Genomic DNA, 144,179 nt, shown 5'->3' with positions numbered 1-144,179 from the left:
ACAAACATTAATATAATCTGTTGTGCCTCATAGATGCAAACAGCATTAATAAGTCCATGGGGACAAGAGGCCGCCCCAGAATTCCACAGGTAATTGGCTGCCTAATCTATGATACATTATTCTGCATGTGTTTATATGATGTGACAGACTGTTAATTTAATTTGTTTAATTAATATTCATTAACTTAATGAAAGCATAGCATTGATCTGATTGGTTGCCTTGTGTGGTTGTGTGGTACCTTTATTCAAAGGAGATGTTTTAGTTGGATAGTATTGGTGTCTGAAATTAACATTTTAATTAAGGGCCAGTGTTTTATGCCTGGAAACCAAAATTCATAAACAATATGACACAATCGCGCATTTAATGTTTATAGCTTGTAAGTTAGCTGGAAAAATTTACTCTATAGATAAGCATTTTGCTAAAAAGTATGCACTATATTACATTTTCATTAAATTTTAAATTAACCTGTTGTCTTCGTTATTTAATGTTTGAATAAATATGTCATGAAGTAATTATAAACCATTTAAATGTTTACTCCAAATTGGAGTAGAAACAGTTGTATAATTAAATGGACTTTGATTACTTTATTGTGGTCTATGTGTATGTAGTTATCATATTGTAGGTCACCGTAGCCACCAGATCCAGTCTGTATCTAGATCAGAGGGTCACTGCAGTCGCCCGGATCCAGTACGTATCCAGACCAGATTGTGGATCAGCACCTAGAAAGGACCTCTACTGCCCTGAAAGACAGCTGAGACCAGGACAACAAGAGCCCCAGATACAGATCCCCTGTAAAGACCTTGTCTCAGAGCACCACCAGGACAAGACCACAGGAAACAGATGATTCTTCTGCACAATCTGACTTTGCTGCAGCCTGGAATTGAACTACTGGTTTCGTCTGGTCAGAGGAGAACTGGCCCCCCAACTGAGCCTGGTTTCTCCCAAGGTTTTTTTCTCCATTCTGTCACCGATGGAGTTTCAGTTCCTTGCCGCTGTCGCCTCTGGCTTGCTTAGTTGGGGTCACTTCATCTACAGCGATATCGTTGACTTGATTGCAAATAAATGCACAGACACTATTTAACTGAACAGAGATGATATCTCTGAATTCAATGATGAACTGCGTTTAACAATCATTTTGCATTATTAACACACTGTTTTCCTAATGAATGTTGTTCAGTTGCTTTGACGCAATGTATTTTGTTTAAAGCGCTATATAAATAAAGGTGACTTGACTTGACTTGACTTGTAGCACTTCTGTGTGTAGCCTCTGAAATTTCATTGCATTCTGATGCAATGACAATAAAAGCTTGAAACTGAAATTGAGACACGTAGTTCAGTAGCTGTTTATGATTGCCATATTCATATAGTATTCAGCTGATGTGTGGTCACAGCTGTGCATAATTTACAGTGGCTTTGAAAGCGGCTGACCTTATAAAGACTGAGTGGGAACCATCCGTTTTATGCATATCAACAATAGGAACAAGCATGGCAGCATATTGACGGTGTTGGAGCCAGTGTCAATGTATATGTATTTCGGGCTGTCACCAGGTGGGGGCAGTAGGTGCACAGAGTGTTTTTAAACCGGTGTTTCACACGTAGAGGGAAGTGAGCTTGGTGGGGGAACGCATACAGTTTTTACCTCACACACAGGTTTGATGTGCACCGTCTCTCAAGTATGTTTAATGTTTGCATTTGGTATATAAACAAGCAGAAAAGTAGACATGGACTACAAGACTGTTGATGTGCGCAAAAAGTGTGTTGTATAACCAAGCTGCCGGCAGCTATAGGAGCTGCCGTAACATTAGTAAAAACTTTGTTCCCGTTGGATCGTGAAGATACGTTGAATGGATTATACGTGGATCGCTATTGGAAGTGGTTGTCCGTATCAACTCCAAACAAAGGATGGTGAATGAGGATTAAAGGGATCCTGCTCGCTGTAAGTTTGCAACGCGGACATAGGACGGAAACCCAGGAAGGCCGGTGGGTGTTGTTTACCTTGTTTAAAGGCTCCATAGCCAGGAATTTGAAGTTTAAATTGAACAGAGTCATGTTGTGCTGATATTTCATGCTGGTTGTGATGTTGGTCATGGATGGAAAGGAGAAATTAGACTCTGAGATGGCTACTGGTGTTGATGGTGGAGATGCTGTTGCGGAAAATGTTGCAAATGATGATTGTGCTGTTGATGAAAATGAGTCGCAAAAAAGAATTAGGAAAATGACTGCTAAGGGGGTTACTCTGCTATTTGAAAATTTGCAAAGGACTAGAAAACAGAAGTTAAATCAAGTTAGGGCTGTGCAAAAAATCGAATGCGATTTTCATGCGCATCTCATCAGTAAAGATGCTCCTGTAATTAGAAGTATATCTCCAGCACGTGCGTTCAGATCAGGGTTGCCAGGTTTTCACAACAAATCCTGCCCAGTTGCTTCTTAAAACTAGTCCAAAACTAGCCCAATCGCGTTTCCGGGAGGTTCCCCGATAAAAATTGCTTCCCGGGGTTAAAATATAATTTTTTTGTAAGGGTTGCCCTGGTGAAATTCACATTTTAGGGGCTAAATATTACGTTATTGGTATTGGGGTTGCTTCAAACCACGGACATGAAAAACAAACGCAGACTTGGCAACACTGGTACAGGTGGAGCGGCAGTTACTACACAGAGCCGTAGTCTACGACAACTAACACAAAATCATTTTCAAAATCGACAAAGAATCGCCTGCGATTTTAACATCGATTTTGTGTAGATTGTCAGTGAATTACGGCTCGGTGTAGTAAATGCGAACCAGTGTGGCCAAATCTGTGGTTGTTTTTCATGTCCGCGGGTCAAAGCGACCCCAATACAAATAACGTGATATTTAGCCCCTAAGATGCGAATTTTACCAAGGCAACCCTGCTCAAAAACGTATATTTTAACCCCGGGAAGCAATGTTTTATCAGGGAACCTTCTGGAAGCACGATTGGGCTAGTTTTGGACTAGTTTTTTGAAAAACTGGGCATGATTTGTTGTGAAAACCTGGCAACCCTGATCTGAACGCACGTGCCAGGGATATACTTCTAATTACAGGAGCGTCTTTACTGATGAGATGTGCATGAAAATCGCATTCGATTTTTTGCACAGCCCTAAATCAAGTAAACAAAAGGTGAATGATCTGTTTTCTCTCAAGATCACGTCAAACTGTAACAGAGGTTGAAAAACAAATTAACAAGTTTGATAAATATTGCAAAGAGGCTGAAGAACTGCATAACTCAATCGTTGAAATGCCGATACCTCAGGAGGAGTATGATAAGCAAAACAAATGGTTTCCGTGCAAAAATGACTGAAAACCAGGAATTTTATAAAGATGTCAGAGAAAGGTTGGCTGATACTGGAAAATCTTTGAACGTGGATTCTATAAAAAGCAGTTAAATAGGACCTGATGACAGTTTTTCAAATGTGTCCACAAAACGGTCTTATCAAAGCAAAGCATCAAAAGGTTCAATTACTACTTTAAGTTCAACATCTTCTGCATGGATAAAGGCCATGGCAGAAAAGGCTGCATTATTACAACATGCTGCTGCTATGGAGAGGAGACATGTTTTGGAGGAAGAGGAAGAGAGACTTCGCATTCAAAGTGAAAGACTCAAAAAACAAAAGGAACAATTCATGATGAATGCAAAAATAGCAGCCAGCGATGCAAAGTTGTCCGTTTTAACAACTACGCATGAAGGAAGTAGTAGAAGGGCACTCTCTGATGATTCAAAATGTAAAAAATCACATTCACTTTATCACAATGTACAACTACAGTTGCCTGAGAATTCTACTCAAATTCCAATTGTAACCCCTGTCTCCCGGGTCCTCTCTCACACTTGCTCCGAGCGGGGCTCGAACCCGGGTCTCCGGCATGGGAAACGGACGCACTAACAAGGAGGCTAAATGGCTACAGCCACTAGCGTCTGTCGCTAGTGCGTCTCTTGAGATCGGGGAGCGAGGTTTTACCTGCACAGCACTACTCGCTGGCCTCCGTTACACAATGCACTGTTCAACCACACAACAAACGTCAGGTATGCAGAACCAGGCAGCTGCTGTTCAAAATAATCCAGTCTCTCATTGTCAATCACAAGTTTATTCTTCACAAACTTCTCCGCAAACTGATACTGGACAAAATATTCTGTACAACATCATGCAGCAACAGGCAAATATAACAGTCCAGCTTGCTCATTGGGGGATACGGCTTCTTTACCTCCTCGAGTTATTCCAATCTTCGATGGAGATCCATTACAGTTTACTGCTTTTATTTAAACTTTTGAGCATGGAATTGAAAGAAAGACCACAAATTCAAAGGATTGCTTGTATTATCTAGAACAGTACACTAGAGGACGGCCGAGAGAACTGGTTAGAAGCTGTCAGCATATGCCAGCTGAACAAGGATTCAAAAAGGCCAAAGATTTGTTGAAGGAGCACTTTGGCCATGATTTGAAAATCACAGCAGCCTACTGTATATGGAAAAGGCATTGAATTGGCCTGTAATAAAACCTGATGACATCGATGGTTTGCAAGCATATGCTTTGTTTCTAAGAGGGTATTGCAATGTGATGATAAACTTGCAGTATATGGATGAGATTAATGTTTCATCGAATCTTAAGAACGTTATGTTAAAACTGCCTTACCGACTCAGGGAAAAATGGAGAGCCATAGCCTGTGAGTTACAAGAACGCAATGGTTGTAGGATTAAGATTACAGATATGGTGGACTTCATTGAGCATCAGGTTAAGGTTCTCACAGATCCTCTCTTTGTAGATATTAAAGATATACAACCACCCATATTACATAAAATCAAATCTGCTCCTCCTTACAGTGGTAAATGGCAGCGTTCAGCTACAGTGGCTATAGTAAACACTGTTGAAGGTTTTCAGCCTAAAGTCCATTCATCACAGCACAGCTCTGCATCCTGCTGCTATGCATGCAAAGAGAACCATGTTTTGGAAAAATGCCCTTTGATTCAGAAGATGACTCACAGTCAAAAGATTGAGTTTTTGAAGAATCATGGTTTTTGCTTTACTTGTTTGAAAATTGGACACCTTAGTAAAGATTGCACAAGTCGACAAACTTGTTGTGTGTGTGGTCAGAAGCATCCTACTATACTGCATATCTCAGCTAAGAGTAAACCCTTTGAAGAAAAGCTAGTGAGTAATGCTCTTGTTACTCTGCAGACCTATGCTCATACTGGGGCCGGAGAACAAGACTGTTCATTGTCTATTGTGCCAGTTAAGGTGAAGTCTAGGCTTGGAGACTTTACAGTAACAACATATGCCTTCTTGGATCCATGGAGTACAGCCACTTTTTGTACCGAAGGGCTTATGCGGAAGCTGAAGATGAATGGGACAAAGAAGTGCATATTGCTGCGAACAATGGGACACGAAAATGTGGTTAATACATCTGTGCTCACTGGATTAGAGGTATCAGGAATGTCTGAGGATAAATTCTTGGATTTGCCAGAAGTTTTTACTCAGAAGACAATACCTGTAAACAAAGGCAATGTAGTCGATCAAAGGGAGCTAAGAAAATGGAAATATTTGGATGTTGTTAATATTCCCAAACTGGATGCTGAAGTTGAATTGTTAATTGGTACAAATGCTCCAAAGCTCTTGGAACCATGGGAGATCATCAATAGTGAAGGTCAAGGACCCTATGCCATTAAGACCCTATTGGAGTGGGTCATAAACGGTCTTGTAAAAGAAGCAGATGATGGAAGAAAGACTGTCTTTCAATCAGTTACTGCTAATAGGATCTCGGTTGCCAAGATAGAAGAATTACTGGTTGCACAATACAATCACAATTTCAATGAGAAATCTTTAGAAGATGACTTAAAACCGTCTAGAGAGGATCAACGTTTTATGGAGATAATGGATCAGTCAATTACCACTGAAAATGGTCATTATTGTATTGACATGCCATTTAGGAAGCATGACGTTATCATGCCTAATAATAGGTGCCTTGTGGAACAAAGTTTAATGAGCTTGAAAAGAAAGTTCACTAAGAACCAGGAGTTTCAAGAACAATACTCAGCCTTCGTCACTGATATTATTGACAAGGGGTATGCTGAAGTAATACCACAAGATCAGTTACAGCGGGATGATGGAAAGGTGTGGTATATCCCACATACCATCCTAAAAAAAAGAAGATTAGAGTTGTGTTTGACTGTAGTGCAGTCTTTAAAGGAATGTCCTTGAATTCACAATTACTGCAAGGCCCAAATCTCACCAACACATTGTTGGGGGTTTTGACCAGGTTCAGGCAAGATCATGTGACTTTGATGCCGGACATTGAGGCTATGTTCCATCAAGTAAAGATCACAGAGGAATGTGGATTTTCTTCGTTTTCTGTGGTGGCCAAATGGTGACATTACGCAAAGCTTTAAAGAGTATAGAATGAAAGTTCATTTGTTTGGGGCAATTTCATCACCAAGCTGTAGCAATTATGCTTTGAGAAAACTTGCGGATCATTACAAAGATTGCTTTCCAAACAGAGTCTTGAATACCATCTTGCATAACTTCTATGTAGATGTCTGTTTAATATCTGTTCACACAGAAGAGGAGGCACTTCACATGGTTAAAGATTTAACTGAAGTTTGTTCTAAAGGATGATTTCAGTTATCCAAATGGATGAGTAATAGTCGTAAGGTACTAGCAAGTATTCCAGAAGAACATCTGTCAAAATCAACAAAAGATCTCAACCTGGATAAAGACAACTTACCTGTGGAAAGAGCACTTGGGTTACACTGGTGTGTGGAATCTGATGCATTCATGTTCAAGATTTCCGTAAGTGAAAGACCATACACAAGACAAGGCATTTTGTCTGTTGTTAGTTCTATTTATGATCCTTTGGGATTTTTTTCACCATTAATACCGCCTTCTAAGTTACTATTACAGGAACTATGTAAAAGAAACATTGGATGGGATGATGAAATGCCACAGATTTTGGCATGTCAGTGGTCAAGGTGGCTGCAAGATCTCAAAATGGTAGTTATGGTGAAAGTGGACAGATGCATCATGCCAAAGGATTTTGGAAAGATCAAGATGGCTCAATTGCATCACTTTTCAGATGCAAGTGAGTGTGGTTATGGAACCGTTTCTTACTTGCGTCTGGAAGATGGAAACAAAAGGGTAAGACTTTCCTTTATGCTTGGAAAATCTAGAGTCACTCCTTTAAAACAGATAACAGTACCCAGACTTGAACTTGCAGCTGCTGTTTTAGCAGTCAGAGTTGACAAGATGCTCAAGAAGGAACTTCAAATGGATTTGGACAAGTCAATGTTTTGGACAGACAGTCAAACTGTCTTGAAGTACATTGCCAATGATGCAAAGAGGTTCCATACATTTGTGGCAAACAGAGTGGCAGTCATCAGGGACGCAACAGACGTTGCACAATGGAGACATGTTGGAACAAAATAGAATCCTGCTGATGATGCCTCTAGAGGCATGTCTGTTGAAAATTTCTTGAAAGCCAATAGATGTATACAGGGTCCAGATTTCCTGTTGGAAGCCTTAGAAGAATGGCCACAATCCTATTGTGACCAGGTCTTGAAGGATGATCCAGAGGTTAAAAAGGACACAGTAGTAATTGCTGCCATTTCCAAAGGTTTTGACATTGCTTCTAATCAACTTTTGAACTATTTTTCTGATTGGAAAAAATTGAAAATTGCAGTAGCATGGATTCTAAAGTTGAAGGATGTGCTCTGGAAGCTTAAGCAACACAGGACACATAATCAGTACTCTGCTACTTCTGGAACGAGTAATTTTGCATTAGAACAGGAAAGAGTTGAAGAGGACATGAAAAGGTTCCGAACTGGATTCCGTTGTCAAGGTCTTACACCAAATGATCTTTCTCAAGCAGAATCAGCAATTATTGGATTTTCTCAATGTGGTTCATTCAAACAGGAAATTTCTTCTCTGCAAAGTGGAACATCTGGAGTCAAAAGGAGTAGTAACATCTACAAGCTTGATCCAGTATTGACTGATGGTTTACTTAGAGTGGGTGGAAGACTTAGTAGATCAGCAATGCCTGAGGAGATTAAATGTCCGGTTATTCTGCCAAAGGAACATCATATATCCAAACTTATCATGCAGCATGTTCATAAACAACTAGGCCATGCAGGGAGAAACCATATGCTGTCAACATTGCGGAAAAGGTACTGGATTATTAAAGCAAACTCTGCTTGTAGAAAAGTAATCTCTGAGTGTGTTGTATGTCGACGTTTTCAAGGCAAATTTGGAGAACAGAAAATGTCTGACTTACCAAAGGAATAGATTGTGCCAGATTTGCCTCCTTTTACTAATACTGGTGTAGACTACTTTGGACCCATTGATGTGAAAAGAGGTCGCAGTGTTGTGAAAAGATATGGAGTTTTGTTCACCTGTATGACTAGTCGAGCAGTACACCTTGAAGTAGCCTACTCTCTGGATACAAATTCCTGTATAAATTGCATTCGTCGTTTCATGTGTCGGCGTGTTTTGTATTCCACTCTTCGACAACAATGCTTGGATGATGAGAGCTTTCATACTATTCTTTGTGAAGCTGAAGTCATTCTTAATGACCGACCTATCACAAAGCTTTCAGACGATCCAAACGACTTGGAATCTCTCACGCCCAACCATGTCCTACAATTAAGATCAAAACCACTTCTTCCACCAGGACTTTTTCAAGAAAGTGACTTGTATATCAGACGTAGATGGCGGCAAGTCCAATATCTGTCTGATCTTTTCTGGATAAGATGTTTAAGGGAGTATCTTCCATTGCTTCAGGAACGTCAAAAATGGATGAAACCACGTAGAAACTTTGTTGTCAGTGATATAGTATTTATCATGGATCCAACAGCTCCACGTGGCTCATGGTCATTAGGCAAAATCATCCAGACATATCCTGACAAAAAAGGATTTGTGCGCTCTGTACAGTTGAAGACAAAAACAGGACTACTGGATAGACCGGTTTCTAAGATCTGCTTGCTGCTTGAAGACGTAAAGGACTGATCTTCAACAAGAAATGCACATACAGCTTTTTTGTTTTTGGCTCCTTTGATAATTTAAGAAATAATTGTAGTTACACCAACAATTATGGGGCCGGTGTGTTGGAGCCAGTGTCAATGTATATGTATTTTGGGCTGTCACCAAGTGGGGGCAGTAGGTGCACAGAGTGTTTTTAAACCAGTGTTTCACACGTAGAAGGAAGTGAGCTTGGTGGGGGAACGCATACAGTTTTTACCTCACACACAGGTTTGATGTGCACCGTCTCTCAAGTATGTTTAATGTTTGCATTTGGTAAATAAACAAGCAGAAAAGTAGACATGGACTACAAAACTGTTGATGTGCGTAAAATGTGCGTTGTATAACCAAGCTGCTGGCAGCTATAGGAGCTGCCGTAACAGACGGCATGTATGCTGAACATAATGAGATGTTTTAAAGGGAATCCATCTGGAATTTCAGGAGTTTTGTGTACTTCTAAATAACTGATGGCGAGTCACATTCATTGGCATGACCTGGTGTATGCTAGCTAACCTTCTGGTTCACACACTGTATGACGAATATGAACATAACGAACAGAAAATATAACATCTGATAGCATTTAAATTAACATTTTAATGAAATTCTTCTCTGTGCAAAAGCCACTGATGCAGTGTTTATATTTGGTTTCTATTTTCTATTTTAAACTAGATTCATAAAAACTAAATGATTGTATTCATAAAAGTCCACAAATAGAAAGAAAAATAGTTCAGTTTAATAAAAAGAAAGCAAAATATGTAGGAATGATCATTTATTGTTATATAATTTTATTGTCTAATAGCAATCATGCGTTCTCTCATATTCATAGATACATTCTGGATAAAGTATAAGATACACCAGTCTGCATTAATATATAGCGTTGGTTTTAGCTTTAATTTAGTGGGATCTCATTCATATACAAGTGTGCATATATGTTTGTATAAGTACTGAAATGTACCATATCAACGTATTGACAACATTTAAAATTGGAAGACTTTTTTGCATGCAACTTTAGAAATGTACAAATCATTGAAATCATGCATCACCGAAATTGTAAAAATGGTGGTGTTCAATGCTCCGAAACAGTTGCATGACATGACTGGAGACATTTCCAAGAAAGACCTTTGTGTTATTTTATTATTATTCATATACTATTATAGCATTTATGCATATTTTTTATCCACTTTAACTATTATATTTTTAGTTTTCTTGCGAATTTTTGTTTTAGTATTTTTTTGTGCTTTTGTCAGTTTTATTATTATTTTGTTATATTTCTCTTTAGCAGTAATTTATTATTTTATTAAAAAAAAAAAAAAAAAGTACTTAAACTCACAATTTATTTAGTTGTTGCCAAGACAACAAATTATTTTTGAATTAAAGTCTCACCAGTGTAAGAAATTAATATGTACATGCATAAATATGATTATTTTTTAAATGCTTTCAATACGCTGATGTTAAACTTTTCAGTGCCTAATTGAACAATACAAAACTACATCTGAATACTAACAAGCTGATGGCATTTTCATATATAAATGCTGCTCACATAAATGTTGCAGTTTCAGCCCCAAATGGAAAATGATCCAATCCAGCTCACCTTTATGAAAGACATCTAACCCCAGATTTCTCTAGGGTAGCTACAAAATTAGTAAGTGAAGTTGTTACTCAGCTTGTGGATAACAGAGAAATGAACACTATAGTTGCCGTATACACACGGCTTTATAATAATTGCTCCCAATTACTGGCAGCTGTGTTACTATAATGCCAAGGTTTTAAAAGTCAATTGGACATTCAGACAGCAGTACAGCCGGAGGATTGAGTTGAGGAATTATAATATACCTGGAGAAAGCTGTCTGTTTTCATTCCCATTAATTTCAGTGGCAGCTGCTTGGCTGGTGGAATTTCACAGCCTGCATGTTGCCATCTTTTTTTTGTGATCCACTCACCAGGGCCCAGTTACACCAGCAATCTAGTACTACTAATGAATATTTAAGAGCTGCACCATTTTACGGCAGAAAGTTATAAATCAATAACACTTTACAATAAGACTCCTTTAGTTAAAATTAGTTAATGCATGCATTAACAAATACATTCGTTACAGCATTTAGTTATCTGTGTTAATATTAATAAAAATGCAGCTGTTCATTATTAGTTCATGATCTATTTGGTACATTAAATAATATATGCAGACACAACTTTTGATGTTTTAGTAAATCTCAAGAACCTACCAAAAAAAGCCTTGTCCCCCCATTTGACCCCAGCCCCCCCCCACCCTCTTCCTGATTAAATATATATATATATATATATACATCCAGGATAAAGATTAAAAAATGTTTCTCTTCAAACTACGCAGAACAATAATGCAGACTGACACAGAGCGCGTCTGAACCGAACTGATTCTTTTGGTGATTGATTCTGAACTGATTCTGTGCTAATGTTATAAGCGCGGGTAAACAGAAGTAAATAAAATGACTAAGATGATGACCTTTCACCTGACGACGACGACCTCATCCGACCGGGACGATTCCTCACGCCGCACGCGCATTTTTATATGCCAGAGGATATTTTCAACACCACGGCAGCTGGTAAGTGGTGTTTCATTCTTTTTTGATTTTGATGTTTATTTACTTATTATTATTTTACAAGAACGATGTGATGTGAAAACATGCAGATATGTTGTTTATATTGCTGTGTGTAGCCTGTAGTGTAGAAGTAACACTAGTGTGCTGTTTGAGGGAGAAAAGTTTCACAGGCATCGAAGGGTCTGGTCTTTCTTATGTTATTTGACTAAACTTTTATTATATTACAGTACTTATTAATTTTTTTACACGTAGAGTGCCTTAAAAATAATTATCACAACACTGGTAAGGCTTATTCAGATTTTCTCATTCTCTGAATTATCATTATAAAAATAAAAACAATTCAGAAATGATTTAAAATATAGTTATATTTTAAATGTGACGCAAATATATATATTTTTTTCTACAATAGCAACAGTGTTTACAACAGCAATACCACTTAAGCCTGTAAAGTCAATAATATCTCAATGGAAATAAATGTAAAAATATCAATGTCAATAAAAATGTATAATATACCTGACATCAAAGTGCAGTGTGAAGGAAATGAATAACACATGTAGCCTGTCATTTGTTTACATTGCAAAGGTGTTAAATTTTAGACAACTGCAACAGTAATAATAATATTAATCACTATATTCCAGTGTATCAGTTTCTTAATGTTTTGTATTAATATTTAAGGTTGGACTTATTGATTAGGTGCAAGAGTAGTAGTGATGGTTACAATAATAGATTAATGCTGAAATAGTAAATTGAGCCTTGTTCCTAGATGGACAGAGAGTGGAAAGTAATAGATCAGATGAGGAGATGGAGATAGAGGAAGAAAAAGAGGGAAATGTAGAGGCACAAGTGACAGAAAGAGCAGGTAACAGCAAGCCAGGAGAAAGAGGCTGGTGAGAAAGAGGAAAAAGTAGAGGCGTTTTCTATATTTTTTACTATAACAGCTGTTCTTAATTATTTTGTAGAACAGAGAAGAAAAAGCCATCAGGTTGGGACATTTTAAGGCATTTCAGTTTTTTAATCCCAGAGCTATTATAATTTTAAACTTAAAATTGTCGTCTCTATTGTTTCTTTTTACAAAGCATTTGCTGCTGTATTGCTGCAGTGTTTTGAAATCTCACACAACAGACACGGAAGAGAAGACAATGCTGAATAAATTCGTAGTTTTTGTTATTTTTGGACCAAAATGTATTTGATGCTTCAAAAAAATTCTAACTGATCCTCTGATGTCACATGGACTACTTTGATGATGTTTTTCTTACCTTTCTGGACATGGACAGTATACCGTACACACAGCTTCAATGGAGGGACTGAGAGCTCTCGGACTAAATCCAAAATATCTTAAACTGTGTTCCAAAGATGAACAGAGGTCTTACTGGTTTGGAATGACATGAGGGTCATTAATGACATAATTTAAAATTTTGGGTGAACCAACCCTTTAAAGGTGCCATGTGCAAAAATTGAGCTAAAAATATTCAAAAAATGACCTACACGCATCAAAAGTATGAGAAGAAATAAGGGCGATGATGTCATTAAAAAAATTTAAAGTTATAGTGCTGCAGAGATATCAACCTTAATTAGCAGTAGCATTACTAGCCCCGGCCCGACAGGTGTCGTAATACCAGTTTCGGCCATGGGAGGCGGTATGCGGGCAACATAACCACCAGCCAACCTGCAATACACGAATAACTCGCACGGCTTGTGGGCGTAATCTAACCTGATGTCAATCAAGCGGAAGGATGGTTGAAGCCCTTGGCAAGAGAACACCACCCGCTACAGGGAAACAACCGCGCTCGGAAACACAAATCAAATCCGATAAGAAAAGGAGCCGAACCAGAGTAAACATCGGCACTGCTTTCAATCGCTGGAGACAACTGATGGACCTGAAAGAAATGAGGTTCGACACCGAACTTGCAACATTTCTTTTGGATGGGTAAGTTAGATGCTGTTAGTATTCCGCTAGAGGTTTGTTTTATATGTTTGTGTATTTTTTCCGGGGAAGTTATAACATAGAAATGTATCGAAGGCTGTTCTATAAACATGCTAATGTTAGCGATGGCTAACCGTAGCTGCGTTTGATAATTAGCTAGCTATGACTTACCTATTTTTTTTTATATCATAAGTAACCTGCTCTGTCTAGTCTGTTGGTCTCCGTGTCCTCTTTGCTTCTTGGTTTTTCTGTACGTGAGAAAATTGATGTGGGGCGTGAAAGTGTGTGAAAAGAGTCAATTGTGTGTGTCTCACGGTGAATGCTTGAGAGTTGGCAGCTCTGGTTACGTTGGTTGGCGCTAGCTTGGTCAAAATCAGCTGTCTGATGTCGACCAATGATGTTGACAGAATGCTGTCTGTCAAATTAATTTAATTCCAATAATGTGTATATACAACTCAATGTAATATGAACAAAACGAATATGAACATATTCACTGGTAAAGGTGAAGGGGAGTAGCTTGAAGATGTCATGTTTCAAAATCACTTGACATCACCCAACATTCCTCTGGAGGCAAAACGTCCTCTTATAGCAGCGGTTCTCATTTCCAGTCCTCGCGCCCCACTGCTCTGCATATTTTGCACGTTTCTCTTTGTTAACACACCTGATTCAGATAATCAGCTCGTTAGAAATTAACTCCGTGCATGAACTGTTTTTCAAATGTTCATTGCTCCCTACTCTCTGAACAGGGGAAATCTGTTGAAGTTGACCTCACATCGAAACATTCATTCACTGATTTGTGCTGTGCAGCGTCTTTAAACATGGACAACTGTGACATCATATACCTCTGTAAATCAATACAATTTAATTCACGTCTTGCACACTTCAATGCACTTTGATTGGAACATATAGCTACGTTTACTTCGAACTGGAATCATGGCTGAATATCCTGTGATGTCCACTTCGCAGGGCACTTATGTTCGAATAGAACAAATGTCTGAAGCTCTAAGAGAAACGTTCAAAATGTGCAGAGCAGTGGGGCGCGAGGTCTGCAATTGAGAACCGCTGTCTTATAGGCTTCAGCTATGCTCTAGGGTTGTTGTGAAGGTAGGGCGGAGCATAGAGACTATACCGTTTCTCGTTTGTTACTCTAGAGTAGACCAATTCACTTTATTGAGGCATACTGCCCCCATCTGGTATGGAATGTGGAGTATGACTTGATTTTTTTGCCAGATATGACAGATGGCACCTTTAAAGTTTGAGCATATTGTTTGCAAACTGTAATTGATTAATTAAAAACAAAGTAGTTGATATGCTGTGTTGCGTTTGTTGTGTATTACCAGTAATATGCAGTTATTAGCCGTTTCCACTGTATTTTTTGTTGGTTTTCATGAGACCCCCCTTGAAATGACCAGGACCCCCCATTGCCCCCAAATCAAAATTGTCTGGAGCCGCCACTGCCTCTAACAGACAGTATGCCTTTAATACAATGTTACTGATATTTGCACTTGATTGTGTTTTTATGAGAGAGTAAATAAAGGATTTATTTGAGCTTCTGTACCCTGAAACCAAAATGATACACTTCAAGTCTAATCGGTGCACTTTTTCATGCATCACACTGTCACTTGAAATAAAAATATTAATAAAATTACATATCAGAGACTTTTTTTATTATTAATTTTGTTTTAGTATTTGTATTGCCTCTCAATAATTTTAGATACAGCTCATGAAATAAAATATCTAATGGAACTAATACAGTATATTGTTCCAGAGCTAACAGTTTTGGCTGAGGGCAAAGTCTCATATCTTTATATTTTTATGTAACTTTATTGCTTTATCATGTCGCTGACTTTGTAATTTTGACTGCATTGCTTAGCATTTATAATGGCTTTTGTTGTTTATTAAATATAATTTTTAGAGAAAAATATTTTATATAAATAATAGTAGTATATAATTATAGTATTTTGCAGTGTGCAGCATTCCACGAAAACCTAAGGCATGGCATAATTCCCTGTGGCCATACATACAACGACAATATTCCTGAATGATAAACCTACATATACCTAAACAAAGGTAATAGTGCATGATGCACTATTAAATAAAATTCACAGTGAACAGCATTAAATATAAAAACATGACATACCTTGCCTATGCAGTTTGTATTGCATACGTGGGAAGTATGCAATGCTAGTTTCGTTTCGTTTCTTTTCTTTTCTTTTGTGACCCTGTCGGTCTGAGTATGGGTCAGAACATTTGAAAATGAAATGCACCTGCAAAATTATTTTGTGTGTGTGTTCAACTGTAATTTGTAGGTGCATGGTCAGGACACATCCCAAAATAAGGGTTTTATCTTATTTAATCATGTTAAGCCAGCTCATTACTTATACCCTTTAGTAATGTGCAATCTAGTTAAAAAGAATCCCTCAATCCTGCTGGATACCAGCTGGATACCTAACCTACAAACCAAAAATCCTGACAACCTTCATTTTTATGCTTCATGATATTTCCCTACTTGGACTTTAAAGCGTTAAAGTCAGAGAAAAACTAAATGGATATGGATGTTGCATTCATATCGATGCAATCAGGATTATTACACAGCTCACATGAATACTTGATTCTGATTGGACAGTTATACATTTTAATATTTATATATGAAATTGCATAGTATTGTATGCCTTCTTTCTTCACATGTGATAAAATAATTTGAACTCAACTCATAATTTCATGTCACAATTACTATTATTATTATTATATGAAGTAGTGGTGCAATAAGTGGAATAATATAACAGTCATTATAGCAACACAAACCCAAAATGAAAGTACACAGGAATATACATGTTTTATAATGTACATGAAGTATGTTGTTTTACTCTTACTGCATGGAGGTGTCTGTCTTAAGTCCTCTATATAACTCACTCACCATGTGCGTCTGAAGTGCAGAAACAGAACTGAGATAAATTGAACATTAATTTTGTCTGGCTTGACAGAAGACAGCAAATTGGGATTAATAGAAATATATGACAGCACTAGTGGAGCCAGGTGATCGATTCCAGCCAATTTTTTCAGGTCTGGCTCACTGTCCTCACCTCTGTCTCTGAGGAGAAAAAATAGTGTGAAATAGTTAAATAGTGTGACTGCATTCCAGTGTGGTTTAGCCCCTGTAGTGTCTGATTTAAATGAATGTTTTTGATATGCCCACTATATACTCTAACGGCTCTAACGTCTGTAGTCATGAAGTCATTTGAAAAACTGGTGCTGGCCCACCTGAAGGACATCACTGGACCCTTGCTAGATCCTCTTCAGTTTGCCTACAGAGCAAACAGGTCTGTGGACAATGCAGTAAACATTGGACTGCATTATGTTCTGCAACACCTAGACAGACCGGGGACCTATGTGAGGATCCTGTTTGTGGACTTCAGCTCGGCTTTTAATACGATCATGCCAAACCTCCTCCTGCCCAAGCTAACTCAGCTCTCCGTGCCCACCTCCGTCTGTCAGTGGATCAACAGCTTCCTGACAGACAGGCAGCAGCTAGTGAGACTAGGAAAATACACATCCAGCACCCGTACAATCAGCACCGGAGCTCCCCAGGGCTGTGTTCTCTCCCCACTGCTCTTCTCCCTGTACACTAACGATTGCACATCTAAGGACCCCTCTGTCAAGCTCCTGAAGTTTGCAGATGACACCACACTCATCGGCCTCATTCAGGACGGTGACGAGTCTGCTTACAGACAGGAGGTTAAAGAGCTGGTACTTCAGTAACTGTCTGGTTCAGCTCAGCTTCTAAATCGGACCTCAGAAGACTACAGAGGGTAGTCCGGACTGCTGAGCGAATCATCGGTTCAACTCTCCCATCTATTCAAGAACTGTACTTATCCAGAGTGAGCAAAAGGGCTGTTAAAATCACTCTGGACTCCTCACATCCAGCACACTCCCTCTTTGAACTGTTGCCATCTGGTCGACGCTACAGAGCACTGAGCACCAGAACGACCAGACACAGGAACAGTTTCTTCCCTCAGGCAATCCATCTTATGAACAGCTGATACACACTGAACACACTGAACACACTACACTTTATATTTATATACACATACACTTAATTTATCTAACACGCATACTTAGTATACACTTAAATTTTGCACATAATATAAATGTACATACATAACTGCATTTTTGTAATATACCTGCCTACAATTGTCAATTTGTATATTGTCATTCCTTGTCTACTTATTTGTATTTTTTGTATTTTTATATTCTTTTATTATGTGTTTTATGTTCTGTCGCTGTCATTCTGTTGTACTGCGGAGCTTCTGTCACGAAAACAAATTCCTCGTATGTGTAAACATACCTGGCAATAAAAGCTCATTCTGATTCTGATTCTGATATAAATGTTACCTTTTCTTTAGTTTACTGACAAAAAGCTAATGCTTATTGAGTTGACAGATGGATCTTTTTTTTGTCCGTACACTCAGTGAAGGTTAATGGCATTTGGTGGCATGATGATCCCTAGGCATTCATCCCTCTAGCTCTCTAGGTGTCTGCCATCACCTGCTTCCTCACGCTCCGCTCCACAGTTACGAGGTGACATTGATGAACCATCTGTTAGGTTCATGTTACCCCAGCAGTGGCTGTGATGGGCATCAAGACGAGGTGCTTTCTGACACTCGTGAGCTCCTGTACTGCCTGCTCAGCTACTTTAAGCCCCAAAATAATCACCCCCGACCAGCAGCAACTCATCAGTCTGTCCTCTGAGACTCACAGGAGGGTTTGAGTAGAAGCGGAAGACGGGATACGGATGAGTCTGCCTTAGAGGAGCAAAGGGTAAATCTCACAAAACCCGTCAAGCACATTGCCAAAATCATAAAGAAATTGATTCTTTACTTAAGGCCTGTTTTTAGGACCAGTAAGATTTCTTTGCATTGCATTATTATTATTTTATTTATTTATTTATTTATTTATTTATTTATTTATTTATTTATTTATTTATAATTTTTTATGGACATAAAAGATTATTAATATTATTTATGGAAATAATAATAGTAACAACAACAATTAATTATTAGTTAATAAGAAATATATAATTATGTATATCATTTATTATTAGTTGTATTATTATTATAGTCAGTTCTTTAGTTTTTGAGAAAAAAATCAAAGAGATGCATTTTGTAATAACTATTTATACGTTTACTTTTTTAAGAAAGCAGGTAGTAATTAAATATTTAATTAATTTAATTTAATATAATTAATAATCAATAAAACTTAATTATATTTAAAATTATTTTAACTTATAATTGTCATTTAACAATTATTATAATAATTATTAAATTACAATTATACATTTAATTAATATTTACATCTAATTAATAATAATTATAACCAAATGTATACAATATTAAATTAAATTTCAAAATTAATTTATAATTGTCATTTAAGAATAATTATTCTTATTCTTATTCTTATATATGTTTTTGAAAGAAGATTCTTTTGTTCACCCAGACTGCATTTATGTAATCAAAAATGTATGATATTATTTTACTGATGTAGATTTTGGGCTAAAATGTGACCCAGAGATTCACCTGCAGAGGCTTTGTAGATGTCAGAATTATCTGTGTGTTCAGCTATGCCATTTAATATAACTTTTATATGCATGAACAGTAAAGGACTACGTAATTGTGCATCTAAAAAGAGAAATGTGAGCCTATCCAGGTTGTGAGTGGGCATTCTGGCTTTTTTGAAACACTGGAGTTCAAATGCACATCTCTCTCAGCTGGCCTACACAATCATGCTGGATGCACTGCTATATGAACCATTTGGCTGGTATGTAGTTCTGTAGGAGTTGTGCCGTTTCTGATTTTATTTTTGGATCAAAAGCAATGAGAGGAGGAACAGATTCAACCTCCACACATGGGCGTACGGTTTCAGAGGGCCATGAACCTTAAGAACTGAGTCATTTCTGTTTGCTTTTTAGACACATCACTTCCGCATCTTGTGTTTGCACCTTGTTGCGTGCAAGATCATGGAAAACCAAATCAACCTCTTTCAGGAGGTTCCAAATTTAAAGAAGTTTTCCTGATGAACACATTGCACTGCATGAAATCAAGTCAAAGGATGAACTTTAATCTTCATTGAACACAAGCTGAAGGAATAATTTGCTCAAAAATAAATATTCTTTCATTATTCGCTCACCCTCATGTTGTTCCAAAGTTATTTATTTATTTATTTATTTTTGTAAAATATAGAAGTAGACATGGAAGAGTTGTTTAAAGCAAAAAAAAAAAAGATCCTGAACAGCATCTTTAAAGGTCAATGAGTGAAACTGAAGATGGAGGAGACACGGTGTACTCTGTGGAAAATGCAGTCTAATTATCCTTCCGAAAATATGTTTGATGAGCTCAATCATGCATGCAGAATGTGTACGTAGATTAACTTTCTGAGAGAGATCGATGAAGTTCCAAATAAAATGCATGACACTTTCTTACATTTGGGATTTCAAAAGATTAAAAATAAATAAATAAAGACAATTATAGTACGGATAATTTGAGGCCACTTAATTCTAGAACAGGACGTGTAAGTCTGGTGATTTGACTCAGTGATGTGCTGATTATGCTGTGACGGCTTTTCTCTTTTTTTTCTAGTGCACTGAAGAAACTTTTGCTGAAAACACATCAGATAACTGAGGAAAAACAATAAATAAGGGTGAATGAATAAGATGAATGAATAAGAGTATTTATTGCAGCTATTTTGCAAATGATTCGAAAACTCATTTTGACTAGTTCATCACACTTAAAATGGAAGGTCAAGTAGTGCAATGCATTGTGGGATAGTGTTTAACACCAGGTGCTGTGTTGTATACTGCACGCTTTTAAAACTGAAGTAAGACTTAGTAAGACTAATTTATATGTAAATGCATGTATATTTATGTATTAATTAAATTTCTTAAGTTTCTTAGTTTTTTGAAAGACTGCATTCGACCAAGGCTGCATTTATTTGATCTAAAGAAGCAGTGTTTATTTTAGTATAATCGATATGCTATTATGTTTTTTTAATGTAATGTTTTGATTTTTTTAAGTCTCTATACTGTACAGTTCTTATTAATTTGTATTGCATTTTTAGTTTGAGCTAACATAAAGTACTTAACTAAAATAAAACAAGAAACAATGCCCTGACAGCTAGTGAAAAAAAAAATGTTTAAGATTTTCATATTATATTTTAATTTATTTCAAGTAACAAAAATTTGTTTTAGTTTTAATTTGTTTTTAATTAACTATAATAACCCTACAGTACAAGCAAAAACAGTATTATTGTTATTTTATTTACAGTTTAAAATAACTTTTTTTTGTATATTAATATATTTTAATATATAATTTATTCCTGTGATGCAAAGTTGAATTTTCGGCATCATTACTCCAGTCTTCAGTTTGATATGATCCTTCAGAAATCATTCTAATATGCTGATTTTGTGTTCAAGAAACATTTATTATTATGATCAATGTTGAATAAAAGTAGTAATTTCAGTCTAAGAGAAAGAAAAGTAATAAGACTTACAGTCTTTCAGAATCAGAGAAACAAAAATGATATACTCTACAGCTCAGTCTGTGCATAAAAGTGCAGCTGATCATGTAAGAAAGTACATTTTTTTCAAGAAATTTCAATTTTAGAAGAACACTTGCAATTATTAGTGAACGAGAGCCATTTTCTTTTCTCACTCACTCTCACGCTCTCTCTCTCTCTCTTTCTGTGTGTGTATATAACATTCATTCAGTACTCACACATTCCTCTTCTTGGCTTGGCTCCTGTAATCTTTGCAGGTTTGCTGTGCCATTTGGCACAATCATATAGTTGATAAACTTCAGTTCAAATGGCCCTCAATGGTCATGTGCTCTTATGGCCACAAGATAAAAGCATGTGAAATGTGTTTGCCGCCTTTAGCCAGATGGCCATATGCTTCCCATGCTGAATGAATTCAGTGCTAATCTGCAGCCTGGGCATATACAAATACTAAAAAAAGGATCACGTTCAAAAGAAGGAACCTTCAATTAAGTTTTTTCTTTTTAAGTAATTGTCTTAGTCTACAAGAATAGACCAATATTTCAGTAAGGAGGTAAGAGAACAATCAATTAATGCTTTGTATGTGGAGTAAACTGATTTACTGATAATCATCCTGGCCTGTTCAAGTCAAGTAAATTTGAATCAGACCTTTTCAGTGAATTCAGTGAGCTGATTCACAAAAATGGTCAAAATGGTTTGTTCTCGAGTTCAAATTAACAAACAGTGTCCAAATAGCCACTTGTCAAAAGGTTAAAATTACATTTGTAATAATGTTTCTTAAATATCAGTCGTATTTGTTATATTTTTTCCTCCCATATTTTGCCAATGAGTAATAATTGTGAAGCCTGCTATATAGCTGATGCCTTTAGAAAATAATAAAATAAGTCACCTTTATTTATAAAAACGTGTGCTGATAATGCAAGAGTTTATTGTTGATTCAGTGACGTCAGCGTCCAGCTCTGTTCAAAAGTCTTAAAAGTATTTAAAATTATTAAATTGTGAGCCAAAATGTGCTAAAAATCTATTTAAATGAGCATTTTAGAGCCAAATCATCCAGTTAGTGTACTTGACATGTCAGCAGCATTTATATAAATCCCTCGAGTCACATTCTTTAAGAATAGTGAGATGCTGTGTCGCTGCCAAATTGCCAGTTTGTGGTGGAATGAGTCTGTGCTGCAGATGGGTGGGTGATATAATTAGGACTAATTTTCTGTTTTATGTTCTTTTGAGAACAGGGTAAACCACAGACTCTCACAACCCAGTCCCAGTGTAACAGAATGACTTCAGAATGGTGCAGGACGCCTACAGATTTTCAGGCAAGTACAAATAGAGAACTCAAAATGGCTGTAGAGAAAGAGAGAACTCGGTCATTTTGTACTGAAACTCTGCACCCCTCTGCAAACTAATGTCTTCATCCCAGTCTCTCACATTAAGAGGAGGAGGGATGTTCTCTGGTCTTTGTAACTGTTCAATTATTTCCAGTCTTTTGACGTCAGCTGCAGATCAGTGTCTTTTAAGCGTTCCTTCAAGCTATTCTGTTGGTGAAGGTTAATCGAAAACAATGGCTAGCTGCTGGGATTTGCGAAGCTGCCACATTTAATCACCTTGTTCGTTGTGAGATAAACTCTGGAATTTCCAAAAGATCTTGTCTTAATATGTGCAGATTATCTACAGTGGATGATTCCCGCCAGCAAATATACAGCCACAGCTTGTTGTTAGTGGCTTGAGCAGGTAGTTACTGCATATTTGTGTGTATAACAGCCATATCTAGAAGTTGTAAGATCTAAAAGTTGGAGGCCAAGTTAAAAGGGTACCAAAAAAGGAAACATTTTAATAAAGTAAAAAGTTTTATTAAACATTGATAATGGCCTCAATCTTTTAAAAAACTGAGAAGATAGTGATCAAACTAAATTTTAACAGATTTATTCTCATGTGTGTTATGTTTGAGGTACATTACACCAGAGGTGAAAAGTATTTGAGTAAGTAATTATACTGTACTTGAGTATCTTTTTGGATACTTTGTAGTTTTCCTGAGTATCAAAGCTATTAGCTCTCTACTTAACTACATTTTCTACAAAGTATCTGTACTGCTTACTCCACTACATTTGGCATGAGTGTTGCAGTTACACATTTCATTTCGCATGGACATTTTCTGCAGCAGTTTATTTCTGCTAAAAAAGAAGTAATATCACCAACTACAGGGCACTGAAAGTACTATATCTTGAGTGTTTAGCCCTTACTCACCCAAACTTGTCAACGAAGCTACTTTATGTGAATGTAAGCTCCTTAGCAAGCTGTTGTGAATCACAGGTGTTTTATATATAAGATGAGGACATGACTGCAGCCGGCAATGAAGATGAAACCAGCACATCTAGTGCAAGAAGGCTTTTTCATTTTACTTAAGATTATTGAGTTTATCCATAATACTGAAGAGACCATTTTGAAGGATATATTATTATTATTATTATTATTATTATTATTATTATTATTAATTAATTTATTTATTTTCAATTATGAGGTGTTCAGTTTTATTTTGGTTTTAGAAAATAAACGTGATTGCTCTCCTCACAAACCAATTATTTATTGTTTTTCACTGGCATGTCTGCATTTTTGAGCCTATATTTAGTACGAGAAAAATACTTAAGCACTGTTAAAATCAGATACTTTAAGTACGCAAGTTGTTTTTTAACTGGTGACTTGTAACTGTAATGGAGTCATTTTCACTTTAACCTCTGCATTACACTCTCTGGCAGACAGCAAGTTGATTTGCTCAGGCTGCCATTTTCTCCTTCTCAGAAAGTGATGATGCAGTCAAAACATCAGATGTGTGGGGTTTTGAGGTAATGCGTGTACTCCCTGGACCTCTGTAGGCTTCTGGTACATGCTACTGTGAATTGTGTTTTTTGAGAGACAGAATATTGTCTGTCTCAAATTCGTTGACGTTCCATGACTGAAAATCAAGTTTCTTGTCCTTTTATTTTTTAACCAGTGAAAAATAGGTTTTGGTGATGCACAAAGTTGTTTTTATTTTCTTATAAGAAAAATCCTTTATTTAAACCCATGAAAATGCAGATCCTGTTGAAAATAATAGTAAAAGAAAATAACTTTTTAAAACTGTTGTTCCATTTTTACCCCTTATTTGTATGTGTATATATATATATATATATATATATATATATATATATATATATATGTATATATGTATATATATGTATGTATATATGTATATATATGTATATATATATATGTGTATATATGTGTATATATATATATGTATATATATGTATATATATGTACATATGTATATATATATATATATGTATATATATATATATATATATATGTGTGTATATATATGTATATATATATATATATATATATATATATATATATATATATATATATATATATATATATATATATATATATATATATATATATATATGTGTGTGTGCATTTTCATTTGTTGTCTCTGTTGCCCCTAACCTCGCCCCAAACACTTTTCCATTAGGCTACAAATATTTTTTTTTTCCTGAGAAACATTGCATTAATTAGCAAAAAGTACAATACTTTTTGTCAAAGAATGCAAAGTTTCTTGGGGGAATAAAAACTATTTGAGAAAAAACACAATGTTTCTTGAGAATGCGTAACTTTTACATGTAAATCAGTTTCTTGGGGGAGAGCAAAAGTTTCCTGAGCATGATTTTTTTCTCCCATTGCATTTTTGTCCATCATCATGTCCACTGAGGAGCTCTGTGTAATGCAAATAAATTACAAATAAAATATTCTTTCCTTTTTGACTTTAATGCAACAACAAACTCCCAAAAGCCTTCTTCCATAAGAGAGCACAAGTGTGGTCCACAGGCTTCACACACTACAGCAGTTTCCATTCTTAAGTTTGAAAAGCAGGCTGCAGGTTAACAGCTGAAGTCGATTAAAAGACATCAAATGACCATCATTTACATCAAAATCCAATCTAAACACATCTGATTGTTGGACTCTCAACGGCCCGCCGTGTGTGTGATTTTCCTGCAGAGAATCGTGATGAGTGATATTCTGCGTTACTAACAGTGGGTGGTGTAAATAAACTAAATTTCATACTCTCACAAGGCTGCGGCAGATGCCTTGGGCAGATGATGTAAATACAGTAGCCTCCTTGGCATGTCGAGGAGCTCGGCGCCCGGAGAGAGTAAGACTGATAATTACCACTGCATATTATGACAGTGACACTTCCCCCTCCACGTTGTCATCACTTATCGCTTTCCTCCTTATCACGCTATGTAGACGGCCATCATAAACCTCATATACAGTATTCAACACATCGTTTTTCCTGTGCCGGTAAAGGTTAAATGTGGACTTTGATGTCATTTCTGAAGACCCAGAAACCTTGCAGGAAGATGTGAATTCTCTGTACAGCCAGTGCAGCCATTATTCCCCCAACAACCCACCCACCTTTTTTCTTTTCTTTTTTTTGGATAAGGGATGGATGGTTTTTACCCTGGGATTTCATTTATAGCCACAAGCCATGAAAATCTTAGAATGTCAGATGGCCTGAACAGGCGACTGCAAAACCAGTGACCTTTACTCTTAAAAAAGAATAGAGGAAACACTTCAAATGAGGCCTCATACTGTTCCCAAGACAGCCCTCACTCAACGTAAGTCGATGCGTCTTTAAGACATCTTAAGACTGTGTTTTCTGCTTTAACCTGTGGAGTTTGTGTCAGGGGTTTCTCATGTTGTTTAAGTTGAGAGAAAGTCCTGTAGCTTCTCTTAAACATCAGCGTTTTAGGATTGAGTTTCAGATAATGCTCTCTGAGTGGATGCACTTTGTAAAGTACATCATGTGTAATGGTTCACTTTAACGTTAATACATTGACTATTTTAACATTATTATCTAGCATTCAGCATTAAATGTATTATCACAAGAATTCACTCTCCTTTGTACATCCCTGGTCAGTATTTTCTTTAAATCAAAATTAGAATAAGGTCTTCAATTTACTGTGAATATGAATTTTTTGCTTCGATGTAGGTACACTAATTTTAAATGATTAATCAAAGTGTTCCCTTTCAATACTTAAACTGTACTGCATCGAAGATGCTTATGGGACAAACTCCTTTTCTCTCCTGAACTGAAGCCTTGCTCAATCATGCAGTGAAACTGCATGGCCATTGGTTGCAGTGTTATTAAAACAAACCAATGGCTCGGCAGTGGTGCTGCTCGAACCTATGGCAGCGAAGCCCGCCAAAGTCCGCCAAAATGGGCGGGGAATCTGGCTATATATTGCCTGCTTCGCCACAGGAATTCAGATTTCTTCACTTTCACTTTCACTTGCAAGGAAGAAAAGTCGGGGCAGAGGATTAAAGCAACAGGATGAAAGTGAGCTCACGCCGGCTCAGCCCCCGCGTGCCTCATTTTCTCCACCCAGAGGGGATTCCCCAGTCCTCTTTATTCAGCCAGACCAATGTGCCTCTGCTGCCACGAGTGATCTGGTCTTGTTTGGAGGGACTGAGGAAGAACTACTATGGACAGCATGTCTGTAGCTGCTTCAGATGCTGAGGAGCTGTCGGGCTCGCCGGACTCCGCCCCCTCGATGTTATCTGAACCCAGCCACCCGAAACTCGGGAAGGACGACGAACTTATCCGCGTTCTCTCCAGGGCAGTGGATGAGCTGGGTCTGGAATGGTCTCCTCCAGAGGAACCATCCCGTAGCCGTCTTGATGAATGGTTTCTGCCGGGGCGCCAGCAAGCCCCTCGTCAGCAAACCGCCCCGTTCTTCCCGGAGGTCCACGACGAGCTTACACCTCGATTGATGGCGCTGAAGAGAGAGGATACGAGTGAAGTCTTTCAGGTCAAAACTTCTCACTGCCACAGATGAGTCTGGCCCAGATGTCGCCACGCTCAGGAAGCTGAGAAGTGCAACAGACTTGGCACTGCGTGCTACCAAGAGCACTGCCCAGGCCATAGGGCCCTCTATGGCTAACCTGGTCGTCCTGGAGCACCACTTGTGGCTTAACCTCACGGAGATCAAGGATGCTGATAGAGCTCAATTCCTGGATGCGCCGATCTCCCCCAGCGGCCTCTTCACAGAGGCACAGAAGTCATCCCAGGCGATGCGAAACTTCCTGCCAAGACGCGCTTCATCTGCCACTGCCAGTCACCCCAGACAGGTGCCGACTCGTCAGCCTCCCAAGCAAGCGCCCGCGGCTACCACCGCTACCCAGCCTGTGAAATCCGAGCCTCGACACTGTTCTCGCTCGGCCACCAGATGGTTTCAGTTCCATAAACGCATGGGACCCTGGCCCAAGGTAGTGCTGGACCCTGCGCTGCCGCCGTCATCCTGATCTACAGAAAAGAAAGAGGAGGGGGCTAAGTCTCGCTGCGGCCGGACCACCCCTCAAACTGCCCCGTGTGTTTTGCCGTCCATCTCCAGGTGTCGACAAAGTTGTTTTTGCTGCAAACAATGGGCCCTTTTTAGCACCCAGCCAGCAAAGCGCTGTTATAGCGCACAAAATAAAAAACACACTCCTTCACAAAAAGAGCAGTTTTCCTCACATAACACTCACGAGTGCCATGTCCCCCCACGGCAGACAAACACTCAAGTTAATTCAACCTCTGTCCATCTGGGCCTCACAATGGCAAGCCATTCCCAGGGTATCAGATTGGGTCATGGGAATAATAAAACATGGCCACCACGTTTTCATCTGAACCATGCCCTCATGAGACGGCGCTTCAAAATGATCACGTTGAAACAAATCATCTCAAAAATACGCTCAGGGGATTGGTTCTTTTCGTTGGGTCTGAAAGACACTTATTTTAACATCCAGATCGCCCCCCTGTCACAGGCTTTTCTTGAGATTTGCCTTCGAGGGTGTGGCTTACCAATACAAGGTCCTCCCCTTTGGGCTGTCTATGGCGCCTCACATGTTTACAAAGTGCGTGGATGCGGCTCTCTCCCCTCTCAGGCAGAAGGGAATCCGCATTCTCAATTACCTCAACGACTGGCTAGTTCTAGCTCAGGGCATTGGGTTACAGAACTTTGCTCCTCAGCCATCTGGAATGCCTGGGGCTCAGGGTGAATTTGGCAAGAGTTCGCTTTCCTCCAGCCAACGTATATAATTTCTGGGAACAATGTTAGACTCAGTTACGATGAGGGCAACAATGGTGAAGGAGTTCGGGCTGCTACGTATGCGCCCCTTCCAATATTGGCTGAAACAGCGTGTTCCACCTCATGCGTGGTGTCACGGATGCCTGAATATCAAGGTGAGTGACTGCAAGGTGACTGCATTTCGGCCCTGACCCCTTGGAGGAACATGCAATGGATGGAACGGGGTGCCCCGCTTGGTATGGTTTGCAGGAGGAAAGTGATCTCCACAGACGCGTCGAACAAAGGTTGGGGCGCGCTGTGCGAAGGGAAACCCGCTTTCGGCCGATGGTCAAAAGAGGAGAGCAGGCTTCACATCAACTGCCTCGAGATGATTGCAGTTCAACGAGCCTGCTAGAGCTTCCTGTCAGACCTAAAGAGCCACCACGTGCTGGACTCAAACTCTGCTCGTATGCACTCGGTCCCTTTGGTACTGAGGCGATACGAACACGGGATGATCAGGCTAGGCCAGACGTAACCTCATTGAGCTTATTCTGCTCCTAGTTGCTATTGTCATATCTTGGTATCACAGATCAAGTATGATTGCGTTGGTCGTCCCACCTTCTTAGCATGGCGTGATGGAACTGGGTTCCCATAAGCGTCTTCGACGCAGTACGAGTGAAGTATTGAAAGGGAACATACTCGGTTACTAACATAACCTTGGTTCCCTGAAATACGGGAACCAGTATTGCGTTCCTTGCCATGCTAAAAGGCTGCACGACTCAGTCGTCGCTTCAGTCGAAGTAACATGAATTCCTGTGGCGAAGCGGCCAATATATAGCCAGATTCCCCGCCCATTTTGGCGGGCTTTGGCGGGCTTTTGCTGTCATAGGTTCGTGCAGCACCGCTGCCGAGCCATTGGTTTGTTTTAATAACACGTCTTCGACGCAGTACTCGTTCCCGTATTTCAGGGAACCGAGGTTACGTTAGTAACCGAGTACATTTTATTCTATATAGAAATAATAAAAGAGTGTGTTGAAGGAATAGAATGACTACAACTGAAAGAAAAATAAAGCTAAATAGGAATTTTACAAAAATAAAAATAACTGAAAGTTGAACAAAAAAGTTAATGAAAACTGAAAATATAGTTAATTGTATAGATGTGTTTATGTGTGTGATGTCACAGGCCACTTTAGATTTTTTTTTTTTTGGTAAGTAAAATGGGTTATGTAATACTGTTGACTTTTTAAACCTCAAGTGTTCTCATAATTACACGCCATCTACATTTCAAGTGTGCAGCACAGCAATCTAAGAACTCTGTCATTATAACCAATAAAGATGGTTCATCATTGAATGCTTATTGTGCATGCTATAGACAGCTTCACTGATTATAATGTGTACGTTAGTTCTAGGAGTGTAGACGGGGCATAAGTAAGCTGACAAGACTGTGTTTAGTATAACATACGACTGCTGGCTAAACCTCTCCCTACTGAAGTGTGCTTCACTCTCTTATGCCAGACTCCTGCAGCGCACAAGTAGTTGAAGGCAGTGGCCGAGGACTTGAGCGCCGGCCAGATTTGACAAAGCAATGGGTCATCATCCGCAAACAATCCCAGCATGGGCTGCCATCTGTTTATGGGAGAGGACAGAACATGGATTCCTATAATTTGTTTGATCATACAACATTTCCAGTCTAAATTGGGAATAAATAGTGCAATGTTTCTATTTTAATTGAACAATTATGTTAGACTGTTGGGATATCCTGTTAAGGAGGCAAATGTTTTATTTTGCAGGTTTTTATAATGATAAAGTACCAGACAATCTGATATATTTCAGTTCTGTTAAGAGTAATTATGGGATATCAGAAAATGGGGTTCTTGTGGTGTTGAACTTGAAAAAACACTGTAGCATCCTTTAAACATCAATATTTTAGGATTCACTGTGTATATGATTTGGTCACGTTGATATAAACAATTTTGACATTATTTTATTCAAATGGCATTTAATCTTCATCCATTATGCTAATTATTTATGTATTATAAAATATATTATTTTCTTTAAAAAAAATTTGAATGAGATTTTCAGGTTACTATTTATTAATTTCTCTTTTGTAAGTCACTTTAGAAGAAAGTGTGTGCTAAATACAAAAATGTAAAATGTGAATGTAAGTTTGCATAAATAAATATAAAGATTTAGGAGAAGGTTATTAAAATGCATGTCATTGCATTGATATAGTTATTTCAAATAATTGCATTGTATTTGCCGATTGTCTATCCCAAACATAGCCTAACGTTTTACTGCTACTAACATTTGATCATTTTTAAACACATTTTTCTGACACCAGACACAAATGCTTCTCAAACATCATAATATTATTTAAAGTCCTTAATGGTGAGTGCCAAGTGAAAGAAACCTGGTGGTCTCAGTAGTAGTCTCAAATTCAGTGTCACATTCATTAATTTGGTTATGAAAGATGTTGTTTTGGCAAGCTTGAAGCTGTGATTTTCTTAGCTTCACACATGGATGAATCATTACTGATTATGTTAAAGTTCATTAATGAGCAGAAATGTGTGCCTTTGAGGTTTCAATCTTAATAGAATATAAGTAAATTTTTGAATTTGTTTGAAAAATAATGCATCATACCTATAATATTATATGTAATATAATCTATGCTAGTTTCTTCAGTCACATGATAAGCCAGCTGTAAAAAAAATGAGATATTTTATTTGTCATATATTTATGCTTGTACACCAGCAAAATAAAATGCATTTCTATGATTCCATCGCAATTTCAGTGAACAAATAGACAGCATTCCTTCCCAAAATGCCACCTGTAGTGTGTGTCATGACGCAAACATAGCACATATTTGGGGAGAGTTAAACATTTGTCTTTACTGAAATACTTAGAAACATAAAAAACAGCATAGAACAAATGTATCACTTAAAAAAAAAAATATTGAAAAAAAAAACATTTTTTAACAAAAACGTCACTTTCCTTCGATTTCTTCTCTGCAACATTCCTGGGTGCTTTCGGCACTCTGGTTTAGTTTATTTAGTTTTTTGGAGGTGAATTGGGAATAGGGAACTTGCTGCAGTGTTGCTTAAACACAGCACATTAAAAGTACATAGAACAAACATTTGGGCACCGAGTTTTATATACATTGGATCTCATGTATTCTGTAAAGGCATCCATTTCTTTTAATGCGTCTTTAGCATTACAACTTATTCTCAACCATGCGGGGCAACATCGTAACCCCCTATTCATCGTCTTTTGCCTGTCCACGTAGGCTACTGCCGGTATTTTGTGTCATTGTCAAGAGCAAACTGATGGATTAGAGTATGAACTAGGACAAAGCCAGAGACAGCCATAACAAGGGGAGAAAGAGAACGGCCAATACTTGAACAGCGGATCCATGAGCCTTTAGACAATACTTGTCTGATTTGGGCTTTTTGGAGCACTTTTTTTTCTTTCTGGTTGGTGCTATAGAAGGTTCCATATTGTCTAGCAGATCTGGGTTGATTTTGTCCAAGCTCTGGTCGAGGTTGTTGGACATGGTTCCCAAAGGGCCGTCATTGAGACTCTGCTTATTACGAGTGTCGTTTTTCGTTCGCTCCACCTCCCGAAACTTGGTCTTGGAGATGTTCTCTTTCTCTTTCAGGGGATTGTTGGTGATCTGTCGGCTGTTGTACGATGAAGGATCCGGGAGGGAATTACTGGAGATAATGGAGGATTTGTCGTTATCCGAAAGGCAACACCTGGGAATGCTTTCGCCAAGAGGATCGTCAAGCGAGAGGAACTTTCCAGAGCGTGCCTTGGTATTGAAGATACTGGTTTGAACCTGTGACGGGGAGTCCACGCATCCCTCCAAATCATCACTTTTCAGTCGCTTAAGGTCCTTTCCGGTTAGAGAAGTCGGAATGTGGCACTCCAGCTCAGAGCTGGACCCTTTGAAGCGCTTGAACCAGTCCCACAACGGCCTGGCTCGACAGTCACAAATCCATTGGTTTCCATTGAGTCTCAGGTACTGGAGGGACACCAGTGGGTTCATGGCCTCTCCTGTCAACATTGTGAGGTTGTTGAAAAAGAGAAACAAGGTGGTCAGCTTGCCCAGGTCATTGAAAGCCCGTTGTTGCACATGTATGATGCGGTTCTGGTGCAGGAGCAAACGGTCAAGGTTGGTGAGACCTCTCAACATGTGATCGGTCACCACCTTGATCTTGTTGTTATGTAAGAATAGGTGAGTTAGGTTGGCCAGGTCCAGGAAAGTGTCTTCGTGGAGCACCAGAAGGTTATTATCCTGCAGGTAGAGATACTGAAGCGAGAAGAGTCCTCTGAAAACTCCCACTGGGAGCTCGGACAGCCCGCACCTGTGCAGGTGAAGGGTATGCAGCTTGGTCAGTCCCCGAAACGCAGTGGGACTGATGATGCGAAGGTTGCTGTTGTCCCCAATGTCTAACTCTTCCAGTTTTTCCAATCCGTAAAAGGCCCCTGCCTCAATATGGCTGATGTTATTTGAGTACATCCACAAGACGGTGAGGTTATGCACTGAACTAAAGCTGGTCGATCGGACCACTGTCAGTTTGTTGCTCTGGAGGAATATTCGCTGGCTTCGGACAGGGATCTCTGTGGGAATGGAAAACAGACCCTGCTGTTGACAGGCCACAGTTGGCCTCGGCTCACTGTAGCACACACACTTTGCTGGGCAGCCGTTCATCATCGGCACCAGGTTAAGCCATAACACCAGGCAGAGGAGGCGACCACCTGTTGAGAAGAGACAAAAAGCCAAGGGGTCAGTTCGAGGTCAAGTCATCAGCTACTTAATTTGACAGGAGACATAATTTCATGTTTGCTGTTAAATCTGTTGATCTGCTGAACAAATTTTCATGAGCTGGAAAATGGGAATGTTTAACTGTGATCATGTAACACATTTTTTAAACACTTCTAATCAGCAAGGATGCATTAAATTGCTCAAAAGCGACATTAACAATGTTTAAAATATATATATATATATATATATATATATATATATGTATAAAAGATAAACAATAAACAGTTAAACAGTCTAACTTTCTATTTTCCAAAGACAAAGAATACTGAAAATAATACATCAGTTTCCACAAAAAAAAATATTAAGCAGCACAACTGATTTCTACATCCATAAGAAATTATTAGAATATATCTATATATATTTGATTTCCAAATTACAGATTCTGTATTATAGATATAAACATACCAAATGACAATATGACCCTACACACTGGAGTAATTGCTGCTGAAAATTCAGCTGTCATCAAAAGAATAAATTACATTCGAAATAAAACATATATCTTAAATTTCAATAATATTTCACAATATTATTTATATATATATATATATAATAAATAAATGCAGCCTTGATAAGCACAAGAGACGTCATTTTAAAAACGTTAATAAATCTTAACTTTTCCAGTTGCTTTGGAATGATAGATATTACAAAATTGAATAAATAAATAAATGAATAAATAAATGTATCAATTTACAAATCAATTTAAATAAAAATGTCTTAAAGCTACATTTGTAATGTACTGTATATAACATTAATATGGGTTAAACAAACTATGTATAAATGTTATAATAGAAACAGAATAATAAAAAGTAAATATAATTTATAATTTGCTTTGCTTTTAGTGATAACACAAAATGCATTTTTTCTTCGACAATATAAAATGCATTTTTATAAATAAATAATAATTAATATTTTAGTACATTGATTACAGTACATTTAATTTACATTTAATAATCAATGATATATAGCTTATCTGGGAAAAAAAAAAAAAGATGCGCATTGTAAAGGAAAGAAATATTACAGTAAATCTCTCCAGGAAATTACTTCACCTATATAAACAAAAGATTGTATTACAGCTTAAGACAGCATATATTTAATTCAGACACCACAACAAAATGTGCTCTTCTATACATCAAACAGCTCTAAAATGCCAGCTTGCACGACCTGTCTGTACTTGTGCCTGCATGAATGCTACCAGCAAATATTTGTGCCGCGGGATCCATTCCCATCCATCAGCCAACGCAAGCCAGGAAAGCCAATTGTGAGGACCGATAGATGAAACATTGGAGGGAGCCTTGAACAAAATTAGCTAGTGCTAATAGCAACGATGGAGCTTATCACATTCCTGCTTGGTGTAAGGGTTGACATTTAGTCAGTCCAGAGAAAGATAAGTGTGCTGTGGGTGTTTGATGCGTGGTTGGGTGAGACGGGGCCAGGGGGAGGACTTAGGATCTGAGTTTCATGGGAGTATGGTGAGTGTGAACATGCTTGAAGTGGTTCTGGTATGTTACAGATAAGATGGCCTCCTCTCATCTCTGATCTAAAGCCCAGTGGTGTGTGTGTGTGTGTTCGGATGAATGTTGCACAGATGTGTCTGAGGGTGGTTTTATCCACGTGAGGCACTCAGATAGGAGATGCTGTTTTTTTCTGTCATTCTTGAGGCCAGCCATTATGTAGGAGACCAGATGATAAAACACGACCGTCTATGAGATCTCTATCACACATCACTGAGAGATTGATGCAGGTAAATATTTATCTCTGGACAATTTGAGCTTCAGATGTCAACAGTTCTCAACACATGATACTTCTGAAGACCTCTGAGAATATCAACAAGAAAGATATATAGATTTAAATACAAAGAGAGAGAGAGAGAGAGAGAGAGAGATGATGAACCAATGGTAGATAGATAGATTCTTATGTCTTTTGTGTGTGTGTGTGTGTGTGTGTGTGTGTGTGTGTGTGTGTTTGTGTGTGTGTGTGTGTGTGTGTGTGTGTGTGTGAAACAATTTAAGAGCTGAATTAACATTGCTTTATATCCTGAAATGAAAAATAAATTAAATTAATATAAAACAAATCTGTGTTTTTGTGTTTTGTATACATATGATAACATACAGTAAGACCACGGACAAAGAAACAAACTGACAAATACAGTAAAACAAAGATACAAATGAAACGAACAGTGCTTTAATTTTTTCAGTCTATTAACATTATTGCTTAGGTAAATAATAGCCTACAAAAGAAATCTAATAAAGTAATCAAATGTAAATGAACACTGCAGTAGTTTTCACTGTATGAATTGATAGATTAATGCTTGTTAAAGCTAACGTTATTAAGATTGAGATCTGTAAGTGATTTTCTCTTTGTGTTTTTTGCTGTTCGATTAACATTGATGGCCCAAATGCCAGTCACTGCTGTCACTTTAAGACAAAATATACTGACATCGGATTTTCTCCCAACTGTTCACATCCACTTAAGACATAACTGTGTTTGATTGCTTGGATGTGCACCCGAAGCCCAAAGGGTAATTTGCATGTCTAGTTGGAGTCGGTATTGGATCGTGCGCAAACATTTCAGCCTGGGGGACAGCGTCTTTTGTGCGGATTATTGTGGTTTCAATGTTTTATTATCAAACATGTCAAACAATTTAGTAACAGTGAAGACACCATTTTACAACAGTCACTTACTGTGATAATCATGACGTTTAGTTTGGGTTTTAGGGAGGAACAAATGCGCACCACTGTTAAGGGAAGGAAGTTGCACTAAACGAAATGTGGCTAGTTTTTAATTTGTGTGTATATATATATATATATGTGTGTGTGTGTGTGTGTGTGTGTGTATATATATATATATATATATATATATATATATGACAAATATATAAGTATATACGTCAGAGCTTATCGATACTCCGGTTGTTCATAATTTAACCCTGGGGCCCACTTAATACCGGGTTTCGGTATCTATCCCTAGTAATAACTGGATGTCTTTGTCCAAATTAAGGATTTCCTTGCAAGTCAAAAGTTATTACTACTTCTCTGAGTAGTCTATCTATCTATCTATCTATCTATCTTGATGATGGACTGACAATAGCTCAAAATTTTGTGAACATTCAGCAACTGTTTTATCAACTGCCACGTTTACATAGTCAGACCCATGTGTGAGATTTTCCACATACACATATAGAAGGCAGAGGAGCATGTGGACGCTCCTGCACTGCTCCCTGAATTCTTCTCCATCCCTCAATCTTGCAGCTTGTTAAATGGAGCTTGCTTGAGGCTTGACAGCATCCCTGTGTTACACTTTCCCTCAAATATCCTCCCTCTCCCTCTCCCGCTCCTGTCATCTTCCACCAGTGAGCTGTCAGCCTTCCTCTCTGTCTTTCTGCTTCACAGTGCTTTTCTTTCACCCTCTCTGGCGCTAAAAATATTCCATTGCTGCGCTTTGAAATGTTAGGTTTCATGAATCTACCAGACCTCCTGTTTTATCTTCTAGTCATTAGCGGACTATCCCCACCCACACAATGCATGGCGGAGACCCGCTTTCAAAGCTCCCTTTTTTTCATCTGTAGCCGACCGTGCTAACCCTGTGGTTCCTTAGTGTCTTTCATCTGTTTAGTGCTGAGTAAAGCTACTCAAAATGTCATACACCATACTCCAATTATTTCAGTGTATTGTCTCGTCCCCTGGACAGTCACAGCCATGTCCTTTATTGCCGGGCGCCAAGGCCATTTGGCAAACATGGACTACATACGAGCACTCAATGTTTTTCTACCTTGTCTCCATCAGTATTCAGGTCATGCATCTCCTTTCTCTAATCTCAGTAAGGAGCCCCGCTTTGCCTTTTTATATTTCTGTTTTTCTCCTTCTCTGTCAAGGGGATGCGAGTATCCTGTCATGCCATCGAAACAACAGCCCATTTCATAACAACTTATTGGATTGCAGCCTACAGTCTATATAGTAGCATTCTCAAAATGTTTACCGACCTATTAGTTTGGCATTAGCTCTGGTATTTTTCTAAACTCAATAGAATCGCTCATAATAGCGGCAGCACTCCAGCCGACCACTTACTCATTTTGCAGAGAAGCCAAGCTGCATTCTAAAATGACGAGCTTATTAGCAGTGCACCGTTCAACGTGCTCAGGACCACCCTCTTGCTTACCTGACAAGCCAAATGGTGTTTTCAGCTTTGCATAAAATGCACTGATTGCTGCTAGTCTCTACACTTGTGTGAAAAGCTCTCATCCTGATATAAAAGACGCCACGGGATAGCGAATAAACCATTGATAATCAGGGAGGTGAAATCAAGGATACTTCTCCACTGTCTAATTTAATTATTTGTATTGAAAACAAAAGGAATACTGAATACTGAACAAGGATTGAGATAATTGTGCACAGAGAGAGAGGGAGAAAGAGAGAGAGAGAGAGGGAGAGTGGCAGGGGGGACAAGTGGCAATCCCTGACTTTTGCAGATTTGCATATGGAGAGCATGTAAACGACATTTACACTATTTTTATCTCAAACGTACAAGTGGTTTTGACAAGTAATAGCAGCCACTTTCTTGAGACCGACGGGGTGTTTTGGACATGGTGGATGGATTTAAACAAACTACTAACTCCAATTTGTTAGCTTTAATGCAATATAGCTCATCCTGCATGTTATTATACTTAACTAAAAATATCATATATATGTATTTTATGTATATTGTATTTTATGTATATATATATATATATAACAACATCTTCATAAAAACAAAATTTTGCAAAAAAATAAATAAATAAATAATAAAATAAATAAATGAATACTATGGAAGTCAGTTGCTACCATCAACTGTTTAGCTGATTAGCTGACTTCTTTGTCTTCAGCAGAAGAAAGAAACTAAACTCAAGGCTGAGTAAATGATGACAATTTTCATTTTTGGATGATCTATCCCTTTAGGGAAGTCGTGGCCTAATGGTTAGAGAGTCGGGCTTGCAATCAAAGGGTTGTGAGTTCAAGTCTCGGGCCGGCAGGAATTGTGGGTGGGGGGAGTGAATGTACACAGCTCTCAATACCACGACTTAGGTGCCCTTGAGCAAGGCACTGAACCCCCAACTGCTCCCCAGGTGCCGCAGCATAAATGGCTGCCCACTGCTCCGGGTGTGTGTTCACAGTGTGTGTGTGTGTGTGTGTGTTCACTGCTCTGTGTGTGTGCACTTCGGATGGGTTAAATGCAGAGCACGAATTCTGAGTATGGGTCACCATACTTGGCTGAATGTCACGTCACTTTAAATAACATTAGTTTATATTACTGACATAAATAATCCCTCAAATCATGTGACTTCAGTGTGATCAGTATTTTTTCTTTCTGGTTTTTCATTTTAAAAAATCCTTAAAACAAGATCATCTTGTTTAAGTACGGTACATACTAATTATTAATTATAAGTACTAGCTGTAATTTGGGATTTATAATCATTGTAATATTTTTGTGTATATATACTGCAGTGCAATGTGACTTGTGGGTGGGCAAACATTCACACAGAACTCCCTAGCAACACCATGACAACCACCCTGAAAACCTCACCAACTGTATAAAAATGCTTTGGCAACCAGCCGCCCTAGGACTGCATTGACAGGTTTTGCGGGCATTTGAGTTGCCGCCAATTCATTCCCTGTCAGCATCATTCTCTGCATCACATGAATGTATAGCATTACTCATTTCCATATAGTTGACATTAATTAGACTCATTACCTCTGAATAAACAAATGAGCAAAAGTGCCAACATCTTAATCACGGAGCTAAATATAAAAATAAATTCACCACATTTCAAGCCTCTTTAGCACCCACTGGTTCCGCTTCATTGTGAGCTTTCTGAAGGCCAATTAACTGCAGAATTAAAGTACCAATTAATATTGAGTGCCAAGTTTAGATGTAGAGAGAAGGAGAAAAAAAAATGTGATCGAGACTTTTTGTTAACTGTTGAAGTACAGCACTAGACACCACATTTGAGTGAAATGATCAATTTTAGAGATTGGAGTGAATACCTGGATAAAGATTTTATTACTTTTGTTAATTAAAAATAGCAATACAATTTATTATCAAAATGTATGCTACTTTCATTTCTAATGTTGAAGAAAGAGCTCCACTCATAAGGTTAATCAAAATTTTGTGCCAAAAACAGTCATCCAATGAAAAATATACATTTGCCTAATATTCAACTTAATCTGTATTTTGGCACATTTAATCTTGTTTTCTAGAAAAAAAGCTTTACATTAACTTGAGAAGCAAAATGACAAAGCTATTTTCAAAAATGTATCTTGAATAAATTATCTCTTTAAATTTTTTTCTTAGTTTTAAAAAACAAACAAACTTTAGTGAGGTTAACATGTTTACTTGAAAAACATATTTCTAATGAGGTAAGACAATAACTTATATAATATTATTACACGCAAGTAAATATGTGTTGTTTAGACATTTTTAATCAGATGGAAAGCCAGCCCCCCCCCCCAAAAAAAAAGAATTAAGAACAGTCATAGTCATAGACGTGAAACGTCATCACGCTGAACAGTTAAACTCATTTTAATTTGTGAAATTATCATGATGAACAGAATGTGTAAGAATCATAAACTTTTGTTGGTCAGAGAGTTTTTTTTCTACAATAATCCAAAATATTATATCCTATTGGGTTTTGTCAAGGGAACCAGTGTGATGCAAAGTTCATAGTTGGCCTAAAAAATATAAGATATGACATGATCATACAAACTGTTCAGAGCAGATAAAGAGCTACACACACAGCCAGAAACAGCACTTGTGGGATGAACGGTTCAGGAATAACAGTACCTATCCAGCATTCTCCTCAGTGTGAATGGATGGACCAAGTTTCTAAACACCTGGTAGGCATTATTGACCTGTAACCCCAGACGGTCATGAGTTCAAACGGATCCGCCTCTAGTTCCTCTACATCTGATCATGAACCGCAGCAGCAGTGTTGGTGTGGATGTAGGTGTTGTAGCTGATGGCAGGCTCTTTTCTCTCAGCTCTTCTCAATACTTTTGCTAATTGCTACTTTTTCCTCCTTGCGGCAAAATCCATAATATAATCTCACCTCCTTTGTCTGCTTTTCCCTTTTCTCATTTGACTTTGTTCTGAATTCATTTGGACTCTTTTCTGATGCCATTGCGACCTGTCTGAGTGACTATTACATCAGTCATAGAACTTATCAATCTGGTGTAAGAAAGCCAGAGGTTGAGAAGTAGATTTTTTTTGGAGTAATATAAAAAAGCCTACAAGACAGCTGCTTCAAGCTCATGTGAAATATTACAATTTAAAATAACTGCTTTATATTTTCATATACACTGTATTAAAATGTTCTTTATTAATGTGATGCAAAGCTGAATATATATATATATATATATATATATATATATATATATATATATATATATATATATATATAATTAAATGCTTCTTTATTGAATAAAAAAGTATTAATTTATTTAGAAAAAAAATAATACAAATAAAATCATCTCAGTGCACCAAGCAAGCCAGGGAATAAATAAATAAATCAATTTTTCCCTAAACATGTAGACATACTGTCTAATCATGAAGACATTCAATATATTTAACACACATCCTCTAGACATAAAAGATTAGGACACCAGAAAAAGATAAAGGACAGAGGAGATATTGTGTGAGAGTAAAGGTGACAGAGGTGAAAGGTGTTGGGACAGAAATGTGAAGATGGATGGTCAAGGAGAACAGATGCCCGAGCTTTCTGCAGGAACATTGAGCATGAGCTGTGGAATGCAGATGATTTTATTGATGCTGGAGCAAAGCGAAGCAGATCAGGACTTATTTGTGTCTGCCATCTGTATCACATGCTCTAAGATTGCCAGATGGTTCATGAATAACAGAGAATCAAGCAGGTTGCGTAAAAATAAATAAAGAATCACACACAGACCCTTTGGTTTACTATTGAAGCCAGAAACATACTTTGAAAGTTCGCAAATGCAACCATAAATCTTTGGCCAACACAATCCCATTATACAAAAGTAAAAAAAAATTTTTTTCTAAAAGCAGCTTAGAGAACTATAAATAAGCCATTTTAGGTTGATTTTCCTTATCTCCAGATTTAATATACAAATATTTACAATGGAAGACCATAATCTTTTTTTTATTTTATTTAGTTTGGGGTCATAAGAAGAATACTCTTATGCTCACCAAGGCTGCATTTATTTGTTTATAAATACAGTAAAATCAACAATATTATGAAATATTATTACAATTCAAAATAAGCATTTTCTATTTGAATATAATTTAAAATCTAAGTTATTCCTGTGATGCAAAAATGCATTTTCAGCATTATTAATCCAGTCTTCTGTGTCACATGATCCTTCAGATATCATCATAATATGCTGTTTTGCTGCTCAAGAAACATTTGTTATTATTCTTATTATCATTAAACTTTAAAAAAAAGTTGTGTCTTATATAACTCTGGATTTTTCTAGGATTCTTGAATATAAAGTTTAAAAGAACAGCATTTGTTTGAAATAGACATTTTTGGTAACATTATACAGTAAATGTTTCTACTATCACTTTTGATTTATTTAATGTGTCCTTGCTAAATATAAATATTCATTTCTATAACATTATGACACATTTAAAAACAAACAATCATTAATTTGAGCTCAGTAGCTAATATTTGTTCTCATACCAGACTGTGTTTCAGAGCGGAGACTGCTTTATTTAAGTGATGGATTTTCAATGAAGGCAAAGTGAGTGAGTGAGGTTTCAGGTCTATAACACTTGACCCAATCTGATTAGTATATCAAACATATTAATAGTCTGAATCTATATGACAACCCTTTCCAGCTCTCTCCTTTTCTCATCCTCCCACCCATGCGATGCACATTTCTTGCTAACTATTATGATTTCCCAGCCCATTTCTCACAAGCCCACATGCTCCACCTGGAATATAAGCCAAAATAAACACAAACACAACTATAATCATATTATATTCAAAACTGTTCCCAAAGCTTCAAGTCAGCATAGTCATAACTAATAGTTTTAATACTCAGAGATTAGTATTGTACCTGAGAGAGCCTATATTGCATGCAATCTGCATCTCTGCAGAATCAGAGCCATAAACCATTAATAGCTCCTTGCTAATGCTAGCTGTTGTTTTACTACTATTTTTGTAGTATTATAGTTTTTTAGTAATATTTTGAAATAGCTTTTGCTTATACTTTGTTATAATTTTTTTATTTTTGTTATGTGCTTTTTTCATTTTTATAAATGAGTAGTTATTTAGGTTACATTTCAGTTTTAAATTTTATTAGTTGTAGTGCTTCAACTTAAACTAAACGAAAATTAAAAAATGTTGCTTTGGCAACTTACTGAAACAAGTTTTTAATCTCATATTTACATTTTATTTTATTTCAGATTTATTACAGTTAACAAAAACATTTGAATCGTTTTAACAAAGGTAACAATAATAACCCTGATTTCTATTCAGAAGAAGGTAGTTCGTTATCATTCTAAACATTTTAAACATGTATTATAAAAGATGAGCCATCAATATTTTTGGACAGTTTTCCTAGAAGAAAAGATTATACATTTCTAACATTTTGTTAACTTTTATATATCACTACCACAGTTTTATTTTAGTATTATTTATGTACTATTATATTATTTATTATACTATTTATTTATCATGCCATATATTTTTTATAGTAATTTTAGAATTTTTATTTTTTATACATTTCTATTTATTTATTTGTTTGTTTATCCATTCATTTATTTATTTAGCAACTTATTTTGTGTGTGTGTGTGTATATATATATATATATATATATATATATATATATATATATATGCTTTCATATATCAATAATCTAGTACTCTTAACTATTTTTAAATACATTTTATCATGCCTAAATCTATTATGCTGAACATATTTTTACTCAAATCAGTATCAGATTCTGTCTTGACCAAATGGTTCCATGCTAAAGTAGAAAGTGGGTTTTGAGGCATATGAGTTTTGATTTTTGGTTTCAAATCAAATTTATTCATCTTTAACGTCATGCTATATTAGTACATAAACCAGAGCGGGGTGGTGAGCCATACATTTCAGATACCTCAGATCCAGCATATTTACTCCACTACAAAGACACATTTAGTTTCAGATAGCTAACCCTGTGGACAGATCTGTCAAAATAAAAAACACTCTTTTTCTCCTGCGCTCCCATGAAAAAAACATTCAGTGGCGTTCCAGACACGCCGCTTTCATCACAATGTAAACAATTTATTTTCTTCGAGTCGATACGAGCTGGAAATCCCCCAACTTCAGTGAGACTGACAGTGGCATCTTTAAGGTGCCTAACTTAATGAGATCCTGGACTTGCGGGTAAACATGCTAATTCAGTTTTGGGTGGCAAAGTGATTCGAAATGCAGTCTAGAGTAAAAACATCTGCGAGTTTAAACAGTTGCACATTGGAAGCAAATTGAAAATTGGCTCAGCGGACAAAGTGCTGTCATTCATTCAGGCTTTTCTCACCCAATATATAAACATGCACATGTTCGTGCTGGAAGTGATTTGCGCACCATTCATTATAATGGGAAAATGATTCAATGCAACAAAATTTGACACTCCTAGAAGGCAGCGTGTTTCTCTGAGGATTTAATCATGATTAGATAACTGAGGACGGGCTGTGATCTAAAGAGAGCCATCAACTGGCCATTATCTTGAGTACACACACAACACTTTGATCCAAATAAATGGCTGAAAGGTGGCTCTAGCTGAAAATGGAGGACAGGACAGAGAAATTAAGATAAATTGTTTGCTTGTTAGGCTCATTTTAATAAATATATATGTTCATTTTATTCTGTAGTCAGCAATAATTTCTGTCCTCATCTCCCACACTGAAGTCATCACAGAGTATTCCTTGTTAGTACATTTATTATTGAGATCATAACCCACAGTTCATATAGTAACAGGCCATGTGGTGTAGCTTCTACCTAGAGACCAGTAAAACCTATTAAACAGGCCCTTTTTTACACTCTTGTAGCATTCAATTTTTAATGAGTCAAGGTTTCTTGCAGCAAACACAGTCATTTTTGTTTTGTTTTTTCACAAGCTTTTTTTTTATCTTGGAATTAAACATGCCAGGAACTTATTATGAATCGTTATCTAATTATTTTTTAGGTTTTTTGCATTTAAAATGATGTTAATCCCTCCCTTCGAACCACCTGCCATTTAGACATTTTTTAACTCTAATCAGTTCCTGATGACATTCTTGTATTCCTTGTTGAATATCTTTTCTATGGAAGCTTATTGCTGCCATGGAATAAAAATATGATACAAGGCAACTGCAAGTTTTTCACAATTCAGGCTTTTATTCCTGAGTTGTGAGTTATTGTGCATTTTTACTCTGAAGTTTTATCTAAAAATTCTGATTTTTCTTTTTTGTCATCATAATTCTGCATGTGAATACATTATGTTCAGGTGTCAAAACCTTCAGGAGAAGATGGGACGTAAACTCAGAATTCTGAGGAAAAAGAGTCAGAATTGCGAGAGATAAACACAGAACTGTGAAATGAAAGTCAGAATTACGAGACACAAACTCAAAATTCTGAGAAAAAAGTAAGAATTGTGAGATATTAACTCAGAATTGCAAGATATATAAACTTTTAAATTCTGAAACTTTTTTTATAAACTCCAAATTCTGAATTCTGAGGAAAAAAGTCAGAATTTCTCTTGTAAATATGTCACATAATGTATATAAAATATTGCAAATGTTCACTTTAATGTGACATCAATGTGAGTGTTACATTGAAAATGTTAGATTATGTCTATATAGTACATCACACCCTATTTCAAAAGCGCTAATCTCGTTTCCTATAATGAGTTCCCATTAACTTTCCAAGTCATTAGATGCTCTTTCACTGGATGCAGCAAACGAACAGTGCTTGGTCACACATGTACTATATAAAACATATTTCACATCATTACCCTTTTTTAACCTTCTTTTCATCCTGTACTAGAATGTTAATGACCACAGTGATAAGATTTCACTTGCTGTGTCCACCCGTAGCAGTCAGACTAACACAAGACTCAACGAGCTCTCACATTTCAATGAACTCATGGATAAAAACAGCTGAATGGCACCGTGGAGCTGTCAACTGTCAATATTGAGCTCCTGAGATTAAGTGTTTGAATGGGAGCGTCTCGCTGTCTCGCTCTGTGGTCAGCTGTAGGTCAGATGATATGGCTCAGATTCTTCACAGACACAACACCGTATAGATGTGCAATACAACCTTGCTTTTCTACAGTTTAGTGAAAAGCATCAGTTCTGGAGATACAAGTGTTTCTTCAGAAAACGCAACTGTTGTTCTTTTGTGTCTAATTGTGGTGCTTTAAAACATGACAGTTTATTTTGTGTCCTTGCGATAAAACAATGCATTTGTCCCTTGTTCTACATGCTCAAAATCAACCGCACCATGTAAATTTGTGAACAAAACAGGTTTACATTTCTCCAGCATTTAAAATAGCTTGCATCACAGTCGTACTAAAATACACAAACAAAAAAGGCTTTTCTTAAAGCCATGCTGGCATTTTATCATTCTGTCAGTTTTTAACATGGGCGTACATTATGTAACTCACGCAACTGGATAATCCATATTCTGCCAGCGGAGACCCAGTTTCTCTGCTCTCTGTAGGAGGAAGTAGGGTGCATGACTTTTCCATGACTTTGCATGTAATGACACATCTGGCCGATATGTCAAGTGTCACTGCTCAGGCTGTATTTCATAAGAGGAGCTAGAAAATAAAAGATAAACACTGGGAATCCAGACTGACACTTACAAGCTGATAGAAAATGTTAGAGAGAGAAAATCTAGTCTCAAATGCAGTGGTTTGCATTATCATCTTTTCAAAAAGCATTTATATATGTTTGAAAGCATGAAACGATCTAAGGCTTCTCTTTCCTCTTAACAGAAAATGCCAACCCATATGAAAGAGAAATCATGAATGAGATCTATTTAATATTTCAGCAGTTTCTCCTAGCTGTCAATGAGATGAAATTGAGAGCAAATGATTTTTTCTCCTGATAAAAAAGTAATCTCATGTCTTCTTTAGAACAGTCTGAGATCACAAGTAAGATATCAATCTGAACTCAAACATTTCTCAAATTCATCCATAACTAATTAATCTAAACTACACGATACTAAAACAATTCTACAGCTCTATACTCTGATACATCTGAGCAATAAAATTGCCTTCTTAAAAACCTAATTTATAAAATCATAAACATATATATATATATATATAATTAAAAATACATTTCCAATCTTAAAATGTATTATGGGTAAATGGGATACTACTTCTTCTGTGTAAACACACCATAACCTGTGTAACATTTATTGTATTAAAGTTTAATAAAGAATAAGCCTTTAACTATTCAACAAACATTATATACTGACACAAAATTTCCAGAAAAGTCATAGGAGTTGACAGTAAGTAGAGAGCATTAATCTATGGAATGATATTGCGGACTTTATTCAAAAGGCATTGCAAATTGTATTTGCAGTTGCGTTTTCAATTTGTGGACGCATAAAATGTGACATACGCAAACGCAAATGCAAATCGCGCATTACCGTTTTCATTTTCGATTAAGTGAACGCACAGTGTCTGCCAAATTTAAAATGGAAATGCAAAGTCCGTTTGCAATTGTGTTTCCCATATCTTACGAGCTATGAGCCTGTCATATTTAAATAGCAATATTAATTACCACATTTGCCTTTTCACTCTCTCTGCACTGTGCATGTAAACTGCCAAAACTCAAATGGAATCGCAATACCTTTTGCATTTGAATTTCCAACGTCTACACGGAAACCTGTCAATCAAGTGACAGGGGTGGGGCCATTTTATTGGGCGTGTTTGCATTGGGAAGTGACGATCGTACTAAAATGTACCATGTTTTTACTAGGGTAAATATGAGTTAACGATAGTGTTTATAATTAAGCCACAGTAGCCACAAATGTACAGTTGTCTGAGACGTTATGAAATGTTCTTTAACATCATGAACCATAAAATGTAGTCAGTGTTCTGCTATTGTTTATTTTCATAATAGGAAAACACAGGCCACAAGTTTAACACAGTCACATTTCCTTGATTCAGCAGTTGCACGATGTAAAGCCGAGAGTCCTGTCTTGAATCTAGAGATCTGGTTTTGATTCAGTGTAGTTTGGTAGCTCAGTGGTTAGTGACTGTCATCTCTCATGCCATACTATCTTTTAGCGCGTGTTCGAAACCCGGGCCAACACAGACGTTCTTTATTTTTTTGTTTATCCTACTAACTTCAGCCACTGATTTCGGACTTGCATCCTCAGTAGTTCAGACTTTGTGCATTCGACTCGGGAGTGTGATGTCTGCGAGGACGCAGGTCCGGTAATTCTGCAAACAGCAGCGTACTTGATAACATGTCAGCTCGCCTTGACTACTGCAATTGTCCTCACTGTATGATCGCCCGTTTGGCGGCTGAAGTTAGTAGGATAAACAAAAAAATAAAGAACGTCTGTGTTGGCCCGGGTTTCGAACACGCGCTAAAAGACAGTATGCCGTGAGAGATGACAGTCACTAAGCACTGAGCTACCAAGCTACACTGAATCAGCATCAGATCTTTAGATTCAAGACAGGACTCTCGGGTTTACATCGTGCAGCTGCTGAATCAAGGAAATGTGACCGTGTTAACTTGTGGCCTGTGTTTACCTATTATGAAAATAAACAATAGCAGAACACTGACTACATTTTATGGTTCATGATGTTAAAGAACATTTCATAACGTCTCAGACAACTGTACATTTGTGGCTACTGTGGCTTAATTATAAACACTATCGTTAACTCATATTTACCCTAGTAAAAACATGGTACATTTTAGTACGATCGTCACTTCCCAATGCAAACACGTCAAAAAAAAGGGCCCCACCCCTGTCACTTGATTGACAGGTTTCCGTGTAGACGTTGGAAATTCAAAGGCAAAAGGTATTGCGATTCCATTTGAGTTTTGGCAGTTTACATGCACAGTGCAGAGAGAGTGAAAAGGCAAATGTGGTAATTAATATTGCTATTTAAATATGACAGGCTCATAGCTCGTAAGATATGGGAAACACAATTGCAAACGGACTTTGCATTTCCATTTTAAATTTGGCAGACACTGTGCGTTCACTTAATCGAAAATGAAAACGGTAATGCGCGATTTGCATTTGCGTTTGGATTATGTCACATTTTATGCGTCCACAAATTGAAAATGCAATTGCAAATACAATTTGCAATTCCTTTTGAATAAAGTCCGCAATATCATTCCATATTAATCACATATGCAGCGCTATTAGGAATTCAGCGGGTATAAAAGCACATTCATTGCATACTGTAATGATTTAAACCATCATATTCATCCGGAAGAAGGAGGCGGGAACCGGCGGACAATCAAAAACATTTTAATAACAAAATAAACACAAAAACAGCGCACCAGCCCCTCACGGACGACTGGTGCGCGCAAATAAAACCCAAAACACAACTAAAAGCCCAGGCCTGGTCCTCTCTCGTCCTTCACTGTCGTCGCTCCAGTTTTATATCCTTCCATCTCCTCCATGGGCCTCGAGACCGGTGGGTCGAACAGGTGTAGTTCATCTCCAATCACTCCCCCGGCCTCGCTCCCATGTCCCTCGGCCCCGCCCCACTCGTCACATACCCCCATCGCCCCTCGCAGGCCGGGGGGTACTCCCAAGACTGCGCTCTACTCCCCCCCCCTCCCTCCGGGGGGGCCGCTCACGGGGACCTGCGGGAACCTGGGGGTAGGACAGACGAGGCGAGAGAAAAGGAGATGGAAGGAGGAGCGACAGAGACGAGAGAAGGGAGAGAGGGAAAAAAAAAAAAAAAAATTCCGGTTCCCAGACGCACCGCTGCTCGGCCCTCCACCAGCTGGGCGATCTCCTCCGCGGTGCCTGGCGGTGGCACTGGACGGCCCTCGGCGGACGGCCCTCGGCGGACGGCACGACACTCCTCCGCCGCCCGGTGGACGGCGACGGCTCCTCCGGTTTTGGGCAGCCGGCAGGAGTCCCCCGTTCCCTGCTCCTCCCCGTTCCGGCGGATGGCAGCAGGCTCCGGCCACCTGGCGAACGGCGCCGACTCCTCCGCTCCCTCACGGACGGCAGCCGTCTCTCCACATCGTGGGCGGCCGGTAGCGAGCTCGCCCGTCCCCGGCAACTCGCTCCAGCCCACCGCCTCGAGCGTCCATGGCGGCACACTCCTCGCCAGCTCGATGGCACCGCGGATTCACCACAGCGGCGAGGGATCTTCAGCAGCGCGTCCCTCCTTCTCCCGGGCTTCGGCACCACTGTAATGAATTAAACCTTTGTATTCATCCGGAAGAAGAAGGCGGGAACCGGCGGACAATCAAAAACATTTTAATAACAAAATAAACACAAAAACAGCGCACCAGCCCCTCACGGACGACTGGTGCGCGCAAATAAAACCCAAAACACAACTAAAAGCCCAGGCCTGGTCCTCTCTCGTCCTTCACTGTCGTCGCTCCAGTTTTATATCCTTCCATCTCCTCCATGGGCCTCGAGACCGGTGGGTCGAACAGGTGTAGTTCATCTCCAATCACTCCCCCGGCCTCGCTCCCATGTCCCTCGGCCCCGCCCCACTCGTCACACATACATTCAGTGTTATTTAACAGCAGAAGAGTATATTCTCTTGTTAACACACTCTGAGGATTTGTAGCTGCCTCGAACTTCATATTTACCAGTATTAAAGGTTTTTTTCATTCAAAATGTACTTTGTTAATTTAATTCTTTGTTTGGAGGGCTGCAAAATGTAATGATGATTTTGCATTGTTTCCATGCTCTATTTATAGCATTCCACCTTAAAAAAATTTTTTTGCAGTGTATTGCAAATATATACTGTGCATAGTATGCATGTAATGCCCAGATGACCTTCTAGATTTCCTAAAGTGTGCAGTCTACAAAACAGCACACTGTATCCTACAATGCAATGCACACAACCTGACCTTGCACATTCAGTGTAACAAATGATCTGAAAGTAATACCATCCACTATTATTAAGGGTCAAGTCTTGTTAGCATCAAAAGTGCGCCCCTGCTGGTAGATGTAGCTGTAACTACAACATCAAATTAAGTTCCTCTTCAGGAACTCGAGCTGCATCGAGAACGAATGGGGAACGCATCCAGCGTGACGTCTCTGAATAACGTGTATAATCAGTCCAATGGAAGGGCGAGACGTCATAGGCGGGTGACGTCAGAGACCAGGAAGCATAAAAGCATGAGCGGCAAAGCCGGTAATCAGCCTTGTGTCTTCAGCAAGCGCTCTGTGTGTGTGTGTGTCAGTCGCTATCTGTTTGTGAGTCTTATTTAGTGTCGTTTGTCCACTGGAAAACTCCATTGTCAAAGCTTCAATCAAGAGAAGTTTTGGGCGAGAGCAGGCAGCGTTCAGGCTGTGTGTTTTCCCTGCCAAAAAAAAAAAATGTAGGGACACACGCAGCTCGTGTGTTGCCTGCTTGAGAGTGAAACGCGCAGTGTCAGCCTGAGGGAGTTGACGGCTGCGATGCGAGCCTTTGCTTCACTCTCAGAAGGCTCTCTTTGAGAAGAACGCTTTCACTGGTGTTTCTCGCGGTGCCCGCCCCGCTTTCGCCGAGGCAGAGCGGTGGTTGTGCTCGCGGGATTCGCTTTCGGATCTGCTGGAAGGAATGTAAGACGGGCAAGTCCCTATCTTCTTTCTTAGCCACCAGATCTGGCGCACGCACTCGGGGGTCGGAAGCCCGCGTTTGCGGTACTTTCTCCCCGATGAGAGGACACGGAGCGCTGCCTGTCTTTCTCTGAGGAGATTGATGTGGAAAGGCGTCGATGAGCTCGCCAGTTGCACAAGCACCAGTCACACAAGCATATTATGCCTAATATTAACATAAGCAGCATTAATGAAGAGTGGAGCTTGCGCAGTCAGCTCTCGGGGGGCTGATTGTGCTTTTCTCGCTGTTAAGGTGATGCTGAGGCACGGTGGCGACCACGATAGCAGGAATCGCACATGATCTGGCGAACAAGTTGGAGACGGCTCGTCCTATCTCCACCCGTGTTCACTAGATCTAGAGCTCGTTCTCGAGGCTTGGAAACCAGCACTGCAGTTTCTTTGCCCTCTGAGACAGCTCGCTGCTGCTGCTGCATGCTCTCTCGCCGGGCAAACTCCGAGGAGTGTGTCCGTGCATGCGATCTTGCAGTTGCGGTCGCGCTGTTGCTGAGGCACGCCGGTGACCGCGATCGCGGGAATCGCACATGATCTGGCGAGCGGGTTGGAGACGGCTCATCCTATCTCCACCCGTGTTCACTAGATCTAGAGCTCGTTCTCGAGGCTTGGAAACCAGCGCTGCGATTTCCTCGTCCTCGGAGGCACTGCAGCATCCATCTTTCTCTGAGGAGATTGATGTTGTGTGTGTGACTGAGTAGCATAAAATAATATATATATATATATATATATATATATATATATATATATATATATATATATATATAAAATAAAAAAGACATGCGCGCTGCCGAGACAATGCATGTATTACATTGTTTCATTTTTATGTGAGTTTTTTTCTACACCAGAGTGTATTACATTGTTTCATTTTTATGTGAGTTTTTTTTTCTACACCAGACCATGTTGACTACTCTGGTTGTTGACTACATTTAATTCTAAGGAATAAAATGACATATTTATCTGACTATGTGGAGTTAGATGTACAGGGGCTCTAGGGATGTAATTTCTTGTGTAAGAACACGTGTGTACCGCTCTTCCTCTGAGGAGGTTGAGGCGGTCAGGGGCTGCTGGGCAGAGCAGTCCCAACCGTGTTCCAGCCCCTCGTGCCGGGGGTGTCACTTTTGTACTCCGCAGACGCTAGAGTCAGAGTGGCGCTCCCAGGCCGAAGGCTTCTAGTGGAAAGCAGTTCTACGGACCGTTGTTTTTGCTGGATAGCCTTCATCATAACGTCCTGACGCCTAAGGCCTAGGACGTTTTGAGGGCCAGCTCCCTCTGGGGAAGAGTGGTGTACACCGCATTACACGGTGCCCGTCTCTCCTCAGTGCCCTCAGGAGATCGTTCTGCCAACCCTGCCGGTGTTCCAGGGCACAGCGATCTCCGGCGAGCGCTTCTCTCAGTTACCGCCTGGAAACGTAGTGGTGCTGAGAGGCTCGCTCCCTCTACAGAGGTCTCTAGAACAGCTAGTACCGTCGTCCCCTGCCGGTCCGCCACTTCAGGGCACCGAGCTAGTGGCTCTAGGCGCACCATAGGCCAGTCTCGCGAGATTGGTTCCCTTAGGAGGTCACATGGCGTGGTGGGAGCCCCTGCCAAGTGTACTTCATGGGGTCCTGCCCCGTGCAGGCTCTGGTCTAGTCTTCCTAGCAGACGATGTGGGTCTGAGGACCGTCGTTTTTAGGAGACCTAAGCTACGAGAGTCCTGATGCTGCGGCTCAGGACCTCGGAGTGCAGGCCCGTCTGGGGAAGAGCGGTGTACACCGCATTACACGGTGCCCGTCTCTCCTCAGTGCCTTCAGGAGATTGATCTGCCAACCCTGCCGTTGTTCCAGGGCACAGCGGTCTCCAGCAAGCACTTTTCTCAGTTACCGCCCAGAAACGTAGCGGTGCTAAGAGGCTCGCGACCTCCTGGGAGGTTTCCATAGCAGCTAGTTCGGCCATCTCCTGCCGGTGCACCGCTTCAGGGCACCGGGCTAATTGCTTTGATGCCACTAGAGATCAGTCTTGAGAGGCTGATTCCCTTAGTAGACTTTTTTGCAGCGTGAAAACTACTGCCAAATGTGTCTCAGTGGGTCCTGCACACTGTAGTGAGAGGCCACAGAATCCAGTTCTGGTGGGCCCCAAGCAGGCTCTGGTAATGGAACAGAAGTAGACTCTCTCTGAGGACGGAGACCATCGAGGTGGTCCCTCCTTGGGTTGCAGAGTCTGGGTCCTACAGCCGGTAATTCACTGTTCTGAGGAAGGATGAGGTGTTGTGTCCTTTTCTAGATCTGTGCTTTTTGAACCGCTCAGTCAGGGGACTGAAGTTTAGCACGCCTGCATAGGCCAAGTCCGAGGACTGGTGTGTCACGATCTATCAAAAGATGCACTTATCTCCATCCTTCTTCATCGGAAGTTCCTGAGGTTTGCTTTTGGGGGCAAAAGCCAACCAATACGGATCTTCCACTGGCCTTGCACTCTCACCCCACACTTTCATGACTCAACCACATTGACAATTGGTTGATATCAGCTCAATCTGAGCAGATGACGGTTCGGCACCGAGGTGTCGTTCTCGCTTACGTGAAAGAGCTGGGGTTAAGACTTAACGCTAAGAAAAGTGTGCTTTCTCCAGTTCAGAGAACCACTTATCTGGGCATGGTGTGGGATTTGACCATGATGCAGGCACATATGTCACCTGCTCGGATCGAGTCGATCCTCACTGCAGTCGCGAGAGTGAGAGAAGGCCGGTCACTCACTGTCAAGCAGTCACGGAGATTGCTGGGTCTGATGGCAGCTGCTGCGTCCAACGAGAAAACTATTGGCCTGCTGTACATGAGACCCCTACAGTGGTGGCTCAAGACCAAGGGGTTCTCCCTGAGGGGAAACCCACTTTGCATGCTAAAGGTCACGCGGCGCTGCCTACGTGCCTTGGATACTGTATGTGGAGGATGCCTTGGTTCTTGTCTCAGGGCCCGGTGCTGGGAGCTCTTTGTCGCCACGTGATGCTAGCAATGGACGCGTCCCTCACTGGCTGGGGTGCGGTCATGAGTGGCCACCCTGCCTGCGGTCTGTGGAGTGGTCGCCATCTGACATGGCACATCAACTGCCTGGAGATGCTGGCCGTGCTTTGTGCACTTCGTTATTTTCTCCCAGACCTTAGAGGTCACCATGTGTTGGTGCGCACCGACAACACAGCGGTGGTCTCTTACATCAACCACCAAGGAGGTCTGCACTCACGCTGTTTATACAACTAGCGTACCAGATCATTGTGTGGGCCCAGGACGAATTCCTCTCACTCAGAGCAGTTCACATTACTGGGCATCTTAATATGGGAGCAGACATCCTGTTGAGGCAGGGGCCGAGGCCCGGGGAATGGCAGAGTTGGAGAGGTTGGCCAGACTCGGGTGGATCTGTTTGCGACTCGAGAGACATCGCACTGTCCCCTCTGGCTTCCTCTGACTCATCCAGCTCCACTGGGGCTGGACGCCATGGTACAGACATGGTCAAGGCTTCATCCGTACATTTTTCCCCCGATTGCTCTGCTCTCGGGAGTTCTGGAGAGAGTGCGCCAGGACGGAGTCCGGCTGCTGTTAGTAGCCCCGTTCTGGACGGGCCGGGTATGGTTCCTGGGCCTGATTTCTCTTTTTGACGGCACTCCATGGGAGGTTCCCGTCAGGAGAGATCTCCTCTCGCAGGCGGAGGGTGCGCCCCCGCATGGAGCTTAGAGGCTGTAGGTGTTGTCTCTGAGGAGGCACAACTCTTAGCTTCCGGTCTCTCAACCGAGGTTGTAAGACCGTTCTCCAATCCAGAGCTCCCTCAATGAGGAAACTGTATGCCTTGAAGTGGAAGCTTTTCACTTCCTGGTGCGGAGACCGCCAGCTTGACCCAGTTAACTGGGTGGTACAGTGCTGGAGTTCCTGCAGGCTCTCCGCGGGTCTACGTGGCGGCCATGGTGGCCTACCGCACCCCTCTCGGTGGCCAGTCAGTGGGCAGAAACCCTCTGGTTACATGTTTCCTCAATGGTGAGCTGAGGCCTCCGGCCAGAAGAAGCTTATGCAAAGCGTCGCAGCTGGTCGGCGCTTGCTTCATCCTTTGAGGCTGATTACCGGCTTTGCCGCTCATGCTTTTATGCTTCCTGGTCTCTGACGTCACCCGCCTATGATGTCTCGCCCTTCCATTGGACTGATTATACACGTTATTCAGAGACGTCATGCTGGACGCGTTCCCCATTCGTTCTAATTTTAAATTTGCAGCAAGTAAACCTTTTTATCAATATACAATATTTGTATTCAGAAAAGATTCATTAAAAGTATCAAAAGTGACAGTAAATAAATTTAGAATGTTACCAAAGATTTGTACTTCAAATAAATGCTGGTCTTTTAAACTTTCTATTCATAAAATAATAATAATAAAATACTGTTTCTATATTGAACCGAACAACTGTTTTCAACATTAATAAGAAATAGCAAATCAGCATATTAGAATGATTTATGAAGGATCGTGTGAGTAATGATACTGACAGGAATAAATTACATTTTAAAATAAATACAAATAGAAAACAGTTATTTAAAATTATAATAATATTCCACAAAATTAGAGTTTTTACTGCTTTTCAATCTAATAAATTCAGCTTTGGTATCAATAGTACTTTCAAAAATTAAAATTAAAATCTTTGTGACCACAGACGTTTGAACAATGCCTCCTCGTACAGTGCTTGGAATAAACAAAGTTGCACAAAATCATGCAAGTATGTAAAGAATATATATATATATATATATATATATTATATATATAGTATTAAATATTCAACAGTTCAAGCAACTGATTTTTTTTTATAAAAAAGTGTCTTCAGGGTCATATCATAAACAGCCAAATTAAATCCTCATAGTGGCCTCTCTATGTTTGGGACCAGCCTAAAAGAAGCTTCCCCTTCAAAGTCACAAAAATGCCACCTGTCTTTGCTCAAAGCCCTCCCATTGTGTATTCAATCTGATGGGAGGCTCTCTGTGAGATCATCCCTTAATTACATGGCAAATGAGCCATCACAATGCCATTAAAATTATGTTCTTTTTTTCTCTTGCATTGACTAACTGTCTCCCCCCAGCTTTTACTAGCAATAAAATTCAATTTCCAGGTTTCCAGCCTAAGGGGTTAAAAATGCATTACCCCAGACTGAGGGAAAGTGGGAGCTAATGATTCAGCTGCATACAATCCAAGAGGCTTTCCATCATCACTGATGAGTTATTGGCCCGATGCTTACAGTATCGTCCTTTATGTGGATGTGCGTGAATGTGCGGATATCTGTGAAATGAGAGTGCAGATGACTGAGCAGAACAAGTTTGAGAATGTGTGTCTGTGCTGTTTTCAGTAAGATTAATTGGTTACCATCTACAGCAGATACAGCACGAGAGACCGACCCAAACGTGTTATGTTTCGTTCTTTCTGTTTCAACACTTACAATGGATAGCAAGTTTAAGTGGGATCTCCTAATCTGACCACCTGAAACATTGGCAAAACACCTCTGAGACAAGCTAAAGAGATCAGTCGAACCAGCTTGGTCAAACTGGGAGAACTTTACTTAGTTAGAGAGCTAGGGATGTAACGATTACCGGTTTGATGATAAATCATGATAAAATTCCCCATGGTTAGTATTACCGTTTCATCTTTTTATTATCATTAATCCGTATTAGATTACCGTGATTTGAACAACTGCCGATAAATGAATACTGTTCAGCATAAAGCACAGTTTTCAGCACCACTCCGTCACGAGCAAAAACGACTTACGAATGAGAACAATAGAAGCAATCAGACCAACAAGAGAACAACAACATTATACATTGATTGATTGATTTGTTTATTTAAGTGTCAAACACCAAGGTGCCCAGCCTTGTAGCTCAGCTTATTAGACACTACAGTAATAATTTAACAATTATCTCCAGATAGCCACGTGACGTAACACAGAACCCAACATAACATAACTAAACCAATAAAAATAAGTACACATACAAATAAAAATGGCTTGTCATATGGGATACAAAATACTTTGCTGCAAAGGCCTTTTCTATAAATTTGGCCAAAGCAAAAACATCATTTTCAAACAGCCAGCAGAAAATCTCCCCTTCATATTTCCAAAATATATCAGGATTTTTTAACTGAATTGATTCAAAAAGAGAGTTCCTTAAGTCACAATATAAAGGACAATAAAAAACAAAATGAAATTCATCTTCCACAACTTGGAGATCACAGAATTCACACAAATGTAAATGTTCTGGTGTACCTTTAAATCGACCCACTTCCACTGCCAGAGGTAAGGTACTAGTTCTCAATTGAGCACAGAGGGACCTCTGCCTTCTTTTTAGATTAAGGAAAATATAAGGTTCTGTAACATAATCATTCTTAAACTGAACATAATTTCTTAATTTTGGATTCTTCTATATATCCTGTTTCCATTGATCTTCATATTTACTTAACAATCTTTGTCTGACAACATTTATATTACATTGGAGATTATTTTGATACATTATATGCAAGTCAGACACAAACAGTATTATTGAAACCTCTGCAGACCAGGGGTGAAGCTTTACTCTGTCCCAATTAAAATTTTTTCCTAGTTAGCCTTTCCTCTGGCAGACTGACAAGATGGTTCCACAATCCCACCTTTGTTTTACAATACATGGATCCCATCCTGCATCCCCATTAACAGCTACCTTTGCTGCATATTTATGCACACCAAGAAAACATCTTAAAGCACGATTTTGAACAGAGTTACAATCAAAAACCTCTTCAAAACCCCAAACTCCTGCAGCATAAAACAAAACTCACTCAAGAAATCATCATCAAATAAAGTTGAACTACTATAACCATATAATTCACTGTAATCTTTTTTCCCACTTTTTTAATATTTGACCAAATTCAGAAGAAGATCCACCACTTTCCAATAAAACCTCCATGCATATTAATGTTTTCTTTTTTGGGCCTAACCTATGTTTTTCCCTCCAGAATTGCTGAGGATTACCAGTTTGTAACTGTTCCATTTCACAACTTTGTTTTACAATACATGGATCCCATCCTGCATCCCCATTAACAGCTACCTTTGCTGCATATTTATGCACACCAAGAAAACATCTTAAAGCACAATTTTGAACAGAGTTACAATCAAAAACCTCTTCAAAACCCCAAACTCCTGCACCATAAAACAAAACTGAGTCAACCAAAGATTTATACAATTGTGTAAATGTAGAAAAACCAAGATCTGTACATAGTTTCATTTTGCTCAACACGGAACCTAATGCTCTTCCCGCAGACTCTGCTAGTATTTTTCTTCCCTCTATAAACTTCATATTTTCATCAAAAACAAAACCAAGATATTTATAATGACGAGTATACTTTAAGGTCACAGGGCCAAACTGAAATGTATGAATACTCTGTAATTCACTTTTTCCCTGAAAATGAACAACTTGTGTTTTTTCGCTATTAATAGTAAGACGCCATTTACTACACCATAAACTCATTATATTCAGCATATTTTGTAAATTCACTTCATTTTCTGCTATCAAAACAATGTCATCTGCATAAAGCAGAATACTTAGATTCATGTCCTCAATTGGCACACCAAAATTACCCTGCTTAATTTCTTGAGCTAAATCATTTATATAAAAAGCAAATAAGGAAGGGGAGAGTAAGTCTCCCTGCTTCACCCCAAAAGGCGTTGGGAACCAATCCGTTCTTAAATTATTTATTTGTACACAAGCAATGGGGTCTTTGTAAAGGGCTTTTATAGCATTATAAAATTTTCCATTGATACAAGATGAAAGTAATTTAAACAGCAAAAGATCTCGGTTAACACAATCAAACGCCTTTTTGAAGTCAACAAAGCAGGCAAAAGTACTTTTACCCTTGCCCAAACAAGCTCTCACCACAGAGGATAACACATAAAAATGATCAATACAGGCCCTGTTCTTCCTAAAACTATTCTGTTCATCTACCAACCCTCCATAAACCTCCAAAAAAGTATTAAGTCTGTTGTTAAGGACTCCTGAGTAAATTTTATAGACTGTGCTGATCAAACGAATCCCTCTATAGTTCAACGGGACTCTAGGGTCATCTTTTATGGATTTCGGAATGGGTTTGATAATTGATCTATTCCACTCAGATGGAATAATACCATTTTGAAAACATATGTGACACAAACAATGTAGAACATTACACAAGTTAGGGTTCTTAAGTACCTCGTTAGGGAGATCTTCAATGCCCACAGCTTTATTTTCCTTGGCTTTGTCTAGCACTTTAAGTACCTCATCTAATGTAATATCACTGTTCAGTATATAATTTTGATAGTATATCGTATATCGTAGCTCTAGTTTTACTTTACAAATTTCTTCTAAGAAATCATCATAAAATAAAGTTGAACTACTATAACCATATAATTCACTGTAATCTTTTTCCCACTTTTTTAATATTTGACCAAATTCAGAAGAAGATCCACCACTTTCCAATAAAACCTCCATGCGTATTAATGTTTTCTTTTTTGGGCCTAACTTATGTATTTCCCTCCAGAATTGCTGAAGATTACCAGTTTGTAACTGTTCTAATTTGAGGGCTTGGCCTCTTTTAAACAGTCTTTTGAAGAACCTAAGCTTTCTATCAAAATTAGTCTGGCATTGTATAAATTCACTATGCAAGGCCCTCCTCCTCTTCCAAGGTTCCCCAGGACCACATTTGAGAAATATTCTCTCTGCAGAACGCAACTTCAACCATAACTCATTTAATTCATTATTCCAATAAGGTTGTTTAGCTCTGTAATATTTCTTTGTAGAACCCATTTTTTTACAGGACAATATTTCTCCATCTCAGCATGTAAAAGATTACAGAGATTAGTATAACACTGGTCCATCTTTTCCTGATTTTCCTGTACAATCTGTAATTGGCCTATTACCTCCAATAGGGCCCTACAACACATCTTTGAAGACATAAAATGAACAGGGTAATTCCTGTCTCGTCTTTTTGCATGCTGTAAACTGTCAAAATTATTCTGAATATTAACTACCTCGCCAGCTTGAAAATGTAAACAAAGAACTGAATGGTCAGGGAGTCTACTATGATCACCAATCAAATTAAAACTTTCTGGACCAACCCTGTCAATAAGCTCAGAAGGGGAATAAACATTAAATCCAAGACATGTTTTCAAATCAACATGAGTTGTCACTATGTAATCAACAACAGCTTTGCCCCTTACTGAAATAGAAGTAAAGTTGTCATTTTCAGGATTTAACCTCCCATTAAGTATACAACATTTAGGCCCGGTTTCATAGACAGGGCTTATGTCGGGAAGTCGTGGCCTAATGGTTAGAGAGTCGGACTCCCAATCGAAAGGTTGTGAGTTCGAGTCCCGGGCTGGCAGGAATTGTGGGTGGGGGGAGTGCATGTACAGTTCTCTCTCCACCTTCAATACCACGACTTAGGTGCCCTTGAGCAAGGCATTGAACCCCCAACTGCTCCCCGGGCGCCGCAGCATAAATGGCTGCCCACTGCTCCAGGTGTGTGCTCACAGTGTGTGTGTGTGTGTTCACTGCTCTGTGTGTGTGCACTTCGGATGGGTTAAATGCAGAGCACAAATTCTGAGTATGGGTCACCATACTTGGCTGAATGTCACTTCACTCACTTTTTCACTTCACTCACTTAGCCTAAGCCTAGGATTAAGCCATAGTTCAATTAGGACATTTAAGCAATTTTTATAAACATGCCTTAGAAATAAGCATTACTAGTGTTCATCTTAAGACAAAGCAAAGGCACTGGCCTGTTTTAAGATCAGTTAGTGCAAGTTTCTTTCAGTTGAAACAACTCAGATTTGCATTTAGTCTAGGACTAGGCTTGAGCCTTGTCTGTGAAACCGGGGGTTAGAGTCCTTCAAAAATTCCATAAAGGTATGACCATGCTTATTTACATTCGTGTCCAAAACTATTCGAGGAGCAAGGTCATCTCCTTCCACATAGTCCTTAAGCGCCCCGGTTCGGCTGTTAACATCACCACATATATAAAATGAATCCACCTGGTCGGAAACAGTATATAGCAATGCCAATAAATGGCTGAAGTTGAGATCTGCATTCCTGCCCCAGACAGATGATTCTGGGGACAGGTAACATGAAATTAAAATAAAAGAATATTGCGATTTTCTATGCTCAAAGTGTAAACAAAATATTCCATCAAATGTTTTATCAACAATGCTAACTGAATACCACTCCAACACAGCATTTTTAACCAAGAATCCAACTCCACCCGAGGCTTTAACAGCCCTCTTATGGGCAATACGATTATGTCCAAACCAAGTAAATCCATCAAAGTCCATTGTATCATTGCATAAATGAGTTTCATTAAGGGAAATAAAGTCAGGGTCTAAAGATTTTAAGTAGCAGTCTCCTGAGTTCACAGTTTGACGACGTCCACCCATTAACATTCCAGTGGGCTAACAAAAACTGTTCATTAACAAACCTGACAGGCTGGACAAGCCCTTCTCAAGCATGACCGCCATCAGCTGCCAATCCCTTTCTTGTCGTATGTCGAGGCGACTGCGTCCGCTTCACAATGCGTCCATTGGCTGCCAAGTAGAAGTCCCTCCCAACTGCAGTTTCACGTATCAAAGTTCTAAAGTTAAAGTCCATCATCCATTCGGCATGTGATTTCGCTGAAGACAGGTATACATCCTTGAAGCTGTCGTTATCTTTCAGCTCCAATTTTCTGCGCAACACGGCGACTTTCTCCTGAACCGAGCTCAGCTCCACTTTAACAAGCCCCGGTCGGTCTCCACGAAGCAGGTCTTTCACTTTAGCCATTAAATCCTTTCCCTCTGAATGAGGAAGCCCCACAACAATCAGCGAAAAATCTGGATCAAAACTCTTCTTCTTCGCCTCTTTCTTAGACATTTTCTGCTCGATATTTTTCATTCGTGCACACAGAATTCCCACCTCAGCGTCAAGATTTGTCTTCATGTCTTTTGTGGCCTTCTCTATCTCTTTCAACACAACGTTCTGACTTTCAGACATCATCTTCTCCATCGATTCACACAACTTATCAACTCTAGAATTTACTTGCTTTCCTTTCAGTTCTTTCATCACCGCAGCACTGCTGCAACACTCGATGTCATTTTCGTTGCTGTTTCTGGAGGTTCACCCTTGTTTGTCTTGATTCCCCATAATTTTGTCCAAGATTAGACACTTCACGCCACAGAGCGAAGGTGTAAACTTTATAATCCCAATAAGGGTCAGTTTTTACCGATAAATCACGGGTTTAGCAAAAGTTTATTCAAAAATTTGAGCACACAAGCTTGCACATAATGTAGCCTACAGATCGCGCGCATACATTCAGGAATAAAGAAAAAGAAAAAAAAAGATACAGCATATTCTCTCTGTTTCTGAAGTGACTACCTTCAGCTTTGCCATAGTAGAGAGATACATTTTTGAGACCAGGCAATTAATAATTTAATATGGACTTGGGCTAATTGTAATGTTCCAATAAACCATGTTAAAACTATTCTTCTAGTATTATGCATGTATTTTTTGTTTAATATAATTTCTGAACAAAACTGATTTGTCAAGCATAGTGAAATAATTTAGCTGTGGAGCTGTGTTTCTGATCAGTGGAGTGAGGAGCGGGAAATGTTGAACCAGGAGCGGAGTGATTTATGAATGCTTGGAGCACAGAGGGGGAAATGTTGCCTCTCCACTCCGCTCAAATACTCTGGTGCGAGACGTGAATTTCCATGTCCATGTGTGAAGACGTTGTGCAGTGCAAATCCATGAATGAATGTTCCAAAGTGAGGTAAACTTTAACAGAGTAGGGAGCAAGGAACACTGTATAGGGACCATGTCAATGTTAACAATTCATGCACGGAGCTTTTTCATACCGTTACATCCCTACAGAGAGCTAATCAATCTTAGGCTGTTTTAAATCGACTTAATGTCCATTTGGGAGCACAACATGTGTAAACCCTCTTCCCATACTTGTCATGAGAAGCACTTATCAACAAAAGAGAAACTTTAAAGGCTTCCTATGGTTTTCTGTCAAAATAAAATTTTTACAGTAAAAAATGAAGAAATTAAGACATACTAACTATACATATTAGTACTGTAATTTTACTATAATTTTACAGTTAAAATGTAAAGTAACATTATTATTATTATTATATTATTTCAATTAAGTTTTTTTACAGTGAAATATTACTAAAATAGTGTATTATTATTTTTTATTAATTATTATTAGTATAAATTTTTTATTTTTATCAACGTTTTTAAAATACTTTGCAAGATAATATAAAAGTGAATTTTAATGTCTTTATCCTTCTTTAAGAGGTTTTAACAGTTCTGGCAAAGCTCCAAATTGATGTCAAGAGCAGATGAAGCTGAAATGTTTATAAATAAAGTTAGGACATAAAATTGTAAAGGAGCTGACACAATTACTCCACTCACTGACTTGAAGACCTATGCGACACGGGTATCCAAAATCTATTGTCTTGATTTAATTAGCAAACATAAACCATATTACGGACATGGCGGATTCAGCACAAACATGCCCCCACATTTTTGAGCTGTTAGAACAGGGCTCTCACTCAGGGTCATATGGCGTTGCTAAAAAGAGTTTTTGCTCCTCTATGCCCCGCCTTTCTGAAATATGTAGATTTTTACAAAGCTCAACGTTCTGAAAAGTGTTGTGTGCTCTGATTGGCCAGCTATCTAGTGCATTGTGATTGGCCGTATACCTCAAGCGTGTGACGGAAATGTTACGCCCCTTACCAGGTTCAGGAAACTCCTCCGTAAAATGCGCCGCACAAACGCGAACATTTGGGCTGTACTATTCTGGAACACAGTTATGAATAAAACTTAACCACCGATTTCTAGTTGTGTCCTCTTTTGGAAGGCAAAACAAAGTAGTTTTGCTTTTGCAATGAAACACATATGGCGGTGGCAACAATAGGCTTGTTTGAGATGCATCGCTGCTGCATAGTTTATGATACCTATTAGTTTATGACAAAGTATTGCAAGAGCAATTCAAAATCTTTAAAAGATGTCTGCTCTCCAATCACTTTCGTGGTATTTTGATGTCATATGCTGATCGGTCTGCGTAGTGCCGATGCACCTCGATCAAGCCTACTACCAAACTAGAAGGCAAGCGTGCAACCTTTAGCCAAAAAAGTGTAAAGGCAAATGCTAATGCTTCCAGTTTGCCGCTACGTGGGAAAGGAGACCAGAGACCGTGTTTTTTTTTACATTTATTTATGAATATAAATGGAGGAGAGGCTTCACTAAGTTGAATAAACTTTTTATAGGGAACAGTTTATCATTTAATGAATCGACAGACTATCAGCTGATCTCCAACATGTTTTAAACTAAGCAATACTTTTGGATTTAACAATTTTTAGAGTTTACACCAAAAAAAAAAAAATGCAGTTTTATAAGAAAATTGCGACTTATTGCGACAGGTGGGATACAGCTTACAACGTTTCTCATTCATTACTATGGTATCCATAAACGGTGACTGAGTGTTGCACAATTTGAAAGCTGTCAAGCGAACCCGGATGCACAACTTTTTTCATCCGAAAGTTAGATTTTTTTTATTTTTCATCTGAAAGAAATTTGACAAAGTCTAGATTTTGATTACCTCTTTTGTGTATTTAATATTTAACGTATACATTATTTTTTATTTAAATTATTAAAGTGCACTGATTGGAGAGGCTTGTTGTTCAATGAATGTTTAATTTAAGCAATTTTCTGTATCACTTCTTAATATTGAAAGATACTAACAACTGTTAGATTTTATGAGATGAAAGGGGAACTGCCCTGATTAAAAATTTCCGCATTGGCCAGAGAAAAACCCATATCGGTCGACCTCTAAGAGAGATGGAGGGATCAAAATGTAAAGAAACTAAATGATAGCGAAGACTGCATGGGTTAGAGAATAAAAATATGAATCAGTAGAGATGTCAAAAGCCCTTTAGTACTATTTCAGCAATAAAAAAACAAACAGAACTGTAAAGATGCTAGTCTTTCTACAGTTTTGGTAATAACAAGTCATTTGGGAACCAGAATGTTCATGGTGGTCAAGTCATCCATGATGAAAATACTGGAGTCTGCCTGTTAGGAAAATTACAGCTCTCCATGAAGATGGCACTTAGCAGGTTTTTTTCTCTTTTTCTCTATCTCCTTGAGTTTGTCCTTTGAAACACAAGTGGCTGCCATTTTTCTGCTTTTACTGTAATTTATTAGAAGCATGTAACCATAACAGTCAAAGATGATTTATGTACCTTGTACTTACTTTTTGGTATGTAATATAAGTAATTTGAAAAAAAAAATCCAAGCACCATTTACTTCATTTGCATCCTTGCTGTATAAATATATTAAGTAAACAATATTGTTTTTGTTTTTTTACTACTTACCATTTCCATTTAGCAATTACTGAATAAATATATTAAGCAAACATTATTCATTTATTTACTACTTATCATTTCCATTTACCAATTACTTGATAAAATTACTTGAAAAAAAAAAAAAAATCCTGAAACACTATATTCACTTAATTCAGAGACATTGCACATGAAGGCTGCATGCCGACGTTTTTATTTAACTGAATAATATTTGTATTATTTTAACTGGTCTTGAGAGTAAAACACTTAATCCAAAAATTTAAATTATCAAATTAAATTATTCAATAAATTGCATATTACAAGAGTTAAACGTGTTAACGGTGCCAAAAAAACAAAACAAAACAAAAAAAAACTAGACCAGCTAATGGCCTGGTCTAACCAACTTCCATCTTAGGTTAGATAAATGTTTAATGCACTTTCATGTTGTCTTTTAACTGTCCTCCACATGAGAATCCAAATTTTAGGTAGTTGGCAGCACAAAAAAAGCATGCCAAATCACGTCCAAAACCAGTCAACAACTTGGTCTGACCAGCTTAAACCATTTTAGGCTGGTTAAATGGGTTACTGAAGCTGTTTGCGGTTGTCTTTTAAATTTCCTCTACATGAGAATCCAAATTGTGGTTGATTCACCCTCATGAGCTTGCATTAAAAACTCTAGTCCAGAAGTAAACAAACCCACACTCAAAAACAACCTTCAGACCATATGTTTCACTTGTAATCATCTCGCCAGAAATTGTTCTAATTTTTAACCAAGCCTCACTTGAGTTTGTTTGTTTGGACTATGGAGGAAAGGTCCAGAAGAAAAGGTCTCAAATCTCAGTTATATTAGAGAGACATACCATGACATTTACCTACAAAGCAGAGCCTCACTGGAAACAAGTCAAGTGGAAAAGTTCAATCCGTGGACTTTCTGATGGTTGACTTTGTATATAATAGAAAGTCTGTTTTCAAAAGGGGATTAAAATGTTGGATCACCCGAGCAAACATCTCTGTTCTTGTCTGTAGGTACGAACAAATTCAAATGAAAAACATGATAGGTCATTGCTCATATTGAAATATGATCTAGAGCAGGACTGCACACACGGCACACGGCTGACTCAGATGCCCTTGAGCGGAGCATGTGTTAAAAGTCGTGTTCTCCATCAACACATCTGGTATGAAAAACTAATTTTTGCCTAAAATCTAAATTACGATTCCTTCTTCCAATTTGTACACTTAGCCTAATTATGATGAGAGGAAACATAAGCAATGCTAGAACAGCGTGACACATGGCCTCTAGCAATACCTAGACATGGTGTCAGCTTTCCCATAAATTAAGCCTGAGATTCCTAATTATAATACAGGGAATTAGATACTGGTTAGGGTTTCATTTCACAATGCTTTCTCCACCCTCAATACCACAACTGAGGTGCCCTTGAGCAAGGCACCAAACCCCCAACTGCTGCCCGGGCGCCGTGGCATAAATGGCTGCCCAATGCTCCGGGTGTGTGTTCACAGTGTGTGTGTGTGTGTGTGTGTTCACTGCTGTGTGTGTGCACTTTGGATGGGTTAAATGCAGAGCACGTATTCCGAGTATGGGTCACCATACTTGGCTATATGTCACGTCACTTGTTTTAAGTTTCAACATAATCTCAGATGCTTCTCCTAAAAGGCCTTTGGAATAGTTCATGTTTTGAGATCTTCTCTAAAGGAGACACATATTAGACTTCATCACAGTAGTAAAATCGAAAAAGATTTAAGCAAAAGTATCCATTTGTTCTCCATTTAAGCTCACTGCCATTTATGAGAAACAATCTAATTTGTGATTTTTCTAACTTGAAGGCCCTTAAAATGTCATAAACCAAGATTTTCCCATTCTTTTGTTTTTTAATCAGCTGTTTTAAACTCAAAACTCTTCATTGGAAGGCTTACCATTATCTCATGTTTCCTAAAAAAGGTTCTTTATGGGCATCAAAGCCTCCATGAACAACATTTAACATCCATTGATCCTTTCCATTGGATGAAAGAGGTGTTTTTTTTATAGAGAAAGAAAGTTCTTTAGATTATTATAATGTTCTTCACACTAAGAAAACAAGGTTCTTTTAAGAACTGTTTATTCAAAGGTTCTCTGGAGAACCCAAAGGTGTTCTTCTGTGCAACTCCTTTTTAGAACCTTTATTTTTAGGAGTTATCCATGTAAACAAATAAGCAAGCACACAGCATTTTACGGAATGCAGAATACAGTTTTGAATGATTATGATAAATGGGTTTGGCTCAAATATGCTCAGATTCAGAAAAAAACAAAAAACAAACAAACAAACAAACAAACAAAAAGATCTAAAATCTAAAAAACATTTAAATTAGGGAGATTGAGCCATTCTAACAATGTTTTATGGACTTGAAAAATCTTCACCAAACAGTATTATATTTTTTTTTTCTCACTGAAAGTGAAATGCTGCAGAATCAAAGCCAATCAGAACAAACATGATATATAGAGCTGCTTGATTTTAAATCAATAACTTTTCAAAGTAGGCGAGGCTCTTCAGCACACCATGTGACCTATAAAACTTTTCTGATTAGAGCAAAAACTACATCAGCATGCAAGAAATGTATCACTTTGTCACTTCACAGCACCTGGTTAACACCCAGACACAATGTAAGACTGCTCAAAAAAATAATTGGGAAAAGAATGTGTAACACATTGGCACAACTTAAAAAAAAAAAAGGCAACAGTTGTGAAGCACAGCTAGTCATAGAGATCTGTATTAGTAGTGAACTGGTTGCATGGTGAGGATGTTGCAGTGCTGACACTGATGCACAGATAAGCCAAACACTGTTATCATCCATATCTTCTAGCTCAGCCCTCGCTGATCTATTTCCCTTTACCAGCCGTAAACACCCTGGAGGCAAATTGACCTGAAAAAAAAAAAAACTCCTTTCATCTCTTCTCATTTTTCTGCACAGGCTGCAGGGTACATTAAGTCCAGGCTGGGCTTTTCTGCACTATTTTGCTGCAGTTGCAGTGCCCCAAAGTTGAATTGTTATGATTGGAGCCTTACTGTGTTATATTTCAAATGCATTTGTCTGCTTGCTGGGATTATTATGGTGTTTGCTAAGGCAAGACTGAGCCCTGAACCTTAAAGTTTTAAAAGTTCAAAATTCTTCCAAAGACTTGTTTGAATATGTAATCATGTACTCAATAAAAAAAAGTAAATGTAGTCTGATAAGTATTTTGTAATTATGAGTAAAAATGGGTTACACTTTATTTTAAAGTGGAAATATCATGAAAATTTGACTTCTTCCGTGTTCATAATCCGGTGCTATAAGTGCTATTATTGGGTCATATTATAATATCACCACCCCTCAATCTGCATGTTTCCACCCACGGCGATGCTGTTACAGATCTAATATAAACATATGACTTCTTTCCCAGCCATTTACCTTCACAGACATAACCGACTGTGTTTAATACTTAGTTTAATACTCACATGCTGTGTGACAGCCACTTCCTGTGTGCATGCTTTAGATGTGTGCAACTGATATGGCTTTAAAACGCATGATTTCAGTTCGATATACATGATAATCAAAACCAAAGAGATGTTTTTTTTGGCAGAGTATTTAAGGATTCAGTATTCACAGCCCTATTCTGGACAAGGGGGCAGGTAGCAGAAGCTCATTTGCATTTAAAGATACAGGCAAGAAAACAGCATGTTTTTGCCTCCACACAAAATAGGCATTTTCAAAATGATATAATAAATTATCTGTGGGGTATTTTGAGCTGAAATTTCACAGACACATTCTGGGGACACCTGAGACTTGTATTACATTTTGTAAAATGGGGCATAATAGGTGCCCTTTAAGGCGTCCTTGTTGCAGTGTATCTATGCAAGTACAGCGTAATATTAAATAATTACATGTACTTACTTTAAGGTTAGGGTTAGGATTAGGGTTTGGCTTAGGGTTACTTGCATGTAATTATGCATAACTAGTTGTTATTATAATACTTAGTACATGTAACATGTAACAAGGACACCTTAAAATAAAGTGTCACCGTAAAATGTAATTTAATCTAATTACAAGTACTTAATTTCTGGAATCTGATTACGTAATCGAGATTACATGTACTCAGTTGTGTGTGTGTGTGTGTGTGTGTGTGTGTGTGTGTGTGGCACTTTCCCTGGGGGAAATATATGTGTAATGTAAATATAAATCAAAGCAGGCTTATTGAAGTACAAATGTACTCTCTGCCAGCAGGAGGCACTTTAAGAGTGGCAGAAATAGCGGTTTCCCAGGTAACGGCTGTAATCAAAACAGCACTGCCATGAACTCTACTTTATCAGGTATTATAGGAAAGATTAAATGAAAATGACATAATTAACTTTAATAGTCTCATCAAGATGGGCAAGGACAAATATGGATGCTTTATTTAAATATATATATATTTTTTATTAGCAGCCTACTTTGAAATGTGCAGCACTCATATTTATTCAATGAAATCATTGCCTTTTGAAGTTTAATCTCACATAAAACCATATCGCAATGGACTTTCAGACTTCTGTTTCAGGGTTTCCGTGTGTCCTTAAAAACTCTTAAAAGATTTTAGTTGCATCAAATTTAAGGCCATATAAAGTCTTAAATGGTACAAGAAAATCGTAATTATGATTTCAAGAGGTCTGAAATTTGGGGAGGGAAAAACAAGAATTGCATTATGGCTTAATGTGATGATTAAACATCAAAACATGATGATTTCATCGAATAAATATGAGCACTGCTCATTTCAAAGTCAGCTACTGCGCTATTTGTTTACAGTCTGAGAAACCGCTCTATTTCTGCCTTTCCAACAGTGCCATCTGCTGACAGAGAATGAATTTACATTTACAATAAGTCCGTCTGCTGTTTTTGTTTAGACCCATGCTAAAATCGACCCATATTTTTACTCAGCAAATGTGCACTTATAAATGTGAACTGGTAGATCCATAAGAAGATAATGCATTATAAAAATATTAAAAAATTAAGTGAAATATAGTAATATGTTATTTAATTAATATAATAATCAATTGATAATAATTGGTTCAATTAATATAATAATTTATACTTTTGACTTTTGGTTCAATTTCTTAAAAATGGTTTTAAAAACTCTTTGTTTTTGTAAAAACCTGTATCTTAATTATTTATGCTTTATGTTGAGTATGGGTTCACTAATAATAAACATATATTTGCATAAAGCATCCATATTTGCCCATGCCCATGTTGATTAGAGTATTAAAAACTTGAAAAGTATTAATTTAATGTACATTTATAACAGATAAAAATGTGCAATTAAGCTGCTAATCATGAGTTAACATATGATAATCATTCGAATAATCGTGATTAAATATTTTAACCGATCGGCAGCACTAATATATGGATAGGATAAAGAGATAAAGAGCAGAAAAGCCAAATGATGGACAGTGAGGCGGTGAGGGAGAAGAGAGAAACAGTGAGAGGAAGGGAGTAACAAATGGCCTTGTGAAAATACCCTACTTCCTCTGCTGGAATATGGCATGGAGGCAGCAGGCAGGCTTAGAGTCCCAACACTTGAATTCAATCAGACTGTGCGCTGAATCCCTTCCAGAGAGGGATGTGAGAGGCACAACCATCTGTCTCTGCACTGATGTTTCTGTCGTCCACGCTGTAAGCCAGCAATTACAAGGCAAAGCGGCAAGCTGGCCTGGGCCGACATAGGAACATTGACCAGCCGCCCCCACCCTCCTTCTCTTACCCTTTAACAGGCCTCTCAACCATTCCATAAAACACACTTGGAGTTAAGAAATCCCAGGAAGAAAACTTTTGTATTTGACTCAGTCTGGCATCTCTATCATTTTGATGGTGTATGCCAAGCTAAAAAATGCAAACTGTAGTGATACACATTTTAAAATACTGATATGTGTTGTCTATTTGAGTAGATTTGAAAATGTAATTTATTCCTGTGATGCAAATTATGTAAAAAAAAATATATATATATATATATATATATATATATATATATTTAAATATATAAATATTATTATTTTTTACACACACACACACACACATATATATATATATATATATATATATATATATATATTTAAAAATATGTAAAATAATAATAATAATACTAATAATAATAATATGTACTCACAATTAAATTATATTACATTTTAACATACTCCTAATCAGACTACAGTTACATTTTATTGATTTATAAGTTTGCATAGTATTCACACAGTAGCCATAAATTATTCCTAAATTATTTATTCACCCTAATTCTTCTTTTTTTCATTTATTTATTGTGTGTTTGTTTGTTTGTTTGTTTATTGTTATTTATCGAAAAGTAATCAAAAATGTGTCAGATTATACCTAAAATGTGTAATATAATGGATTAAGTTACTAACAGGATTTTTTTTTTAAGACACATTTACTATTACTAATATTGAAAACGTTATGCTGCTTAATATTTTTTTGGAAATTGTGAAGTTTTTTCAGGATTCTTTTATATTGAAAATATAAAACAGCATTCATTTGAAATAGAAATCTTTTTCTTTCTTTTCTTTTTTTGAGTTATATCTTTAATGTCATTTTTGGTAAATTTAATGTCTCCTTGTTGATTTAACGTATTAATATCTTACATAAAAAAAAATTAAAAGTTAAAAAAATCTTACTAATTCCAAACTTTTGAATGGTCCTGTACAAGATTATGCCATTTTCACTTACATCATTTGAGGATGTAATCAATATTTGGGGTTGTCTTTATGAATTAAGGCAACCTTAAGTATTATTGCTTGTTTAAAGCATAAATCAATGAAAAAGTTATTGAGGATTATGCTTGAAACAAGAAAACTATTTCTCAAATAGGTAAGAAAAATAATAGATAGGTTGGCCACATGCGCCGTTCATACTGGACACGTCCCGGGTAGGATTTTAATATTGCCTAAAATATCCAGGTTGTGTGACATTCATGAGCTATAGAGAGCAGAGCAGACAGCTCCTAATGCTTTCAATTCGCTCTCACGAACCTACTTTGGTGTCTTTTTTTGATCGGTGTGCAGCAACGATTCAAGTCAAACGACCGAACAAACACGTGCTTTGCATCGCTTTGATCGTTCCCTGTACAGTAGTTCTCAGCTTCTCACGCGCAGCCCCACAATTGGCCAGTTATGAGCAATACCTGCATGTCAAAATGCTTTGGATGTTTTAGGCAATATTAAAATCCTGGCAGGGACGTGTCCCATATGAACGGCGCATGTGGCCAGTGGCCACCCTATCTATTATTTTTCTTACCTATTTGAGAAATAGTTTTCTTGTGAACAGCGCTTATGGTCACCCTAATAATAGACTAATAACTTAATTTAACATTCATTCTTTGAAAATACTTCCTAACAGAATTGCATAATTCTGCTTCTTATCTAAATGTATATTGTTTAAAAAGATCCTTAGACTGGACAACAAGATGAAATACTGATTAAGAAACTGCTAAACTCAGCTGCGGATTGAAGTTTGAAAGCAATCTGGCCAACCGCATGGAAGTGAACTGCTGCTGATCACATCACAATTTGCATCTTTGTACGCTCCCAGTCACACTTATTATAGTATAATTTATTTCTCATAACTCTTCGTCTCCAAATAAATTACCTTCTGAGAGCAGCTCATATTTTTCACATCTCATGCAATGGCTCTGCAAATCTTGTTCTTTGCAAACTTCTCAATTCCAAAGGGACTTATACTTGAATAACAGAGTAAAAATGGAGTCTTCTCCTCCGGAGTCGTGACTTAGCTACAGTGGTAAACAGCTGTCGCTAGTATTTGCGGTGGTACTCGTGTTGATGATGAAAAGTACCATGGTTTGGACGCAAAAGTACAATGTGAAAAGAGTCCTGTGGGTGCAAAGAGTGGAAGAGATCTCTGTTTCAGACCAACACGAGCAAAAAACATCAAGTTGAGTAGCTGTGTTGCTTTCATTTCTCCTCGTTTAACGCACAGTCTCATCTCATGGGATTGTTTTCATCTTTGAGATGGGACGTGTTTCTTACTAAACCCCCCAAAAACAAGGACAGAAATTCTCACTTTTGTAATAAGGGCACTTCAGAGAGGCTGTGTCGAGGCTGAGTGTGTGAACGCCTCTGCGGAAAAAAACAAAAACAAAAAAAAAAACATATGCATTATTTACTACCTGCTTGTGTTCTTATGCTTACTGCTCAGACAAAACTCAACACCCACAGCAGAGAATTGAGTTTGATGAGAAAGAGACGATGAGCCAGGCCTCTTCTGAAACTCTGTTTCTTCCTAATATTATTTTTAATATATGCAAGTCAGTCCAGTCGGCTGCCATCTATCTAGTACTACTGGGCAGCTATTTCGAGTAATTCAAGTACAGTTCCTGTGGCTAGAAGTACAAAATCTTTCAAAATTCTTTGCTAAGTTATGTATCAATATCACATGTCAAGTCACCAATTTACCAATTTCATGAAAACAAATTAGTTTTGAATTTTACCTTTTTACCTTTCCTTAAAAAAAAGATGGACAACAATAAGTATAGCAATATTTTCAACTTTTTGAAACAATGTACATTTTGTAAAGCAATATATACATAAATTACTTTTTATGATGATTACAATAATAAAATAGTAAAAAAAATAAAATAAATAAAATAAAATAAATAATAATAATAAAACTACTAACCAACATCTGATCCCCAGCTGGCTGGCTCCTAATAAGTGATATCTTAAATTAGGGTAAATATTATTATTATTATTATTATTATTATTATTATTATTATTCATTTATTTAATTATTATTTCATTTTTTAAATGTATTAACATTTTTTTTTCTAAAGAAAAAAGTGAGGCCTTTTTTGTACCCATTTGTGGAAGTGCCTTAAATCTGATTATGAACTGATTACAATTTGTAATCAAACGTTGAAATGTCGACCATCTCAAGCGCAGGAAGGACAAGACAGAATTTCTACAGTGATTTCACTGTTTTATATGATTTGTCTGTAAACACATACTGTACTGTCCAAAAGTCTAAGGCAATTAATATTTTCACCATACCAAAAAAGGCACTTTCAAAAATAATGTCATAAATAAATTTTATTTATCAATTCATGTCTATTAACTAAATCAAATCAACATTTGGTGTGACCAACTTTTGCTTTCGTCCTAGATACACTTTTTTAGGTAGCTTTGCTGTAAGGTTTCTTCAAGCGTCTTAGAAACGTTGCCAGTTCTTCTGGATTTAGTCTGCCTCAGTGTGTTCTGTTTCTTCATGTAATCACAGACGGACTGGATGATGTTGAGATCACATCTCTGTGTGCAGCACTGGCTATTGTCAGACAATTATTACAATTAATGGCAAAAGAAATGTTTGGAACTGATATTTCCTACTGACACACTGCACCAAATAAAAGAAATAACTATTTTTTGTTGTTGTTGAAAATATTAATGGCCTAATACTTTTTCAGAGTAGTGTACATGGATATAATAAAATGATGCATGGACAAGAAACTGCCGTCTGAGTTTGGTTCATACTGTACATTGATGGTTCTTGTTGATTATATGATGCAATGAGCAATGACGCAGTTCATATTAAAAGTTTCCTCTGCATAATGTTCATTATTAGAGACAGGAAAACTGATCATTTGTCAAATTCAAATAACATTTAGATATTTTTGGCAGCATTAGTAAGTTTAAATTGTATTTCGATAGATTGCTCATCTGGTTAATGAGTTAATGCACTAGAACTGCTGTAGTTCACATAACAGCATCTCCAAAAGCAGAATGTAACTTTTTAGTGACAAAATAATTATACGAGTCAAATTCGATATCTCACTTTTACCAACTTAATGGAAAGTACAGAGAATATAGACATGCAGTGACAATGTCACTGGTGGTGTAAACAAGGCGAGAACCTTTTTTAGCTGCAGTTTGCGTGACCAACCTCCAGGTGTTTTCTTTAACAATCAAGCCTTGTTCGGTGAAACAGCGACTGGAAGTAATTCATTTTCAATGAGAGCAGAATGGTGTTGGCAACGTGACAAAGTTTAAAGTGTAACTTTATGCAAATGAGAGTGGCTTGTCTCACATGATTCATCTCCTGTGAGTCAAAGTGCAGGGAAGATGTTAATGTTACTGTAATCAACTTTACTGTTCTATATGATCTGTCTCTGCCCAATGCAGATTAAAAAATCATCGTCATTTTGGAGTGACTGCATTAATGATCATTCATCTTAATCATGATATGATACATTACACACTGCAGCAATTTAACTACAAGCACTTCCCCCTGTAGAATGTTAAAGGTTAAAAAGATACTTCAACACAAGTTAATCTCAACACCCCCCCCCCCCCATGCCAAGGCAGTTTAGGTAGAATCCGTTACCTCTGACGCAGATTGTTTGCTGGTTTCCATGGCTGCATTAGGCTGTGTTTTCTACCAACTGGCAACCCAGAGTGCAAAATACTATTGGGTAAATTGGTAGTGAGGGGAATCACACAGACCAAAACAAAAACAGACATTCTGACATGGAACACACATTTCAAAGCAGAATAACTGGCTGTGCCACTTATTTTCTGAAAAAAAAAAAAACAAGTATGTGAACTTAGCATGTTTCCTAAACATCTGCAAGAATATAATGGTATTTTATGCTTTAGTAAAGACAAAGAAATGACATACAGCACCATTAACATTTACAACTTTGCTCTATTCATCTCCATTTGAAGTGCTATATAACCTAGATTTTTGCTTCTTTTATGAAAACAAAGGAAGAGTTTAAGCATTTGTGTGTGTGTGTGTGTGTGTGTGTGTGTGTTTTAATCAATGTCCTGTAGGCACAAGCTTAACTTGTATTGGACCTGGACTATTCTTCATCTTTAGCATCAAGAAAACAGATTCCTCGCCAAATAACACATCTTATTTTTACCCCCTATATATGTCACCACACCAATTGCATTGCAATTTCCCCCATTCATTTCTCAACGAGTGGTCGGTCTCCTTTTATAAAGTGTTGCTGATCCCTCTCCACTCTCCTCCATATCTGTCTTTTAAATCTCCAGCTCCCCTCTCTAAACAACCTTAGCTTGCACTTGTTTCTCAAACTAGTGCCCTTCTCCCAAGCATATTTCCTCCTCCTCTTCTCTCTTTGTATCTCTTTTTCCCTGATGAAGTGGTCATCCTCTATCAGTCTTCTCAATGGATCACTCACCCTTTTCTCTTAAAGTTCATATCTGTGGCATGGAAAGCTGATAAGCTGTGTGTTTGTCTCAGCCGTGACAGTGAAACAGAGGTGGAGGCAGATGTGCTCTCTGATAGGACCATGCGGTGAGGGATGAGCACAATCCGAGGGGTGGGGGTCGAAGGGGACTGCATTACAGAGGTGGCCATTAGATAAGCAGCACGATACGTTGGTGAGACAGGCTGGTTAGGGATATAAGCATTTAAGAACTATAACGGCTTTCACGTGTTGCATCAGTGCATTGGCATAAAAGTTAACGATGCAAAGTTGCCATTTATATCGCAATGCATTATTTCTAACATATTTGCATCTGTAAAAAAAATTATTTATTTATATATAATTATTAGTAGATGTGCTATACTTTTATTATGTAGAATTCGATCAATAATTATTTTATATGCATTTTATATGTAGATTGCATTTTCCTCTCTAAACTGTTTCTCAAGTGTGTTTTCGTCACCACTGCTATGTGAATATGATGTATCACAACACTAAGAAGACTGAGGCGTGTCCTGAGAGTCACAAATAATATAGATTAATATAGCAGAGGTAGAGCTGCATCTTCCACCAAATAATGACAATTAACCAAAAAAATGTAAGCAAACTATCTGTACCATATTGAATTGCATAGCATCATATTTTATTTCCATTGCATAATATTGCCTTGAATCATATTGTGTTAAAATGAATCAAAATCATATCGGACTGCATCATGATAGGGGTGAATCATATCACACTGCATCAAAAGCTGCTTCATATGTATCTTAAATGTATCGTATTGTTGGATATGCATTGACAGTTATGGAGATGCACGTCCCTAGTCTGTAGCATTTCCAAAGCAAGCTGTGAAAAAAAAGAAAGAAAGCCAGCCGGAAATGTGGTGCAACATCGCATAAGCTGTGGTGCTCTTTCAGGTGCTGTGGGTTCAGGTTTAAACTTCTTGTAATACTTTGCAATATTACTTACTTTTGTTTATTATTTTTATAGCATTTTTATCAAATAATGAAACAGTATCAAGAAAAAAAAAAAACAAACAAGAAAGATAAAAAATCTTTGCCTACCTTACAATTTACTTCTGTTAAGTTGTATTTGTTTCTTAAAAAGGTCACCAAAAATTAAAATCTTTATTAGGATATAAAGATTTTAGGGTTGTATCATCCTGAAAGGCTTTGATTTGTGATACTGACCAGATGACTGCACATTATCCCAATTATTACGCCACTGCTTACCAAATAAATTAATAAATAAATAAAATGGAAAAGAAACATTGTAAATGTCAAATTGTCTTCTTATGTAAGAAGAAAGACACCAGTAATTGTTTTGAGAGTCAAATTCCTTGTAGGTTTGGTTTGCAGAATTTTATTCTGATTCAATTCATCTATCCTAAATTTCAGAAAAGAAGTGAGCAATGTCAAGGTGATGTGAAAGGCTCACTGTCCAGTTCTGATTCAGCTCTCACTGTTTGGCTACATTAGTGTAGACTTCAGCTCTCTGTGACTCACCATGGACAAACGCTCTGCCCTTACCCATACGCACAAATTCAATGTGATTTTCAATCCAAAAGAAGCTTGCTGTCAGGCAGAAGTAGCAATTTCAGTCCATCTAAGAGCTGTAAAACAAAGCTGAACATGTCAGTGTCTTATTAATATTCACTGCTAATTGAGTATTTACTATTTGCTATTTAAAACGAGTAAATTAGCCTTGCTAGTGTTCCAATAGCTTTCTCACCTCTGAATCTTTTCATTTGCCAGTAAAACAATATTGTACACTGTTAAACTGCCCTATAAAATGTATCAAGGTAACTATAGTCTCTGCCAAAATGAAATAAATTAACAGCAGTTATTACTACTACTACTATAAATCCATAATGAGTTAATATGATAGGGCTAGTCACACAAAAAAAACATAAATTACAGTCAAAACCAGTTGTCATTGCCTTCTTCTGTGAGCCCGTAACAGAATAACCGACCAACAAAGTATTTAATATAGTGGCGTTTTTCTTTCCTTTTTGTTTTGTTTTCCACGCACCCTCTTCCGGAATGGCTATCCCTGCCATACAACTCCTTTGCCTGGAGCAAAAGGACCATTCGCTGGAGGACGATACCAGGAACTTTTTGGATCTGGTGTGCCTTACGGCCACGGACTGCTCGCTCTGCGTATTCTACACCACCAGCCTGCCAGCAAACGGTCCCAAGGAGGATTTTGCCACTTTCGTGGAATGGGTGCTGGAGAGAAATGGACTGTATTTCTCCATTTACCCTGCCAAGGAGGACATCTCCAGCCCCACTTACGAACCAGAGACCAGCCAGCTGTTAACCCGCTGCATGGAGTTACTGCCTGAGCCCACTGCATCCAAGCAGAGCATCGACAAGGAGCCTGAGATTCGATCAGCGTCTGACCAAGTGCGTGAGTCGGCAACATTATCCATTCCCGAGGGAGTTTTTGTGGAAATTGAGGGCTTGGTAAGAAGCACCACCCACACTTCCGCCAATGAGGGTGAGCTGCAACTAGCCACTAGTCACTATATGATGTGGATCACAGTTTGTTTCCTTTGTTTCCGCTGGCTCCACCCAGCCCTGAATCTCCTGCGTCTCTGCTGGTTCTGTCCAGCCCTGAATCTCCTGCGTCTCAGCTGGTTATGTCCAGCCCTGAATCTCCTGTGCCTCCGCTGGTTCCACCCAGCTCAAGTCCTTCTGTGTTCCCTCCCAGCCTCTCTCTCCCACCTCCTCTTAAGTTCAGTTCTTCACCTCCATCTCCGCTGGTGCCTGTCAGACCCCCAGCTCACCCTCAGTCAGCGCCATATGGGCACTCTGATCCACAGCCTCGGGATTTCAAGTTTCCAGCTCCGCCTTGCCGTGATGATCCCTGTCTCCACCTCCAGCCTCTGAGCCTCAGAGCCTCCGAGCCCTGGACTCCACCTCAGTCCTTCGACCCATCGGCTCCGCTCAGGCTCATATTTCCCTCGTCTCCACCATGGTCTGTCATCCCTCCAGCTCCACCAGGCTCCCTCGCCCCTCTGGCTCTGTCTTGGTCAGTTGTCTACCATCCACCGCCCCGGGACTCCACTCCTCTGGCTTCGCCTCATCACTCCATCCCTCTGGCTCTGTCAGGATCCTCCTTCCCTCCGGCTAAGCCTCCATCCTCAGTTGCTTTTCTGTGACTACCTTTCTCCTGCCTTGATTGTTTCTATGTTTTTTTTATTAATTTTTATTCATTTTTATTAATGTCATCAGTGAAAAATAAATAAATAATGCATGAATAAATTAATGAAAATTTAGTTTTCTACATTTTTTTTTTTTTTTTTTTTTTTTTGTCAGTTGTGCCTAAAACTGCAGTGTGTAGAAACAACAGCTTTTTCCATACAAACTATGGTAATTATGGTACTCATCCAAATATAACAATCAACTGTTTATCTGCCAATTACTAATAAGACTGAGGGCATATAAGTCAGGACATACTCTCATTCTGTCAGGAAAGATTTGTTCCTTTTCTCGCCTTGTCATCCTTTCATGTGTTTATTCAGTACCTGTTTTACTAATGATCCACATGGCTGAGGTTTTCTGCCCTAATGTCTTGCTAATGAGTATTTCAGCCCATGAGAACAACAATCTTCCATGTTTTGTCCAGCATCTCCAAGTTGTTTCCTCTCTTGGGAAAGGTGTGAGCTCTTAAGGTGCAGTGCTGTACATTAAAACTTTTTTTCACTAGCTAATTCTAATGAGCCTGACAGCATCATGGAATTAAACCGACATGCAAATTAGCACCAAAAAGACAGACACAGTCCACTTTTGCAATTTTCATTAGCATGCACTACTCCGCTGAGTGCTGTTAGGTGTAGTGTACTGTAGATACTAAAAGCAATGAACATCAGTGGAAAGTGTAGGCTTTGTTTGATTTATACTAACTAATATGGACGCTTGTTTGACCCAGAATTTGATATTGGAAAGTCAATTTGCAGCACAGTCCTGACAAACACAACAGATATGTACTGTATTACAGCCCTATGACAAAGAAAATCTGTGTAATTGGGCTTTTGAAGAATCCACAGAGCAATATTCTGATATGAAGAACCTATGAAGAACGTCCAAAGAAACTTTAAGCTAACTCATAAACTGCTGGACAATCGAGTTTGATGGTAGATGTGTTTTGTAACAGCGTAGCTGGTTTTTAGCTGTTTTATGCTGGTCATTAGCTGGTCAACCAGCTAAATGTTGCATGCAAAACTAGCTTAAGCACCTTAAGTTAACAGGACCAGTTTTTTGCTGGTCCAAGATGGTCTAGCAGCTTTCACCAGAAAGCTAGAAACCATCTACCATGTTACAACCGTAACATGGTTACTACCACGTAACACTTACTGGACTGAAGCAGCTTAGGTTTTAAATTGATTATCCATACATTATTTTCTGAAAAATTATGTTAAATTGTATCTTATGAAAAGGTTAGCTCCAGGCCTTGATTGTGATTGGTCAACGGCTGTGTTTTATTCATGATAAAGCACAGCCATGACTGTTTCACGGTTCTGTTTGTCACTGTGCAACACCCTTATCAACATTAACAATACCATACATATCGATACCATGTCAAAACTGTTCCATGTGTTACATTATTATCATTATTATAATTTTAAAATTTTTTGCAAAATGTTATTTATTGTTAATTATTTATGTAATGAAACATGAGTGACACTCCTGCCGTTATGTTGCGTCATTCACCTTTAATTTTGAGGCCAAAATCCTCTGTCAAAGAAACTCTTCTGCAGGAGATACATTAATGTGTGCTTGTATGTGTGGAAGCCTAGAGTTTATGAAGTGCGGAGGGAATATTACTGTACTCTGTAATGATGCTTGCAAACTCGCGCTGTGACACAATTCAATGTTTTGACTAAAAAGATGGCCAACTGCCTTTTGTCATATACTGTTTTCTTGTGCATTTAATGAATTTACTTCAAAAAAGTTACATATCAGTACATACATTTTTTATATTAATATTGTGTGATATCCATTTTATAAAAACAATAAGGTACTTGAGGCGTGCTGTATTGTGAATAAGTCACGGCAAGAGGGGTTGCAGCCATTCAGCCATGTTATTATTATTATTATTATTATTATTATTATTATCATTTATGGCTACAGTATATTTACTTGCAGGGAAAGTGAAAAATTACCACTTTAAATGTATATAATTTTCTTCCTGTCATTCAGATCAGCTAGAGTGAAAGAAATCAAGCCACAAAGACAAGGACTTTGGTTTAAATATTCCATACTGTTATTTATAGGTAGATGCGTTCAGTGATTAGTGGAAAGGTTAGATATTTGCTTTGTTATTTTTTGTTGGGAGCAGTTCCCCAAATCTTTGGAACCATTAAAAAGTAGTCGAGCTTCCCCCGTGTCTCTAGTGTGGACGACTCCTGTGACTCAGTTTAATGAACCTGCGTTCAATGCTGTGCAACACTCTGGGTGACTAAATTAGGTCTATTTGCTTTCAAGTTTACATTTCTCTGCACTTAAATAGAGCAATTACACCCAGCCAGGCCAGGATAACCATCTTGCCAGATAATCCCAATCAAAATCAAAACTAAACAATCTCATCTGAGGGGTGAAAATAACATATTTGTCTTAAGGTAAAGAAAGACTTAATGTTTTAAAAAGAAGTCTCTTTTGTTCACCAAGAATGCATTTATTTAATAAAAAATGTAGTAAAAACAGTAATATTTTGAGATATTTTTACAAATTAAAATAAACATTTTCTATTTTAATTTCTAAGTATGTAATTTATTCCTGTGATGCAAAACTGAATTTTCAGACTCATTACTCCAGTCTTCAGTGTCACATGATCCTTCAGAAATCATTCTGATTTGGTGCACATAAAATATTTATATATATATATATATATATATATATATATATTATCAATTATTATTATTTTTAATGAATTAAAAGTTGTATGAAATCAATACTGTAGGCCATGTTATATTGAGAAAATATTTTCTGAAAGGTTGCATATACTCCACTGCATGTTTTACATATTTTATATTCACAGTACAGCACAACCTTTAATACCATATTGTTTATTTGAATACCCAAAGGCTGAAGACAGACAGAATTTGATAACAAGCAGAGCAGTAATAAATGAGAAAAGAAATTGACTGTGACCTTTTGAACCATTTGCGTTCTACATCCTCACACCCGAGTACCTCTGTGGTACAAAAACACTGAAATCCCTCAAACACAAAGAATCATGGGTTATAGGTGAGATGCACAGGTACAGGAGTAGTTCAAATGTGAAGTGTGTGTTTTTCGTGTGCATTATTTCCAAGTTTAATATGAGTCAACTATAAGTAAGTAATTCATGGGACGGGACCTGACTTACAGCAAAGTACGTGGGTAACCTGTCTGAAAACAATTTATTTTGCAAATCCATTTGGCGACACTAGTGGCATAGAAATGACAGAGAATGCAGTAGATGAGGTCTGTTTTGAAGTTTTGAACAGAACCCTGAGCTGACATGGCACTTCCAAGATGAATGCAAATGAAATCAGGCAGTGCAAACGTAGACCTTTCAGTCAGGCTTCAACCGTCATGCATCTATAATGCAGCAGGAGTGAAATCCAAGTGACTTCTCTCAGAGCACTAGAGTTACACACAAACTGCAGAGAAAGACCCCTAATGAGAACATGGGGAAGACCCGAAGAAGCATAACACAGAAAGAGGTTATGAATGTGAATATATAGCAGGTAGAGCCCCTAATTAAACAAAGCGCGAGGCAGTGGGCAGGACAGCCAGCATGTGAGAGATGTTCTGTAAGTGGCTTGTCCATTTTTTTATTAGGGCTCAAGCCTGGAGGGCGAGAGCCCTATTGTTTTCCTTAGGATTATTATTATTATTATTTTTTTTTTGTTTATTCTTCTAATTTTTTTTTCAAGGTTTCTGGGGCTTTTGGGGTCCTGCGGTCCTGCGGCCATTAGGGCCGGGCAGAGTCTGATACACGGGCGTGGCACAGAGGCTCTACAGCACCCCCTGTAGCACTGAGGGCCATATATCATGCATACTTGCACGTATACATATGAAACTCGGTACATATATATATATCTCATCAAACCAAACAACTTTCACACTGCATGTCATAAGCTCCGCCCAACAGGAAATTGGCTATTTAGGGTTTTATGAAAAACACATGCTCTGGAATTTGATATATTCCTCAGAGGAACTCCACCCGTTCACCACAAAACTCGGTGAACACGATCTGAAGACATCGGGATGCTAAATTGCGAAGATATTTTTGATATCTCGAATGGTTTGGCCGTGGCGAGGCATTGAAATTATGGCGAGAAATGAGAAACAGGAAATGCCTAATAACATCCACATACATTACCTGTGTTTGATCAAACTTCATCGATTTGTTCATTGTATGATGCCGATCGTATATATGTGACTATTAAGAGTCAACCTTATAGTGCCACCAACTGGCAGCAGGAAGTGAGTCATTTTCAAATTGCTTTGAATTCAGCATCTTATTTTTTCTCGATTTGCTTCAAACTTCATCAGAATAATGACAAAACACAGCCGATGTAAACCTGTTGTGGGTATATTGATATCTAATATAGTGTTGCCATGGCAACGTGTCAAACTTGAGTATTCTGTTATGGTGATTTTGAGGCAGACAACAAGCTCAGATTTACATTAAACTCAGAACACATATCAGTATTACTTATAGCTAAACAATGGCAAAAGCTTTTAAAAGGGCATGAAGGAGGCACTCTTTAGCGCCACCTTTTGTCCATAGTGGGGGGGGGGTTAGTTTTAGCTACAGACAACAAACTTGGTACATAAATTGTTCTTATCAAGACGGACAGCTTTCTAATTCACAGTCATAAGCTACGACCAACAGGAAGTCAGCTATTTTGATTTGAATATGTATTTTTGGGAAATTTCTGTTGTGAATTAATGCATACTCCTCACAGGGGAAGTACACTATACACACCAAACTTTGTCTACATGATGCCAAAACATTGAGGAACTTAAATTGTGAATGGATTTTGGATAGCTTGAACGGTTTTTCCTTATTTTAATAGTCATTAGTAAGCAGCTTATAAATACAGATATAAATAACTTTTTCTTGGTTTATAAGCACATATATTACAAAGGAGAGTAAAGGGTCAGTTATCTTCCTAAGAAAACTAAAAATAAACAAACACAACACAGATTGATACAGAACTCAAAAATATTTATTTCAATATGCAATAAAAGGAAACCATGCACTAGAATTATATATATATATATATATATATATATATATATATATATATATATATATATATATATATATATTACATAGTTATTCTAATTACTATAATAAGTACATAGTATGTACATGAGGAACAGGACTTTTATCAAGTCTACATCTGTACAATTTCATTTTCTCCATCTTGAAAAAAATATTTCGGTGTTCTGTATCCCTCTGTGTAGTTTAACTTTTTAATTTGGTAGATGAATGTTCCTTTAAATCTCCTTTGTGAATGCTTTAAATGTATAAATAGTCCTCACTTTAGATGAGTTCACAAAAATAGATAGCTGGAAACTACTAAATATTTTTTTAAAACCTGACTTTATCATGAATTACAGCAGGAATATATGTTAATAAAGCATTAACACACTGACCAACTATTATCATGCGTCTAAATAATAAGATTTATATATTTACACTAAAATAGTTTATTAATCATTTAATTTCACTTTCTTAATGATCTCATGAACCACTGACAACTCCTAAACAACTGGTTTGAAAATAACGTAATTATACTTAAAGTTTTAAAATACAATGATTGAACTTTATAGCTCAAGAACAAAACATTTATAGCTGTATTTATGAACTGCTTAATAATGCCTATTAAAGGAGTGCTATTATTATTTTTCACTTTTTCAACTTTAGTTACACTGTAATGTTGCTGTTTCTGCATAAAAAAAGTTCTGCAAAGTTACAAAGCTGAAAGTCCAATTCAAAAGGAGATTTTTTTTTAACAAAAAACACTTCAAAACTATAATGAACAAATTTTTTGGTTTACAACAAATATTGTCCAGGATTTGTGATTGTCACGTACGGTGATACAAGAAACACGGAGAGATCCAAGTGCAGGTATGTGACTTTATTAAAGGGCAAATCCAAAGGGTAAACAGTCCAGGCATGAGTCGAAACCAAAAACATCCATCCAAACATAAACCAAACAAGAAGACAAGGCAAGGGCAAGAACTGACGGACATGAATTAACATTAACATTAAACAAGGACTCCGTGACTAAGACTCAGACAGACCAGGTATAAATACACAAAAGGATAATGGGGAAACAGGAGACAGGTGGGGAACAATCAATTAACTAAACAAGGAGGAAGGTGACCAAATAAGGAGACAGGAAGTGATAATATGATAAACACCGTGGGAACTGAGGACACCTAGTGGGAACCCAGGGAACACAACCCAGACACTGTGACAGTACCCCCCTTCTATGGAGCGGCTCCCAGACGCTCCAAGACAGACACAAAACAGAGACCAGGAGGGAGGCGGACAGGTGGAGGCTCAGGGGGAGGGACGGAGGGCCAGAAAAGAAAAACATGGGGAACAGGCACCAGAATGTAAACACAACACAAAAAGACCAGGAGGGAGGAGGACCGGAGGAGGTTCAGGGGGAGGGACGGAGGGCCAGACTAACAGAAAAGAACAGGGACAGACATTAACACAAAAACAAAAGGAAAAAACAACATGAAGCCCCCCAGGGCGGAGCAGAAGACCACCACACCCTTGTGGTTAAAGCCAGAGTCCTCCAGGGCGGAGTGGAAGACCACCACAACCGTGTAGTCAGGGCAAGCGCCCCCCAGGGCAGAGCAGAAGACCACCATGTCCGTGTGGTCAGAGCGGAAGCCCCCCAGGGCGGAGCAGAAGACCACCACGTCCGTGTGGTCAGAGCGGAAGCCCCCCAGGGCGGAGCAGAGGACCACCACGTCCGCATGGTCAGAGCGGAAGCCCCCCAGGGCGGAGCAGAGGACCACCACGTCCGCATGGTCAGAGCGGAAGCCCCCCAGGGCGGAGCAGAGGACCACCACGTCCTCGTGGTCGACGCCAGAGTCCCCCAGGGCGGAGCGGAAGACCACCGCAACCGTGTACTCAGGGCAAGCGCCCCCCAGGGCGGAGCAGAAGACCACCATGTCCGTGTGGTCAGAGCGGAAGCCCCCCAGGGCGGAGCAGATGACCACCACGCCTCTGTGGTCGATGCCGGAGTCCAACAGGGCGGAGCAGAAGGCCACCCAGTGACTTGACCTGACTCTGAAAGGTCCACGATGACTAGCCTTGTCTCTGGAAAGTCCATGGTACCTAGCCCTGGCTCTGGAAGGTCATCGGTGACTGGCCCTGACTCTGGATGGTCATCGGTGACTGGCCCTGACTCTGGAAGGTCATCGGTGACTGGCCCTGACTCTGGAAGGTCATCGGTGATTGGCCCTGACTCTGGAGGGTCATCGGTGACTGGCCTTGACTCTGGAGGGTCAACGGTGACTAACCCTGAATCTGGAGGGTCCACAAGCACCTGACTAGCCTCTGGAAGGTCAACCGGCACTTCACTCAACTCTGAAAATTCAACAGTCACCTGACTCGACTCTGGAAGGTCAACAGGAACTTGACTCGACTCTGGAAGGTCAACAGGAACACGACTTGATTCAAGAGGAACAACTGGAACATGACTCGATTCTGGATGATCAACAGGAGCTAGCCCTAACTCTAGAGGGTCAACGGTAACTAACCCTGACTCTGGAGGGTCCACAAACATCTGACTCAACTCTGGAGGGTCAACTGGAACCTGACTCGACTCTGGAAGGTCAACAGGAACTAGCCCTGACTCTAGACCGGTCTCGGGCACCGCATCGGGAGTGGCCTCGGGCACGGCTTCGGCATCGGGCACCGCCTCGGCCTCCGGAACAGCATCGGGCACCGCCTCGGCATCGGGCACCGCCTCGGCCTCCGGAACAGCATCGGGCCCCGCCTCGGCCTCCGGAACGGCATCGGGCACCGCCTCGGCCTCCGGAACGGCATCGGGCACCGCCTCGGCCTCCGGAACGGCATCGGCCTCCGGAACGGCATCGGGCACCGGAACGGCATCGGGCACCGGAACGGCATCGGGCACCGCCTCGGCCTCCGGAACGGCATCGGGCACCGCCTCGGCCTCCGGAACGGCATCGGGCACCGCCTCGGCCTCCGGAACGGCATCGGGCACCGCCTCGGCCTCCGGAACGGCATCGGGCACCGCCTCGGCCTCCGGAACGGCATCGGCCTCCGGAACGGCATCGGCCTCCGGAACGGCATCGGCCTCCGGAACGGCATCGGGCACCGCCTCGGCCTCCGGAACAGCATCGGCCTCCGGAACTGCATCGGGCACCGCCTCGGCCATCGGAACAGCATCGGCATCCATCCGGCCTCCGGAACAGCATCGGCCTCCGGAACTGCATCGGGCACCGCCTCGGCCACCGGAACAGCATCGGCATCCACCTCGGCCTCCGGAACAGCATCGGGCACCGCCTCGGCCTCCGGAACAGCATCGGGCACCGCCTCGGCCTCCGGAACAGCATCGGGCACCGCCTCGGCCTCCGGAACAGCATTGGGCACCGTCTCGGCCTCCGGAACAGCATCGGGCACCGTCTCGGCCTCCAGAACAGCATCGGGCACCGCCTCGGGAACATCCTCTGGGCTTTGAGGAATGGTTGACGCCTGTCTCCTCCTCCTCCGCCCTCTATGATGGCGAGTCGGTGACACCTTGTCTGGAGACTCAGGCGTTGAGTCGGCCATCTTGTGCTGTGGCTCCAAGCTGGCGGCCATCTTGTGCTGTGGCTCTGGGCTGGCAGCCATCTTGAGCTGTGGCTCTGGGCTGGCAGCCATCTTGTGCTGTGGCTCTGGGCTGGCGGCCATCTTGTGCTGAGGCGCTGGCTCAGCAGCCATGACGTTAACCGTCTTGGGAATCTCTAGGATCTTGGACAGCGTAGCGAAATAATCCAAGAATGAGTTAGCGGCCTTCTTGGGCGTTGGCCCTGAGCTGGCGGCCATCTTGCACCGTGGCGCTGGACTCGCGGCAATCATGGGCAGTGGCGCCACCGTGGCGGACGTGCGCTTACTCTCCACTCTCCGTCCGCCATGGTGAGACAGTGGCTCTGATCCATCCCACACGAGCCCCGGGTCGAAGGGAGGCCATGGTTGAGAGCGATGCTGAGTCTCCTCTCGACCACTCCCTCCTCGGCGACCTCCCCTGGTCCCCCGGAAAACCACCAGGCGAGTTCCCTCAAAACCGTCTCTCTCCCGCTCTGTGGCTGGGGATGAGACATAGGCAGACATACCGCTGGTTCTTACTGTGACGGAGTCCTTCTGTCACGTACGGTGATACAAGAAACACGGAGAGATCCAAGTGCAGGTATGTGACTTTATTAAAGGGCAAATCCAAAGGGTAAACAGTCCAGGCATGAGTCGAAACCAAAAACATCCATCCAAACATAAATCAAACAAGAAGACAAGGCAAGGGCAAGAACTGACGGACATGAATTAACATTAACATTAAACAAGGACTCCGTGACTAAGACTCAGACAGACCAGGTATAAATACACAAAAGGATAATGGGGAAACAGGAGACAGGTGGGGAACAATCAATTAACTAAACAAGGAGGAAGGTGACCAAATAAGGAGACAGGAAGTGATAATATGATAAACACCGTGGGAACTGAGGACACCTAGTGGGAACCCAGGGAACACAACCCAGACACTGTGACAGTGATATCACAAATATGGACGAATGGGATGAGAATTGGTTGAGCTGCACTAAAAAAGGCAACGAGTCTGATATATATATATATATATATATATATATGTAGTTGACCATGAAGGCTGGAAGAGAAAAACAAAACTTATATTCAGGTGTGAAGAATTATTAGGCATTTTTTCATTTACTAATAAAATGAGCCAAAAAAAGAGGTTTAACTCAGACTGAAAAATGTGTTACTAAAGTTATATATATTGTTCTGTGAATGTGATTTCAAAGTCTAGATGATTCAGATTAACCCTTTAACTGCCGTATCCCTTAAAACCTGACTGCCAGAGGGCTATTGTGAATGCATGTGCACCCGCTTTTTTTTTGCTGCTGTTCTAATTGTAAGCATGAAGCTCAAGTTTGCCCCCTAGTGTTCTTGCTATTCCCTAGAGGATTTCAGTTGAAATATAAATGACCCCCTTCCCCCTCAATGCAATATCCTGCAGATAACTTTCCCTCCACTAAACATGCCTGATCATATGATTTTGTGCTTATGAATAATGTAACACCTTTGAGTTGATGAGTTAGTGGTTTAATATGCAGTCACTCTATCCCTTTACATCAGCCCTTTACTGAATCTAAGGCACTTAATGCAAGACGTTGCTTGAGGAAAACTCATGAATCCAGTTGGCCGAGAGATGATATGCAAAGAATGACAAGTTCAGCTTAAGTATGATTCTTACAAAATCTACTTAACATCTCTTCCTACTTATAACAATTATCACACCTTAACCACACTGAGCCTCATAATACTAATAAATAAATTGAGTAACAGTTAAAATATTAGTTATTATAAACTAACAATGAATTTTCAAGAATGTATTTAAAACCTTAATAAATAAATATGCTTCTGTTCATTATTAATTCATGTCCGTTCATAATATATATTTTTGTCCATTGTTAGTTAATGTTAAGGAATTGCATTAACTATTGCTCACATTTAGAATCTTATAGTAAATTATTACCAAAAATAAATAAATAAAACTCGTTGCACACATGCACGTTATAGGTGCAGTGTGGGTAATTTTTCTCAGAGTTGCTGCAGTACTGCTGTGTTGAGCAGCAGCAGCTGGAAGTGGTTAGGAACTCCAGTAAATTTGTAGCAAGATGGACTAGAGCTCATTATCAGGCCCATATGGAATCTACCACCACAGAACTCTGCAGATTTCCAGCATTTATGCATATTTATACCATGTCTAAATACCTGATTCTGATTGGCTGGAATATGTGCTTTAAAACTGTTTAATAGACGTGTTCCAGTCAGTTTAATTTCTATATTAATACACTGCCTTTATTGAAGTGCACACACACCCAAACATGTTGATATAGATTGTTAAAGGGTCCCCTCTCCGAAACAACAACAACAACAACAAAAAACACGCCATTTAACGTGTTTTTATTTTTTTTATTTTTTTTTTTAAAGCCTTTTGAATAACCTGGACACAGGAAGTGTCCTCATGAACCACCTTCATGTCATAATCATGTAATTATACATATTCGTGTCCTCAAATTCCACCCAAACTGATGAACACACACAAAGACACACACTGAGAGACAGAAAGAGAGAGACACACAGAGACATTCAGGAGCATAGAAATAGATTTCTCTGAACATAAATTATATTTATCTGCAACGAGGGGGTAACATCACTGTTTTTGAAGTAATTAAACTTGCAGCTTCATTATTAGCAGAGATTCACAAAATGCTAATTATTTAAAATAAATGCTATTAATCATTCAAATAAATGTAATCTATCTATCTATCTATCTATCTATCTATCTATAGTATTTTTATATGCAGCATGATTCTCCATTTATATTAAACGACAAAAGATAACTAACAGCACATCCCTCAGCAGACCTTACATTCACATATTTAAGATGTGCTCTGTACATATATTGATGCAATTAGATGCAGTGTGAAAATCACACCCATCACACTTCTGACACATTCTGCAGTGTGAGCTGAAGCTTATGGATTTTATCTGCACTTCCTCTGTTTTTCTATTGGCGAGATGGTGTCAAGGGAAGCAGAAAGGCCTGCAGTGGATGATGGATCCATTTTTGACTCTTCCGTCTTGCTTATTAATGTCTTTTTCAACCAGTTGCAAACCATGTAAGTTCTTTACATAGCTATTCTCAAAGCTTGTGACTGTCAGGTTCAGAGTCTAACTAGGAGTATTCTCAGCCCCTCAGTCTGTTCACTGACTGTCTGATGCATTTTGCACACAGAAATGGCAAGAACTGGTAGAAAATCAATAGTTCCTATCTGACTGGCCGGTTCTATACAACTTCTGGTAGTCAGGGTGAAAAATTAAGTAATTTGAACCTTCAGAAATCATTCTAATATGCTGATTTGCTCCTCAAGCTTCTATTATTAATGTTGAAAACAGTTGTGCTACATAATATATATATACTGTATGTATATATATATATATATATATATATATATATATATATATATATATATATATATATATACATACAGTATATATATATATATATACATACAGTATATATATATATATATATATATATATATATATATATATATATATATATATATATATATATGTGTGTATATATATATGTATGTATATATGAACTCCCTGCTAGGTTTGGTCATTTCTAGCCAATTATTCCAAATGTCTGTCAGCCATCGGCGATAATTCATGCTGAATAAAATTAATCGTATTAAACCCAAACTTTTGAATGGTGTATCGTGCATACTGTACATAACTTACACATAGAAAATGTGATTATCATCATAAATTTCCATCAATTTCTTGCTGTGCACTTTTGAAATGAGATCACAGCCTATTAGTGTGACATTGATTATTTCAGATGAACCTGCACCTAAATGTCTGGCAAAAATAAACTATAATGGCTCATTTCTACTGAGCAGTATGGTTTGGTACAGTACAGTATGGTACAGTACTCAGTTATTTCCGTTTCCACTGTCAGAAGTTGTGAATGCTATCAAAATAACGAACTGTACCGTACCACTTTTTGGTACCCTTCCGTTGGGGTACCTAGCACAGCAAAGGGAACAAAAAGGGTAAAGCTAAACTCATCGCAGAACATTGATTGGTTGGTTGACTATAGAATTTTCTTGTCTATAATTAGCCCTGTGTCTGAAATAGCCCATATAGGGCACTATTTTAGGGAGCAGCCATTTTTAGTGGTGTCTGAAGCCTTAGTTGACATTATCGTGTGCACTTATTCAATCCCACAATGCACAGCAATACTGAGTGTACAACTAGTGGTTGCTCATAAAAAGAGAATGCACACTAATCTTTGTTTATAATGTGAAAGCTGCAGTCTCATTCCTGCCACGCTAATTATAATGATGAATCCATATCTATCACTGAGGCTTAACTGAGTCATGCCCTGAGTTACGGTTAAAAAACAAAAGCCCCAAAGCCCACTAATGCCCATGTCACATACTTTAGGACCAGTCTCTGTGCTGGAGGCATCCAGCTAATGACTGGTGTCGTTATTAGCCAGGAGGGCCACGGCAACACATTCATTCCTGGCCCATTTATCATTATACACTGCCACTGGCTTTGATCTAGAGGTAATAAACACCTTGCTTTATGGTTTATTCATTGGAGCAAGGCCTCACGTTCCAGGGCAACTTGTGGGTCAGTGGTTCGGTCGGTCAGAAAGAGGTGTGTGCACTGGAGAAAGGGTCTAGTGTTGCATGTCGGTTGTTTTGTCTGTGCTTAAAGACCCGTAAAGTTTCACAAGGCAATAAACAAACATGTAAACCAGACTTGTCTACGTTAAAATTGAATTTTTGACCTGACAAAGTGGTGCCAATGGATGCTTAACAAAATACAGTGCGATCAATAATCACATTTCTCAGAAGAATCTGGCCACGAGTGATACAATGGTTTCTTTTGCAAACTTACATAGATGTACCATTCGTTTTCCACCTAATATGAAGTTTCATGCACTAAAATTAAGCATAAATTGTCTTTAGCTTGCCGGACTACTCTTTGAGCTGTCAAAATCTTTGTAATAAGGAGATGAATGTGGCTGGCTGTTAATTTCCTTTGTGAACACTTATATCCTAATATATTAAAGGAATCCAAAAGATGTGACTAAAATGCAAAGAAAATGAGTTCTATTATAAATTATTATACATTTCTAAAGAGATATATTGGGAGGATGAGCCCTTTTTTCAATAATGAGCGCTTCAGTGGAGTAGTATATCACCTAGCAAATGTTATAAGTCAATAATTCATAATTTTTTTGTGAATCAGTCCTGAAAAGCTCAGTCTGTACTATGAATATGAATGTCCCTGGAAAATTTTACTTTGCCTGTAATTGTACTTTGAACAGTAGGATGCTGTTGCTTTTTCATGGATAGCTTCATCTGTCCCACTGTTGTCTTTCATAAGTTGAGAAACAGTTCTACTGTCCCTATAGAAAGACACTCAGAATCTCACAAACAGGGCAGGCCAAACACAATCTTCCCCAAAGTCCTTTCTGAAAAATTACAAAAAATATCAAATATTATTACATTGCCACCTATTTACACAGAAAAAGACCACCTGATCAACATGTATGACAACATTTTTTTTTCTCATTTGGGTTTTCAAATCTGAAATAGATTACACAACAATAATGGACTTTAATTTTTAATTGATTTTAATTGACAATTTATTATATATTTTTTATTTATTTTCTTATGTGGAGAAAAAAATGACTCTGTGGTGAGAATATCTGTCTGTCCAAATTAATATTCATAATAATAAAAATGTATTTATAAAATATATGTAAATGCACAAATATGTACAAAAGAATGAAACTACTTACACAACAATAACAACAATACATTTTTAATGGAAAAACAACACATATAGACTTTGTTTTTAGACTTCCTGTTTCTAATAATAATAATAATAATAATAATAATAATAATAATAATAATTATTATTATTATTATTATTATTATTATTATTACATAATGTACTATAATCTAATGTAATAATAACAATAATAATTTACGTAATTTACGTAAAAAATATCTAAGAAAACTGAAATATACACTTCTGCTCATAGATATCTTGTTTACTTGCTAACTACTGCTACAGCTTGCCCCAAACAAAAATGAAAAAAAAAATATATATATATATAATAATAATTCAACTATGCCCCTAGTATAATATTGTCCAAGTTTCTGTACTATTTATCATGTACAAAGCAAAAATTTAGGCCTTTTTACAGGTTTGAGATGCTCTTTCGATTGTATTAGGGTTAGGGTTGGGTTTGTAATTAGGCATATTGGGAAATGCTTGCCAAACTGTTTTTAAGTATCCTCCACGACAACATGAGTGATTTTTGATCATCGGTTATTGATGGACGCTCAGCTTTCATTCTCCTTCTCTAGCCCTCATCCCCTTCTTCTCATTAGTACTCAATAAAGCATAGCAAACAAAGGCTGAGATTCGTGATACCTATTATCTCAGCATCTCAGCCGTGACAAATTGGTTCAGCTAAAAAACAAAGGGAAAATATTCCAGATCGGCTATAGTTTAGAAATGAGCATCAAGTAATGCACATCTGGTCAACAAGGCTTCAGCAAACTTTAGTTTACAAACTATTTAATTCAACTGAATTTAATTCAAAGGTAATTTAATCCAGAGAAATCATGCAAATCACCATCAATCCCATTTGATAAACTTGAATGGCAAAATCATAGACAATTGAAAGTCACACTATAATCTTTTCTTTTCCTTTTCTTTGATGCTAAATGAACGCTGCACAACTGCGGAACACTGGCATTGATCAGAGTCCATCCTGTGCTTTAATTAATCTCACACATGAAGGCTCAAGCCGCTTTCACGCAAGACTTGCCATCTGTTTGAACGGGAACTAAATCCAGTTCACAAAATTAACATGATTACCTGCCCTTTCACAGATTTCAGAAGGCCATTTAGGCTATTAGGTCAAGTTACAATTCACGTCTGAGCACAACTAATCTGCTACAGTGCACATCGGAAACGAAAGGAGCCAACCTGATAATCCACAAAACAATTGCATGATTTGTGAAAGTGCAGCCGAGAGATAAACAGACCTATTTGTTTGCTCTGCTGCAGGTGCACGCGTGTGTACGACAAGGGATTTGCATCATTCTGGTATGTTGCTTGCAAAGACACCAGGTGGACCAGAGATAGATGGAAAATACAGGGAGTGATGCTTAGGGCTGCAAAATATCAAAAAAAAGTTCAAGATATATTCAGTGATTTGGCTAGCAAAGAAAAAAATTAACATCTTAAACATTGTGATGGCTTGTGATTATAATAAAGAAAAATTATAAAATACATACCACACATATTATTTTATTATTTAAAAAAAACATGTAATTCTCTGCATGGTCAGTAAAAAAATGTGCATGAAATATTTTTTATTAACATACACTAATAACCCCCCCCCCCCCCCCGCCACATAATTCAAATATAACAAATATAGTAAGTATACATATTATAATCAGAGGTGGGTAGAGTACCCAAAAACTGTACTCAAGTAAAAGTAAAAGTACTTCTAGAAATATTTACTTAAGTAAAAGTAAAAGTACTAGTCTTGAATAGTTACTTGAGTAAGAGTAAAAGAGTATCGGATAAAAAATCTACTCAAGTAGTTAGTTACTAGTTACTTTGGGTCATATATACTGAGCCTATTTTTATTTAGATATATAGATAAAATGTATGTAATGTATGTGTGTGTGTATTAATGTATATATTTCATCAGCCTTTACTCCAATTTATGTAATTTATTAAAAAACCCTGTCTGTTTACTTAAGTAACAGATATAGGTGTCATGCCATAACATATTTTTAATACGACTGACTTTATATTAAATGTGAATTTAACATTGAAAGTTAATGTGATATAAATATTGCTACTAATCTTTCATTGTTCAGAAAGAGAGCAAATAACATTTACATTATTAAAGATCATTTTCACTGACAGTCTAGATTTCAATCACTCTCAGAAACTCCCATTAAAATCACTGAAACTGTTAACACTGTGAAATCAATATCTTAATTAAAGATTCATACACACATCTGCACTTTGTTGTTTCTGATGAGAGAATTCGCCAGAAAGAGGTATTCAGTCAGTGAGCGAGTGAAGGAAGCACCGGCATTTTAGCAATGACTCATCTGAACACCTCTGATTGGCCAATGCTTTAATAAGCTCAAAAGAATCATGTGTGATTTGTTATAATGCGCAGTGCTGTAAAAACACATGTATCTCTGGTTCAGTGCCAGCAAGCAATCACAGATCTGAAATTAGCAGCTGATGTTATGACTTGCTGAACGTAGCCTACTCGCACAGGTGTGATTGTATTAAAATTAATAAAATCTTAATCGGCTATTTTTTGTCTTTTGGAAGCTGAATTATTCAACTTGAATCCCCTCTTATAAGCCACACACGTACAACAAACTAATGTCACAGTGGTAGTGTACTGTAATCGAATGTAGCCCAAGTTATTACCTGTTAAACAGTAGACCGCACACGCGGTGTTCATCTAATAAGGATCTCCATCGCAACCAAATAATAGCCTTTGCAGATTTGCTTTCAATTCAGTGCAGTTCCAGCCACGTTTTCAACGCTGCTGATGTTAAACGTTACAACTCTGAGTGAACCGCTTCAGACTCTCAGCGCGTGCGGAAGGGAACGACTCATTCAAACTGATTCATGAACCAATTCACTCGTTAGCCAATTGGTTTGATCAAGCCTTTGAACAGAATTGACTCAAAAGAATGAATCATTCGCGAATGGGCATCGCTCATTGTCCATAGAAAAGTAGACGGCACGTTTGGAATAAACTGAAGCATTTATAACATTTATTGCATTAATATAAAGTAACGAGAGGAGCGTCGCCCACAGTAACGAAGTAAAAGTACAGATTTTTCCCCCAAAATTTACTCAAGTAAGAGTATAAAGTACCCATCTTTAAATATACTCCGAAAAGTATTAGTTACCCCAAAAAATTACTCAAGTAAATGTAACGAAGTAAATGTAACTCGTTACTACCCACCTCTGATTATAATATAATTAGGGCTCGATAATAAGGATTGTCTGATGCCCCTGGTCAGCGTGAAAGACGCTTGGGACAGTTGATAATTTGTCACTGCTGTCATCATGAAAGTTTATCATTTGCAAGTGTTTTAATTAAGCCTTGCTAATAAAAAAAATAAAAAATGACATGTTCTGTATGTACAGTGCACGTTCTTGTGATTTAATGAACAAATACATAGAAAAGTATATCCAAATACCCGTATTGGCGAGCAACTTTGTAGCTTTAACAATGACTAATCTATATTTTATTTATACAGTGGGGTACAGATGCATGGTCGACTGGCTATTTTTTTGTTTATTTCTGTTCTGGGCTTGCACACAAACTGCACTGCAATCATTTTCCAAAATGTCATTTGTGTGGAAATATTAAGTGTGTAAGCAGCCGTTAAAAGAGACGTAAAGATGCTGAAGATGATGAGACGTAAAGATGAGAAAATACTATAGCAAGCAGAGCAGCTCACTGTTCCCAATGTGCGAAATTTAGAAATCCTAAATAATGAATTGGGAGTTTATATGAATGTCTCTGACTGGAACTTACTGTCTTCAGAAAAGTTTACATAGAGTTTTCTTTTCATCTTGCATCTGTATAATGCATTTAGTGTTAATAAGTTAATAATAATTTATTTATTTATTTAATTTAATAAGCCAGCACTGCTTTGTTTACAGTGGTAACCAAGGAAACGCTGTATCGCTGCTGTTCCTTTAGCGCCACCTGCTGTCAGAGAGTGAATTTGCATTCTCATTCATCCTGTCTGCTGTTTTTCATGAACCATTATTTCATTTGTATCTTTGTTCTATATATTTAGTTGTGCAATTTTTAATTTATTTTTTATTTAATAATTTGTTATTATTTACTGACTGTTCACTTGTCTTTAATATTGTTTGAAATTTATATTTGTTCGGCTAGTAGTTTTTGCTGTGGTATCGAGAATTGTCGAATTGAATTGATATTCTAAAAAGTTGATGTCATATAAGCTTATTTATTAGAACAAGAGTTAGCATGAGTCAAAAACAATAATACCAGAAACTTGCATATGTCAAAATTCTGACTTTTTCCTCTCATAGTTCTGAGAAGAAAAGTCTGAATTGTTAGATATACATTTACAATTGTAAGAATTTAAAGAATAAAAGTCAAAAATTAAATTAAAAACACTGAGATTTAAAAGTTTTAGCTGTATTGTACAGTCTACTTCTTCTCTTAGATTTTTCTCTATTCCTCTGCCCATTTCTGTGTTGTAAACAAGATTAGATCCTGTTACTGTGAGATTTTTAGCTATCTGTTGGGTAACATCAGAGCTTTGGGCCAGAACAAACCCTCTTAAAATGACTGAGATGCTATCAGAAGCTAAACCCTTCTTATCGTCGCCACCTTAAGTGTACAAATCAGCCTCTGAAGATTAAAGGAGGTGTGTGTCCAGCCCTGTTCTTTGCATACCTGCCAGAAAAACTGTATAATAGAGAGTTTACACTGACAAAGATTTGCAGCAACAAAGCAACTGACTGTCTTTGTTTTCAATGAGTGTTGAAGGAGATTCAAGGTGACATGAGCAACAATAACTGCTGGTGATGTGACAAAGACAAGCTGAATTTAACTTTATGCAAATTACCTCATCAGATCCACCTCGAGTCAACTAATCATATATAAAAGTGAGAATACTTGCAAGCAACTGGTAATTAAATCCCTGTTGGAGTGCACAGCCATAAGAAAATAACAAATTTCTCCATACCCTCTATATTCCAATAGGGACAGCAGAGGGGAACATTACCACACATAAATGTGGGGTCAGTAAAAATAAACAAATGAATAAAAAAATTGGGGTAAGGTTTTTTTTTTTATTATTATTCAGTCATTAAAACAATAATTTTATACAGCAAATATATACTAAATTAATCAAACTTTAGAGTAAATACTTTTAAATTGTTACAAAAATATATATATTTCAAATAAATCTCAAATTTAAAAAAATCTAAGAATCCGTAAAAACAAAATAAATTCTAAACGTTTATTGAGCACCTATTCAGAAAATAATTTCTAATTTAAGAAATTATTTCTGAAGAATCATGTGACATTGAAGACTGGAGTAATAGCTGTTAAGCAGATAGCAAAATTGAAGCAGTTCTTTTAAACTGCAATAATATTTCACAGTATTACTGTTTTGCTGTTTTTGAACAAATAAATACAGCCTTAGTGAGACACTTCATAAAAAAAAGTGATTCAGTGATAGTGTAAATAATAAAATACAAAAATAAATAAAGTCAATCAATTAATAAAGAAAATGATTCCCATATGTTCATTTAGTTTATTATCCAATTAAATTCCATTGCTATTGGGTGCAGATTTACTAACAAACTACAAATTGGACAGATTGAATGATATTTATCCAAAAATAAAAGTAAAATAAAATAAAAAATAAAAATAAAAATAGACAATTATGTTTTTATCAACCATAATGTGTGTCATTTTTGTGCAGTGAATGTCTGCCTATATATTAAAATATTTAGAATGAAATTTTGAATTGAATGAAATGAATAGAATTACATTTTTAACATGTTGTATCTATGCAATTCATGGTAATAGCATATGAGTCTGAAATATATTTTTGTTTTATTTTTTTTACCATATGTTTTCTGCTATCATGAAACAACATCTTTGGAGACAAAATCATCTCTGCTTCTTATTAAAAGCAATGAAATATCCACATGGCTTGCTGTTGATTAGTCATCTATAGAGGAAACAGGAGAACAGACTCTACTTCTCGGAAAGACTCAGGTCATTTAATGTGTGCATGAGCCTGTTAGAGATTATATATTTGTTTGCAATAGCCGGCATACTTTTGTATAGTGCAGAGAGAGCAACACTAGTTCAGTCGATTCTGAGAATCCGAACAAAGCAAAAAAGAAGGCCGGTTGTGTTATCAGACATCACCTGGACTCTCCTAAAGCAGCAGAACAGAAGATGAAGCTGGTGAAATCAGAGTCCATCCAGAAAATACTCTCCCTGTCCTACCCACAGCACTCATCCTGGAGGACTTTTAGCCACTGGCTTGTTCGACAACAGTGTTATAAAAAAGCATTACTGCGGATGTTTTTTGCTGGTTGCCATCAGACGATACTTCACTTACTTATCTCCCAGTTGTGCCCGCCCTCACGTTACTGTGAGCTGTCAACTGGGCCTGAAGTAACATCACACATGTCTCTTTTATCTCACTCTGATGTCTTGCACAAGAAGGAAGACTGAGCTGTGTGTTTTGCATTTGATGTTTTCCGCAATTTTGCTCTGAATTTCCCATCAGGGATCAATAATGCACATCCATTTCTTGCAAACTTTTCACACTTTCACAGAAAAAAGGACATTTGGCAAGAGAGGGTTGCAGGGTGGCAAGATATTACCATCCTAAAACACAGCAAAGTCAGGGTGAGTGCAGTACGTGCCCAGAAGCTTTGATAGTGACGAATAAGAGAGTGGCTCAGGGAAATTCAGTTAGCGATTTAGAATCTCTAATTGAAGAATAGCACTGCAGAACAGTGCTTCTCCATATAGGCAGCTCTGCCACATTGATCTGGGACAAATTAAGATTTTCTTTTTCCTAAAGGGAATTAGTTCTGGTATTGGTTTAAATAAATTTCACTTGTTAAAGTGGCCTGTAATACAGCTTCTCATGAGAGATAGTTCTTGTAGCTCGACTGATAAAAGCATGAGTTAGCAACACCAATGCCATATGTTTGATTCCCAAGGAACATACAAACTGATGCGATGGCTCAATTGACACAGAGTACACACACACACAGACACATAAATAATTGTATATATATATATATATATATATATATATATATATATATATATATATATTTATATATATAGTACAGACCAAAAGTTTGGACACACCTTCTCATTCAAAGAGTTTTCTTTATTTTCATGACTATGGAAATTGTAGAGCCACACTGAAGGCATCTCTCGGGGAGCTCCTTCAAGACTGTTGGAAGACCATTTCAGGTGACTACCTCTTGAAGCTCATCAAGAGAATGCCAAGAGTGTGCAAAGCAGTAATCAAAGCAAAAGGTGGCTACTTTGAAGAACCTGGAATATGACATATTTTCAGTTGTTTCACACTTTTTTGTTATGTACATAATTCCATATATAATTCCACATGTGTTAATTCATAGTTTTGATGCCTTCAGTGTGAATCTACAATTTTCATATTCATGAAAATAAAGAAAACTCTTTGAATGAGAAGGTGTGTCCAAACTTTTGGTCTGTACTATATATATTCATTCCCTCATTTTATTTAGACGGTGATCATGATTTACTAATTTGGTAACTTATTAACTAATATATATATATATATATATATATATATATATATATATATATATATATATATATAAAATGCAGAAGTTTACACAGTCACCATAATGTGGGAATTATGATCCCGCAATATTTACTGATGGTCGGCAGAGAATAGTCTTTTTTGCGAGTCATTAAGAAATTATGGTTCTATAATAGAGTGACCATAATTTAGTTAGGGGGGGGGGGTGTACAGATAATAGACAAGAGCATGCTGGGATATTTGCTGCTCAACAGATCCTGAGCTCATTGACAAATATCATATTTCGTAAAATGTGCTTCTTTTACACAGAGTGCGTGTGATCGCAAAAATCATATGCAATTATATACTCAACATATTGAGAGCGGCTCACTGATGTACAAAAATTCTAAGTAATGTTAGAATGTTCACGTGAGTGGGCGAGACCGGACACAAAAATCTTGAGAGCAGAACATGCACGAGAGGTGTTCAATGAGGGGGTGCATAATCTGGCAGGGGTGCAGAATTCAGCACAACAACTAGAAAGTAAAGATGTACGGTCACCCTATCTATTCTATTAAAAGAAAAATTAAGTAAATGTGGGAATACTTAATTTTTCGCACTTTTGGAATGAAAGCTTGTATGCTGTGTAGCGAAGCACTAATCAAAAATTATTGGAAGCAAACGCGATTGAATATGTGCAAGTTTGTGTCACGTTATTTTATTTAAAATATCATTAACTCTTGATTTATTTCGCATTCCTAGCAGAAATAAGAACGTCTTAGTTACGTATGGTAACCCTCGTTCCCTGAAGGAGGGAACAGAGACATCACTTTGGTGACCAACGAATTGGGACATTGCTTCGATAGACCAATCTACTTCGAGTGTAAACTAAACGAGCCAATGCACATTGGCATGCAATTATTGCATCTAGTTGGCACTGATCATAGCGTGTGTATAATAAGGCAGCAGGTGCAATGCATACCAGGTTTTCGCTGAGGAGCCGAGCCGGTGACCTGGCGGCTCAGCGGTGGTACAGGAACCGTGGCGACGGGATGTGAGGTCTCCATTCCCTCCTTCAGGGAACGAGGGTTACCATACGTGACCGAGACATTCCCTTTCAGTCGGTCACTCTCGACATCACGTTGGTGACCGACAAATTGGGATCCCTACCAAATTCCCAAAGTTAGCCACCCCTATTCGGTGTAGGCCAGGTCTCGGAACAAGTAGTTCCCCTCACCACTGTCAAAGAACTACCACACTGAGTGAGATTGGACAACACTGGGAAAACGTTCTTGAAGGAGTTTTCAGAAGCAAATACACATATAGCATTCATTTAGGTGTATATGGAGAAATTGGAGATGATTGTAACCCTCTTGGGAAGGCAGAAGTCTGCTGGAGAAACACAGGCTCTAAGGCTATACCATGGACTATACACATACGAGTAATGTTTAGGTCTCAATAGGGAACCCAGCCTTACGGTTCTCACGGATTCATTGTGAAGGCCTGGCACTGGACGTTCCACCATGTCCAGCTGACAAGGGTGATGGAGGATCTCAACAGGGTCTACAGTATGGACAATCTGGAGCAGTTTTAGCACACCGACACTAACCGGGGCCTTGAAGGTTAACCACTCTGTCTTAGAAGGGTGTACTGGGAACCTTGGAAACGTTGCCGAGCCGGGGCCCCAGGATTACCTGGGAGTCAGCCGGCCCAAACTCTAGGCACGAATCGTCAACCGAAAATGCATGCAGGTCCCCTACCCTCTTGATGGAGGCCAGTGCAAGCAGGAGAAGAGTTTTCAATTAAAAAAGAAACTTTAGCTCAACTGAATGCAAAGGCTCGGATGGGCACTGCTGTAGTGATTTTAGCACTAGAGTCGGGTCCCAAGAGGGTATAGAGGGGTGCCGGGAAGGATTTAACCTCCCGGCCCCTCTAAGGAACCTGATGATGAGGTCATGCTTACCTAAAGACTTCCCATTCATGGGGTCATGATATGAGTGGTGATCCCGCAGTGGAAAGATGACTCATCCATGAAGGCCACCTCAGCGTGCTTGATGCCCAGACATGTGAGGCAGCCAGATAACGACCGCACCCAGAAATGCACGGGTGAAATGACATCCTTATAAGGACGATCCATCATCTTTTCAAAGACGCACCCATTTATTGCTCTTTTAGAGAAATTGCTCTTTTAGGGAAATGCTTTTTTATGTGCACAGGAGAATGGTCACTAGCAGCACAACAGGGGGTAGTGCAACCTGAAGTGCACAACCCACTCAACACAGGAACGACCACAGCTGAAGCACCGTACCGCGAACATCAAAAGCTTCCAAGAGCGCGTTGAGCTTATAGTGCACTGAAGACACTTGAATGAAGCAGAATGATGTTGTCACTCTGCTCCGAAGTGAAAAGCGTGTATGCATTGCACCTGCTGCCTTATTATACTCATGCTGTGATCAGGTGCAGCTGGATGCAATAATTGCATGCCAATGTGCATTGGCTCGTTTAGTTTACACTCGAAGTAGATTGGTCTATCGAAGCGAAATCCCAAATCGTCAGTCATCGACGTGACGTCAAGAGTGAGAGACTGAAAGGGAACTATTAGTGTTATTGTAACTAAGTATTATCATAAATAGTGGTCAAATACCGAAGCTATGTAATATCAAGGACAAATTAGAATATTTATTGTAAAATATTTCTGTAACAGCTGCCAAAAATAATCTATATATTTATAGTTCCACTGTGATTTGTGATATATTTTCAAGGGGGGAAGAAAAAATTCAAAATTCTAATAAAAAAAAAAAAAAAAATTAATTAAAATATTAATATACATTTTATACATATACATATATACGATTACTTGTCTTTTTAGGGGCACAGTCAAAAAAATCAGGAGCACCTTCTAATCAATAATTAAAATAATCACAAATCGGAACTGAGCATTTGCGCTACACAGTGTGGACAGTCAATAAATTAAATCAGTTTCCAATCGGATATGAACAAAAATTTTATTTAGACTGATAGTCTTGACACTATGATCCCAGGCCAGTCCATCTGTTCCTAATCATCAAGCTCCATTCACCACCAGATTACTTCACCACCATTACGTTCACATTAAACCAGCACACCGAAGAAAGACCAGTTCACAACATCAAGTTCTCACAACTCAATTAAAAATGCTTAGAATTAAATCCAGTGAATTTTATGTTACAACGGAACCCATTATATCGCCAGTGAAGTGCATCAGCCAAAGCAGTAAGGAGATGCACAGTCTCGGCTAATGTTGAATATCCTGAACCTTCCAACATATCTGACTCCTGACGTTTATCTAATGTACTGGGTCATTTATTGTAGGAAGCTAAAACTTCAACTCTGCACTCTTTAGTAAGCAAAACTGCTGCCTCTGAATACTTTTGCCTTGTACAAGGATGCTTTTCCCTTTTAATAATTTTGCTGCTTGATGGATAAACAATGGGCTCTGTGCTCATGCATTCACAACATTCATTATGCAAGGGCACTCTCAAGGAATTTCAAATTAATCTGGAGCTGTATTACAGTTATAACTGGGGTTTTTGCATCAAGGAACAACAAATAAACTCTTAGATCCCTGATAAAAGACTTGACTATGTGTGAATGTGTGCATGCATCTGATACATTAATGCCGCTTTCTCAGTTGCATTTTCTGTGCATTTATGGTCCCCTTTTGAGTTACAGGCTAAATAGATCAGTAATTAGCCAGATAGCGTCTTTCTCTGTATGTTTGCTGCAGTGGTGCATGGTGAGTGCAAGTTGTAATGGTGGTTTAGACTGCATGGTATCAATAGATGGATAAGACTTTTAAAGGTGCTGTTCAGAGAGAGGGTGAGATAAAAGCCGAGTCTTGCATGAAGGAGTGGGACATCAATATTCAATGGGCTCTGGATAATCCACTTTTGAGAGTTTCTCCTCTGGACCTGAGCAAACACTCACACACATACACACACCCAGACACACCCACACACACACACACACACACACACACACACACCTGCTTGTCCTCTTCTTCTCTGTTCTGGTCTCTCTCCCATTTCAGAGTTCCTCATACAATCTTTCTAGCTCCCAAGCACTACAAAACTTGTTTAGATTTTTTTTTTATCATGATAATGATAATACAATGGTTTTATTTGAAATACTATGAAATAACAAGACTATTTTGACAGTTGCCATGGTAAAATCATGATATTATTAGAAAAATATTTTTTCTAAAACATTTACTATAGCAATACTACCGTATTATTTGAAGTACCTTGAGGAACCATGTTTTTTATTATTATTTTTATTTTATTTTTTTATTTATTTTTTTATTAACCACAGCAATATTATGCTATTTTATGAAGCATCTGGGAATAAGAATAGTTTGCCAGCTAACATGGTAAAATCAAGATATTATTTGAAAAACACAGAATAACCATGTTTTTGGACATTTACAACAGTAATACTGTGGTATTTTTTGAAGTACCTTAAAATAAGAAGGCCATTTTGATAGTTACCATAGTAAAAAAAATCATGTATTATTTAAAGTACCTTAAAACAATCTTTTAAACATATTATTTTAAACATATACTATAGTGATACCGCAATATGAAGTACCTTGAATAACAATGTTTATTAGACATTTGCAACTGTAATACTATGATGTTATTTTAAGTACCTTGGTAAACCATGTTTTTTGAACATTTACTGTGGTAATACCATTGTCTTTCATATAGTTTCTTTACATAAAACCACATTTTTAGGACATTTACCATGATAATACCATGGCATTTCCAGGCTTCTACATCATGATTGTCAATTCTATATTTCAAAGTACAATTCTATGACTATCTGAAACATCTCTTTACCATGCCACTGTATTTTTGCAAGGTATTTTGGATGACAATAATTAGGTCTCTGCTCTATTGTCAATCAAGGATATTTGTCTAATGATTAAATGATCATCATTTGCACAACTGCAATATGTAACATCTGAATAGTCTGTGATACAAAAATAAATAGACCACGTACCATCTTCATTCAAATCCAAATGCCAAAAGGTGTCTAGTATGCAGGGCCAAAGCTATACAATAGGAGCCCATTGAATTTGTTGACTAGACTGCTGAATCGAAAACATATGTACATGCACGCAATGTCAAAGAAAGAATGAGTCAAAGGTCAAAATAGTCTAATACAACAGTCTAACTTAAAAGAAAAGCTGTTATAAAATATGAATGCGTGTTTGAAAATGCAGGCTGTCTCTGAGTGCAGCCGGTATTTGGGTTATGTTGTGGCTGTTACACAACAGTGCATGGCATAAACAGACTTCACTAAAATAGAATATTACTTTTCTCTAAAACACAGTCTATACAGAAAGTGAGCAACATGACAAAACTAGAACAGTCATTATAATTGGTAGTTGTCTACTTTGTTGTCTACTTTGTATCACTTAGTTTCAAGTAGATATCCAGTAAGACTATAGTAGTGTTATATGCTGCATACATATGCAGCAAAATAATCATCCTAAGAAATTCTGATCACACACACTTTCTACAAACAGTTCTGCATCTATTCAATGAGCACCCAGTACTACACAGAAAACTCCTTTTTAAAAGTGTCTTTCAAAATGTTTGATACCACAGACTTTGCCAAATCTAGTAACTAGGTAGGTCTCACATGACAATTTTAGCTTTGAGCTTTTTTTTGAGGAGGGGGGGGGGTAAGTGCGGGTGTTAGTAGAGTAATAGAGTGCAATTGTGATTTGAGGAATTCCATCAGAGGCTGAATCTACATTGACTAATGTTATGTCCTTTCTTCTCTTAGACGTTCTTTAGCACGGAGTAGCCTAACTCCTGCGCTCTGAACTTCTAATGAACATAATCCACCCCGATCTCCATTGGGCGTGAACCGCGATCCCACTAATGCCGAATCCCACCTGCCATTTCCGCTGACTGTGGCCAGGTCCTAATAAAGCAGGCCTCATTAAGAGCACGTTTGCTTCCTGTGCACCATGGGCTGCCTGTCCTCGACCTGCTTTCCTACTCTCTCTCTTTTCATATATTTTTAGTCTGGTTTCACTCTCGCTGTGTTTTAATTTCAGCTGGCATCCTTGAAATTAGAGGAGAGATAAAAGGGATCCAGCGCTATGTTAATATCTCTTTGAAGATGAGTCGAGTTGGCCGTAGATTCCCTGGCTTTTCTCTTCCTGAGCGGAATACTGAATGAGTTGATCCTGCCTCGTCAGCTCCGTCAAGACGTGATCATGAAAACATCACTTTCTCGCGCCATCCATCTTTGGGTATTATTCTCCTTTATTTATTTACCCTTTCTCTCAACTTTTTCAACAAAGGTGCCTCTCTTTCTACCTGCCTGCTTCAATTCTTCGATCTTCCCTGTCCTTGCGTGTCATTTGGGTCGGTATGCGATGTGATCGTTTACAATCTTAAGCCATATTACTTCTTAATGGCTATGCGATATCTGAAAATAAACCCTGCAGCCAGATCTCTGCACTTCCCTGGCAAATAGGCCAACACGTACTGGACTTTAACAAGACATGCATGAATATTCACACTGCTACGGTCTTTGATCAGCATCCTGACATCCCGTTCTCCTCCACCCTTCCTTTCTATCCATTTCTCCCTTCGTCTCAAACACACAATCACTAATTTATTCTCTCCTTCTGACACTCTTGATCTATTCCAAATTTTGTGAGCAGCCTCACTGTCTGCATCCTAACTAGAAAGACACCTCATAAGCAAGTGTTTTGGATCACTCTAGGCAATGAATCAGCACACCGTGCATATACTCCTCACGCAATGCCCACAAGAGACTCCACTCACAATTGATTTCTGTAGAGTTTGACATTGGCATGCTACTAAACTAACAATGCAGTTGTGTAATAAGCATAATAATATAACATTTTGATTTGGAATATAATGATTTTGAATTCTCTAACCTTGTTCATCATACTTTGATCTTATTAATTATTTTATGTGGAAAATCTTTAGTAACACTTAAGTTTAGGGACCAGTTTTCACTTATAGAAATATGTATTTAGTTTATATTTAATAACATTTGTAGTCCGGAGAGAAAGAATACAAAATTTCCTGGAAAGCATTGGCTGTGTCAAATTTCTTTGCATTGCAATTCCTCTTATTGTCATTGCAATTCAATTCAAATTCTCACTTATTAATGAAACAGGGGCCAATTCAATTATGAATTGTACTTGATCCGGGTATGCACCATTTGGAACAACCTTAATGTCAGCAGCATGCCTAAAAAAGCTGTCTAGATAAGCAGACAAGCGTTTGGAAAAGAGCTTCTGTGTGCAATTACTAATCCTGACTTATCAGATCTGCTTGTTTATCACTGCGCCTCTGTATCGCTCCCTCCTGATGAACAGTTTGACACGAGGAGATCAGCGTGAGACGAGAAGGGGAAAAGCATCTCAACATTTAACATGACAAAAGCATGTGCAGCATCAATATTTGATCAAGACATGAGATAAAACCAGCCCTCCCTGGGGTTTCCACATTCAATTTAATTTTTCATCAGTGTGGCTTCATTTACGCAATTTAACCTGGTATTTTAGACTGGCTGGGGGAAGTGTGATATGACCATGATCACATACACGTAACTTTATATTATAGCTTAGCCTATATATATCGTAGAATTTCTCATCTGACAGGTCAAAATAGAATTATGCACCCTGTACTGTATGCACAAATACACACTGAAACACAAAGCCAACACACCACCAGCATGCATGTGGCATGAACATACATGCACAAACACACACACACACACACACACACATACACACACACACCCTCCATCTCCCTGTCGGTTTCCTCTGAAGCACTAGGCTTGGGTGTAATCGGCAGTTAATTATTCTGCTCTTGACCTGTGAGCGAAATGAGTCGCTTTGGTGCTGCTATCTGTATAAAATGCATTCGTTCAAGCTTTCTCTAATTGCTTTAATTAGTCATGAAGGAAGGCCTGATCTGCTGCTAATTGATAATGATTTAAATAGAACAGCAAATGGTCGGAAAAGAATGAGATTTCCTGACAAATTTATGTTAATCTATCTATCTATCTATCTATCTATCTATCTATCTATCTATCTATCTATCTATCTATCTATCTATCTATCTATCTATCTATCACAGTATTTTTGTTGTACAGTGTTTCAGAATTGTTCACCATAAAGAAAAAAGGTACTTTTGATTTTTTTTTACACACCTCATTTGAGGATAAACAGCAAGAGAAATAAACTGCAGAGTACAAGGAAGCCTGGAAAAAGGGAAATGTGTGATGACTAAGAACATCTGAGCTTCACAGTCGTAGGTGTTCTTGTTTGCATATACAATATCTCTCATCTCATTTTCCACTCATATCTCTCCCTTTTGTGTGTGTGTGTGTGTGTGTGTGTGTGTAAGCCAGATGAGCTCTCTGCACAATCTAACTTTGCTGCAGCATGGATCAACCTGCTGGTTCGTCTGGCCAGAGGAGAACTGGCCCTCTGACTGAGCCTGGATTCTCACAAGGATTTTTTTTCTCCATTCAGTCACCGATAGAGTTTTGGTTCCTTGCCACTGTCACCTCTGGCTTGCTTAGTTGGGGACAATTAAAGGGGTCATATGATGTGATTTCAAGTTTTCCTTTCTCTTTTGTTACAAGCTCTCCCCAAAGTTGCAAAGACTAAAGTCTCAAACAAAAAGACATATTCCTTATAAAAATGAAGGCTCGTCCACGCCCTCCTAAAACGCCTCGTTTAAACACGACTACGTGTAAACATGTCTACATCACGATGTAAGACCCAAAGGTTTAGACAAAGAAATAAGGTGTAACTTTTATTCTCGCTGTAGTAATGTTGCCGCTGCCGACGCCATGTTGTAGAGATGCTGTGTTTTTCTTTGTGAAAGCAAAACTACTTTGTTTGGCCTTCCAAAAGATGACACAACTAGAAATCAGTGTTAAGTTGTTTTTACAACACTGTTCCAGAACAGTTTAACCCAAATATTTGTGTGTGTGCAGCACATTTTATGGAGGACTGTTTCCTAAGAGAGTAGCCTACAAGGCCGTCTGTTTCTATAAACTGGGCCAATTCCAGCTTCGCAAGGACTTTGCAGCCTGTAAGTACGTTTTCATATTTAAATAATTTGCCACTGATGATTCAAACGTGAGTTTTGAGCAGTGTAGAGTAGTGCTTGTTGTTTCTCCAATCACAAATGCAGACATGATTTTATGTATATGCTGGGCGATACGCAACGCAACACGTAAAAAGACAGTAAGTCATTATGATCAGTTATTATGTCCCCAACTCGACCTAGGCTATGAGTTAATATATGTGATGTATGCCGTTAAAGGGATAGTTCACCCAAATAGCAAAATTGTGTCATTAATAACTTACCCTCATGTCGTGCCAAACCCGTAAGACCTCCGTTTATCTTTGGAACACAGTTTAAGATATTTTAGATTTAGTCCGAGAGCTCTCAGTCCCTCCATTGAAGCTGTGTGAGCGGTATACCATATCCATGTCCAGAAAGGTAATCATCAAAGTAGTCCATGTGACATCAGAGGGTCAGTTAGAATTTTTTGAAGCATCGGAAATACATTTTGGTCCAAAAATAGCAAAAACTTGTGAACGAGTCATTATCTGGCTCGGCTCGGTGTTCATCTTCAGTTTTCTCTTCACAGCAGTTCAGTCAGTGTACTGTTTGAGTACATGAATTACTCCGGGATATTGGTTTGTTTGAACTCAGAGGGAGTATCAGCCACATTAAAAAAGTTAACAGCTTAAGCCATTTGTGGATAAATGGGTATTGGAGATGAGAACCATTTAAAATGATTCAGTTCAATTTGGCGAACTGGTTCAAAAAGATCCGGTTACATCGAATGATTCGTTTGCGAACCGGATATCACAAACTGCTTTGTTTTGAACTCTCTCTCACTACAGACACAGAAGAGAAGACAATGCTGAATAAAGTAATAGTTTTTGCTCTTTTTGGACCAAAATGTATTTTCAATGGTTCAAAAAATTCTAACTGACCCTCTGATGTCACATGGACTACTTTGATTATGTTTTTCTTACCTTTCTGGACATGGACAGTAAACCGTACACACAGTTTCAATGGAGGGACTGAGAGCTCTCGGACTAAATCGAAAATATCTTAAACTGTGTTCCAAAGATAAAGAGTTCTTACGGGTTTGGAACAACATGAGGGTAAGTTATTAATGACATAATTTTGCTATTTGGGTGAACTATCCCTTTAAGCATTCTTCCGCTGTCAGGAGATGGGCGGGGCTGTGTGTACTGACCCGATCACAAAACGTACATATTGTGGTTCTAGCAGCTAGGAGGCTGCTCAGGTAGCAGCGGCTTTAGAATTTGTCTGGTTAAGAGGTGTTCTATCGCTGAAATAATTTTAGAGACATTATTTTAATGTAAAAAAAACACTACGTTGCTTTAAAAGTGCTTTGGGATGCAGTCCTCCTGTGCTCCACCAATTGCCAAAAAAAACTTTTTGTTTTAACCAACAAAAACACATAACTAGGGTTAGGATTAGGGCTGGGACAACGCGTCGAGGTCATCGATGGCGTCGACGCAAAAAATACGTCGACGCAAAATATGCGCATCGATTCGTCGACCTGTTTTTATTTCTCTAAAAAACGTTTGCAAAACGTTTACCTTATGTGCGCTGAATATACGCGATGGCCGGATCAACATTCTGTCCAACGTTATATAACCAATCCAGGGGTTTTCTGCATTGATCTTTTTTTAGCGGCTGTCATTAAACACGATAGAAAAAGGGCGAAACACCAAAGTTTCACGCGCGCTCGCGCACTCACAGTCTTCAAACTAAACGAGCGCTTCTTGCTCTCTCCCTCCCTTGTGCATATTAACCAAAATCATTAGACACGATAGAAAAAGGGCGGAACGCCAAAGTTTCACGTGGAGCATTCAGAGATTTTTTTTTCTCCATGACAGGCTGCTTGCTCCCACTGTTAATTATTATTTTTTTTTGTAAAAGCACTCTCTGTATTGGCTTAAAGCCCTCAAGTTTACATTTACATACTGTATTCTTTCAATTGCTCTAAACAAGTATTTTGGGTGAACGTTTTTATTGAATATGACTAGACTATGTGTTCAGTAAGCTTGTTTCAGTAAGCTATGTGTTTTCAAGGTTTCAAGGTTTTATTGAATGCTATCTCTATACAAGTGCAAAGTAATGCATTCTTAGTCAGTCTTTTATTTTGTAATTTTAAGAGCAATAAACATATATTGCAATGTTAAGGAATTTATGTTTTTTTCATTCAGATGTGTAAATCAACATGTATAAATTGTTAGTAGTCAATTAATGGGGAGATAATCGAAATCAAATCGGTCTGAAAAAATTAATCGTTAGATTAATCGATGCATCGAAAAAATAATCGCTAGATTAATCGTTTAAAAAATAATTGTTTAACCCAGCCCTAGTTAGGATAGAGTTTGTTTAGTTTAACTTGCAGCACAACTAAAAAAAAAAAATCTAAAATTTTAAATTTAAGTGAAACCTGAAAAAAAAAAAATCTAATTATATCAACAAATATCATAACATCAGTGGCATTAAAATAAAACCACTTTAAGTAAGGGTGTAAGAACTATCACAAAAAAGTCGTAGGGGCAAATTTTTAAATCTAGCTCATGAATATTAATTATGAAACATTTACCTAAAAGTTCAAAATCCAGTTCAAATGGATGCTTGCCCACAGTAGCTTTACAGTTTGTCTTAATATCTCTTAAAAGAACTTGGACAAGAAACAAACTTCCAAGTGTAGTAAATAAATAAATAAATAAATAAATAAATAAATAAAGATAGATAGATAGATAGATAGATAGATAGATAGATAGATAGATAGATAAAATGCATGAAATAAGCATAAACATCTCAGAAGTGGCTTAAATATCTTGCACACAGTTCAGTGTCTCAGCAAATGCCCTATAGATATTATGATAAAGATGTAGATTTCCAAAATGTACTGTAGCAGGTATCACAATAGGCAAAACAATAAAACGATTGATTCATCTTTCTCTAAATGGTGACACTTTATCTGTTGGCCCAGGCTGAAGTTGTTAAATAATAATAGCTGCCTGAGAAATTATGCTGGCTATTATATATATATATATATATATATATATATGTATATAATCCACAAAGCTGTTTAGACGTGGAGAATTAAATGGATTCTTTCTGGAATAATTCTACTTTCAATAACAATGGTAAGTTGTCCGCACACGGATTATTGAAATAATTACGTTTCCTTGAGACCTGAACTGACGATTAGATGGAAAATGAAACACCCTTTCCTTTTGTCAGTATATTTAAAAGAATGGATGACCTTCAAGCTCAAAAACACACTAAATAAACAAACATAAGCATATTGCGAAGCACAAATGTTTGGACCAGCTTCTTTTTGTGGAGTGTGGACAAACAATGTCATTTACTGTTGGAAAATCCATAATAATGTACCAATGGCAAGTTTTCAGAGACAGATCCATATCCTGTCCTGCCGCCACCTCTCGCCTGCCGTTGTGAGATGTGAGCGATTAGAGATAACATTATAATAGACAATTCAGCAGAGAGAGTTTGCTCACATTTAATTTGCCATGCTCTGTGGTATATATATAAAACAATAATCTGCACCTGCCACACCCAAACCACTCAATATGGTTACACAGACACTCATACACACAAACACCTAAGACCTTAAAAAATAATAATAATTGCAACCCATACTTCCATAATGTGATGAGTAAAACAGGATAAACAAGAAATATATGCAGGACATTTATGTATGTATGTATTCATTCATTTATTTGTTTGTTTGTGAAATGCACACTACAAAACATTTAATATATAGATTCTATAAATTATTTAATATTTTTACATACCAATAAAAATTAATATTATTAATATTATTAAATATATGATATGAGATTGTAAGATATACAACATTAATATATAATATATACTAATACTAGAGCCCGACCGATATGGGATTTTTTAGGTCCAATGCCGATACCGATATTACGGGCAAAAAAAAAAACCTATCAATATATCTGCCGATATTCTTTATCAGAATCAGAATCAGAATCAGAATGAGCTTTATTGCCAGGTATGTTCACACATACGAGGAATTTGTTTTCGTGACAGAGCTCCGCAGTGCAACATAACAGCGACAGAACAAAAAACACAATAAGGAATAAAAAATACAAAAAAATACAAATAGGTGGGTAAGGATTGACAATATACAAATTGACAATGTATGGCAGGTATATTAAAATGAGCATTTATGTATGTACATGTATATTATGTGGAAAAGTTTTAACTGTACGCTAAGTATGTGTGTTGGATAAATAAGTGTATGTGTATATAAATATAAATATAAGTAGTGTATTGTGTTCCATGTATGTACATGTATATTATGTGCAAAAGATTTAAGTGTACGCTAAGTATGTGTGTTGGATAAAAAGTGTAGTGTATATAAATATAAATAGTGTAGTGTGTCCCACAGTTATCATCAGCTGTTCATAAGATGGATTGCCTGAGGGAAGAAACTGTTCCTGTGTCTGGTCGTTCTGGTGCTCAGTGCTCTGTAGCGTCGACCAGATGGCAACAGCTCAAAGAGGGAGTGTGCTGGATGTGAGGGGTCCAGAGTGATTTTAACAGCCCTTTTGCTCACTCTGGATAAGTACAGTTCTTGAATAGATGGGAGGGTTGTACCGATAATTCGCTCAGCAGTCCGGACTACCCTCTGTAGTTTTCTGGGGTCAGATTTAGAAGCTGAGCTGAACCAGACAGTTACTGAAGTGCAGAGGATGGATTCGATGATGGTGGAGTAGAACTGTTTCAGCAGATCCTGTGGCAGGATAAACTTCCTCAGCTGGCGAAGGAAGTACAACCTCTGCTGGGCCTTTTTCACAATGGAGTCAATGTGAATGTCCCACTTCAGGTCCTGAGAGATAGTGGTGCCCAGGAACCTAAACGACTCCACTGCAGTCACAGTGCTGTTCATGATGGTGAGTGGGGGGAGTGCAGGGGGGTTTCTCCTGAAGTCCACGATCATCTCCACTGTTTTGAGCGTGTTAAGCTCCAGGTTGTTGAGAGTGCACCAGACAGCCAGCTCTTTAACCTCCTGTCTGTAAGCAGACTCGTCACCGTCCTGAATGAGGCCGATGAGTGTGGTGTCATCTGCAAACTTCAGGAGCTTGACAGAGGGGTCCTTAGATGTGCAGTCATTAGTGTACAGGGAGAAGAGCAGTGGGGAGAGAACACAGCCCTGGGGAGCTCCGGTGCTGATTGTACGGGTGCTGGATGTGTATTTTCCCAGCCTCACTAGCTGCTGCCTGTCTGTCAGGAAGCTGTTGATCCACTGACAGACGGAGGTGGGCACGGAGAGCTGAGTTAGTTTGGGCAAGAGGAGGTTTGGGATGATTGTGTTGAAGGCAGAGCTGAAGTCCACAAACAGGATCCTCACATAGGTCCCCGGTCTGTCTAGGTGTTATGTGTAGGTGTCTAGGTGTTATGTGTACTTTATAGTACAGTACCAGGCAAAAGTTTGGACCCTTTCCTATTCAGGTGTCCAAACTTGATGGACATGGATTGAATCACAGATGAAACTTAATAGAGTAATGTGTAGTGTGACATAAAATTTAAATGTAACATAAACATTCCCTTTGAACCGGAATCATGGCTTAATATCCAGTGAAGTCCACTTTGCAGTCCACTTACGGTCAAATAGAACAAACCTCTGATGTGATATGAGGAACATACAAAGTATGTGGAGTATTGTGTTGCGAGGAACAGGATTAAGAACCGCTGCTTAATAGCATTGCGTCTCACCAACTAGGTGACAACATAGTGCTAAATCACCATTCAACAGACTCAAGCCACCACCACACAAATAACTTACCGTTAAGACACTCTTAAATGCTGCTGCCTGAACAAGAGACCTCCTGAAGTGAAAAGGTTGACTGGTTTCACTATCTCTTGAACTCAACGGAAGATCTCCACCAAGTTATATATTTTATATTTTTCAGCTTTGCATCACAGAAATAAATGATAATTTAAAGTATAATAAATTTAAAAACAATTATTTTAAGTTGTAATAATATTTCACAATATTACTGTTTTTTTTCTGTATTTTTGATCAAATAAATGCAGGCTTGATGAGCAGAAGAAACTTCTTTCAAAAACATTAAAAATATGAATGTTTCCAAACTTTTGGTCTGTACTGTATATATATATATAAATATATACACACACACAGACACACACACACACATAAGATTGTTTTTGCAGTGTGCCACTCTTTTCTTAAAAAAATCATGACTCATTTTGGCTGCACACATTCATTGAAATAACATACACTTATGAAACATTCAAATTACCATCAGGAACATGTAATAAGAAAGTCAATGGTCAATTTTTATTTCATGTTGACTTTAACATCCATAACATCCATATCGAGTACTTCATCTGCCCCTACATCTCCCCCTTTCACCTGCTTGAACTGTATTTGAAAGCCCAGCACTGGATTTATCCAGCAGTTTTTGACCCCATTTGACCCAGAGCAATTTCACCTCCCCTCATTCGCTATGTGGATATAATCTCCAAATTACTGGAAGTCTACGTGATGTTCTTCAACACTGCAATTATCTGGCTGTTTTAGTGAGTTTGTGTGTATGTATGTGCACGTTTGTGTTTCATTAAAAAGGATTTATGAAGTAGCATATGATGGTGTGTTGAGACAGTTTGTTAATGGAATAAAACAAGCCAGCGCTTCATTAGATGTTTTTCATGTTCATGCTTAATGGTACTTTTGTAAATGAGCTGTGTTCTGTCTTTTTACACAAATGCATCTCACTCTCTTAAGATTCAAGCCTCACTTGGTGTTTTAATATATATATATATATATATATATATATATATATATATATATATATATATATATATTACATGGACTTATAACTCAACTCTTATAACTCAATAACAATTTAGTGTGGATGCACCGATGTATCAGCCAATAAACACTGTTCACTGTTTTCCCTTCACCAAACATTACAGTGTTCCTCCCATCCAATAATTGCAAAGAGTTGTGTGCTTTTTTACTTTTGATAAGAAACAAATAAGAAAGAAAAAAGTATCAGCTTTCTAATTTTGTAGATTTTATTACAAATATAAAACAATAAATGCTGTTTTGATGCTCTTAAATTTGATGTGACAGATCACTGTAGCCCAGTGGTTCTCATTAGCCGCATTTCAACTGTCGGGCCAAAAGCGGGCATGCTACTGCGTGCCAGGGCCAGTCAAGTTTCCACTGTCACTTCCGGTAAATGGCCAGGATTTTTTGCCCCGACGAAAACCTTGGGCCAAAGCGGGCCAGCTGGGGCTAGAGGAGTGGTTATGAACAAAGGCGGAGTTTCTCTGCGTCTGGAGAGCGTCAGCGCTGTGGATCATTTTAGAAAGCTAACAGTTATAACACCAGCATTAAAAACTTTTAAAAATAAGTTGAGCTCAAAACTCAATTTAAGTCAGCAGCGAGTGTTTGAAATTATTTGACCCGATTCGATGTGAATTATAATCACCATAAAAGGCAGAAATATTTATAAGCGATGCAAAAGACTATGCACGCTAGCCATTAACATTACTATAGTAAACATGGTAAATATGACCGCTTGAAGAAATCAGACGTCAGCTTCTAATTCTCTATCACAATCGTGTAGTAACATATTTTATCTGTCATAAGTCTTGTCTTGAGAGTTTAGCTCCACATAGCTTATGTCATAAAAATATAATAATGGTTTTTGTTTTGGAGCTTTTATAAAAATAGAGAAATTATCATTCATTCTAAATGTGATGTATGTGACTACAAATAAACAGAAACAGTCTCGACTGAATAAGCAGGCCATTTTCACAATGCTTAAGTGTTAAAAATAAATTAATAAAATAGAAATACATTTATTTCTGTGTGACTAATTTTCAATCCTGATAAATTAATTAATTATGCTCAATGTATCAATTATAGTAAAACATCGATGCTTTTGAATTTAAATATTTAACAAAGCATGCATACAAATGGCCGCTTTTATCATGCTCGTTTTGTGATCATGCTAGTTCCAGTGATTTATTTCTTAATAGTTTTCTGATAACTTCTCTTTGTTCATGAAATTATGGGGTTGCATGTCGTTGTTCTGAGAGGCATGTTTTAGTGAAGTGGCTATTTCCAATCCTGGGGTACCACTGCACATTTTCTGCACCTGATTCAAATCATCAGCTCGTTAAGAGGGGGGTCCATGAACTGAACCAAGGGCATCAGATAAGAGATACATTCAAAATGTGCAGAGCAGTGGTACCCCAGGACTGGAATTGAGGACGACTGCAGCAACTTCAGTTCTAAAAGCAAAATATGTAGCGCGAGTCTCTTCAATGTTAATACAAGTTACAGTGCGAAGTAATCATGAATGAACATCAGAAGTTCTTTAAAAGATACAGTACAACTTACCAAAATGTATCATGGTCTCAGGTAATCACTCAATCAGCATTTCAACCAAAAGTCAGATGTCACAGAAAGAAAAAAATGTCATTTAAAGTTGCATTTACCTCAGGAAAGTCATCCAGTGCTCACAGTTGTTTAGTTAACTATAAAAACACTAGAGGGAGTTATTAACTGTTAATAATATGTTTAAATAAATCTATCATGAAGAAAATTTTTTATAAAAACCACCATATGTGGAATTGCGTTGTATACAAAAAAAAAATATTGTGTGTGATTGTTATATCAGAAAAGAAAAGCACTGAATATAAAAGTTTTGTTGTTAATTTTAACCTCTAATATTCTGTAACAAATGAGGGCCTCCTGTATTTACAGCATTAGTTGGGAGTAGGGCTGGGACAACGCGTCGAGGTCATCGATGACGTCGACGCAAAAAATACGTCGACGCAAAATATGCGCATCGATTCATCAACCTGTTTTTATTTCTCTGAAAAATGTTTGCAAAACGTTTACCTTATGTGCGCTGAATATACGCGATGGCCGGATCAACATTCTGTTCAACGTTATATAACCAATCCAGGGTTTTTTCTGCATTTATCTTTTTTTTTGGCGGCTGTCAAAGCCTTATTTCAACCTGTCCTCCAACCAATACGCTTGTAAAGGTCGTTTGTCCAAATCCCTGAAATACGATGCATCAGAGTGCATACTACAATTGCGCCCCAATCGGCAAAAAAGGTCGTTTTCATATTAATGTTTTGTACTCTTTTATTTGCCCTCTGGTTTGTGTTTCGTGTAGCTCAGTTAGTAGATTATTGTGTTATACCTTGATATGTAATCATGCTATCATGGGTTCGATCCCAGGGAATGGACGTGCACGAAAATGTATATGCTCAATAAATCATAATTTAGCATGATTTCTGTGAGGGTTAGGTTTAGGGGTGGGGTTAGGTGTGGTCATTCGAACGAATAAACCACTTAGTAAAATATGTAGGAAATACTGTGAGATCGGTGTAAAATGCCACACATTGCATTTAAATAAATGTGCGTTTTGATTGGTAATGACGTTATACGTCAATTCATGACGACAGACGCAACGCGATACTGTCATTATTTTTACGCCCGCTAGAGGGTGCTTAACTTTAAAACATAAATATAGGTAGTAATAAATGCTTGCACAAACGACCTATATGGTCGTTTTTTGTTGGAGGATAGGCTCCCTTATTTGATCGGTTAGTGATGTAGAATAGAATGACTGCTGCGCCTGACAGGGCGCGTACGAGAGAGAGCCCCGGCTGCGCGCGTGGACTCACAGTCTTCAAACAACACGAGCGCTTCTTGCTCTCTCTCTCTACCTCGTGCATATTAATCAAAATCATTAAACATGATTAAACATGATCATTAAAACACCAAAGTTTCACGCGCTCGCGCACTCACAGTCATCAAACTACACGAGCGCTGTCTCTCTCTCTCTCCCTCCCTCCCTCGCTCCCTCGTGCATATTAACCAAAATCATTAGACACGATAGAAAAAGGGCGGAACGCCAAAGTTTCACGTGGAGCATTCTGAGATTTTTTTTTCTCCATGACAGGCTGCTGGCTCCCACTGTTAATTTTTTTTTCTTTTTTTTTTTTTTTTGGAAAAGCACTCTGTATTAGCTTAAAGCCCTCAAGTTTACATCGGTTACTGTATTCTTTCAATTGCTCTAAACAAGTATTTTGGGTGACCTTTTTTATTGAATGCTAGACCCTATGTGTTCAGTAAGCTTGTTTCAGTAAGCTATGTGTTTTCAAGGCTTCAAGGTTTTATTGAATGCTATCTCTATACAAGTGCAAAGTAATGCATTCTTAGTCAGTCTTTTATTTTGTAATTTTAAGAGCAATAAACATATATTGCAATGTTAAGGAATTCATGTTTTTTTTTCATTCAGATATGTAAATCAACATGTATAAATTGTTAGTAGTCAATTAATGGGGAGATAATCGAAATTGAATCGGTCTGAAAAATTCATCGTTAGATTAATCGATGCATCGAAAAAATAATTGCTAGATTAATCGGTTAAAAAATAATCGTTTATCCCAGCCCTAGTTGGGAGATATTTTTTTTTCCTTAAAGGGTTAGTTCACCCAAAAATAAAAATAAGGCTGTGTTTTACTCACCCCGAGGCATCCTTGGTGTATATGACTTTCTTCTTTCAGACGACTCGGAGTCGGAGTTACATAAAAAATTGTCTTTGCTCTTTCAAGCTCTTTCATGGCACTCAATTCCTTGAGTTTGTTGCATTCCTTCTGTTCAAAAGATGTGAAATAAAAGTTGCCTTTACGTATTAAAAAGTGTCTCACACGGGTCCAGGGGGTGAACAAAGGCATCCTGTAGCGAATTTATGCTTTTTTTTTTACAGAAAAATACCTATATTCAAAACGTAATAATCACTTTAATCTAGCTTGCACTCACTGTTGTAAACTAAGCAGTTCCGGGAGCATGTAGTATAGGGTCAGCATTGCTTATTCACCAGTGAGTCTCGTGAAAACCCACATTTGTTTACAGCATCAAAAGAAGCAAGGTTTCCTTACTTTAGCAAAGGAAAGCCAGTCTCCTCTTGGCTTATGTCGAAATCCTCCGACATTCTTCTGTACAAATCCTTGTTTATTACTTCTAATTATTGACAGTTGTTTTGTTTTGATCTCTCCGCTGCGTTTCCACGTGCGTCACTTCTAAACGGCGCATGTGCAAAGCTGAACGCATAATTAATTCCCTGCTTAGTTTACAACATTGAGCGCAAGCTAGATTGCAGTGATTATTACTTTTTCAATAAGGATACTTGCTTACAAAAACACTATAAGAGGCCTTTGTTCGTCCCCCGGAGCCGCGTGAGACACTTTTTTTTTTTTTTTTTATGGAAGGGCGCTTTTTATTTTCACTTTCGGACTGAAGGAATGCAACAACACCCTTTGAGTGCCATGAAACAATTTTTATTATAACTCTGAATGGATGTGTCTGAAAGAATAAAGTCATACACTTAGGATTCCACAGGGGTGAGTAAAACAGTCTAATTAAAATTTTTAAGATTACCAAACTATCAATATTGATATCTGTATTCTTAATTGGCTATCGGTATAAACAGTATCGGTGCATCGCTACAATATACAAATTACAACCATTAGATAGTATTTAAGAGAAGAAATACCAATGATATCTCCTGAATATCTCTAACTGTTTTTCTTAAAAAAATAAAAATAAAAATTAATGAATTCAAAAAGGAACATCATAAGTTTACATTTTATTTCTTATTCAATATTTTAAAGACCAAATGATCTGAGCAACACTGTCTGAATCCATAGCTCTATACTTTGAATGCTAGATCATACTAGAATATACTAGCTCTATACTCTATACATACTATTACACTATGCAAAGTGACTCATTTGCATTTATTAAGGGATTTTAGAAAAACAAAGTTGATTCTTGAATTCTTGAATCTTATAAATAAAAGCGCGATTTCATCTCCATGAAGTATAGTGAGTCTATTAATTTTGTAGTTTACTTTACAAACCAGGTCAGATCTATGAATCAAAGTTTATTTTATCAAATATGCAGGTCACTTTCAGCATGACATTTTTGTCTCGCTGGTTACCCTTTTCTCTGTAAGTAAGATTTCACATTCAAACCTAGCAGACATACGGGTTTCTGAGGTTCTGTACAAACCAGAAAACATTGTGTATTTAATTTTGTGCGGTTAGGGCTTAAGGTCAGAAAGTCTAGCTCTGTTTCTACCTCATTTTGTGTGCAGTAAAGAGCACAGGCTGTCTGACTCTGTCTGTATCTGTCTGTCTCTGCGGCGAGGCCCTGTTCGTAGAGTCTGTACGCTGTCAAGGCTTCTCTGGGTTCAAGGCTGCTGACAGAAGGCGGCTTCTCCACTGTGCATTCTCTATTTAGTCAAAGGCAGCACTCTAGATGTCTGTACTGTACTGAATTTTCATCCAGGTTGGTTTTATTGGTTCTAGAAAGTAACCACTCAAACAATCTAGCAACAGCATAACAACACAACATCTCTATGAACTAGGGCTGCACAATATTGGGAAAAAATTACATTGCGATATTTTATTTTTCTGCGATATATATTGCGATATGAAATCTAATATAATTTTTTCTTACAAACAAAAATGGGGTGAGCACACTTACATTCTCATTTTAAATGATTTAAACATCGACACCATCATGTCAATTGATTAATATGCGCGAGGGAGAGAGAGCAAGACCTTGTTGTTGCAAGACGCTCGTGTTGTTTGAAGACGGTGAGCGTGCGGCCGGGCTTGCTCGCTCGCTCTCTCTCTCTCTCTCTCTCTGCCCTGTTAAACTGACAGGACTTAAAAACACATGCAAATGATAAACTTTCACTCTATGATGGTCAAGCTGTGCAATTAATCCGCGAATCACATTCGTCAAGGGCCGGGGAGCAGCTGGCCCATACAGTTAATAAATAATGGATCAACTACGACAGCCTACATCACACATCCTGCGATGTGACTATCGCGATATCAATGCTTAAACAACACATCGTGCAGCCCTACTTTCAACCACCCCAAACACCCTAACAATCATTTAGCAATCACCAACAACAGCCTAGCAACAGCTTACCAACACTAGCCACTACCCAGAATACTGTAACATTTACATAGCAATAGGGCTGCACGATTATGACAAAAATCATAATTGTCGATTATTCCCTTGAAATTGTAATTACGATTATTATTTATGATTATCACAATTTATATTGAATCATGTTTATACCATTGTTTGATGCAACAGCATGCCGTATTTTTATATGAAAATAAACAAGCTGAAAACACTCCTTTTCTATAGTATTAAGCCTCAAATGTCAAATATGCATCAGATTGGTTTCTTCTTTAAATTATAAAAAGTAAAAATGATTTGGTATTATAATGTTATACTAAAACTAAAATTAAAATAATGGTAAAAAAAAAATTTAAATAACATGTAGAAAGAAAAAAGCACACCGAATAACATAAGTGGACTTTGAACAATTAATTGCCGCTTTAAACGATTATGTAATTGTGCCATCCATACTTGTAATCGCGATTAGAAATTTGATTAATTGTGCAGCCCTACATAGCAACCACCTGGAAAATCCTGGCAACAGCATAGCAGCTCAATCAACCACTCAAAAAAACACTAACAATAACCTAGAATACCCTAACAACTACCTAGCAAAAACCCAGAACACCCTAGTAACACCATACCATCTATATTAACCACCCAAAACACCCTTACAATCATATAGCAATCACCAACCCCCTAGCAACAGCATACCAACATTGACAACCACCCAGAATATAACAACATCTACCTACTGTAGAAACCACCCAGAATATTCTAGCAATAGCATATCAGCTCTATCATATTCCCAAAACACAATATCAATCACTATATCAAGCTACCACCCATAACACAAACATCAGCAACCACCCAGAATACCCAAACAACTACTTAGCAGCCACTCAGAACATCCGAGCAATAGCATATCAGCTCTATCAAGCACCCAAAACCTATAGAGCATGTAGAACACTTACTGTAAGCCAAGTTCAGACTGCACGATTTTAGCCCCGATTTTAGCTCGGCGACAGGTTTTGAGAAATCCACGACAAATGCCCGAAATCACATGCAAATCAGTGCTCGTTCACACGAGTGACAATCATGCAGTGTGAATGAGCAAAGACGCGATCTGAGAGAATCACCGATTCAAAATCCTGCTGTGCGAAAAGTGTTCTGACAGAAAACTACATCAGCGATGACTGACAGCCAATAAAAGAGCAAGATACAGAGCAGCAAGGAGTTTGGGGAGGAATTATAGACCACAGTATCCTTGCATCTCCCCAACCATTTCCTTCTTCATATTCTTCTTTTCTTGTTTTCGCTGCAAATCAGCGCACAGGCAATTTGTATTGCAAGCTTCTTGCAGGCTATCATTTTTAATAATAATCCCAGTCTCACGTGAGAACTCCGGTCTTGCACGCATTGTTTCCTTGTCATATCTCTTGTGTGTTTGTTTGTCAAACATAGTTTGCATGCCAGACAGAGTTGTCGGCAATTCTTCCTATTGTAAAGTCATGCAGTGTGAAACCTTCTGTCGCCGATCCATTGTGCAGTGTGAACACCGCAGCGACTGAATGCTGGCCAAGATAGTCAAGCAGTGTGAAAAGAACAGTGACCCGACTACTTTGAAAATCGTGCAGTCTGAACTCGGCTTTACATGCACCTAGCAACTACTCAGAGCACCCTAGAAACCATCCATCTGCACTAACAACCACCCACAACAGCCTAGGATTGCGGCAGAGAGTTTTGCAGGGGACCTTTGCAAGTACTGTTGTTTTTTTTTTTTATAATTTTTGAATTGTAGCTGATCTTTCTCTGACTGTTTGTTATGACTCTGATTTTTCATTCTGCTTATGCTTGGACTGATAGCCTAGATCTGAAATGGCCCAGAAAACTCTATTATTATGCACCAGAACATCTGCATTGAGTTCACCTCATTCACTCCCATAAACACGTTGTGCACATTGTGGGAAAAATCCCCATAGCAATAATGCCATTATTCTATCAAGGTGGGGATCTCTGTAATCGTGTTTAAGTCATTTGCTCAGATCCAGTGAAACATCCATGTTGTTTCTCTCTGTCAGACATTGCTTTCTCTTCTGTCATACCTCATTCCTTTCCAACCATATGAATGATGGTCTAAATATCTTTTTTCCACCCAGTCCTGAATCCTAATGTAGATACATTGCTTGTTTCAAACTATACTTATGATGAAAAACACAATCTTTTGTCTTCTATTCTGTTTCACGCTTTGTTTCATTTTATTATAGTGTTTGTTTTTTTCTCCGGTGGGTATATCAACCATTCACTTTGTGCCTTTGTTTCTCTGTCTAGCTATCTGTCTGTCTCTCTCTGTCGATCTGTCTGATACTTACTCATTCTTTTCTCAAATGAAAAAAACGTCTAAAATGAGCAACGCTTGTACTTCTGAATTTTATTTAGAAGCTGTGTAAAAGGAATCAGGATTTTGTTGTTTATAAGGCCTGTTTCTCCAAAGACGTTTTGGAGAATGTTTTATTCCCCATCATAGAGAAATACTCATTTAAAGCCAGAAGAAAGAAGTAAAAAAGATAAAACACAATTCTTATACACACCCTTTGTCCATATTTGATTAAATTCTCAGTCTTATTCAACAGCATCAGTTAACAGAGGAACAATCAATATCAGTGTAATACGCTAAGGTTTTGTGTGATATCTCAAGTGTACTTGTTTATCTATAATCTTGAAACATATAGTCTCAGATCCAAACAAAAGCGAGTTTTTTTTTTTTTTAGCAAGGATAGTCTACTGTAAAATGATAAGTGTTTGATAATGCCTTATCAGCCATGCACCCTTGAGGTCCAGATTAATTATCACAGGAAATCATATGAAAACGTGTCCAGGTTTATGACCAGACATGTTCTTGAGAGATTTGTAAAACATATTTAAACTCTGTTGTAAAAACTGTAAGAATAGGTTCATATTCTGTTATACCCATTATCTTTAATGGGAGTTATTTCCCAAGTCAGTTTTGTTTTGACCAGAAAAGAAAGAAAAAAAAGAGAGAAAATTTGCAAAAACTGCTTTTGTCTAATTCTATTTGCTTTAACATCAAAGCTTTAAACCAGAAGAATAAATCTATATCATAAAGACCTTGTATCAGAGTCTGAATCCAAAGCCTTGTAGCTCTCGCACTCCATTTGTGCTGATTCTAAAAGAGATGCTAAAAGATTGTCACTAATGGATCTGTGGTGTTAAAGGTGTGATGAATCACGGTTGCCTGAGTGATAACGGAAGCGAAAAAGTGACAGCAAGCAGAGAGAAACAGAGAGTAAAGGTGGCTGGAGAGGTCCAAACAAAGACACGCAAAGAGAAAAATGGTGAGACGGCACAGAAAAGGAGGAACGACACTGACTTATGGTCCAGACAAAGGCTCTAGTCAAGCACCTAATTTAAGGTCGTCCTGTGCTCTGTCTAATTAACTATTTACCAGCTCATCCATCACGAGCTCTATTCAGCTACTCACAGACACCTCTCCTCTCCAGATTAAAGAATAAATGTTTCATTACCATGGGCGTGTGTTCGGCTAAAAATGGTTTTTAGCTGTAGCATTTATATTTGAGTATTGTAATGAGGAAAAAATGAAGCTGAATCACCATTAATTAATCTTTGATTCAGAAGACAGAATGGCTACCGCAGCTTGAAAGAGGAGCATGGGCTCACTTGTTAGCTTGAAGCTTTCCGTGTTTGCTTTGAAAGGGAGAAAGTGCTTTTTGTCTGGAGACAGAGTTGGAGCTAATCCTCAGAGGGACACTTTACTGCATGTCCACCTGTTGTCAATTACACTGGCAGTTCTAAGTTCTGTGTTCACTGCAATTAGATCCTGCTTCAGGCACTACAATTCATTAACATATGATTGCTTATGCAAAATTTAATGCAGACAAAAGTTTTTGATCAAATGTACCTGCCCGGGAGGAGGGCTAATTAACACAGAAGTATAACACTGTGCAGAATAGAGCTGGACAGTATGATGTATACAGCGTGCAACGGAGGAAACATGCCAGGTTTGCTTTGACATTTACTGTATACTGTGGCAGATATATTTTTGAGGTTATCAGTGTACAGGAGTTTAAATAACATTATATATATATATATATATATATATATTATATATTATTGTATATATATATATATATATATATATATATATATATATATTGTAACAATTTAAAATAACTTTAAATTTAACTTATTCTTATTATGTCAAAGCTGTCAAAGCTGGATTTTCAACAGTAATTTCAAGCAGTAATCTCTTTAATTTTTTATTTTTCTTATTAATTTGCAGCCAACAGTATTCAACATTAATAATGAAAACCCATAATTGAGCACCAATAATTACTGATAATAATTTAAGCAGTAAATCAGCAGATTAGAATGTTTTCTGAAGGATTATATGACATTGAAGTCGGAAGTAATCACAGGAATATATAAACTGTAATGATATTTCAAAAATGTGTTTTTCTTTATTTGACCTTGGTGCACATAAAAGTCTTCCAAAAAACCTTAAAAAATATATTAAAATATATTTATATATTTTAAAAATATATAACGCATTTGGTGGTTGCTTCTGCAGAGTGCATTAAAATTGTTTAATGCACAGAAAGCCAAGCATTATCCTGCTTATACCACAGTCATTTGCCAGCACTGACAACTGATTGCAGCACAATATTTGACCAGAAGAGTAAAAGTGATGGTTCCCTTTCAGTCGTTCACTCTCGACGCCACGTCGGTGTCCGACGAATAAGGGATATCACTTCGATAGACCAAACTACTTCGTGTGTAAACTAAACGAGCCAATGCACATTGGCATGCAATTATTGCATCCAGCTGCCGCTGATCACTGCGTAAGTATAAGAAGACAGCAGGTGCAATGCATTCCAGCTTTTCGCTTCGGAGCCGAGCGTTAGTATCGCTCTGCTCAACTGTGTCTGCTGTGAACTACGAGTTCAGCACGCTCTCGGAAGCTTCGTGTGTTGGCGAGACGGTGCTTCAGCGGCAGTCGTTCCTGTGTCGAGTGGATTGCACACTTCAGGCTGCACTACCCCTGTTGTGTTGCAAGCGTCCAATTGCCTTGAACTGCCTCAAAGGTCTCTTACGAGGCAAGCATGTGCTGGTCCGAATGGACAACACTGCAACTGTTGCGTACATCAACCGACAAGGTGGTCTGCGCTCTCGTCGCATGTCGCAACTTTGCTTCTCCAGAGACCTCTCACTGCCAGTTGTTCTACTCCCTGACCGAGGGAACTCTCGGCACGGATGTACTGGCACACAGCTGGCCGCGGGACCTACGCAAGTATGCGTTTACCCCAGTGAGCCTTCTCACACAGACACTGTGCAAAGTCCGGGAGGACGAGGAGCAAGTCTTGCTAGTAGCGCCGTATTGGCCCACGCGGACCTGGTTCCCCGAACTAGTGCTCCTTGCGACAGCACCTCCTTGGCCAATTCCTCTGACGAAGGATCTACTGACTCAGAGATGGGGCACCATTTGGCGCCCACGTCCATACCTTTGGAAACTCCATGTCTGGTCCCTGGACGGGACGCGGAGGTTCTAGGTGACCTACCCCAAGAGGTAGCGAACACCATCACTTCGGCAAGAGCACCATCTACGAGACACGCTTACGCCTTAAAGTGGAACCTGTTCGTCGAGTGGTGTTTTTCTCGCCGAGAAGACCCCCGAAGATGTCCGATTGCGGTCGTGCTGTCATTTCTGCAGCAAGGGTTGGAGCGAAGGCTGTCTCCCTCCACCATCAAAGTCCAGGTTGCTGCTATTGCTGCGTACCATGACCCCGTGAATGGGAAGTCTTTGGGTAAGCATGACCTCATCGTCAGGTTCCTTAGAGGGGCCAGGAGGTTAAATCCATCCCGGCCCCCCTGTATACCTTCTTGGGACATGTCTCTAATGCTTAAATCACTACAGCAGGGCCCATTCGAGCCTTTGCATTCAGTTGAGCTAAAGTTTCTTTCATTGAAAACTCTGCTCCTGCTTGCACTGGCCTCCATCAAGAGGGTAGGGGACCTGCATGCATTTTCAGTCGACGATTCGTGCCTAGAGTTCGGGCCGGCTGACTCCCAGGTAATCCTGAGGCTCCGGCCTGGCTACGTGCCCAAGGTTCCCACTACACCCTTCAAAGACCAAGTGGTGAACCTGCAAGCGCTGCCCCTGGAGGAGGCAGACCCAGCCCTGGCTTTGCTTAGTCCCGTCCGAGCATTAAGGTGCTACGTAGACCGGACACAAAGCTTCAGGACCTCAGACCAGCTCTTTGTCTGTTACGGAGGCCGGCAGAAGGGGAGTGCCATCTCTAAGCAGAGGATGGCCCACTGGATTGTGGATGACATAACCCTGGCTTATCAGGCTCAGGATGTGCCCTGCCCATTCAGGTTGCAAGCTCACTCAACTAGAAGTGCTGCATCCTCCTGGGCGCTGGCTTGTGGCGACTCACTGACAGATATTTGTAGAGCTGCGGGCTGGGCGACCCCTAACACGTTCGCTAGGTTCTATAGACTTCGTGTAGAGCCAGTATCCTCCTGTGTTCTCACCTCAAAAGGGTAGTGGCACTGAGAGGCCCCAGTTAGTGTCGGCTTGCTTAAACTGCTCCATAGTGTCCGTACTGTAGACCCTGTTGAGATCCTCCATCACCCTAAGCAGCTGGACACGGCGGAACATCCGGCGCCAGGCCTTCAAGATGTATCCGTGAGAACCATGGAAGGGTGGGTTCCATATTGAGACCTAAGCGGTACTCGTATGTGTATATGGTCCACAGTATAGCCTTAGAGCCCGTGTTTCCCCGGCAGACTTCTGCCTTCCCAAGAGGGTTTTTAATCACCTCAAATTTCTCTGTATACTCCTAAACGGATGCTATATGTGTATTTGCCTCCGAGACCTCCTTCCGTAAGGATGGAGCTTCCGCAGTGTCCCGGTTCAAAGTGGACCGGGTACGTTTTCCCAGTGTTATCCAATCTCACCCAGTGAAGTAGTGCTTTGACAACGGTGAGTTGTTCTGAGCATGGTTGCTGTACCGCCACTGAGCTGCCGGGTCCCCGGCTAGGCTCCTCGGCGAAAAACTGGAATGCATTGCACCTGCTGCCTTCTTATACTCACGCAGTGATCAGCGGCAGCTGGATGCAATAATTGCATGCCAATGTGCATTGGCTTGTTTAATTTACACTCGAAGAAGATTGGTCTATCGAAGCGATATCCCATATTTGTCGGTCACCGACGTGGCGTCTCCGTTCCCTCCTTCAGGGAACGAGGGTTACCATACGTAACCGAGACGTTATTTTCGACAGTTACGACTCATTAGTTCTAGCATTCTGGCCGCTTTATATCAGATACAGAGATTAAATATTGTGGTAAGACCACATTTATTTGAATGAATTATAGCATTTATTTGAATTAATTATCAACTAAGAGAGAGACGACAGCTGTGTGTGTGAGTAACCTTCGTCTGTGCGACTCTATCTCTACAAGCTGTTTAGTTACATCAAAAACAGCGATTTTACCACCTAATTGCGGAGGAATATAATGTAGCGATCTAGTATATAGGCTATTTTATTAATAAAAGTTGCAATGCAGCGCTGACAATAAGTTTTGTGCACAGCGTGATTTCCAACATCTCTTCCTCTTACCGTGTTTATGTGTGAGTGTGCATCGATTAATTAAACTGACTTGGAACTACCTGTGCAAAAAACCTATGGTTTTAATGCATACCTGCCAGCCAATCAGAATCGGGTATTCAGAGAGATCGCATTCCTATATATATATATATATATATATATATATATTCCTATAGAATAATAATCTGTGAAACTCTAAAATGAAAAAATAAAATAAATTGCAGAATGCATTAAAATAAAATGGTGGCATAATTATCCAACACAATTGTGGCTGGTGATTTAATTTCTCAAAGATGAAATTTCTCCCCAATTTCAAATCGAAAGTTGTTCTAGTTTCATTCCATGCTATAGCTCAAAGCCTTTTAATAGTCAAAAGCTGCTACGAGTACAGCTGGTAACACCATTTCATACCTTTAAGCATGACAGCTAAGCTTATTTTGCCAAGAATAACTTCAAATTTAACAATATCCTCCTTTTTCATACACAACTCATTCCATGTCAGCGAAAGATTGCAAAGCATCATTACACTGCATCTGTAAAGGTCATCTGATTGATGCAGTTTGGTCATTCTGCTGAACAGAGAGCTCATCTGATGCAATAGTATGTGAGATTACCTGAATAAATGAAGCTACTGCAGTGGATTCAGTTCATTCAGTGGGATTTGATGAGCTTCTATTGAGTTTCTCACCACACCTGCAATACTTTTCATACTATACGCAATGGAATTATTATTTTTTTTAGGCCAAAACTGAATCCGCAAATGTTGCAAAACACAGCATTAACCACATACAGCTTTGACAGTTTGAAGCCCACAAGATACAGAAAGCTGACAATTTCAGTATCCTTTTTTTTTTTACCATTCTGGATCGATACAATTACATCATTTGTCAAAGACAAACCTAAACACACAATAGTGTTTCTGTTTCATAGCTTATCAGACTTAAGTAACATATTTAGAAAATCGTATAATCAGCCCTCTTAAAATCCTAAGAATAAATAAAAATAGACACAGATAAGTCAACTGTTAACACACAGTACAAGTACAAGCTTAGTTCATGTTGAAATCTCATAAAATCAGCTATGATTTTGAGACATTGTTGAGATCTACTGAGAAACGTGCCCAAACTTGCAAAAACATAAAAAAAAAAATCTGAGACACAGGAGCAAAAATCTTTTTTATCTTAGTAATGAACAACTTTCAGGAAAGAAGAGTGAAATGCATATATTTGTGTTTAGTGTTTGGGGTTTTATGTTTGGTGATATTAACATATTATTATATATTCTTATAGCTGTTATTGTTCTATACAATCAGTTTACTCTCCATTCTTTAAATCCTCAGTGACTCGTTCATGCTTCCCATCTACTGAATAAGGTAGGGGTTTCCTGTCTCCTCTTGTTGATTGTTGATAATGCTGCCATCTGAACAACTGACTCCGAGCAAACAAGATTTACACTTACAGGAGCGATAATAATTAGAAGAGATATCTCTATAATAATGGCCTCCTTTATATTGCTGTCAAAAGCCAAGAGGATGATTTGATTTTCTTTACATACAGCAATCCGAAGTAACATAATGCCACAGAATCATTCTTGATTATACCTGCATCTCGCCTCAGTTGTTTCTACACGTTAAATGCAATATTTAGCAGTCAGTTTGAGGTCAACCATCACTCAGAATGCTATTTGGCAGAAAGATGGAAGGACCATTGACCTTGATAACTTCACTCTCCCACTCTCTGCCTTACAAACTCTTATGAAAAAAATCAGTTACTTTTATTTATATATATATATATATATATATATATATATATATATATTCAATACTTCATAATAATTTGCAATAGTTATTACTTATACAATACAAAAATATGTAAACAAAAAGTATGTATATAGTTAATATAATCAATATATCAACTGATTTTGTGTTTATATATACACAATATAGAAAATATACAATACTTACAGTAAATATGTATTGAAATATATACTATTTGTGTGTGTGTGTGTGTGTGTGTGTGTGTATATATAGGGTTAGGGTTAGGGTTAGGGTATATATATACATTTATTCATTTAGCTGACGCTTTTATCCAAAGCGACTTACAATTAATATATATTATTATATTATTATATTATATGCCTATGGAGCAACTAGGGGTTAAGTGTCTTGCTCAGGAACACATTGGTGTCTCACAGTGGATTCGATCCCGGGTCTCTCACACCAAAGGCATGTGTCTTATTTCACTGTGTCATATCGACTTATCCACTTATCCATAGATAGATAGATAGATAGATAGATAGATAGATAGATAGATGGATGGATGGATGGATGGATGGATGGATGGATAGATAGATAGATAGATAGATAGATAGATAGATAGATAGATAGATAGATAGATAGATAGAGTACATGTAGTACATATAGTACATAGTACTATTTCATTAAATTTTTCTTCTATTAAATGTATTATTATTATTATTATTTTATATATATTTGAAACAAAATATACAAAATGTACAAATTTTAAATATTTGAAATTAAATTGAATATATAACTAGGGATGCATCGATCCGATACTCAGGGTTGGTATCGGCTCTGATACTGGCATTTTGTGCTGATCGGGTATCGTACAGACGAAAGGCCCAAAAGTGAAAGTGAAGTGACATTCAGCCAAGTATGGTGTCCCATACTCAGAATTTGTGTTCTGCATTTAACCCATCCGAAATGCACACATACAGAGCAGTGAACACACACACACACTGTGAGCACACACCCAGAGCAGTGGGCAGCCATTTATGCTGCGGCGCCCAGGGAGCAGTTGGGGGTTCGATGCCTTGCTCAAGGGCACCTAAGTCGTGGTATTGAAGGTGGAGAGAGAACTGTACATGCACTCCCCCCACCCACAATTCCTGCCGGCCCGGGACTCGAACTCACAACCTTTCGATTGGGAGTCCGACTCTCTAACCATTAGGCCACGACTTCCCTTAACCATTATAAGGCACAAAAACATTTTTGTGGACATATTTTAGGTGTTCTGAAGCTGTTCCATAGTTCAGCGTGAGGTACAGATTAATATTGAAGTAATTAAATTCAAGTTCACATAAACTCTTCAGCTGCGGCTGTCTGTCATCCTCCATTCAGCAAACAAACTGTGTGTTGTGTTCGGTTACAGTAAAAAAGATGAAACTATCTTCAAGAGCGCACAGTAACTGAGGTTTAAAACTGTTCAAAGAAAAGGCTCAATAAACTAACGCACACATTTAATACAGTACGTATAAATACCTCTTCCCTTTGTACAAGTGATGTCCGGTTTGCAAATGAATCATTCAATTTAACCGGTTCTTCTTAGTGAACGGTTGAACCAGTTGACCAAATCAGACTGAATCATTTAAAACTGATGTCTCCAGGAAGCATTAATCCACAAATGACTTAAGTTATTTACTTTTTTAACATGGCTAACACTCCCTCTGAGGCAAAAATAAACCAGTATCCTGGAGTAATTGATTTACTCAAACAGTACACCAGCTGAACTGCTATGAAGAGAGAACTGAAGATGAACACGAGCAGAGCAGCTTGTGTGTTGTACTAACTTTTCTATGCAGACTTGGAGGGCTGCGCAGCCTGCACACTGTGACTCTGTATTGTTTCAAGCTCATTCTTCTGCGCACGGGATGTGCATAAGCACTCTGTGCTGGTCTGCATTGGCACCTTTAGTATTATAATACTTTTATGTGCAGTCAAAGATTATTAAAAGTCCTTCTTGTTCTGTACTATCTATCACATGTTGTTGCCATTATTACTGTGCTATAAATTTAAAATAAATGTCTTTTTTTAGATTTCTATATAAATGTATATACTTGTTTTTTCATGAATGTATTTTACAATAATACAAAAAGTAGTTTAACATTTTACCAGATTTTATACTTATTCACTTTTATTTGTGAATAAATTAGTTTATAATAGTATTTTAGTCATAGATTATGATTACATTTTTATTTTTCATTTGTTATTTTTCATTAAAATTGAAAAAAAGTTGTGTTGTGTTGTGTGATTAACACAAAAGAGTAATGATCAGGTCAACACAGAGAAGTATGGAAATTCTATATCGATTAAAAAAAACTGCACTGGTAACGGATTAGATCGGTATGAGCAGATAATCACAATTTTTCGGTATCGGATCAGTTCTGAAAAAAAAAATGGTATCGTTGCATCCCTATATACTGTATAACTCAGATTCAAATTACAAAACAAAAAGGAAAACAAAATTACTTGTAAATCCACTGGAATATCAGGCAGACTTGATTTGTTGACTGTGACGCTCTTAACATTAAAGCTCTCAACATTAAAGCTCTCAACAAACAGACCACACACGTCATTGCACACAATTGGAAAAATATCACCAAGTCCTACTATGATCTTTGAAATCCCAGCACTTTCCAGACCACAGCTAGTCTGATTCATCCTACGTCAACCAATGCGACTTCATAACAGCTGATACCCTTTGTTCCACACCTGCGAGTAGCAGATGAAGCTCTATATCAGAGAGACCTCTCAGCAGAATGAGCCTCCCTCCAACAGAGCCTTTCTGTGAGTCTGCTGCTCTCTGCCATGTATTCTGATCATCCACATTATTTGGTTGATAACAGGAGACTTGAGTGCAAATGCCTTGTTTGCTGTCTGTGTAAATATGGGTGGTTATGAAGAGGGTCTTTTTGAGAGTGACAGAATGAGTGAAAGTTATAAGACAAAGCTTTATACTAAAAGCTCACCACAGTGAATTAGCTCTCCGTGTTGAAGAGCTGCAGGCTGGAATATTTTCAGCACTTTTAATAAATTTTTCGACCGTCAGGAAGGAAAAGTAATCTTTACAGCTGCCTGTCTGAAACAGAGACTAAAACCCTTTTGGAGAAAAATGCTCTTCAGACTTCAAACCCAAGCAAAACTGCAGACCCAATAGCTACAAGCTTAAAACACAAATGTCTTTCTGTTCTGTTAACAATGCTTTCTGACTGAAACACTTCTAAACTCACTGTCCTTTCTAAACTCACTGCCCAGGTTTCAGCTTTCATATTGCATGTTGGTTTAGTATATAATATTACCTATACTGTATAGTAAGATTATAACCTAAGAGATGCACATTCATCAAACTTGCACCAATGGCATTGGTGTTAATAATGTCAAACTTGATTGGTTACACCTAAAGGAGCCATATTTAAATGTGAAAGCAAGTGCAAATGAATATTGTGAGTTTTAGCAAATGGGAAGACTTCCAATGGATAAATATACTGCTCATGTTCTGTTCACGTCTGCATAAGTCAGATGGCTTATGGCACTTTTTTTCACAAGTAATTACAAAGAAACAGCAAGTAACAATAAACTAAACTTGAAATTTTTAAGTAGAAAGACTGAAATACTATTTTCTCGTAAAGCATACTTTAATTTTTTTTTTTTTACAGTGTGAGTAAATTGTAATGACTGCCCCCCCCCCACTTTAAACACAGAGGTCATGTAAATGTCATGCTACTGTTCATTCATTTTGAAATTAATCAGATTGTTTTATTGTTGACTACTGCTTATAAGGGCCAAAAGTGAGTGAGTTTGAAGTGAGAAAGAAAATAAGAGTAAAAGCTTTCTGAGTGGGCTATCCTTCGTCTTGCTCTAGCTTTAATTACAGGATCCACAGCTAAAACAAAAACATACATCATTTATCATCCAAATACCAATACCTCCACACATCACATTACAGAAATGAAGACTCCTTATTCATTCTCCTCTCCTCCTCACATTCTCCTCTCTCCACCCCCGGCAGATCCATCTGCACAACTATACTACCCCTCTTTCTCATCCTTAACGCTCTCCGTCTCACTATGATGGAATATTTAATGTGTTTTCAGCTCAATCAGGTTAGCTCTGCGAGGCGGGGTCACAAATACAGAATGGGTCCAAACTATGAGACGGATATGTCCATCTGGCATCCTAAACAACATAACTACCCCTGTGAGAAAGCACACCGCGAGGAGACACACAAGTTGGTCATGCATGAAACACAACATAACCTTTTTTTTTACTTAAATCCCTGCAATACATTTTTCACTAATCTAAAATACCTTTTTAAACTAATCTAGAGTGCATTGAGCTTGCTGGATGAGAGTTGTGCAGTGAGATGCTTTCATTCTAAGAAATGTATGGATTCAGTCAGTTCTGCTGTATAGGGTGGAGCATTGCTGCTTTTCACCACCTCCCAAAGCTTCTTGTGATCGTGTGATGTGATCTTTAGTTAGATCTGCTGACGAGCTCACAAGTATAATCAAAACAAACATTGTCAATGCTTTGTTAAAGCCTAATTAGACCAGGTATAATGCAGCATCAACCATTTTTACAGTGCCGTAATCTCTGCTGTCCTCTTTGGGTTGAAAACAGCAAAACAGGAAGCTGAGACTTTATGTTGTTGATTTCAGCACCATGGACAGCACCTTTCTGAATTAACCTGATTTAGAACGCAAACCAAATGTTAGACTGAATTTTTTATTATAAAACTTGATAGATAAAGTCTTCCTTGACCTATTTATCAATAAACACCAGGGAAAACCAGAGAATATAAACCGTTTTTTTTTTTTTTTTTTTTTTTTTACATTTCGCATGTATTAAGAGGAGAATACTCTGAAAATACTCATTTTTAGTTACATATGCCTAATTCTAATGACTAAAGTTAGCATATTCGATAAGGTCCTTTTCTTCAGATACTGGTACTGTAAGAAAAGAAATGCTCAAATATATTTCACATTTGAACATTGTATAAGAATAAATCAAATAAAACACTAGCATTAAACACAAAACTGGACAGTACTGCACGCGCAACTATCAATTATCAACAACAACTATTTACAATCCTTATAAACCCCCATTCATTGTCCAGGCCTTTGTAATTAAATATTCTGATTTAAAAGCCAATGGCCACTCCCCCAAACACCATATGCAAATAAGCAGACCCCATATGAAACTACTCAGATTTACTCAAACGTCTTGAACAAAACACAGGATGTATTTGAAACCTCCCCATTATTAGTATCTAAAATTAGAAGCAAATTTCAAATTGATTTAAAAAAGAAAAAAATATAAATATTACAAAAAAAAAAATTATCTTCAATTTTCGAACTGTATCAACAACGGGAAGAGTGTCGTCTGCGGTAGGAAACTGCTAACCAACCTCGACAGTTAGTAAACTACCCTGCGTAAACCTATTCAGATACTCAAGCTCGCGCACCCCTTCATGAACGCGCATTAAAGAGTTGAGACATAGGTTTAAGCTCTTGTCATACCAAAGCAACTTTGACTTTTCCCGACAGACTGTTTTCAGCGGGACAAACTGTTTGCGACGCGTCAAACTAGAACGCGTTTTTAACGAAGCGTCGTGTTCGTAGTGTAACATTCGCGTCGCGTACGATAGTACAAAATTACCGTATTTTTCTTTACGGAGAGTTCTGAATATATGAGCACACCTATTCAGTGTTTGCAATATGTACCGGGAATCAAGCACATAATACCCTTCTCGTCCGTGACAGACATTTGGGAATGCGCGTGGCGTAACCTATAGATGCGGCGGTTAAACTGTCTATAATAAATCAAAAACAGCGAATTCAGAAAATATAACTTAATAAATAAATAATAATAATGTCCATGACTTACCGTCAACAATTAAAGCCTTCATGTTTTACGAATAAATCCAGTAAATGAGTAATCCCAGAAAGATGTCCCCTTTGGTCTGGAGAAGATGGTGTTTTCCTCGCTGTGGTAAATTTTAATAATTTGCAAACCTCACGGAAGATGAACCACTATCATCCCTGCTGCTCAAACTTTACCCGACGGTCGCCTTACAGGCGCGGGACGGAGAGCAGCGTCTCCCGGTGGTTCCTTTCTCAGTCATTTGGACAGAGATACAATCACAGTAACATCCAAACTCAAAGATCTGCTGCTCACTGCCGACACGGAGCTGCCCTGAGGACTGCCGAGAGCTGGGGAAATCACTCTGGAAGGAGGGATAAACTACTGGCGGGATGAATCCATATAGGCTGTATGTCACATTTCCGGTGAAAGCAGAAGTATTCCAAAGATCCGAGAGTCCGTGCAGCCGCGCGGGAGGAACGGAAATAGGCTGTGGCGCCGTGCGCGTGAGAAAAAGAGAGAGAGAGAGAGAGAGTTGGCGGGGCGGCTTAGAGATTAATATATGGGTAATCATTATTATTATTTTTTTAACAATTTTAAAACACATCAACACAAATTATGCAAAAATTAAATTAAAAAATATAAATAATAATAATAATATGAAAGTCTCCAGCTTGTCAACCTTGGTAATAAACTAGTAATAGACGATTCAATAAATAAACAAATATATACATAAATACATACATAGGCTACATATAATAATGACACCAAGAGATCCTCATCAAGGATAAGTCATCTTTTTCATACTTTGTATAATGTTAAAATGTCTCAGTTTAGCTTGAAATGGCATAATGCAGTCGAATAATATGCATTATTATAAAATGAATAAAAATCACTAACTGGAAAAGGCACCTGTTTCATAGAATGAGATTTTTTTCTGTATTTGGTGTAATGCAATGTGTTTATGTGGTTTAAGGTTAAAAAAAAAAAAAGAATAATAAATACAATTGTTTAAACCCCGCCTTTCTGAAAGGCGTAGATTTTTACAAAGCTCATCATTCTGAAAAATGAGTTGTAATGTAATGTTACGCCCCTTACCATACTGTGATGCCGTTTGATGAGACAAAAGCAATAAAACCCATTACAAATGAGCCATTTGTTGCATCCAGTGGTGACATAATTACTGATTATAATGACATATACTGTATTTTTTTTATGCGTTGCATCGCTCCGCATAAACCTAAAACCATGTCTGCATTTGTGATTAAAGAAACAACAAGTGCTACTCTACACTGCACAAAACTCGCATTTGAATCATCAGTGGCAAATTCTTTAAATATGAAAAAGTACTTACAGGCTGTTTTAGTAGGACATGGACGAGTCTTAACTTTTATAAATAATATCTCTTTGAGATATTATTTATTAAAAGACTTTAGTCTTTGCAACTTTAGGGATCTTATGCACGAACAGCTTGTAACACTCCAAAGAGAAAATAAAACTTGAAATTGTATCATATGTCCCTTTTAAAATCTTAAGATTCTAACATTTTCTTTATCTTTCTGTATCTTTTATTATTATTATTATTATTATTATTCATCTAGTATTGTTATTTTCTGTGCATTGTTAACATATTTGATTTCTCCTAAACTGTACTTTTAAAATACTATACCCCGATAGTCATGCAAATGAAGCATAATTGAACTGAATATAAACAAACAGACAAACAAAGACAGAAAGGGAAAGGGTATTGTGGGGTTGCTTTGTGAAAGAGAGAGAGACAGAAAGAGGAGAGATTAATGTTTTATAGCACAGGAGCAGGAATAGAGCACTAATGAATCTTTTATAGATTTCAGATGCTTTGGCGTGGAGAGAATTCATTTGTATAAAACTAAGGCATTCCTGCATATATATATATATATATACAGTACAGACCAAAAGTTTGGAAACATTACTATTTTTTATGTTTTTGAACGAAGTTTCTTCTGCTCATCAAGCCTGCATTTATTTGATCAAAAATACAGAAAAAACAGTAATATTGTGAAATATTATTACACCGTAAAATAATAGTTTTCTATTTGAATATACTTAAAAAAAATAATTTATTCCTGTGATGCAAAGCTGAATTTTCAGCATCATTCCTCCAGCCTTCAGTGTCACATGTAACATCCAGTCTATCACATGATCATTTAGAAATCATTCTAATATTCTGATTTATTATGAGTGTTGGAAACAGTTCTGCTGTCAAAGTATATTTGATGAATAAAAGGTTAAAAAGAACTGCATTTATTCAAAATAAAAAAAAAATTCTAATAATATATATTCTAATTATACATTTTCTTTACTATCACTTTTTATCAATTTAACACATCCTTGTTGAATAAAAGTATTGATTTTATTTAAAAAAAGAAAGAAAAAAAATTACTGACTCCAAATTACTGAGCAGTAGTGTATATTGTTATTACAAAATATTTATATTTTAAAAACATAGATTCTTTTTATTTTTTTATTCATCAAAGTATCCTAAAAAGTATCACATGTTCTGAAAAAATATTAAGCAGCAGAACTGTTTCCAACTTTGATAATGAATCATCATATTAGATGATTTCTAAAGGATCATGTGATAATGATCCTAAAAATTCAGCTTTGCATCACAGAAATAAATGATAATTTAAAGTATAATGAATGTAAAAACAATTATTTTAAATTGTAATAATATATCACAATATTAAACATTTTTCTGTATATTTGATCAAATAAATGCAGGCTTGATGAGCAGAAGAAACTTCCTTCAAAAACATTAAAAATAGTAATGTTTCCAAACTTTTGGTCTGTACTATATTATATATATATATATATATATATATATATATATATATATATATATATATATATATATATACACACATATATATATATACACACACACACACACACACACACACACACACATACAATTATAAACAAAAGGGCCTGAGGACATGTAAACTTTTAGAAATTGCAGCTGAATTCATTTGACATACCCATCTTTGACAGAAGACATATTAAGTCCATAATAACACCTAAAGAACCAATAAAACAAATTCCCTTGCCTGCATTTAACACACTGCTCCATGAATCAACTGTCTCTGTTGGAAAAATGCACAGGTAGGATAATTTTTTTTGTGGTTTTGATTTAAAAAATGAGAAAAAAATAGGCTGTGAAACTATGAGTAAAAAATTAAGACAATTATCAAATCAAAAGCATAGACAACCAAACAATGCACATCTACACCATCAATATTTTGGAATTAAATTGAACCCAGAACAAACCTCTGATTGGTCATTGCATTCATAAGCTCAACAGCATTATGTTTGATTGGTTATAATGTGCAGTGCTGTAAAAACGCATCTGTGGCTCAGCGCCAGCCAGCAAATGGATGCAGATTTGATTTTAGCAGCTGATTATATAACACACTGAACAATATAATCACACCGGTGTGATTGTTTTAAATATAGAAAATATTAATTGGTTCTTTTTTTGTCTTTTGGAAGCTGCATTCAAAATGCAGCTCTCACTTTGAATGGCCATGACACCTCCTCACACACACACACACACACACACACAGACACACACACACACACACACACACACACAAGACACATGTATTCAAACTCTTGTACACTCATATATAAAACACACACACCACTCAGACAGATTGAATGCTAGGATGTCAGAACAAGAAACAATGATACAATTATATAATGACAGACAGAATGATAGAATGACATACAGATACAGGCCATCAGAATGACAGACAAACAGATGGATATATGGGTTTATGGATGGATGGACTGATAGGATAGGCAGATTGTGTTTTATTGTTCTTTTTGTTGGCCACTCAGCCCGCTGTCAGTAATACCTCTGATTCTGTCTTGCTGACTCTGACGTATTTTAAGCTGGCCGTCCTTTAAAAAGCTCCTACAACAACACACACTCACACGACAGGAAACACTGGATCAATCGTGACTGTTTTTATTACAGGCTTTGTTCATCCACTGCAATCCCATTCATTTAACAAGCATTTCCAAACAATGAGATGAGACAATCCTTTCCCCCATCATTTGTCTACATCTCACAGATCCGAACGCAAAGCTTACTGTGTGCTGTGACCTCTACTTCAAGTCCATGCCCACATACACATCCTCCTGCACAGTGACACTCGCCGTTAAGAGCCTGTGACAGCTCATTCTCCTCAGTGGCCTAGAACGACAATATCCATGATGGAACTGCCCCATGTCGCTGTCCAAAACTCCTTAACACATTGGAATAAAGACAATGTAGGCTTGTTCACATTAAATTGAAATTACACCGCCCCTGTCTTCTTCTCTCTCTCTCTCCTTTTAATTTTGTCTTTTTAATTAGATTTTCAATTGCTGCTGTATAAATTAGCTTACCTTGAGAAAAAACCATTGCCTTAGTCCACTGCATGCTTCAAAAGTTCTGTTATAATGAACTAAGTATCAAACAGATTGGACAATTTGTATTCTTCATATATGCACTATACTCCAGGGGCTGACTGCACCAGTAAGTTACAACTTAACTTAGTTGTTAGCAAAAAAGGGCCGCTAAGTTACAACTTACACACTATTAAATATTAAACTTAGTTTAAATGTAACTACATATGAACTAAATATTTATGTAGGCATCCAACAAGGAGTAATGGTTAGTATAAAAAAAAAGACTTTAAGACATATACGATGATAGTGACTTTTACGCTCATTTGCATTGAGAACATGGGAATAAATTACTTATTTGGGACTTTTCAACATGAATCCGATCTAAACAAAGCAAATGTGCATCGCTCCATGTTGTGTATGTCAAATGAAATCGATCATAATAAACAAATGCAGTGCCTTGCGGTTTTTCTACCAGTGATTACTTATTTGTCCTTATTTCAAACACAGATTAAAAAAAAAAAAAACATTTTATGTTGTTTCATGATAACATATATTTCAATGGAAACTTAATTTTACTAATGTAAGGCAAAAACTGTTAAAAATCAACCTTAATGGTATAAACTGAACTGAAATGCATATCGTTTCAACAAAACTTTTAATTTAA

General features: G+C 38.1%; 1 protein-coding gene across 1 annotated transcript; it reads right to left on the bottom strand.

Moving 5' to 3' along the window:
* Positions 1-31,200: 31,200 nt before the first annotated feature.
* Positions 31,201-139,575, bottom strand: LOC132140006 (reticulon-4 receptor-like). The gene is made up of 2 exons (XM_059548757.1): positions 139,103-139,575; positions 31,201-32,901 (listed from the first exon to the last, which is right to left on the bottom strand). Exons 1-2 carry the CDS (start codon positions 139,122-139,124, stop codon positions 31,484-31,486), a joined length of 1,440 nt encoding a protein of 479 aa, XP_059404740.1. The 5' UTR covers positions 139,125-139,575; the 3' UTR covers positions 31,201-31,483.
* Positions 139,576-144,179: the final 4,604 nt, after the last annotated feature.

The sequence above is a fragment of the Carassius carassius genome, chromosome 4 (genome assembly GCF_963082965.1).
Source record: "Carassius carassius chromosome 4, fCarCar2.1, whole genome shotgun sequence".
Lineage (NCBI taxonomy): Eukaryota > Metazoa > Chordata > Actinopteri > Cypriniformes > Cyprinidae > Carassius > Carassius carassius.
This window is presented reverse-complemented; position numbering and strand designations above follow the sequence as displayed.

Bases quoted from the DNA above. Each gene is read 5' to 3' on its own strand.
- LOC132140006 (XM_059548757.1), bottom strand. From the start codon at position 139,124: ATGAAGGCTTTAATTGTTGACG. The intron at 32,902-139,102 runs GTAAGTCATGGA...TCTTCTCAACAG, and splicing joins GAAGGCTTTAATTGTTGACG to GTGGTCGCCTCCTCTGCCTG.